This window comes from Mercenaria mercenaria, chromosome 18, assembly GCF_021730395.1.
Source record: "Mercenaria mercenaria strain notata chromosome 18, MADL_Memer_1, whole genome shotgun sequence".
Classification (NCBI taxonomy): domain Eukaryota; kingdom Metazoa; phylum Mollusca; class Bivalvia; order Venerida; family Veneridae; genus Mercenaria; species Mercenaria mercenaria.
The window spans coordinates 50,661,535-50,781,292 of record NC_069378.1 but is presented as its reverse complement, the minus strand read 5'-3'; the positions used below and the strand labels follow the sequence as shown (position 1 = coordinate 50,781,292).

Genomic DNA, 119,758 nt, shown 5'->3' with positions numbered 1-119,758 from the left:
ACCAAAACATGAAACAAAATACTATATATTATCGTAAAAACATTTAATTCAACTGACCTATCAAAGACACAGGTTAGAGCTGAATAGAACAGAAGATATCTTACATTTTGAACAGACAGAAGTTACTAGTATTATGCCTGTGAAATGTATCACAGCATGCAAACCGTCCCGGATGATTGGGTCAATACCCACCTAAACGGTCCAGAGAACATCTATGAAACATCCCACTGAAAAAAAAACAACACTGCCTATATTATTCTGTCACACTAGAGGTCTTGATTAGAGTAATTGATTGGCAGGCAAAATACCTACATTATTCTACCAGGTAATTAGTGAGACTTAAAACATTGCAAGTCCTAACACTCTCTTATGCCAGATGGGAGGGCATTCCACAACCTCGCAGCTGCTGTCTGAAAGCTCCTGTCACCAAATCGCACTGTTCGACATTTGGGCACCACTAGTTTTAATGCATTATTCTGCAATCTCAGATTTCTGGGTGGCGTATATATTTCTAACGTGTTCACTACATAAGCTGGTGATTGATCTTCGAGTGCCTTATATGTATGTGTTAGAATTTTGTATTCTACCCTACACTGCACAGGAATCCAATGGAGTTCACGCAGCACAAGTGTTATATGGTCGTATCTTGATGTTCCTTTACCTTATAAGTTGCAGCTGAGACAGTTCAATTTTGTTTCATTTTACAAATAGTAAGCCGTGTTCAACAAAGATTACACTTATTCTATGACAGAATTGATTGGTCTCTGTATCAAGACCGAATTCAGTAGATAACCTCATTTGTATAATCAAAAGTACAGGTCCGTCTCAAAATTTCACTACATAGCGATTTGTCTCATATATTTTCGCGTACGTCTATGTCGATCAGATAAGGATAACGCTGAAGAACATACGTTTATTTTTGCAAAATTAACATGAGTTTGCTTTAGTGATTGTATTAGAAAATTATTTGTTGGGTGTTACGTCGCACCGACGCAGTCATAGGTAATATGGCGAATCTCCAGCTTTGATGGTGGAGGAGGATCCTTTGTGCGTTATGTTAACTGGTTGGCTTCCTTACATGAAGAGTAAGGCTCGGACTCACATTGGTGCGGGGCAAGTGATTTATGTGGTACATCATATTAAAATGGCGAATATTTTTCATGATTGATCAATTCTTATGTTTTATATCAGAAACATCAAAAAAAATAACAAGAAACATATCATAGTCCTTTTATCGTGTGACTGATGCCGACAGGACTGATCAAGTTTAAGTGTATTTTAAAATACCTGTACCCACGGATCCCCATTAGTTCATGAAAGCAAGTGTCTAAGGGTACGGATCCGTAAACGTGATATTTTCTTTCCGCTACATAAAAGGAAAAAAACTTATTGAGCTGTTAAAGTGTAACGTGTAAATTGAGCAAGTATAAGAGAATCAATCATGTAACATTAATACTTTCCTGTGTCCCGAAAATGTCGGTGCGACAGCTTCATTTCACTTAAGATAAATCTTTTTCAATGCTGATCAAGGCATCCTGGAGGTGGGAAGAAATTAAGGTATTGGACCCCTAATACTAATGTTTTAAAATGGCATTTGCTTGGTATATTCTTAAAGCTGACCATGTTTCACACCGTGTTGCAAATTTTAAACAACTTTCACCGTGCCGTTTTTTGTAAATTTTGTATAATATATGGTATTTCCTCACGCTCAAGAAGAGACAAAATTCAATGTGATGGCCACTATCTAAAACGCTTGCAGAGAATTCATTACAACATTAATTTTGATAAAAGAAACATCAAACTATTGTTAAACAATTATAAAACACAAAACAAAACTTTAAAAATCTTTTTGTCAAGGGTGCCTAAAGTAAACAGATTTAATGAGACAGAATTCTAACTCCAAAATTGAAAAATTAAGGTTGAATCCGGTGGGTCTGTTTTGAATTTTGCTCACTTCATTCAAAAATAACCTTGGGGCAATAGTAAAACCTACCTGCATTTCTTCCACAACATGTAATCTAACGAATTAAGGCAAAATAGAGAACTTTTACCGCACGTAACTCTCTATTTTTAAAGATGTCTAACTCTATCCCTCCTGATTCAGAGGTAAATTCACATTAAACAGCAAACAAATCGCTTATAAAATGATAATTTTCCACTTTTGTACAATTCATCCATAATTAGTCTTGAAAGAAGTAAAACCTTACTAGAAAAAAGGAAAACATGGAGAAAAAAAAATTGGGTCCCAGTGGGGTTTGAACCTACGCCCCCTGAAAATTGCAATCAAAGTAGGTTTATAGTAGGAATTGAATACTCTTCAAAAAGGAGATACTCTATTACGGGTCCAATACCTTAAATACTCGATCGAAATGACGTTACAATTATGTCGACTTTATATGCCCTTCTTGCGCCTTCTAATGGTGTGGTTATATTGTCGAATAACAACGTAACAAAGTGTAAAAATGCAAGAGATTTTTATGCATATTAAAGACTCACACATAATAATTTATTCTTTGTGTTTCCATGATGATAATTATATATGACTTGTATGAAAAAAAAAAATGAAATACAAGTATCTAGTTACAACTTGACATTGGCATACATTAGGCTAAGACATTGTGCTTCATTTTTTCTTTTTTATTTAAAGATGCAGTATGTATAGTACTTGTTGTAGTACTTGATATTAGACCACTTTTTTTCGAACGGTGCTACAAAAATATACATAAGTGTCTATAATTGGTAATGACGCGATAAACATTCTAACGAAGGCAAGTGAAACTAGATAGAAAATCGAATTAATGTCGAGCTATCTAACACAATCAGTTATGTATTGTTTGATTCTTAACCTTACTCTAGTAAAAATTTCATATCTACAGCTTTTTTTCTAACTCATTTAATACAAGCAAATGAAAACATGGGAAAGTCACGTTCAAATAACGCAGACACTCTAATAAAAAAACCTAACTAAATAGCTGTGGATTTGTACTTTATAGAAATATATGCCAACTACATAGGTATAGTAAAATATACAGACAACTAGGCTGATACGGGCACCTAAAGAGCACAGTAGGACATCGCTGGCACAACTACTCATTGACAATCTTTATCCGCAGCATGTTCGCCAACATTAAATGTCACCTATTGGATACATGTACGCACGTATTGAGCGTAAAATATACTGACTAAAGGTTTTGGGTAGGTTTAGCATAGTTTTAATAGTGTACATACAATGCGTGCGTGCATTCTTTGCGCCAGAAGTAATGCCGACCACAGCATACCACTAACTTACAGTACAATATAAAGTAAAGTATTTCCCACAAAGGCTATACCGGCATTGTGTACATAATAGTAAAAATATGCAAAAACGTGTATGTGAATGTCTTTAAATTACTTCTTCAGCAGGACTGTCGTTAACGAACTTGGTAAATTTCTGAGACAAAGACATTTCCACCCTTTATTTAAACTTTTACTGAATTGACCTGTTTCATGAATTGACCTGTTTCTTCTGAGACATGCTGCATGTTAAGTTTGTTTTCCATTCGATTAGAAGATGACGAAACAGATGGAAGTTTGGCACTAGTGAAATAGCCAGTTTCAGCTCTCTAATGGGTGTTTTCCTACCCACCGTTCCTAGGCTGTGCTCTGACGTGCTTCGTCATCATGTGTGTTAATTACGTCTTTATGTGTCTTCATTACTGCATTTTTTGTGTTTATGTATGTATACATGTTGTCTGCCGATTTCCGCATGTATACATTCACCAGTGTCCATATTTCCATACGAGTGCCATATTGTGTCAGCGTCAGCATTAATTCTTCCGCATCGAGTGTACGCATGTATTAAATAAACCCTCAAAAACCTATGTTTACCCCAACTCTAACATTCAGTCAGTTTATTGTACACCCAATACGTGCGTACACTCGATAGGACGATTTATATGAACCTTTATACACTCATGGCGTGCGTACATTCAATAGGGGCGATTTAAATGAACCTTACGTCTGTATACTGTACACTCAATAAGTGCCTACATTCAATAGGAGCGATTTATATGAACCTTACGTCTGTATACTGTACACTCAATACGTGCCTACATTCAATAGGAGCGATTTATATGAACCTTACGTCTGTATACTGTACACTCAATACGTGCCTACATTCAATAGGAGCGATTTATATGAACCTTACGTCTGTATACTGTACACTCAATACGTGCCTACATTCAATAGGAGCGATTTATATGAACCTTACGTCTGTATACTGTACACTCAATACGTGCCTACATTCAATAGGAGCGATTTATATGAACCTTCAGTCAGATCATTGTATACTCAGTACGTGCGTGCATTCAATAGGAGCGATTTATATGAACCTTACGTCTGTATACTGTACACTCAATACGTGCCTACATTCAATAGGGGCGATTTATATGAACCTTCAGTCAGATCATTGTATACTCAATACGTGCGTGCATTCAATAGGAGCGATTTATATGAACCTTACGTCTGTATACTGTACACTCAATACGTGCCTACATTCAATAGGGGCGATTTTTATGAACCTTACATCTGTATACTGTACACTCAATACGTGCCTACATTTAATAGTAGCGATTTATATGAACCTTTAGTCAGATCATTGTATACTCAATACGTGCGTGCATAGAATAGGAGCGATTTATATGAAACCTCAGTCGGTATATTGTACACTCAATGTCTACGTGCATTCAATAGGGGCGAGTTAATGTTGGCATGCTGAACTTACAGTATTTCTAAGTACTCGCAAAATATCAAGTGTTTGCTAAGTGTACACCGATTGGACATCCTTGAATTTGTTGATAGAATCGCTTTATCAATAGGTGAATGACCGTTGTCGGAAATATCATTTTCAAATCTGCTGTATTTAGGATACGCATATATGTTGACATTGATGAACCCGGATAAACTACAAATTACTCCCGGTTTAGCTTTCCTTTACACATTTGTCTTTTCCGTTAAACTGTAATTTGGTTTACAAAACAGGGGAGTATACATCATATGTGTATATAGACGATTCGCTTATTTTCTTAAAGCATACTGCGATGGCATCAGTGTCATTTTGTACAGTAGTTTCCTTCCTGTTTTGTGAGTACAACTGTAATTATTATTTAAACAAGAGTTAATAAATTGATAAATTTATATTCGTAGTGGTTAAATCATTGCATAAAGGTAATTTATATACAGATTATATTTTGGGGTTTAGCAGTATAGCACCAAACCTCAGAAATATTTAGAAAACGGACGACATTTTTACCAACAATCTACCTGCTCAATATGTGTTTTATCGTAATGTCCCATACGGCTGGATATTTAAAATATTCTCCAAAAATTGCCCCCTCCCCAAATCCTTTTGAAAATGAATGCCATTTGAAATGAAAAAAAAGAAAAGAAAATAATTACCGAAAACGATTTTAAGCCTAGTTAGTTGTAATTTCAGCACTGAGACATTATTTCGATGATGTGTAACAGTTCTTTGAAAATGATGTATTGTTTAATCCGCTGCACTGTCCAAGCTTGTTGCACCTTTAAGTAGCCCTTTTCTGAAATCAGTAAATTGATTTACTGTTTCATATGTAAAGTTATATACTATATACGTGTTTTACATGTTGTACATTTTTCATGTAAAACAACTCTTTTTATGATTTGGGGTTGTTTGATATTTTTTACAAAATATGGACGTAACCGTAAATGCGAGATTTTTTTTCTGATACGTGAACATTTCATTGTGTTTGATATTTAATCAATTATATTTGCTAAAACCCTCATGCGCATGCGTAATACTGACATTGAGCAAAGGAAATTAAAGCATTTTCAGTTCTGTATTTTTATAATGTTTCTATGGTGATTTATTCATTATATCAGCATTGTTAAATCATTAACCAGTTTAATGAATTTGTTTCACAAGAATATATATACAAAGACATTTAGTTTGCCGTAATGTTGTCGTTAAACCTCACGTTAGCTTTCGGTTGGGCATGTCTCACGCATATGTCAAGGTATGCTACCTCCTTAAAAAAATGTTAAGCATGCTTGCTTGTTTCTCATATCTAACAAGATAAATAACAAAAATACACGTGAAGTGATTATGATTCGTGCTGAATGAATCTTTGGATCAATGAGGGAAGGGGTTAACTTTATAACTCACAGCTATAGAATCAGAATTAGTAGTAGTGTCCTACCGATATGATATAGCGACGCTTTTGCAAAACAGGTATGGTGTATGTAGATGCAGGCCAGAAATGTCATGGAAGTCCTAGGATGTACAAAGGCAAGAGATGTGCCTCAACAACATTCTACCACGACGGGCGGAAAGGTGCCTGCGGCTGCGGCCCCGATCATACTGACAAACAGGTAGAGTAAACTACAAAAATGATTTGTTTGAAAAACGAAAAGCTAATTATTTTCAAGCTAACGTAAACAATATTTATTCATGTGAAATCATTTTCAAGCACGGTGTTCTCGTACTACTAGTATTTTTGTAAGAAGATTCTTTGGAAGCAAAGAACGTTAAAAAGCAAAATAACAGAAGAATCGGTTTGAAAAACTTTTTTTCATGAAATGAAATGAAATTTGCAACACACGCTGGAAAATTTAGCATGCAAACGTGAATGAATTAAAGATGTCTGATTAAAACATTTCCTTTGAACTTGTCGCAATATTTTGCAGTTTTGGTGGAATCGCAATAGCTTCGTCACTGCTCCAAACCAACATTTGTTTGATAGTGGCGGCAAAACATGGTGTGGTGGAGTGTGTGGAAAATGTTTTAGACTTACAACAACAGGTATTAAGCAACTGCAGTTAACTTCATTTGAGTAGTTGTAGCCTTCATTTGGCAGAAAAGCGTATGTACAAGTTGATCAACATTTGAAAAATGAATATGCACATTAAAATGACATTGGTAGGTAGTGTGACTGTCCAAACAATATTAAGGTGGAATAGAAATATGTTTGAAGTCCAACACTCGGACTGAACACTAAACATGCACTGTGTCAAAGAACATTAGTTCTTTATATAAAGCTTTAATTACTAAACGCTATGCTAAATCATTTTACAAAGTTAGTAGAATCCGATTATAATGAACATTGTCGCACTGGCGTTTTTAGATTACTTTTTAAATTTACTTTTGTAACTTATTCTGAAAACGGTGATAAAAATAAGTAAAGGATATTTGAATATTATTGTTAAGAAGACATTGATCTTTCTATAGTAAATAATTTAGTAGTTGTTAATCCAGTTGTTAACCTGTTCGATAACAAAGTTGGAAAATTTTTAGGTAGAAAATTAATCATATCTCGTGAAAAAGCACATGTCGAAATGTCAAATAAATAGTAGAAAATGATATGATATTTCGTTTAATTACAAAAAAGCAGTGTTGTCGTTGATAAAAAAAGACGTGTAGAAAACATTTATGATAACGGTAGCCTTGCTAAAGACGCTTTCTAGTAATAATATTTTTTCGAAGGTTAGTCTTCAGCCTGATTACAGCCTCTAGCAAACACCGCGCAAGCCGTTACCATTAAAGAACATAATTACAAATTTTTTACTGAAACATTAATATTTTCCCTTTGAATTCACGGTGTACAGACCGACAACTATATACAGGACCGTAGGAAGCATTTTCAGATTGGGGGGACACACATTATGAAAATCAGCTAAAATTGACTCGCTGTCAAAACTTGCTAAGATAATTACCATCATCGGTCAGATTATTTCGGGGAGAGGGGCTGCGGCCACTCTGCACCCCCGTTCCTACGGCCCTGCTATAACAGTGTGCTATAGACCCATACAATATTGCAATGAAATATTTACCACTAAAACGATTTATTTGTTCAGGCGGATGGATTAATGGGCAAGGAGAGGAGGTACCCGAAGGTCAAAGTTACGTGTTTATGGCGACCAACCTGTGTCCAAACAAATGGCCGAACCTAGCATGGTGTAGTCAGAGCTGGCAGAATGGATACAAGAACAAATATGGCTACGGTGCCCACTTTGATCTGGAGGATGGTGCAGGCCAAATTGCAGCTATTGGTTGGAAAGGAAAGAACCCGGAAGTCACGTGGGAATGGAGTGACTGTTACTGGGTATGTTACTGAATAAATCTACTTCAAACTGCATGTCTGGGAACTCCGTGGCCGAGTGGTTAAGGTCGCTGACTTCAATCCACTTGCCCCTCACAGATGCAGGTTCGAGCCTCACCTGGGACGTTGAATTTCGTCATGTGAGGAAGCCATCCAGCTGGCTTACGGAAGGTCGGTGGTTGTACCTAGGTGCCCACACCTAGGTACAATGAAATAATGCATGAAGAGGCACCTGGGGTCTTCCTTCACCATCAAAGCTGGAAAGTCGCCATATGACCTATGACTTTGTCGATGCGACGTTAATCCCAACAACAAAAACTGCATACCTGTCTACATTGAAATAAGATAGTGGACCTATAATTGCAATCGGCAAATGACGTTTACTTAATATCTCTTCCGCGCTCACTAAGCGTGTCTTTTGCACTAAATTAGGCACTGTAGTAAGCCTCTGATGGACGAGAGTGTAAAATACTACAATTAGAAAAGAGATATATCAGAAAACACGTAAACTAAGCTATGTTGTGATTTGGGGGTAGGGGTAGCATTATGTAATTGTACGCGAAAATTTATTCGGTGACCAAATAATTTTATTCCTTCAATCGACGGAAAATAAAGTTTTCACCATCATGTTAGTTTTACTCGAATTCTATCGTTTGGGTCAACAAATAATATGTTCAGGCGGGTTGCTTTTAAATTGTTGATGGAGACGACAAGCAAACATTTTAATAGGGACTTAGATTCTGCTCATTTACTGATCGCTGTTCATAAAACACAATTGATGAATGAAGTAGACAAATGAACTCTAAACGAATTCGCTTTAGATCAAATCAACCTATACAAGGAAAACTGACTTGTGATTGAACCTATCGAATGACTTTGATAACCTGAACAAGTTTAACACTCACAACGTAATTATACTTTATAGTTTAAAAGCCCTTTTGACCTATCTATCAGGAAATATTATGCTTCATTTTATAAATTTACCCGGAAATAAATCATTAATCATACGTAACATATTCTCGTGCATCAGTTATAAAAATAATTTGTTACAATCGTGTATACAGAGGCATTCCATTCAACTTCAATATTTAGTTATAAAACCTTCAGTTTGCTTCTTTCCCTAGATGATATTTTTGATGATATATGACGTTCATCTTGTCTATTCATTGTAAAAGCCACTAGATTTTATACCAACCATATACAAGGCCAGTCTGATACAGAAATTAGAGAAGGGGATAACTGTATACTTGATTCTTGTGCTTGACTTCAGGTTGTGCTTTGTCGCTAAAATACTAAATATTCAGGTGAGAGATCAGCGACTACGTTTGCGAAAATGCCTCTTCTGTATTCTTACCTTTTTATTGATGATATAATTGCAAGAATTTTTATAACATCGTTTAAAAGTTTTGCTTTTCTTTTCTTGATTTCTAAATCTGAACTATTTTTATCACTTACTGATTTAAACTAGAATGTTTTGGTCATTTCATAACCCATAGTTTGGAGCTTAGAATGGTGAGAAAAAAAAAACGGTTTAAATGTTCATATAATTTAAAACACATTATGTTGAATGGTAGAATCCAGCAAAACTTACGCTATGTTTTTGTCTTTTGTGCTAGGGATAGGCCATACTGGACAGATCCAAACACACGGCTACCGTTGTAGTTACCATACAGTGCCACAAGGCTCACATGATATGTTTGCGATTATATTGGTCTTATAATATGTCTTGTTATGTTTACAGCCACATAAACATGACCGAAGGACACCAAATGATGGAATGTATTCACAGTGTTACTGTTCAAGACATCCTGGCGGTGAAAAGAAGTAACGAAACAAAAAGAACGAAACGACGATACAATTTGAATTGTCTACTTTACATGCATTTTTCTTGCGCCTTCTTACGATGCAATTATTTAACTTCAACGTATTTCAATTTTTATCGAGAACAGCATTTAAATTGCAAAGTTCAGGGAGGTTTTTGTTCGGGTTTAAGACACACCACATAGTAACTTGAATAAAGACCCGCCATATAAAAGCTTGGTTAATGACCTACCACAGAATAAATTAGTTAAAGACCAACTACAGAATAACTTGGGTAAAGACCCACCACAGAATAATTTATTTTTTCTGTTTCCATGATGGTAATTGTATATAATTTGTATGTTAAAATAAGAAATACAACTATCTTGTAAAAATGTTGAGAGTTACATAAATCAGGCCAAGATGGTGTGCTTAATATCTAAACATTTTATTTATTTAAAGTAGCAGTATGCACATTACTTGATGTATTTAATAAAGGTTAAATCGCACTTTGTTTGCACAGTAAAATAGTAAAACTATGCTTAATAGATGTTGACTGAATAACTTTGCAAACAGTAATTCAGGTAGGGTAAATATTGTCCGTTAACTTGTAGTGAAGCTGTTATTTGCCACAGACATTTGTGGTGAGGAAAGTCCCCCTACCACCCTCAACCACCCTTGCCAACTGTTAGCCAATATTTTGTAGCATATTTACACGTACTAATCTTTCTTACAATTTACTCTTGTTTTAAATATGCAGATTTTTACCATTCATGCTAATTAAATATTGTTAAAGCTGAAGACTGGAATCTCTGAAACTGACAATGGGAACACTAGCTTGCACTGGACCCCCGATTTGGACCGTGCATGTCATAAACCGCATACCGAAATTAATATGCTTACGACTATAATAAACCGGATCATCACTTCCTGTGATAAATTATCAGGGATCAGTTCGAAGGAAAGCGTTCCATTCAAGTAAAATTCACCAATTTATGATAGTTACTGATTTCTTGTCAAAATCTGAATGTCAGTTGCAAGGACTAGTGTCATTTGACAGAATCGCCGATTGATAGCAAGGATTTATATGTAGGTGCTAATTTAAAAGCTAATTCGACAATTATTTCCTCCACAGATGCCTGTCTTTAGTTTGAAAGAGAATTGGTGGTATAAATGAGTATTTTATAACATACTGAAATGTGAAAAGGACATGATATGATCGTCATCTGATTTCAGTATGTGTTTTACCACTCTAAATAATACTGGCTGGCAGTTGGCAGCGGCGGAGGAGGATGATAGGGGTTACTGACACCGTGTTGTTTACCCGTATTCTCAAAAAATGGTTCCAGTCTAAAATTGCATTACCAGAAAGGTTGAGGAAGAACAACCGCCAGCCTGATGTACAGAAAATGTTACTAGCATTGTTTCTAGTTCCATAAGAATGAAATTTTGATGTCAGCATAAAAATATCTATTAAGAAGGAATGACTTTTATCATTAACTATTTTGTTCAACTTTGATTGTCGGACTATTTTCTATATTCAACCAACCGATATAACATAAGTCATCAACTATAAGGTAGTGGACTCGTTATGACAATCGGCAATTTCCGTACGTTTCCGTATTCTCCGTAAGCGATGTCGGCATTTTCCGGTTGTCATGCGCATTGAGCCAGGTATACATCCGAAGAATGCCGAATGCCTAACGAGAAAACGTAGTTACACGGAAGTTTCTGATTGTCAGTCCGGGCCAACTACCTTAAAAGACGTTCTAAATGCATAACATTGAATTCATTTCACAAAACGTTTTATTTAGCTACTGAAATCTAGTTTAAAACTGTTTCATAAGGCCACTGTGTCGAGTAAAATAAACGCCGGCGTTTCGAAGAATTAATAAGTTACTTACACGGACTCTGTAGCGTAGTAATATATTCAACATGGATTCTTGCAAGTACATGCATAATTATTACAACTGAATGATTATTTATAGCTTAAATTCGGCACTAAATGCTGCACATAATATACGAGATGAAGGAAAAATCAAATGGAAAACCACTTTATTTTCATTTGTTTTTTCAAAGATGCATTCATGTTAACATATGATAGTTTATTTTCCTTTACAACGTAAACAATCATAATACAAATGTATCATTTTACTATAACGAAGCAATCAATGTTCAAAGGACCTTAAAGTAAAGACTACGATTTGAAAAGTTATTAACGTTTAACCTTTAATTTATGAAATACCAGATGTTACCAAAGGGGATCTTTAAAGTTGTCTGTATTACTGTGTCTATACTGATTTCTTTTTATTAACCCAATAGTTCTTTTTTGTCATATATATATATATGTTGTTCTTATAGCGTCTGGCTTAACTAGGCAAGGGTTTGTTTTTCAAATAAATCTTTCGATTTATTAAATGTTTTGGCAGGATGCTAAACTCGTGTAAACATATTCCATCAGTTCGGCATATTTTGTGTTACATGGTTTCAACTGCTTGTCAACCCGGCACCGTATAGACGCTTGCAAATCTGAACAGTACTGTTGTTTAGAAACCCGGTTTTGTATTGCCATGGCAATAGATTTTATCATACCAACTATTCCTCCGTATGGACAACTGTTCGTTTCCGTATACCTTTTTGTACACATAAACTGGTCTCTGACCAATGTATTGTTAGCGCAATAAGCATTTAAAGCCGTGTGAAAATTATTGAAGTTAATATAGTCACTGACCACGCTGTCAACTGGACTAAACTTACGGCTTACTAAGGTTTCAACACAGATTGCATATATATCAAGCTTGTCACAGAAGTTCAGATTACTCTGAGTGAAAACTATTTTTGCACGCGTCGCATTTACAATATTTGGTAGTGAATAGTGTGCTGGAGGAAATAACATAGCAACATTATCCTGGTAAACATAGTCCCCACATACAAAAACAGCGGACTGGTATACATTCATAGGTGGTTCAGACGTTGGGGGTGGTGAACTTGTGGGAGTCTTGTCCTTTGATGGCGCAGTCGAGGCGGAGGTCAAACACAACGCCGCTATTGTCATTAAGTTCAATAACATATTTTTACGCAGTAATACGTGAATCTGAAATGAAAGAAAAGTAAGTAAAATATATTGAAATACATGGATAATAAGTTAATATGGCATGGTGAAATATTTGATAAAAGAGATTGTGGAAGAACTAAACCTTGCTATTTGTTCCTTTATCTTTCTAAGTACCCACTTCATGTTTGAGATTGTATTAAGTGTATTTTCTTATAAAGTATTTAATGTTTCAAACTGTGATCAAATATACAAAATAGCTTCAAAACAATGCAACATATGACTTCTTACAATTAAGTACTTGTACCGGAATATTCATATTTAATGAACAAGTACGTCTTGTGGTTTATTGTATAATTTATCACGGTTCAAAGTTCAATAATTTAATCACAAGGGTGTTGAATATCTAAGCATCTGAACAATGAATCGTGGTATATCAGACGATAACTCTATATGTTACACAGGTAATTAAACTAACAATATAATCTAAAATAACCTTCAAAATATTTCAAAAGTTGAATTTTTCAGATTTTACCGTTAACATTTTGTTTAAAGATCCAATACTAAGGAAAGTGAACATTTTAGTTTCTTTTAAAAAGCACAGAAACTGTTTCATTTTATTGGAAAATGAAAGTTGGTATGTAGAAATTCGAAATAAATCGCAGTATATGTACAATTATTTTTCTATGAAGTATGAAGAAAGTTAAAAAGACCTGGGGGGTCATTCTGTCGATTCATTGAAATTTCAACATAATACACATACATTTCTTTGAGTTCCAAAGACCTTCTGTAAATTTTGACCTGCCAATCTTCATTATTTAGTGTCTTGCAGAAGTCTATGCACTGGCTATGAAAAAAATTGCCAACTCACTTTCCCTTAGTAATGGACCTTTGAGTGTATTTTTGGATCGTTTGATAATTAGACAAAGTTCAGATTTTCTGTCAACTGCTCAGATATTCCGAAAATCTAAAGCGACCTTAATCTAAGTTAGTGACCACTTGTATTTAAGAGCCAACTGCCTTAAACAACCAGTCAGGTAGCTTCCCAAACTTTATTTTATTTTTTGGTTTTAATGTCAAATTGTCCAAAGCAGCCACCTGTCTTAAGAAGCAGGATTATGTTGCTCCCTAGGGTGACTGCTTTACACGTTTGGCTGTAAATCTATATTTGGTTTAACATTTACCCTGCTTTATTTCTAAAATGGACTAGTCCATCATTTAATTAGGGCAGCACCACTTCTTATTCAAAGGGGTGTTCACTAAAAATTTTCCGACTGAATAGTGAACAGTGCAGACTATGATCAGACTGCACGGACGTGCAGGTTGATCTTGGTCTGCTCTGGTCGCAAAGGTAGAATCACTTGTCACCAGCAGTCTAAGCGTTAAACAATATTCATTTCAAAATATGTATTACAAACAAACATATATTAGTATCATAGGATTGAGGAGTAATCTATAAGCTTGTATTAAAACATCTTTCCGCTATATATAGCTTTTAACTATCAGCTATTTTAATTTGGTATGAAATTAAACATTTAAACTAACACAACACATGTATATAATGACGAGTATTCGTCCTCGAAAATAACAACGTAAACTATATTTGTGCGCATTAATCAAATATTCATTTTTACCAATTAAAATATCTAAAGACAAAACTCTTATTCATGTGCCTGTAAAATAGAATTTATTAGTTTTGATAAAGTGTACCACTGCGACTCATTTTAGTAGTAATTTTTTAAACACAAATGAGCCGTGCCATGAGAAAACCAACATAGTGGGTTTGCAGCCAGCATGGATCCAGACCAGCCTGTGCATCCGCGCAATCGCAATCGCTGGTCGCAAACCCACTATGTTTGTTTTCTCATGGCGCGGCTCAAATGTAATTTTAAAAAAAGTTCACTTACCTGTTGATAACAAGGTGCACAATTCAAACAATGACTACATCCTCTAAAACGTGGTTTATATACACTGTCTAACAGGACATTCAACGACAAAACATAAAAAATCTAAAAATCATAAATCAGGTTGTTTTGACAGATTACTCACACACTGCGCAATTTTATCATCTGTATTTCGTAAGGTAATTTGGTGTGTATAGGATTGTAAGCAATGTTTTTTTCTGAGAAACAAACAACATTTGTATTTCAAAATATTTTTCTACATGTCGCTAATTTTTTTCTTATATTTAGTCTTTATTAAGGTCTCAGCTATGTTCTTACAATACAGTATTTTTCTTTATTTGTTATTAATATTATATATAACATATCCGAATTGAAAAGCACGATACGGATTTATATATATATATATATATATATATATATATATATATATATATATATATATATATATATATATATATATATATATATATATATATATATATATATATATATCGGGAGAGGGAGAGTGGGGTTGGGGTTTAACGTCGCACCGACACAAGCATAGGCCAAATTTTCCAGTTTTTATGGCGGAGGAAGATTCCACGTGCCACTTCGTGCTTTTTCAACCAACCTATCGTATAAAAGCTGAATGGCTTCCTCACATGAAGAATTAAACGCCCCGATTAGGGCTCGAACCCACATCAGTGAGAGGCAATTGGTCAGCGACCTTAACTACTTGGCCATGGTGGCCCCCTATATAATATATTTAAGTACATCATTTTACCAGCATTGGTAAAACGACATTACATAGGCATGTAGGAGAGATGTATACTTTGTACGCAATAATTATTATTTAAATGTAATTACAAAGTTTAAAGGCAAGATGTTGTTGCTAATCGTTTAATTAAAATTCAGCTAATTAATATCACCTAAATAGACAGTGACAAGCGACAATAAAGCTTCAAAAAGAGATGTCTATACAAGGTATAGAATGTGTTGAGCGTTTTAGTGCAATTAAAATTGATGTTAATCCATAAAAATATGAATCCCAGACAACTGGATTTCACCTTAGTAAGATCATAAGTAACCAGATTAGCAGCTTCCTCATGTTACAAACTAGAATACAAATTAGGTTAATAAATGATTTTAGCCGCGCCATGAGAAAACCAACATAGTGCATTTGCGACCAGCATGGATCCAGACCAGCCTGGTCAGGATCCATGCTGTTCGCTAACGGTTTCTCTAATTGCAATAGGATTTGAAAGCGAACAGCATGGATCTTTACCAGACTGGTCTGGATCGATGCTGGTCGCAAACCCACTATGTTGGTTTTCTCATGGCGCGGCTCATATACAAAACATTCTTCTATTTAAAATGTTACACCAGGTTTTGACACTTAATCTAACTAAACTGATACCACTGAGAAATACGTTTAACTAATTTAAATGTTAAAAATCTGGTTCGACGTCTATTGCTTTCTTTGTGTTAGCTGGAATCGCATATCAAACTAATTTTATCACTACATGAATTACTCTCTCTGTGCTACAGCTAGGCTCTCATTTTTCTCGATCTGTATTTTCTTGTGGCTACTTAATTACTTCTGACCTGTCTCTGGGGACAAGAAAGAGGGAGCTTACAATCTGTTTGAAATGTTTTGTAACGACAAAAAAAATGTTTTTACAAATTCTATTTGACTTTCGGAAAGTCCACAGTGCCGTCCGTTTGTTTTATCAAGATGAAGATGAAGAGTTACAAAGACGAATTTCTATGCATGTACAAGTTTATTTTATATCAGTCAATTCCGTACATGCACAAGGAACTTTTACAGCGAAAGTAAACGACAAAATATTGGAAATCAAAAATTAAAAATCATCTTACAATCCAAGATTTGAAAGCATTGATTGAAACAAGGTATAGAGGATATTTGTTTGTTTTCGGTGTGATATCGATTTATATCTTCACTGGTAAGGGAGACAATCCAATATTTTCACGAGCTCGGATATCACACCGAAAACAAACAAATTTTCTTTTTATTTTATGCTCACTGGTTTATATATTTACCTTAAAATCTCTTTTGGTCTGTAGAAGAATATATTAAGTGAAAAATAATGCAGAAGTTCTTACGCGCTATTTTTTACTCCGCGCGTATAGATGTTATCTGGTCTTTACAGTCTTTTTGTCCGCCATGTTGTTTATAATTGACACACGATATTTCAGTCAGAAAACGAAAAATCGATGGAAAAGGATTTATTTAAATTTAAAACATTCTTTATTTAATAATATAGTGTTTATCAAATTTAAATAATCATACTGATACAATAAGAGTCATGGATCAAGAGAAAACGAACATGAAAACTCGGAAAAATTGCACGTATGCCTCTTTCTCGTAATTCCGAGCCTTCTCATTGATCCGAGCCTTTGGAAAATTTGCACTTGCAGCTATTTCCTGTTTCTAAATTTTATGTATGTTGTAAAAAATCATATGACACATAAACAAAAGTAAAAAGAAAATAGAATTACTTGCATTAAAATAGAAATATACACAACAGAAAATTTTGGCACAAAATTTGCTTATCTAAAATCATTGGGGTAATATATAACCTTCTTACAGAAAACAGAAAGCACTTATTTTAAAACTTTTTTGTCCGCTAACACAATAATATATCTGTTCTTAATTTTAACAAAGAACTTTTTCAAAAAAGCCGTAATTTTTCAGAGCTAGTACAAATTATTGCAAGTCTCGGTTTTAACGAGAAAGAATTTGGCTGTTTCAGAGGGTTAGGGTCATCATGTGAAAGCCTAGATTATTCATTTACAAAAATCCTTAGAATTTTTCTTCATGGGGATTTTATATGTTTAGATGTTGGAGTACCAAACTATAGCAAAAACTCTTTTGAAACTTAAATCTTCTACTGACCAGCACTGAAAAACCGGCTTAGGGGCTCGGAATAACGAGAAAAGGGCATAAACACTGGTAAATTTTGACTAAATTTCTAAAGAAAATTTCGAACACGTTGTGAGTATGGCACTGTTTTATGGAACATGATATTGTCTGAATTTTGTGAACGAATTATTCACTGTCGCTTGAAGATGATACAGCGAATGCGTTTCCACCTCCTTGGCTGCGGCTAAGAAACCGGAGAAGCCATATTGCTAATTGAAGTTTGCTCGTGATTTCCCGCATTTCCGTTGTACTGTGAGTGTGATACTGCAGTCTGATGCATTGTTCTTGAAGAGGTGTTGTCAAAATTGAAGGTTACAGGACCATTGAATGTACTGTATGCCAGCATAGGCAGTTGTTGATGCTCAAACCCGACACTTCGATGCAGACTAGAACTGACACTGGCAGGTATGTTCATTTCTTGATTTGTTGTGTTTAATGGACCAAGTGGTACAACACGCCTCTCATTTGAATCAGGAATCATGCCAGTTGTGTTTGCCAAAATATCTGAAATGTCTTTACTTTGACCCGGGTTTAGTTTGCTATAATTATTCAAGGAATTCACATTTTTATGACTTGAAATTCGCATTATGTGATGCGATGGAATCCCCTTGTCGTTGAGTTTTTGAATAAGATGCTTTCGGACACTGAAAAATAAATAAATATATTTTTTTATGTCAATAGATTTTGAAACAGCCTTTTTTATTTGTATAAATACAATGGCTCTACATTTGTGCGAGAAAGTACATAGTATTAATATTTTGTTATTTGGTATTGATGTTACTTTAATACTGGCTCAAATGTAAAAATCTGAGTTGTGAAGTTTGGTTCAGATCCGATCATCTGAAATGATCAGACAAATACCCTCTACAGTGTTTACACTGAAAAAATGAATATGTGTTTGATATAGTACGATATTTGACAAGACAAATTAATGACCATGGTTGTGAATATTAGGTTTCCTGGTAGCTCAGTTGGTAGAGCATCCTAAAATCGAGTAAACATGCATTTTAGGGAGGTCCCAGGTTCAAGTCCTGGTCAGGACATGCCTGATATTCACAATGAACGAGTACTTAAATTTAGAGAGCAATAACAGAGGATATTTGTCTCGTTTGGGTGATTATCGAGTATCGTCACTATTAATTATGGCAACAATTTAATTATTAAAAACACATTTAGAAACGAAAAACCAAATTTTTTACTTTCGTAATTTTTTTTAATACCTGTAAAGAGTAATTCTTTTGTCAGACTCAACATTGGCTGCAGTTTTCATTTCCTTCATGATTTCGTAGATTCTGTTTATGCCCATGCCTTGTTTTTTGTACCAAGCTTGCATATTTTGTGGTGCCTTATTTGCCACAGAAAGGAAAAACGGACTGTCCGGATCTTTCATTTCATCTGGCCTCTTACTTGAGTACGTTTTAAACAAATGTACTGGGTCTTTCTGCGGATCTGCTACAGCGTATGCTCTGGGTTTATTTAATCTGCAGTATTTTTAAAGGAACTTATGATAAAATTTGCATATTTAACAATGTTTAAAGAAATATTAACAATCTATTTTAATTATATCATATTTACATGTATGTTGATTTTTTTAGAAAAAAAATTGATGATACTGTGCAGTCATTTATATTCATGGGTACTAATTTTTATGGTCAAGTCAAAACACGAAATTTAATCCCAATGAACAAGTAAAATTCCCATTCAATTTACAATCAAAAGCTGAAATCATCATATCAGATCCCCACGAAATTGCCATTTTTACCCAAACCACGAAATTTCATGCCTACCGAACTAAATGATTTTACAGTATTATTATTTAATTTTATAACATTTGACATTTTGAGGTCATAGGATTGATTAAATGCCATTTAATTAAGAAATAATTTATAGTGGAAACGGTAATACATATTGCGGCAGAATTCAGTTCAAGCAAAAATTATTGTGAATTATTCAGCAAAGCGAATAACTAATTCAGTATTGTGTATAAATTGATAAAATCATTTGTGCAATGTGACATTTCGTTTAAAACATGTTATTAAGTAAAATATTTCATGAAATTTGAAAGCGCTATTTTTTGTTGCATACATGGCGCTAAATATCACGTTGGCATGACGTCAACATAACATCGTTGTGATGATTAAAGCATTGTTAGCCATATTAGAATAATAATAATAATAATAATAATAATAATAAAGCCTTTATTTAACGAGGAAAACTCATTTGACGAAAAACATCAATCTTCCATGAGAATAAAAACTAAAATACGTTGTTAGTGTAATTATGAATTAAATCAATAGGGAGACAGTTGAATTTTTTCACGATAGTTTTTCTGTGTTTTAATTACCTCGTATCACATTGGTTCCATTTCTCGTCTTTGTTTGCCGCTCTGTGTCGTAAATAAGATACTCCCCCAGTGAATCCTCTTTCAATTGGATATCGCCCCATCTGAGATTATATGCCTCTTGCCCTGTTCTCATGCCAAAATGCAGAGTACAAATCATCCACATGGAATAAATGAGGGATTCTGGATTTGTATTACCTAGTATACCACATTCGTGGAATTTTTCTATGAGTTCCTCATCTAAAGGGTCGGCAGCTTTTGACTTATTGCCTTTCCCTAGGCTTTTAAGGTGTTTTTGTTTAGTTTTTAACACTTGCCTGGACCTGGCAAATTCAATACTTGACATAACAGAATACTGGTAGTTTTTAGACCTTAAATGCCTATCAACTGAACCCATTAGACCCCTCAGTGTAGTTGGCTCATATTCAGAGCCATCTTTCTTTGTCACGGACAGTAGAAATTCACTTAGATATTGGTTCAATAGATCTGGTGGAATAAATTCCAGGTTTCTATGTTTACCTTTTGACTGTAAAAATGACTGGAACAGGTTTATGTCACCTGTTGTTTTCCTTTTTGTGTTTTTGTTTTGGTTTGTTTCTAGGAAATTCTCTACATCCTCAGCTGATACAGCTTTAAACCTGTTGCTTGGTGTTGTCGAGGGAGCTTGAGTTAAAACATTAAAATCTTTCTCCACAGTAGGAAAATCATCTAAGTTTTCCATCATATTTTCATCAAATAGTAAGTCCAATAACCCTTCAACCAAATTTCCATCTTTATTAAGGAAATCCATCCTTGACTATCTGTTACCATAGACGCTATTCAAGGGAGGTTACTGACAACGTCATATTGGCAAGGGAAGCATTCCAGTTTTGTTTACATTTTTCAGAAAAAGTAGTCCGGCAACAACAACAACTGTGGGTGATATCGATTTATATCTCACTGCTATTTTCCAATATTTCACCAATAAGCATAAAATAAAATATAATAGCAGACTGACGGACTTAGTTTGTTAATGAGAGGTAATAAAATACACAACAATCGTCACATCTACTTGCACTGGCTAAAGCGGAACTCCTTTTCACGTGTAAATTGAACGTATTCCGCGGGCCAAAGAAATAACAGCACCGATTCGAAGTACAGGGGAACTTCATGAAAGTATGGACATAAATTTAAATAGGAAAAAAATACATGCCTTTATCGCAAAATAGATACACTTTCTTTTACAATTATTCATAGTTTTTTTATAATAAGTTTTATAAGTGTTAGGTGACATTTCATAAATGTTTCATGTTGCGTTTCATTTTTTATCCTTGTAGTCATTCTTTTACCTTGTCCGTGTATTTTTGTGCAAATGCCAGTGATTCATACATCCACAAATACACTGCTATAGGGGTATTTTTTCCTGGTGTGACCACGTTGAAGTTTAAAACGCACTTATACCCTGCCCTAGCGTTAATTTAAGAGGTACAGAAACACAGTAAAACACCAACACAACGTTGAACAACGGTCTGTTGAAAACTGCACATCCGTCCTATATGCATTATAAAACTTTTATTTTTCGATATTTTAGGGTCAAAGTTACAAACAAATGTAAAAACATGTCAAATTCTTATTTATTTTATATTACTTATATGTACATGTAGTAGGAGGTGGTTCTTAACCTTTAGCATGCTAGATAAATTGTCGTCTGCTGGAAATGTCGTCTGCTAAAATTGTAAAGTTCATTCAATTTGCTCCAAAATTGGAAGAAATATTGTCAGAGTAGCAAACAGCTTGGAACCTGATCAGACGCCGATTTAATCGGCGTCTGATCTGGTTCCAAGCTGTTTACAAAGGCTGTTAAATTCGCCTGCAGCAGGCTAAGAGTTAAACACTTCAAGCACATCTGTCATAGTTTATGTTTTATCTTAACATCACAGGAATAAAAACTGTGTAATCGTATTGTTATGAATTATTCAGAATCCTTTTTCTGGAACGGGTGATTCCACCGCCTCATCTTAAACATGTCGAAAGATTTGTAAGGGTCGTTGAATGCACCCAGCCTCTCCACGTCGGCACGTCGTTCAACTATAAAGAGATAAAATTAATTCTATGAAAAATATCATTTAACGTGAAAACGGCAATAATAGCAAGTAGTAAGAAATCATAATACGCTTGAATAATTTAGAGTTCAGTATATTTTAGAAACGCACTAATTGATATTTTTAAAATGGCAATCTCTTGTAAACATTACATAGGTTTTTCTGCAATTTTAAATCCGGTTTACATATTCAAGTAAAGAAGTGGTAAACAGACCCATAATTTACATTGTTATGTCAGCGAAGACAGAAAAAAAGACGTGTTCTTGAAATAAATCCCAATATGACAGCCGACATATGAACAATCGTCATATCAAGATAAGACGAACAACACAAGAACGTTAGCAAAGACAAAATAATTGCGCGCTCACGCATATCGTCTAAAATTCTACTAATATATCCCTTTAAGGAATAAGCCCGTAATTACACCCGAGAACTTCCGTGATTAGGTAATCCGACATTCCTCGGTAGCCCAACGTGGGTATAACTTTTCGTAAAAACGGTAAAATACCGGAACGGGTGAGCAACTTTGTAGAACCACCGACTTTCCTTAAAATAGCTGGTAGGTTTCCTTACATGAAAAGTATAACACCCCGAGGGAGTCTCGAACACATATTGGTGAGGGGCGAGTGATCATATCCGCCAGGCCACGGATGCCCCGTTAATTTGACCCCAGCAGAGCATTACGTAATACATACGACAAGCTGGTGGATTTTGAATCAGGTCGTTTATCTCCTCCTTGACTTCCTTGTTCAGGTCCAAATCTTTAAAATCTATATAATTGCAGAATTCCGTTTCCAGAAACATTCTAACATTTCCTTCGTCAACAAATTTACCCACGTGTCCTACAACGAAATGAAATATCAAACAAGAGGGCCATGATGGCCCTATATCGCTCACCTGTTATCATTGCACTTGAGGACAAGAAGGTCCTCAGAAAAAATATCCAAAGGACAGGAACACCAAAAGGAAGAAATTTAACCAAAAAGAAAAAAAATTCTTACAAGGTACAGATATGTCAAAATACACTTAAAACTTGGAGGTACCATCCATGTTGTATCACAGAAAAGTGGTCTCGGTTTTTCCCTTCGGCCAATAATAAAAAAGTTACTAAAAAACAAGCTATTTATAGTAACGTAAAAGGGAAGTAATTAAAAACAAGAGCTGTCGGATGACAGCGCGCTCGACTATTCGAAGAATTGATTGAAGAATGGGGTCAAAATATTTCCATAGATTTTCAGACTAAACAAAAAAATGGATTAAACAAAAAATGTTCCTTTATTTGTGGATTTCGATTAGTCTTGCACTAAATGGCAATGTGTGACCATGATGGCAAATATGTTAAGTTATATGTTAGGCAAAACATGGATTTATGAAAAATTTAACTAATTTCCAAGTCCAAAAAGGGCCATAATTCAGTCAAAATAGTTGACAGAGTTATGTACTCTTGCCTACAGATGGAAATCATGTTGATAAACTAGTGTTAAAAGTTTCAAAGCCACAGTTCAAATAGTTTTGACAAAATGCTGACTTGTAAAAAAAACTGAACAAATTTGAAAGTCCAAAAATGGCCATAATTCAGTCAAAATAGTTGTCAGAGTTATGTACTCTTGCCTAGAGATGGAAATCATAATGATAAACAAGTGTTTAAAGTTTAAAAGACATATGTCAAATAGTCTTGACAAAACATGGACATATACAAAACAGAACCAGTTTCCAAGTTCAAAAAGGGCCATAATTCAGCCAAAAAAAAACGAGAGAGTTACGTACTCTTGCCTATTGATAGAGACTATTATACTGAAATAGATATAAAAGTTTCAAAGCCATATGTCAAACACTTTACACAAAATATAAACTGGTACGAAAAACTTAACCAAGATTTCTAAGTCAAAAGGGGCCATAATTCAGTCAAAATGCTTGATGGAGTTATGTACTCTTGCCTACAACTGGATATTGTGATGGTAAACAAGTGTTGAAAGTTTCAAAGCTTTATCTCAAAAGACTTTGTCAAAATGTGGACTGGTACGAAAAACTTAACCAAGATTTCTAAGTCAAAAAGGGGCCATAATTCAACCAAAATGCTTGATGGAGTTATGTACTCTTGCCTACAACTGGACATGGTGATGGTAAACAAGTGTTGAAAGTTTCAAAGCTTTATCTCAAAAGACTTTGTCAAAATATGAACTGGTACGAAAAACTTAACCAACATTTCTAAGTCAAAAGGGGCCATAATTCAGTCAAAATGCTTGACAGAGTTCTGTACTCTTGCCTATAACTGGACATGGTGATGGTAAACAAGTGTTGAAAGTTTCAAAGCTTTATCTCAAAAGACTTTGTCAAAATATGAACTGATACGAAAAACTTAACCAACATTTCTAAGTCAAAAGGGGCCATAATTCAGTCAAAATGCTTGACAGAGTTCTGTACTCTTGCCTATAACTGGACATGGTGATGGTAAACAAGTGTTGAAAGTTTCAAAGCTTTATCTCAAAAGACTTTGTCAAAATATGAACTGATACGAAAAACCTAACCAAGATTTCTAAGTCAAAAGGGGCCATAATTCAGTCAAAATGCTTGACAGAGTTATGTACTCTTGCCTATAACTGGACATGGTGATGGTAAACAAGTGTTGAAAGTTTCAAAGCTTTATCTCAAAAGACTTTGTCAAAATGTGGACTGGTACAAAAAACTTAACCAGGGTGTGACGCCGACGCCGACGCCGACGCCGACGCCGTGGTGAGTAGGATAGCTCTACTTATTCTTCGAATAGTCGAGCTAAAAATGATTGTAGGTTAACAAAAGAAGGATCTGCCAAATAATTCTTCTGACATATATGAAATTTCAGATCAGTATCTTCATTAGTTACGGAGATATACCCATTTTAATTTGAAATAAAAGGAGGTAATTTGACATAAAATCAGTCCATAGTTATCTACCCTCATTGGCTCAGTCCAACTAATGACAATAATGAAATTTCAAATAAGTCCTGTAAGTACTTACTGATATAAATCCATTTTGATTACAATCAGGGGAGGTAATCAGATATAAAATAACTCTGGAACCTACGAATGGATCTGATTTGTCATGGAATCCAAGATTTATTGTTGTTGAAGATATTTTGGAAGTTTGTATCAAATAAAACCATAAATGAAGTCTCTATATGGCTGCACAAGCCGAAATAGCAAATTTTGGACCTTTAAGGGGCCATAACTCTGGAACCCATGAAGGAATCTTGCCAGTTCAAGAAAGGAACCAAGATCTTATGGTGATACAAGTTTTGTGCAAGTTTCGTTAAAATCAAATCATAAATGAAGCTGCTATTGTGCAGACAAGGTCAAAATAGCTAATTTTGGCCCTTTCAGGGGCCATAACTCTGGAATCCATTAGGGGATCTGGCCGGTTCAAGAAAGGAACCGAGATCTTATGGTGACACAATTTTTGTGCAAGTTTGATTAAATTCAAATCATAAATAAAGCTGCTAGTATGCAGACAAGGTCAAAATAGTTAATTCTGGCCCTTTCAGGGGCCATCACTCTGGAACCCATAACGGAATCTGGCCAGTTCAAGAAAGGAACCAAGATCATATAGTGATACAGGTTGTGTGCAAGTTTGGTTAAAATAAAATCATTAATGAAGCTGCTATTGTGCAGACAAGGTCAAAATAGCTAATTCTGGCCCTTTCAGGGGCAATAGCTCTGGAACCCATAAGGGAATCTGACCAGTTCAAGAAACGAACCGAGATCTTATGGTGATACAAGTTGTGTGCCAGTTTGGTAAAAATCAAATTATAAATAAAGCTGCTATTATGCAGACAAGGTCAAAATAGCTTATTTTGCCCTTTCAGGGGCCATAACTCTGGAACCTGTAATGGGATCTGGCCAGTTCAAGAAAGGAACCGAGATCTTATGGTGATACAAGTTGTGTGCAAGTTTGGTTAAAATAAAATCATAAATGAAACCAGTATCGTGCAGACAAGAAATTGTTGACGGACGCACGAGACGGACGCACGGACGGACGGACGGACGGACTGACGACGGACGAAGGGTGATCACAAAAGCTCACCTTGTCACTATGTGACAGGTGAGCTAAAAAGAGTCTCAGTCTTTAATGTTTGGAAAACATAAAACACAGGACATCGAAAGAAATGTATTTTTGGGAGCTTCTGATACAAAGTAACCGACACACGGCTAGTTGATTCTGGGCGCAGATCTGACGTGTCAAAAGAAAAAATGCTGTGGAAGCATAGAACATAACCAAGCAACATAAAAAACAGACTCAGAACAACTCAGTTTGACTGAGTCTGGTCGTGAAAGGTAATGAAATGTGCAACACCCTTTACGGCCGCTAGCACCGGCTTAAGCTAAATTCTTTTACAATAAAAATGAAGGTTCTCCATGATTCAAGATGGCCAGAAGATATAACAACAATGAGTAAAAGTACGGGGAGATATTTATGATAGTTAACCTTTAGCTGCTGGTGGCCAGTGATTCTACCTTTGCGACCATTGCAGACCAAGATCAGCATGAACATCTGTGCAGGCTGATAGTGATCTGCACTGCTCGCTATTCAATCAGTAAATGTTCAGTGAAAACCCCTTAGAATGATAAATGGTACTGCCCAAATCGAATTATGTACCAGTCCATTTTAGAAAATTAGCTGGCTAAAGGTTAACGTTAATAAATTCTCGGAAAAGACATTTGCAAGCACAAATATAACGTGTCATTAATACGATACAGTAATAGTACAAAAATGTGGTAAACATATTTATTTAATAACAATGAAATGTGAAACAGCAATTATTATGCTGACATTATGTAAATGTTCATTATCACACATTTTATGAGTCTGGTTAAACATTTAAACCAATTATATCATAGTTTTGTCCAATTTGTATGTCAATCAAATAGAACTTGTAATAGCAAATTATTATATACATTTCGAAATTTGTTTTACTTTTTATAGAAGCAGCAACACTGTACAGAAATATATACACTATGAATTTATGAGAACCGTTATATTTTGAGACCATGTTAAACTAGAAGCAACTCCCGGTATTATAAGTTACATGATTTGTTTGTGACTGGGTACGGGATATACGCTGACTGGGTACGGGATATACGCTGACTGGGTACGGGATATACGCTGACTGGGTACGGGATATACGCTGATAGAGACATCCATATCATGCTTGAGCGAAGAAAAAGCTCAATTCAGTTTAACATGCTAGATAAATTGTCGTCTGCTGGAAATGTCGTCTGCTAAAATTGTAAAGTTCATTCAGTTTGCTCCAAAATTGGAAGAAATATTGTCAGAGTAGCAAACAGCTTGGAACCTGATCAGACGCCGATTTAATCGGCGTCTGATCTGGTTCCAAGCTGTTTGCAAAGGCTGTTAAATTCGCCTGCAGCAGGCTAAGGGTTAAGTTCTACGCTCATATGGCTGGTCATTTAAATTAAGGAGAGGACAACCGTAAACTAACAGATTTCTGTCTAGTGCCTAAAGTGCTGCTTTGTAAATGTTACAAGAAATCCTTGAGTAGAATATGTTTAGACTTATACTGTTAAAGACAACTCATATTTTGACGCGATACATTCAATATCGGGTTAGTAAATATTTGGTATGATATTAATTTCTAAGGTGACAAATAACGTTTTGTGCAATTTTAGTTGCCATACTCTTTAAAAGTCTGTATTGATTGTTATATTTGGTATGATTATATTTCAGAAAATTATTAGCCTGTACAATTAAGTAAGGTATATTATCAGAGAGTTTTTGTCTTACCCATCATAAAAACTTGAACAAGCTTAACAGTCAAGAACAAACCCCATACCTTTAAGTTTTACTGCAGTTTACACTTCTTGCGTTATTGATTTCTGAAATAATATTCCACTTTATGACCAATTTATATTGTTAATGGTGTATAACTTTTCCGCACTGCACATAATTTTAAAATATTTACCAAAAAATCTTTCGCACAGTTCATAAAACTATAAATAGTAGCAAAATGGTTACGTGTAGATGCCTTTAGTCAAATCGGCATTTTACTCCCTCTGACCTGTATCTGTTTGTGGTCATTGTCCTCCAATTACATTTGTTTTATCTGATTAAAGATTTGATATAACTTAACCAAAATATTGTAACAAAATTTTCTTAACAAAATAAGATCTTGAACTTTCTAAGTACAACAAAAAAGATACAAACACACCTTTGAAATGGAATCAGATCATTGTAGGGATAATACACGTTTTTTTGTGTATTAACGTCTGCAGACGTTAATACACAAAACAAATGTGTATTGTCGCTATTCTTGCATAAAAATATATCTCACGACGATTATGTATTATTTTCATATGTGATGACTTGACGATTCCGGTACATTTTTTATTTACCATTCCAGTTGTTCTTGGAAACGGTAAACATGTTTTAAATATCCGTATCCAGGGCCCGGAAATAAACAACACTTTCAAAAGCACATCCTGAATGTTTTTAAGCGATTTTTTATCTCTCGTTATTACAAACATAAAATTACCAATAATTGTTCATATCATTTCACAATTTGGTGGACTCGATCACAATTTCAAGAATAATAACTTTACATTCGAGTTATATTGAGTACGGACACGCAGTTGGAGTACGGATGAGTACGAACGTAGTGTCAAGTTTCAAAGCTGTTTATATAAATTCTTCGAGAAATTAGATAAAAACATACTGACAGATACTTACCAAAATCATAAATATGATACCTAAAAACAAAGAACCGTACAGGTATTAAAACGCGATTCTTTAACATTGACGGTTGTCTACAAAATCTGAATTGACGCAGAGTTTTAAAATGGGAGTAAACAAGGGAAGAAACGAGTACGAACAATGTTGAGGCAGCACATTTGGCGTTAGTTACTGATACAGTAAAACATTCTATGGTTTAGATTGCATCTTTAATGCTTCAAGAAGAGGTTTTTATGAAAGAAAAATGACGCAGATACCAGATGTCAATCTGCGCAGAATTACATAAATTATACGTCCCTGGAAAAGCATTTCAAAAATAAAAATCGGGTATTAACAGCACGTGAATTGCCTTGTTTGCACACGATTTTTCTCCCGTTAATACATGGGCGGATGCAGTGAAAAAAGTAGTTTTTATGCAAGAATAATTGTAAATACTAAAGTGTAGTCGGCACTATTTGTACATGCTCCTAAGGTTAACACTTATTCTAGATAATAGGAGACGAGATATGACTTTATATTTTGTTTATAGAATATATGTTTATTCGTGAATCAGGATTAAAAAATGTTGTTTTTTTGGTGAATCAGATGATACAACAGTATATGCAAACATTTTATTATTGCTATTGGGTAATAGGTATCTGTTGCGTTCCTGTGAATAAATATGCATGTCCCGTAAGTAACTTCTAAATCTTTCAAATCATGTGATTCATACAGTTATAAAAAATATATCGCTCACTTTTATGATATATAACTTAACATTAGGTCCTGCCGGAGTAAATAAAAATGGTTTTACCTGCAAAAATATATGTATGCCCTTTCTTTAACTGGTCCCCGCATCCATCTCCGCGCAGCTTTGTCTGCATAATTTTCTCTGCTCCCTCGTAAGCATCGCTGGACTAGTGTACATTATACATAGATTATTATATTGCATATATAAACACATATGCCATACGCAGAAAGAACATTGTGTACATAGATTATTATATTGCATATATAAACACATATGCCATACGCAGAGAGAACATTGTGTGCATGCTGAATACTTATTATATATCATGGTTAAATACTTAAAGTAATGAACACGCTAAATACAAATTGAAATAATTCAATATAGATTACACAACACATTTAGCGGTCAAAGATAACACGTCTGGCAATTGAATTAATTGCGATCACACAAACATGTAACGGTCAAAGATTAAACACGCGTAGCAATGCACACATTGCATACAAATTAAATTTAGATCACACAAACACGCTACGGTCAAAGATTAAACACGCGTTGCAATGAACACATTGCATACAAATAGAAGGAATATTTTAGTGGGAAGGCTATGTTATGAGGAGATAATTTCGTGCCCATTGTGCTGGACGATCGATCATCTTAGTATCTATCAAAGTTACTTCTGTTTCATCCCCAAAGTTACAGAATGTAATATTTTCTATTTCATTCATCTTAGCTAGCTGGAATAGTTATGAAATATGTTAGATGTTTTATTCGAGCCATTGAGGCTTATTGTTCATGATTTTAGTTAATACTTTTCACCGTCGTTCTTTCGTCTTTTCAGTTTTGTAGTTTCGTCGTTACGACTTAAATTCATCCTAATAAACATGCCGCAGTGGCCCAACGGGGCACCGTAGTATTCTGTCAAATTTGACGTTGATTTCTTGCTGTTGATTCTTAAATGTAAAAATGTATAAATTTTGACAAGTCTTCAAAGTTTTTATACATACTTTTAGGACTTTTGAGACGCTTAAACTGTAATGGAAAACCCATCCTTTTTGCGACATCATCTCTCGCTCCTCTCGAACTTTAGCAACGATTACTGAAAAGTAAATACAGTAGATATTTAGTTTGTATCTATTTCTAAAGAGTTAATATTATAATTGAAGTGTTTAGCTAATCAATATTATTTATATCATAAATATAGATTTCATATATCGGCATTTAAGACGAAAAATATAGATACACTTTTTGCATTTTATCTATAAAGACTAAATTGCCGCAATGAAATACAAAATGACCCTTAAATAGAAATAATCGTATATTGTAGACTATGGCATGTCAAGCGTTGCTAAATTATATAAATTTTTTTATTATGATTGTATGTCTGCTATTGTTATTCAATGCCATTCATACTTTTAGGTTTAGGAGTATATCACCAAAACACAGAAATATTTTATAAACGAATAACATCGTTACCAATATTTTACTTAACCATTACATGTTCTGCCGTACTGTCCTGTACTGAAAATATTCTGAAAAAGTTGTCCCCCTTTGAAAATGAATGCCATTTGTAAAGAAATAAAAATAAACAATTGCTGAAAACAGTGTTCCACTTAATTATGTGAAATTTCAACACTCGCATGCGATTGCAAATGAATCAAAACTAACATGTGTAACAGTTCTTTGAAAATGGTGAGTTTTTGGAGGCGTTTGACTGCCCGGAAGTGGGTCCCATTTAGGCAGTCTTTTTTTCGGAATTCAATGTTTATATTAGTATACTGACACTTGTTTTGTTGTTTTTGTAATGATAGCGTGTATATTACTTATATTACTCTACAAAACAAGTGTCAGTATACTGATATAAGCATTGAATTCCGAAAAAAGAACTGTTTAAACAGGCCCCACTTCCAGACAGTCAAGCGCTTTTAAAAACTCACCATTTTCAAGGAACTGTTACACATGTTTGTTTTGATGCATTTGTAATAGCGTGCGAGTGTTGAAATTTCACATAACTAGGTTGAACACAGTTTTCAGCAATTGTTTATTTTTATTTCTTTACAAATGGCATTCATTTTCAAAGGGGGACAACTTTTTCAGAATATTTTCAGTACGGGACAGTACGGCAGAACATGTAATGGTCAGGTAAAATATTGGTAACGATGTTGTTCGTTTATAAAATATTTCTGTGTTTTGGTGATATACTCCTAAACCTTAAATGTTGTTATTGATAATGTGTATGTCGTCTTCGATATTCTTATGGTAAAAGTATTATTGTTATTCTATATTTCGTTATTATTATTGTAACTTTGATATTGTTATTCAATGCCGTGTCATTCATATTCTTAGTCTTACCATTGTTATTATATATTTTTTTGAATTTGAATTTGTTATTATATATGTCGTTATTCTTATTGTATGTTCGACATTCGTATGGTAAAAATCATCATTGTTATTCTATATTTCTTTACTGTTATTTTACCTTTGATATTGTTAGTCAATGTCGTGTCTTCTTACCATTGTTACTGTATATGTCGTTATTCGATATTCTTATTGAATAACAAACTCAAAGATACAATAACATTAACGAAATATCGAGTAACAATAACATAAGAATATCGAACATATAATAAGAGTAACGACATACACAACAACAATTACAAACTTTAGAATATAAATGTCACGACATTGAAAAACAATAACAGAACAGAACAGAACAGAACAGAGAATTTATTAGTCGAATGCATAATACAGCATATAGACATAAACAATGGTAAATACTAGCAATGCATGGTAACAAATAGTACAAGTATGAAATAACCTTTACAAATAAACACAATAATAGCAATATTTAACGAGAGTGTCTATTTCATTCACGATTCAGTAAGTCATTTCTCTTTTGAAAAGCTTTTAATAAGTATAGAGCAATGTTATGGAGTAAACGTTTATTGTCCGTTTTCATTAAATCCACGAATTTGAACATACTTGGCCTCTGTCTATAATAGCGAGGTATGTAGCTAATACGCAAGTCTTTAAAGGCATCACACTCCAACACAAAATGAAACTCGTCTTCAATGGTTAGTTTATCACACAGTTCACACAGTCTATTATGCCTCTCAATGTTCCTATGCCTTACATATAACAAACATACAATAATAATAACATACATATATAATTTAGCAACGTTTGACATGCCATAGTGGACAAGTTGTGGGCATTATATTCAAAAGAGCAAAATAACTGAGTTATTTCATCATACAAAATACATAAAAGTTACCATTTGAATCATTGCTTCATGAATGTAGATCTTAATTAATCAACAATCTCACCATTTTCGTAATTAATGGGTTTAAACGTTTGACATACATCTCTGCTAACTGTATATAGTTATTTCTATTACTAAATTGAAATCTACACGTCATAAACTTCTTTCAAAATGTCTATCACAATCGTTGTTCAGTTTGTTGGCTTGTTTGATTTTTTTTATTAAAATGACATTGGTTTCAGAAAACGAAAAGTCAATTAGGAGACGAACCCTTTCTAAAACAAATAGCGCTGAAATGCAGTCTAAACTTTAATCAAATAGCAATATGCCCTACGGGATTTTTTTTTTTTATTTTTGATAAAAACATTTATTGAAAATTTTGCACACTTACCGAAATCTGATTTACAGGCTTCAGCTTTGAGGTTTGGTCTACACATGCATGCTTGTGTCATTGACAAAACACACGACAGTAGCATACAACTTTGAAGAAAATATGCTTTGATGTCCATTTCCGTGATTATGTTCTCAACGAATGATAGCTACCTGAAATGACAATGTTTGCATTCTTTACTGCTAAACAATTACATATTTTGCAGCATTCGTTAAACAGTGTTTATCTATACATGCAAAGTATGTACTATTTTAAACCTGATGCAAAGTACTTATTTCAGATCATCAAACTCTAGGTTTTTTGAATTCACGATGATAAAATATTACTTGAATTTTTTTGATGCGTTGAAAATTTGAACATGCTTCGCAAATGTTTAAGTGTTTAGATGAAAATAAAATAAGAAATAAAAATAAAATTGCAAATAACTTACCGATGTTTTAGGACTGTGACTCTCACTTAGAAGTGCTCGGAATCTGTACTGTATTAGCATATATATTAGTAATAATAAACATACGCCTAATATGAATAAATAATTGTCATAATTTAGTGTTATTATATCAATTTTACGATAAAACGTACTCATTATATTTTTTTCATATGTAATGACTAAAATTATTCTGTCAAATGCTTATCAACCGTAGACATATTCTACATTAATTGTTACATTATTTTGTGTCTGGACCAGTATCATGTAGTATACGGTTACTGAACAATGACAATCGACAAAATACGTATACTCCATATACGACTTTGGAATTCATTGGTGTTTACTGCTGAAATACATAATTACACGGAAATTACCGAAGGTCGTTACGGCTTCATTGCCCAAATTTTAAAGATAGCAGCATACTTTTAAACCCTTCATTATCTAGAAAATATTACCATACAAGTTTTAAACTAAAAAATATTGCTTGGTCCGTTATAGAAATAAATGTTGACATCAGTCATTTTCAAGATTTGTTTTAGAGACAATCAATTGTTACTGTTTTGTTACCCTGCAGACAAATTAGTCCCTATAACCACACCCCCAGTGTTATAATTACTGATACCATGGTACACTGTAACTTAAGGTGGCGTATAAGACCATGCCAAATTGATTTTGACCTCATCAAACGTTTCGTTTACGGGAAATCTTTTAAAATATTTAAATTTATTAGGCGGCCGATCAATAACATCCCAGCTACTAACGACCTCAGCTGTTACGAATATTGCGCCAACTTGGGTTTGAACAATTTCTATCAACTGAAATGTAAACAGAACTCCAAACTTTTAATGAACTTATTAACTATGGTGTTAGCTTGAAGGCATTGTTGTTTCGCCCTTTAGCCCTATATATAAGTGCGATGTTAATTTATTGGTGGGTGCTAGGGTATTTATATATATATATATATATATATATACAGTCAAACCCGGCTGCAGAACCTCCCTTGGGGACTGAAAAATGTCGGTATTTGTGAAAACATATTTTCTCAAGACAGGTGACGTGTGACCATAGTAAGCAGGTTATATTTTTTGGAGGCTGTCTACAGTACGGGTCCGACTGCATAAGGGAGTTCATCGGTTCTAAGACAAAAGTGAATGTACCAAGTAATATAGCAAAAACAAAACAAAATTATGTGGGATAAGGCCGAGACTTTATTATAAATTTTCAAATGAAAATTATGGCATATTGTAAATATATAGCATGGTATATATGAAAATGATGAGAAAATATGAAAGACAAAGCTCCAGCTAAATGCCTGGAAGCAACATAGCAGCGCGAAGGTGCAGAAAACTATGAAAATAAGCGCAGAACATACCAAAGACCTAATAGGAAATTGTAGGTTCTAGTACTTCTCACTAATGAGAAACGAGGCAAAGATGCTCTCACCGATCACTATGATATAAGATGATAACTATAGATTTCAACGAATGTAATGCATTTTAGATTTTAGTACTAATAAGATTTACAATATGCCATACCGAAATGCACATTACGTGTATTGAGGGCCACTCAACATTTTATGAAAATAAAATTCGCCAAAACGAGGTATGCAGTGAATACACGTTTACTCAATAGGTACAGCAGGTCATTGAAAAACAGTTAAAGTCTAGAGCTAGAAATTGCCTTTTGCTATGTACCTTAATTTTTAAGATGTATCAAAATCTATGAAACTCGCTGCATATTTTACATATTGTATATCTTTAAATGCTACAATGTCAGTCAGGTACATGTACATATTATCCAATAGTTCGATTACTATAAGCCAGGGTCATCATGAAACCTTTTGCTGAGGTTTCAGTCAAAATGTATTATCTATTTATTTTGAACGGACATCAGGCGAACGGACGGTCGGGCGGACGATTAGGAAACCAATAGCCATAAGATTTTCAATTAGAAGAGACCTACTGCCACTGACTTGTTACGTCATAAACAGAATATGCTTGAACAGTTTCCTGTGACGCCTTCTTTGCATTCATATTATTGAAATTATTATTCATATCATTATTGTTATTATAATTATTATTATTATCATTAACATTATTCTCATAATTGATTCAATTCTGTTTTACACCTATTTTCGATATTTCTTGATTATTTCGTTTTCTATATCAATGCATTTTAATTACTTATTCTATTACATGCAGGCAGTTAAGTAATGCATGCAACGGACCTAGATAAATCGGATCTAATAAAATTAACAAGGTACAGCAGTTACCTTTCAACACAAGGTGCCCCAATAGCTGCCGATCCCGACCATGCCACGCCGCTCCTATAGCTAAACTGTTTAAAGATATTGGGAGAATAGCCGGTTGACGACATTAGTTTTCTGCAGCCCCTTATACCAGAGATTGACCGTGTTAATGCTGGTGTTACAGTTGCTGACGTAATGGATTATTCGCATCAAAGCGTACAGGCTAGAACTGCGTCTAAAAATAATGTGTATGCATTTCATTAGCGTGTAACAAAATTGATAACCCAAATCCATATTTTAGTCATTAAGAAATACATTTAAAGCTGAATATTGTTCAAAATATAACAACAATCTGTATTAATTTATATAAGTCCTTGTATATGATAATCTTTTGCAGAACGGAACCATGCAAAGTATGAGCAGATTCGGTTCGATTAACTTGGTTCAAGGGAAATCACTCGTGGCACTCCCAAGTATAGTGTGGCTTATTCCATTTAGCTCAGAATGTTTGTGTTTTTATTTCTATAGCACCGTTCTCCATAAGTTTCGTTGTTTTGCTGGATTTTATTCTTATGTAAAATACTCTCAGAAACAGTAACCAGACTTAAGTATGAAAAGCACATCTTACCTTACTTCGAACATGTCCGCATTATATTGTTTAACAGTTCTGAAAGAGCTTTGTAATTTCATTACAATGAATTAATAATATATCTATAAATCCGTGAAGTATTTGATTTAAACATGACGCTTTCGTGCTTTAAGAAATATTTCTACGACTTAGAATTGTGACAGATGTTATTAATTTTCATAAGCATCACTTACCATTTACTGTTATACATTACAACAGTTGAGATCTAGGTTACCCTGCTGATGTAAAAAATGAAAATATATCTTACATTTCTTTCGATATCTAACAAACAGCAGCTAACCAATATGTTACATTATGAAAACATCCAATATACACGTATCTTTCTTGTCAGCTGTTAATGTTTCATGCCATGGTACGAACCCAACTGGAACGCTCTCTTGCCAGTATAGCTAATCAAGTTAATATAGCCAATATCGTTCCTGGACGCGTAAAAAGCGTAAGCTTACATTACCTTATTACATACCAATTTTCCTATGTGCAGTCTCTACGAACACTCCAACCATCTGACTGAAATACTGTTGAAAACGGCATGGAACCAATTAATTGTATGTCGCTCCTTTCTCATCGGATCTGTTAAGCTGTAACTAGACTATGCAGCATGCTTTTTATCATTTGAAGCAAGATATTTAAGGTTCATGTAAAGTGTTTGGACACCACCCCTCAGGTGAATTTTGATTTTGGAAATTTATTCTTCGAAGACCGTTTCTATTTATTATAAATACACTGAATTGTTTAGAGGAAGTAGGGACACAAAGGTAAGCTTCTTTGAGAATAAGTATTTTGTCTAAAATTGCAGGTACTTCGACCGTCACGGTTCTATTTTGTAGAAAATATCAAACTTTTTTTTCAAAAGTATTTTTTCTTTAAATACGTTTTGTTTGTGTCTGTAACATATTTATCTAGGTACTCCCAGTATTGGAATACAGTTAACTTACATATTTTCTGAAATATAGGAGTATTTTGTCATTTTGACAGCTCTACTTTCACTTTCGTTTTGCAATTTTGGCAAATTTTTGAAATGTAGAGGTATTGTAGCAATTTTAACTCTGGGAGTACCTGGAGAAATATGTTAGGCACACAATAAGTAAATACCTAATGTCAAAATATTTTTGAAAAAGAAGTTTGATATTTTTTACAAAACCGAATGTGGACAAGCAAAGTACATGTCATAAAAAAGAAATATTATTGTACCGAGCAAAACAACCTCTCTTGAATGACATGTCTACTCCTTCTGAACGGTTTGGTATACAATGTATGCAAAACAAAGGCCTATGAGATCTCAAAACATGAAACAAAAATTTACTCGAGGGGCAGTCTCAAACACTTTACATGAACCTTAAAGTATAATTTTGACAATTGGTAAAAAACAACCAAATGTATATTTCTATTTGATTTAATGACATAATAGTTTGTAATTGTTTTTTTTTTTTTTTTTTTTTTTTTTTTTTAAATTATATTAGGCTACAAAGCAAAATTCTTTGATTAATCCCAGCGATACTAAATCATGTTACAAAATATTTCCGCAACAATGTACGTTAGAAATGCATAAACCTCAATACACCTCAGGTGAAACCAGTACATGTATATTGTACATATGATTAAAGTCCATAAATAATAATGACCGAGAATAATTTACAGGAACTAACGTACTGCATTTTTGCGCATGTACATGCAAACAAAAAAAAAAAACGCTCGACCACACCCATGTTTTACCTGTGAGTGTTTGTCAGCTCAATATGTCTGTTAATTTTTTTTTTTTTTTTTTTTTTATAACTAAAATTCACTTCAGACTGATTCAGTCAGTGATTGAATAAAACCAAATAACCAATATCTTGCGGATTGTACGATGAACACGTGTCTCCAATACTTTCCAGAGGACATATTCAAATGCCGTATAAACAGAAAGTTCAGCAATCAAAATTATAAGCGCAGACATCTAAAGAAAATATATAATGTATACTCATCTCAATTGTGAATTCTCAAAACAGTAGCGCTGCAGTTTTCCGTCGTAATCTTCTTTAAATTTTTGTAAACGATCTGTCCTCTACGGATTTCCGATAAAGAATGTACTTGCCACTGCACTAAATTTGCCCATGAAAATCCCGTGGGATTAAAACTTGTCAGACTAGTATTTGAACTGATACGACTATAAATACAAATACAGGTGCGGATTAGCAGTGAGGCGTTATGTTAGACAAGACGATACCCACCAAAATTAAAACAATTTATTTCATAAGAGAACATAAATTTACGTAATATCGCATTTTTGCATTAAGGTTTGTCGTATTGTCGCTCTATCGACCTATGGGCGATCTTACAGAAGTACGATAGTGCGATGTTAATATTACATATTCACGTCGAAATATCATAATAACGACCTTTGAAAGTTAGGTCGAGTGGCAATATTGGCGATACAAAGTTGCGTAAACGTAAAATCACAATGCGAATATAACATCGCACTTTCTCATCGCGTTTTGGAAACGTATTATCGCACTTTCGTTCCCTGGACTTTAAGGCGGAGTTACGAAAGTAAGATAGTTCGATGTTAAATTCCCACTTCAGCATTGTAATATCGTATTTTCGAGGAGCGATATTGCGATACTACGGTGCAAAAATACGACGCGAAATGCGATATTAACTTCGCGTCTTCGCATCTTCTTATCACCCTATCGCCGTTACCAGTCTGCAGAATGAAGGGGCGAAACAATTGAACATCACACTTAATAGACCAGTCCTGAATATCAAAGCATTGATTTAGATGCTTTTCTGTTTACGAACACATTTTTAGTAGTTACATGTTATCACATTTTAAAGAAATGAATACTATAGATCAACCTGTCTTCTAAGGGGTATAAAAAGCATATATCAGGATAACTGACTGCACTTGAGAATGTTATGACATTTTACAGACAAATGGTAAGAGAAGTTAACTTTACTTTACACTTGTTGATTCAAAAGAAGAAAAAAACTTTCCTTCTGGCTTCTCTCTTCTCTTAAGTCTAGTGTGTTAATTGCTGCTTTCCTGTTTATGTCTAGTGCATTATTTTAACTGCGGGTCATAAGCCGCTTTTCATCGAATTGGACTCTAGTGTATCAAAGAGGATTCCACGAGCACATCTGCAGATGTCTTTAAATTGTTTTATTAGTACTTGTACCATGTGCATTATTTTGCTTTTCTCAAATAGACTCCCGCGTGGCTTGAAAACTCCGCTAGCCTGTTATATCTTTATTTTTATGCAATTTTGTTTGGCTACTGATCTCCTTTATACACAGTGATCAACATATAAAAGTGATGCTGGCTTGGTCGGGCAAGAAACGCCCTATACAATATCATAGCCCGGTTCAGGTATTTTAGAAATTGAGCAAATCTAACCAGTTTTCTAGCAAATACCAAGCAGTATTATTGGAGAACTGAAAAACTTAAGTAATAGTAAGTATACAGTAATGTGAATCACACATATGGATGGAAGTAAAAAATGAATTTAGATACTAACTTTCAACAACTTGCTATCCCTAAATGAAAATTTTAGTATTATCATATGTAAAATATGATAAAATATATCAGGAGATCCTTTGGAAGCACAGAATACAACCAAGCAAAATTATAACAGGCTTCTGTTCATAATAGGTAATGGAAAGTGAAACACCCCTTACGCTCCCTAGTCCTAAGAAGTTTCTGTTTGTAGTGGGCTTACTTTGCAATGTCTGGCTGGTTCTGGTTGTGTATGCTGTACTCTGTGCTTCCGGGAAGTCTACCCTCACCCTCCAATCTTTTACAGTCCGTCTATTTCTGCATTCGTTCATGAACATACAAAGATACTGTTCTGCTACATCCTTCACATCGTTTATAAACTGTAAAAGTTGTATCAGTAGTATCAGGATTTAATACGCTTTGTTCAATATTAGAACTCAGTGCTTCTTGTCCCTTATTACCTTAAAATTAAACACGTTGCAAATCTGTTATGCAAATGATACCATGAGACAGTGTAAACTGGAATAGGTTCCTAGTCCCTTATAGACGTTATAGTCCAATTCGACTTGAATATTCAATACGAAATTAGTGTTTATAAGGGATTTTTCTGACGGAGAGTAATTCTATTTTCAATGTCTTCTAATATAGAAACTAGTTAAAGGGATCATGTTAACACCTTTGAGATCACCCCTCGGGTAAATTTTAATTTTGGAAATCATACCTGACAGACCCGTAATATATATATTATATATATATATATCTTTATACAGAATTGTTCAGATGGGTTAAAATACTTTCTGTAAAGGTCACCTTGTTCGGTAACATGTATTTTGTCTTACAGGGGGCCTCCGTTGCCGAGTGATTAAGGTCGCTGACTTCAAATCACTAGCCCCTCGTCGATGTTGGTTCGAGCCTCACTCGGGGCGTTGAATTCTTCATGTGAGGAAACCGTCCTTACGGAAGGTCGGTGGTTCTACCCAGGTGCCCGCTCGTGATGAAATAATGCACGGAGGTCTTTCTCCACCATCAAAGCTGAAAAGTCGCCATATGTCCTAAAATGTGTCGGTGCGACATTAAACCCAACCAAAAAAAAGTATTTTATCTTACACATGTACTCAGATTTTCCACATTATATTTTGTAGAAAATATCAGACTTCTTTTTCAAACAACATATTTTTTCTCTAAGTATGTTTCTGTTGTGTGTCTAATATTTTTACTTAGGTACTCCAGGAAATGAAAATCGTTTAACTGATAATTATAGTTTTTGAAATATTGCAATTTTTGGTAATTCTAACAGCTCTGCTTTCAGTTTCAGGTTGCAACATTTTTACTCTTTTTTTTATAAAGTGTAAATTGTTTGTAACACTTTCAACTCCCGGAGTACCTGGGGAAATATGTTAGACACACAATAATTATAAAACATAGCATAACATATTCTTTATTCGACATAAAATTGCAAACATACAATTTATAGTCAATACAAACAGCACAATTGTTGTAAAGCATAACACATGCCGGTAGCTTCCAAACATTTAACTGAGAAGTAGATTAACACCTATTACATGTACACTTCTATATCATAACTCCCGACAATAAAAGGGTATGAAAGAGAACCTGATCATAATTTACTCTTATCAACACAACTAAGAGCAGGGTAATTATAAAAGTAATGACGAAATACTTTTGAAAACGAAGCTTGATATCTTCTACAAAATAAACATGAACAGTCAAAATACATGTGATATAGGACAAAATGTGTTGTTCAATAAAATATAACCTGTCTTGAAAGTTTCTTCTACTTATTATGAATAGTTTGATATACTACATGTGATAAACCAAGGTATATGTTGTTTAAAACCTAAAACAAAAATTTCTTCTTTTTTTTTTGTTATCAGTCTAAATTTGAAACACTTTAAAATGCGGAAGGATGGTACTTATTCGTGGAATTAAACAGGTCAGTTCCGCGGGCAATATTCTAAAATGATATAGTTTGAAAATGGAAACATTTCTGATTGGCTGTGAGAACTGTCCAGTGAAAACATTGCAATAGACTTCTACAATGACGCCTGATTTAGTTTAGTAATAAAACATTCTTTGAAAATAAGATTTCTATCAAAGTTCCTGATTCTTTATACGTACAAGCAGGTCATTAATGTGATAAATGTAATAAGTCGCTTCCTCTTAAACCGGTTAAATTTATGCACTTATATTATTGACTGTGGAATAGTCTTTAATTTCAGGTATCTACATTTTATTTTTTACTATTGTAAATCCCACTGTATTTGAATAACTTACCGATGAAATTCAATACGTAAATTATATTAAGGAGTGACAACTCTTAACTGATTCGTTTACGTTTCCCCTAACCAGAGAAAATACATTAAAATTTTGATCTATTAAAAAAATAAAATATTACTCAATAATTTTATAAAAACGTTAAAGAATATCTTAGAACAGCTGTCACAAAACGGAAAATATAGCTTTCTATATATATTTACAATATATTTACAATGGTCTCACAAACCAAACTACTGTTATACACCAGTGCAGTAATTTATGCATCTTAATATCGATCTCGGGCAACGTTGCACTTTACAATAGTTCAACTTTTCTTCCAATAATATGTATTTAAGAATTTCAAAGAAGATTTGAATGCATTAAAACATTGTTAAAGTAAACAGTATTTGTTGCTTGTTACTAATTTTGAAACATCAGTTTAGGTTATAGTTCATATGAGCCACGCCATGAGAAAACCAACATAGTGGGTTTGCGACCAGCATGGATCCAGACCAGCCTGCGCAGTCTGGTCAGGATCCATGGTGGTCGCTTTCAAAGCCTATTGGAATTAGAGAAACTGTTAGCAAACAGCGTGGATCATGACCAGACTGCGCGGATGCGCAGTCTGGTCTGGATCCATGCTGGTCGCAAACCCACTGTGTTGATTTTCTCTTCGAACGGCTCAATATCAAAATGAAAAACGCCTTTAAACGTGTTTATCATGAAAATGGTGCTATATAAATCTCTTTTAATGATATTGAAATTATCAAAAATTAAGTCCAAGCAGGTTAATTATTACTAATATCAATATATGAAAAATAACCAATAGCACATTTTCAGATTACAGGTATCACTACGTCAGACTCAATGCGGTCATCCCTATTATTAGTAACAAACACTCATGGCAGAGAGATTTTAGGACAGTAGAATTCTATAACACATAGAGTTAATTAGTGTAAGGATTGCATTTGCACATTCTTATCTCACAGTAAATGATGTACCCGGCCAGTGTTGCAAAATTTGTTTATATTTAAGGCAATAAAATGCATATTAACTGAAATGGTTGAATATTTGGTGCATTTTATTCATATCTTTTAATATAATCATGAATTGAATATACATGTAATAATTGATCATGTATAAATATTTATGAGACTTATTCTTAGTAAAAATAATGCTTAAAAAATGTCTTAACAATTGGCGAAATGGGCAGTTAAAATAAGAACATCTGCATGATTTATATAGATCTATATACGATAGTTCTAATTTAAAAAATAATGGGTTGTAATTTTATAGCCCATTTTAAGCTACTTAATTAATGTACCTAGTAAAGGTGCTGGACAAACTTTTAAACTATTATTTTCCACGATGTTATTAGATGATATTTGTTAATTGTATTTTGTAACAATCTGTGCTTTTGTTTAAGACGGAAAATTAAATTCGAATTTAGAAACTTTTACACATAATAATTATTTATATAATCTTGAATGATAGTAAAAAAATGCAGAAAAATATATTGTTTTTAATTTTTGTTGCATATAAATAAATTTGTAACATTTGTTCTGACAGATTCTACTTGTTTTCTTTTCTTTATTGTTTGTTGCAGCATTATTATCGTTTTAGTCCTATTTAGGCTATGTATCATGCGTCTCTGAAGTAATGTAAACTGTCATACAAATTCCCCACAAAATTTGGATCCAGAACAAATTATTTCTGATTTACTCTCTCTAGTCAAAGTGTCCCCGAGATCAAACTCGCAACATCTGGATTGGTCACACTGAGTTGGCTAAAATACTGAATATGTTTTAGTTTAAACAAAAAAAAATTTCGTACAAAGTTAAGACAGTTGTTCATGATCTCCCCACTCTGGTTCTCAAAAAAAGGGAAAATTGTTTTATACTGACAGATCACATTATGTAACTTTCATATTAATATTTTTTTTTTTATTGATATAGATTTCAATCTAAGGCTTCAATAACAGATGGCTTAGTTTCCTAACGGTGTCATCTGTTGTTTACATCACCAATGATAATACAGAACAATATGTCATTTGATTTTATGATAATCTTAGTTAAAACCAATTTTTAATGTTATTTTTTATTCATTAAGTTTTCCTGAATTATTATTTGTTATAACTAAACTAATATCATAGCTCTCAGTATAGTCAATCTAATTAAATTTCAACACGAATAAGATACACTAGTAATCTAATTTGGTGTGAAAACAGTTTACTGCATGTTATAATAACATCAGGTAAAGTAGATGTTTCTGTAATTCAGTCAACAGAGTTCTAGGACATGTCTGAATCCATTTAAGTTCTTAAACAGAAAAAAATAATGCGTAAAACAATATTCAACCATCACATAACATTCATTGAGTCTATATAAATAACACACATCTCTCTGAATGTTTGTCCGAATTCTAAAACCATAAACCTGGGTTTTATCAGGTCATTCTAAAAATAGACACAGGGGCTGATTAGAGAATGTGCTATTTATAAGTCATCAGGTAAATTAATCAAGTGGATTAAGAGAAGTGTTAGAATTTGTTTCACAACCTTCCTAAAATAAATAAATACATTTTAAACCAAAATAAGCGCCTTTGAATGTGTTTATCATGAAAAAGGCGCTTTATAAATCTGGTACAATGTTAATATAATAAATATATATTTCAATTCAAGAAATAGGTTATAGCAAAATCGTGTTTTAGCCCTGTTTATATATGATGCCGGTTATAGGCCGGGCGTAATAATTTCATCAGGGAGAAGCCCGAATGAAATTATTTCGTAAGAACTATAACCGCCAGAGTATATAAATAGTGTTTAAACACGGTTTTGCTAAAAAATATTTCCATTTAGTATGTTTTTATTGTAAAATGTACATCAAATATGTACCTTAGCGCATGTACGGCCATATGGTAGGTCGTCACGCTGCCTTGAAACAGGAAATTGTAATTCGTCCTGCGGAAGAGATCAATTAGGGCCCAAACTGAGATGGTGAATTATTCTGCAAAGCGAATAACCAACTCAGTGTGTGTGTGAATTTACTGGTATATGTTCAGTATACTAGGTATTACCATGTTTTCGTATTCATGCATATATTGTAGTATATGAAGATGTCGGCTGTATATGCTTTATTGAAAAATAAAATGTATGTTCCATTCTGATCTGTAAATTAATAAGGGTATTCTTGCATAAAAACTACTTTTATACTGGATCCGCCCATATGTTAACATTAACGTATGCAAACAAGGCAATTAACGTGCTGTTAATACCCGATTTTTATTTTTGAAATGCTTTCCCAGGGACGTATATGTATTTCTGCGCAGATTGACATCTGGTATCTGCGTCTTGTTTCTTTCATAAAAACCTCTTCTTGATGCATAAAAGATGCAATCTAAACCATAGAATGTTTTGCTGTTACAGTATCAGTAACTAACGCCAAATGCGCTGCCACCAACAATGTTCGTACTCGTTTCTTCCCTTGTTTACTCTTCTTTTAGAACTCGGCGTCGATTCAGATTTTGTAGACAACTGTGAATGTTAAAGAATCGCGTGTAACCTGTGCGATTCTTTGTTTTTAGGAATCATATTAATGATTTTGGTAAGTATCAGTCGGTATGTTTTTATCTCATTTCTCGAAGAATTTATATAAACAGCTTGGAAGCTTGACACTACGTTCGTACTCATCCGTACTCAAACTGTGTCCGTACTCAATATAACTAGAATGTAAAGTTATTATTCTTGAAACTGTGCTCGACTGCACCAAATTGTGAACTGATATGAACAGTTATTGGTAATTTTATGTTTGTAATAACGAGAGATTAAACAAAATCGTTTAAAAACCTTCAGGATGTGCTTTTGATAGTGTTGTTTATTTCTGGGCCCTGGATACGGATATTTAAAACATGTTTACCTTTCCAAGAACAACAGAATGGTAAATAAAAATGTACCGGAATCACATATGAAAATAATACAGTCGTCGTGCAATATTTTTAATGCATGAATAGCGACAATACACGTTTGTTTTGTGTATCAACGTCTGCAGAAGTCCTTGGGAGACTCGGTCACAAACAATCTCGCGGGCTTCTAAAGACGTTAATACACACACAAAAAACGTGTATTATTCTTACAATGGTGCCATGTGACATTTCGTTTCAAATATGCTATTAAGTAAAATGTTTGATCAAATTTGGAAACGCTATTTTTAGATGCACTCATGTCACGCTGACGTGACGTAAACATAATGTTAGTGTGATGTTTTAAGCATTGCTAGTAATATAAGAATAATGAATTGTTTACAGGAAGACCTGCATGTTCGGACTGTCAGAATCTTGTGTTGATAGGACGCATTTCTAGATGTTAGAAACATTTGTTGATAGGATGCATTACTACATGTTAGAAGCGTTTGTTGATAGGACGCATTTCTATATGTTAGGAACATCTGTTGATAGGACGCATTGCAACATGTTAGAAGCGTGTGTTGATAGGACGCATTACTTAATAATGCTGAATAAATTATTGTTTGGAGTTCAGATGCGAAGGAATTATATCATGAGGGCGCAGCTGAACGACAAACAATGGTTTTATTCAAGAGCAAATCACTAAATGAGATATATCATTTCGATTCTAACACGTTACCAGCGACTTTAAAGTACATCCTTAACAGCATTCATTAAATATTTGCCCGTTTTTAGTCGGTTTATTTTCCAGCGCACCGCTATGTCGTTAAACACCATGACGTAATGACTGGGACGTCAGAACAGTGAATTGTTGTATAATAATTCACAGTTTTCAGCCTTCTTTGTTTAATAGGAAAATGAATCGGATCGTGTTAGAATAGATGTTAGAAGCAAGTGTTGATAGGACGCATTACTAGATGATAGAAGCGTGTGTTGATAGAACGCATTACTAGAGGTTAGAATCGTGTGCTGTACGCATTAACAAATGTTAGAAGCGTGTGCTGTACGACGCATAACTAAAAGTTAGAATCGTGTGTTGATATGACGCATTACTAGATGTTCGTGCCGACCCTATAATTTGACTGCCACATTCATTACTTTCATATGTTATCTTATCATTTGTTATTATTTATTCTGACACGATCCGAATCATTTTCCTATTAAACAAAGACTGAAAACAGTGAATTATTATACAACAATTCGTTTTTCTGACGTCATAATTATTACGTCATAGCATCAAACGGTATAGCGGTGCGCTGAAAAAGAAACCAATTGAAAACGGGCAAATATGTAATGAATGTCGTCAAGGATGTACTTTAAAATCTTTGAAATGGTGTAAGAATCGAAATAATATATCTCATATAGTGATTTGCTCCTATATAAAATCATTGTTTGTCGTTCAGATGCGTATTATTATATCACTCGGGTTGCGCCCTCATGACATAATTCCTTCGCGTCTGAAATCTAAACAATGATTTATTCAGCGACAAATCACTAAATGAGATATATCATTTCTTAAATGTTTGATGGTTATAAGTGAATCATGTATAAAACAACTATACCCTGTAACATTTGAACATTTATTCAAGATGTATAGACATACACGTGACGCACTGTCATGCTTCAATGAAACATGATCATATATTTAGGTTACCATCCGAAATGTATCGCATTGAAATAACAAACAGATAAGGTAGCATTTATTGTCTGATAACAAAACTTTTGTACCTTGAACAAAGCAAATAGATATAAAGCATTTAAAGATAAAACGCTTTTGAAGATCCTTGTAACTTATTTTGTAAAACAATGAAACCACGACACTCTTTGCACTCTTTGAGGGAATGAAGTCAGTCTGAAATTGTACAATGTTTATGTAGAACATGTAAATATAAAACACCTTATTGCACGTATTTCGAGAGTAATCGATCTTTACGATAAGTAGTGTATATTACAACTATTTAATAAAACTTCTGACCAACCTGTTGATAAGATATTATTGACTAAAATCATCAAAGAAAGTTTTCTTATAATAGAAATATAAAAGACTGTTATTTATATTTTTATATTTAAAACACCGTAAACAAATAACAAGCATTGCTTATTAAAACAGTAAGACATATTGTAACCTTAAATCAGTTTGTTTGTTTTGTTAAGGTTGACGTCGCACCGACACATTTATAGGTCATATGCGTCTGTCCGGCTTTGATGGTAGAAAAAGATCCCAGGTACCCCTTCTTGCATTATTTCATCACGGGCGGACACCTGGGTACTACTCTCGACCTTCCGTAAGCTAGATGGCTTTCTCACATGAAGAAGGCTACGCCCCCAAGTGAGTCTCGAACCCACATTCTTGAGGGGTGAGTGATTTGAAGTCAGCGACATTAACCACTTGGCCACGGAGGCCCCAACCTTAAATCAGTGAATAATTGTTTGAGAAGGGCACTCAAATGTTTCAAGCATGCATTCGTAATGCAAATACGTTAAAAAAAAAGTATTTACAATACATTTCATTGTTACAGAACTTGCCTTGATGACTTTGGAGATACATGCATATTTAGAATAAAATTAGGGAAATGTCTAAAAAGAAAGGTCATGGTATTTATACGGAGCTTTCAGAGTATCAGACTTATTAATATCTTTAAAATTAAAAATTGTCTGCGTCAATATTCCTTTAAGTTTATTTAAACTAATCCCTAAAAGCTGGAAGGTCACCTGGCCCCGTGTAAAACGAAACATTTTCAGTCTCAGCTAAGATTGATAATGAAATTTTATTTCTTATTTACATCTAAATAGCATGTTTAAGACTAAATTTTAAGTTAATAACTATTTTAAAGTGATTTTTCAGTATTAATGGTCAGTCTCATTTAGAATTTAAGCTTGAAGTTTTAGTAAAATAGAAATAAAAGTTTTAAACTCAAACTCAGCTGAGACTGAAAAAAATGTTTAGTGAACACGCGGGCATATCACCTAAACTTTGCAAGTGTGACTTGAAAACACAACAATCCACTAATACGTAGTATTTAAAGTAAGGCAACAGCATAAATCATACTGATATCATGGATGTTTTATATAGACTCTCAAGTTTACATTCACGTACAAAGTTCTTTTGTCGAAAATATAGGAACTAGATTGTCATTACTGTATATTAACCCTTAGCCTACTAAATTCTAAAATGGACTGGTCCATCTTTCAATTTGGTCAATACCTTTTATTTTTTGAATGGGTGTTCACTGAAGATTTTATTACTGAATAGCAAACAGTGCAGACCATGATCAGGCTGATCTTGGTCTACACTGATCGCAACTGCAGAATCACTTGCCGCCAGCGGGCTAGAGGTTAAACAAGCAGTGACACATGCATATTACAGTTTATTCTTTGTTCACAGTAGCGACCATTTTCCAAAAGACAGATTTTCATGAATTATTTTAGTTACTTGAAAGAAACAAATGCAATTAAACAGCTACTAATTCTACTAAACGATAATCAGACGTTCGGACAGTTAACCGTTGGCATTCCTACTTAAAATGCATGCGAGCATAAGCCGACGTCAGTTAAAGAATTTTAAGCCATGTTACTAGTATACTGTATTAAATATTTTTATGTTGTGACAGCTTTCGACAACGTAACTGCGTAGTAATTTTGTATTCATTTCACTATAGAAGAAATTGTCCTATCAATTAACAGTTTCTGTTTTCTATATCTTTTCTGTTTTGCTCGGTTTAGACGTTCCTTTGATGGTTGTACGGTGTAGCACCCGTAGTCCAACCTCTGACCTTGGTCTCTGGGAGTCTGCGCTGGCAAAGTGACCTACAGCTAAGTTATCTGTCATGATGAACTCGCCCTCTTCCCACTGTCAAATACAAGTAATGAAAATAATTATTAATAGGGTATAAACTATAAATAAATGAATTCTGGTCGGCGAAAACTATCACACCACCATTAACAGATTCTACTTTCGTAATTAATAAAGTCCATAAAATTATAATACCAAGCCAAGTTACTAAAATACTAGCCATTAAAAGTAACCAGTAAATCAATGTTAAACACTTCTGAAAACTTGCAGGAAATGGGCAGGAATTTTGAAACAGATAGATTCTTTGAAAAACTAGGCAGTATAGCTAAACTGTATATTATAAAAAAATACAGGAAGAAAATATTTGTTCTTTCAAAGATTTAAATGTCCTTCTTTAACACACTTACAATCTTCAGTATTGCATTCAACGCCAAAAATTATGTATGACAATAGAGTTAAGGACGTGTGTTAACGGACGATTGTTATAAATGAAAAAAATATATTGATTTCACGCTTATTTAATCTAAATGTTTTCAAAGTGGATCTCATATTTACCAAAATGGATTATTTACATGGAATTCTCTGTATGATATTCAAGTACGACAGACAATATTAACAAGATAGTATAATAATGCGTACTGTGTTTATTTGACAAAAATTGAAGTATATTATGTTACTAAAAGGAAGGCATCTGCACAACGGAAGTCAAGAGACGAAAGTAACTTCTTTATTTATTTAACCACCTCCTCCATCCCTTTCCGCCTAAACAACCCACAGTCAGTGCCATTTCGGCAAATTTCAATTATTTGTTGTTAACCATCTGGCATTTTCTTAGGTTAAAATTTCAAGTGATTACATGGTAGCCCCTTTTACTGCTTTCTGAAAGTCATCGGTAGATTTTCGTATTTCGTTATGTTAAAACAGGTGGACGATAAAACAAATCCATATCTGGGTTTGTTACTGACCAACCATGAAAATATATGGGAAACAATTACATATTTGGGAGGATGAGTAACAAACCAAAAAATAACAATATTATTATATTATGATATATTATTTCATACCTCATGTGAGTATACTAATTCCTTCCCGTTTTTCTCGATCTCATTTGTGATTTCCTCAATTAGCTCCTTAGTTTCTTCCTTATCCGTTCTTCTCTCATTCGGAGTACCTTTGTCCCAGATAAAAGCTTCCGTCATCCCAAGATGGATACACATTACCTAAAAGTTAAGGAACTGGACAATATCTAAACTATGTTAAGTGTAAAACATATTGTATGCATGTTATACTAGTACTTATATCAAATATGTCCTGCCCTTGCATTTTAAGCGTGTTTTTAATAAAAAGAGGTTTACAACATCTTATAGTCTTCCAACTGTATAAATATGATTTAAAGTCTAAAACGTTTTTTGAAAGAAAGGAACACATGTTACAAAATTAATCAAAACGGTATTTCACAGCCATGCTGCTGATGATGCTGTTTCTAAAAATAAGTATTTTCATAATTGTTCAATTGTTATGTTTTTTTTTGAAAATATATTACTTTCATTTTCAAGACTTAATTCTATTGTGACCTCCTTGGCTTGTGCAATGTACTTCAAACGATGACAAGATTTCGAAACAAAAACAGGAAGTTAGCACAATTATATGTGTTGAGTTGCTTGATAAATCTTAGTGTTTTAATCTTAATTGTTTTCGAAAATGTACTTTCTGTCTTAAGAGTCAGTTTACGATTGTATTAACGTATAAATATCGGTTTTTTTCTGTCAAAGCTATAACATTGAAAGAGAGCAATTAAAGATGCTTTAATTTACCATTAAACTACCTTATTGTCTTCCGTTATCGTGAAGCCATTGTTTTTTTGAAAATAACCTAGTACTGTATATACCGGTATGTTGAAATTTGAATCACTGTACAGGGACATAGTACGATACTCACCGGCAGTCTAGTGACAGGATGTAAATAAACCAGAGGCTGGACCAGTTTATCTCCTTTATCATTGACCATCCACAGTCTGTCCCATCTCTCCCTTTTGTCATTTGGTATACTGTCTAGCAACTCCTTGAAGCCAACAAATTCTGTAATAATATATAGAATATAGCATTCGCAATCTTCGCATAAGCAACAAAGAAACAAAACAGTAAGTTAGCTAATGATACAATTTCAAACATTTAGATTAACATCACATTTAAAGTTGTTTAATATCATGTGGAAACTTTAAATCATTTTAATACATTGGTCTACTTAATTATTTTGTGAGACTGTTATTTACATGGTTGCGTACTTCTTTTATGTTTAGTTTACACTAATCTATTTTAGCTTGATTGTGATAAAAGCTTCAAGCTTTAACCAATCTCGACTCAGCTTTCCTGGAAAAAGACAGTACTCGTGAGAAGCGTGGTGCTGACCAAAGTGGGGCTCGAGCCAACGGCACCAGAATTGAGCAGCCGAGCCCTTGACTACTAAACTACCGCTTAAATTCCTTTGATAACCAGCATGATGCACGAAGCAAAAGTATAACATACAAAAAGAACGCACGAAAATAACGTGCACTTTTCACAGGAACATGTATCTTATGTATACAACCCTGTGGCGCCTTTTTTCGGCACGGACGGCATGTGATATCAAGCGTAGCTATATGGTGCTTCAACATATATTCCATCAATGTGCCATCCGGAACGTCCAGCGTTCGTACATCCTTCTTCTGGGTGTTTGGATATCCTGTGAACGCTTGGGGGAGGGCACTTCTTGTGAGCAAACAGTGGATCATCTTTAAAAACTGTACCATCCAGATCCCCGAACCATTTACTGATCTGCACTTGCTTCTGTCCGCTTATTTCACCCTGATCTTTGAAAATCACAATACGCTCTTCATGATATATCTTCTTGATTTCTTCAATGAATTCGTCTGTGAAGCTTTCTTCATCTTTCAGTTTTAAACCATGGACCTCAACGCCGAGTTTCAGTTTAGTGACTTCCATGATGTAGACGACAGATTGATCAAAAATCTACTTCGATGCTCCTTTTATACCTATCAACTGGTTCGTATTTTTCAGTTTGATGAAAGACAATAATTACGTGTCTTTAAAAGAAATATACCAAAAGTGAAAGAGGTGCAGGGGGGAAACATGCCTTCGAATATTTATCAGGGGATTTTTTTCCAAATCTTCCTGCTTGATTCGTAGAAACTACGTGAACCAAAATGCGTAGGGTTTTTTTTTATAAAAGCTAGGTTTTTATGTATTAAAATCCTATTCAAATCTGGAATTCCTATTCAAGACAACAGAAAGCAATCAATAACGTAGGATAATAAAATGATTGAAACTTTACACACCTGTCCACTGTCATAAGCTGATAAGCACTATGCAGGTTCCATTACCCTGTTGTGCTTTTTTTTTTTACTAAATTACGCCCCTTTTTTCGACTTTTCATTCATTCAATTGACAAGGCTGTTGAATAGTTTAGCGCTGCTGTCATCCGACAGCTCTTGTTTTATTTTGTAAGTCCTTCAAACTGAGTTTAAAATGTATCCTTGCCGTAGTAACATATGCAAAATGGATACAATTTTTTTTTAAATCTGTTATATTTATGTTGTTGACACCGTTATTAACAATTCAAACTTATTTTTAGTTCTACAAATTACCCGCTACAATTGTATATTTTTGTTTTACATTGTTTTAATAATTCAGCTGCAGCATTGTACTGCCTACTGTTACTGTACTTTCAAAGTTTGTTGTATATTGTAAAGATTCCGAACACTGTTTCATGACAACCATTTTTGTTACATTTTAAAATGTGATTCAAATGCATGTTCAAAGAAGCCAACTAATACACTTAGATCAGGTGCATCAACTATATGATGATATCTACGGACTAATAAACGTTCATAGATAATTGTTACATAAATGATATTCTTATGAGTCAATGATTTAAAAAAGAATCCCAACTCCGAAATAAAATGATTGATTGCCGTTCAGATGAATATTATTATCTCACGAGGGCGCGTCTGAACTCCAAATAGTGCTTTATTCAGCGACAAATCACTAAATGAGATGTATCATATACTCCAAACAATGCTTTATTCAGCGACAAATCAGTAAATGAGATATATCAGTTCTTAAATGTTTGATAGTTATAAGTGAACCATGTATAAAACAACTATACCCTGTAACAGTTGAACATTTATTCAAGATATTCATACAGTCGTTTATTTTACGCACTGTAAGTAAATATTGTATGAATAACAGACACACATGTGACACACACGTGACTCACTGTCATACTTCAATGAAACATGATCATATACTAAAATTGCCACCAGAAATAACAAATAGATAAAATTCTGCTTAGGATAGCATTCGTTGTCTGATAACAAAACATGATCATTGTACCACAATAAAATACAAAACAGCGACATAAAGTATTTAAAGATAAAACGCTTTCGGAGGAAACACATGTAAAGATCTTTGTAGGTTATTTTATAAAATAATGAAACCGCGACACTCTTTGAGATAATGAAATCAGTCCTTGTTTTGGTCGATCAAATTGTACAATGTTTATGTAGAACAGATAAATATAAAACTTATTGCACGTATTTTATCAAAATCATATTCGAGTATTCGATCCTTACGATACGTAGTGTATATCACAGCTATTTAAAAAAACTTCTGACAAACTTGTTGATTAGATAAGATAAGATTAAGATAATTTAGTAAAGTCTCTCTTTCCATGATGTATACACCATACATCATTTTTTATTAAAACCATCGAAGAAATTTTTCTTATAACAGAAATATGAAAGACTGATATTTTCATTTTTCTTTTTATGTTAAAAATACCGTAAACAAATAACAAGCATTGCGTCCTAAAACAGTAAGACGTATTGTATTCTTAATCAGTTTGTTTGTTTTGTTGGGTTTTACGTCGCACTGACACAATTATAGGCCATATGGCGACTTTCCGGCTTAGATGGTGCAAAAAGACCAGATGCCTCTTCGTGCATTATTTCAACACAGGTGGGCACCTGGGTAGAATCTTCGACCTTCCGCAAGCTTGATTGCTTTCTCACATGAAGAACGCTACGACCAAAGTGAGGGTCGAACCCACATCGGTGAGGGGTAACTGATTTGAAGTCGGCGACATTAACCACACGGCCACAGAGGCCCCAACCTTAAATCAGTGAATAATTATTTGAGGAGCGCACTCAAATGCTTCTAGCATACATACGTAATGTAAACACGTTAAAAAAATCCTTACAATACATTTTATTGTTACAGAACTTGGCTTGATGACTTTGGAGTTACATGCATATTTAGAATAAAATTAGGGAAATGTGTAAGGAGAAAGGTGATGGTATTTATTTGGGGCTTTCAGAGTATCAAACCTATTTAAATCTTTAAAATTAAAAACTTTCTGCTTCAATATTCATTTAAGTTTATTTAAACTAATCACTAAAAGCCGAAAGGTCACCATATCACCTAAACTGTGCAGATGTAACTTTAAAACTCAACACAATTAGTAAAAATAGGTATTAATCCATAGTTATAAAGTAAAGCAACAGCATAAATCAGACTGACATCCTAGATGTTTTATATTGACTCTCAAGTTCACATTCACATACGTTCTTTTGGTGAAATTATAAGAACCAGATTGTCATTACTGTATATTAAACAAGCAAGGTTTAGACACGTGTATATTACAGTTAATTCTTTGTTCACAATAGCGACAATTTTCCAAAAGACTGCCTTTCATGAAATTTTATATTTTCAATTAAAGCAATTAACCCGCTACCGGTTTGACTAATAGATAATCGGAAGTTCGAACGGTTAACCGGTTAACTGATTAACCGTTGGCATTCCCACTTAAAATGCGAACATTATCCGACTTCATTCGTAGATTTGTTTTTGACGCTGACCGTTCAAAGGCGGTGCCCCACTGTGTTCCTTTGTTTGTTCGTTTTGTCCTCTTGTGTAGGCTTTGTGTGTGTGCGCGTGTATGTTTGTGTGTTCCTTTGTTCGTTTTGTCCTCGTGTGTTGGCTTTGTGTGTGTGCACGTGTATGTGTGTATGTTTGTGGTGTGCACGTCTGCGTGCTGTAGGTTTCGTTTTGGGGAGGCTGCGATTTTGGTACGTTGCATTCCCTGTTTGATATTTGTCTTTGTTTGTAATAAAATCTGTAAGCCATGGTACTAGTATAGAGACAGACCCTAACATTTTCATTGATAGAAATACATAAAATAATGTCTAGAAATTGATTTCCAAGTCCTTGAAATTAACAAAAATGATTTCACAAATGTGCAATGTATGATAGTTTTGCTAATATCAATAACAGAAATTTTAATATTTAATTCAAAGTTGTGATCCGCAAAGAATGTCAACACTTGCCTTGGGCTAGTACTTTAAAGCAGAAATATTTATTAGTTTACTTCCCTTGCAATTACACAATAGAGTAGAAAACGAAAACGGTTTAAGACACAATATTATACATTTTTGCACAACAAAATCGTTTAGGATTTATTAATATGTATTTGATTTACCCCTGAACCACTGGTTCCTATGATTTTGTCAACTTACTTATGGTAAAAATTAACTTTTAACAAGCCGATAATAAAATGAAATACCAGTAAGTATTTTATACTGCAGATAATACAGTTTTGCTTGTATCAAAATGTCACAATAGAAGCACTTTTGTAATACAGAACACCTGGTAGGATTAGTAAAGGTGCAATTATATTGATCTCTTTTTCCTATGCCTAACTAGTATACTGTATAAAATAATTTTATATATTGTGATGGCTTTTGATAAGGCAACTGCGTTGTAATTTTGTATTAATTTCACTTGTTAATACAATTATGGAAGGAATAATCCAATCAACAAATAGTTTCTGTTTTCTATATCTTTTCTGTTTTGCTCGGTTTAGTCGTGCCTTTGATGGTTGTACGATGTAGCACTCGGAGTCCAACCTCTGACCTCGGTCTCTGGGAGTCTGCGCTGGCAAAATGACCTACAGCCAAGTTATCTGTGATGATGAACTCGCCCTCTTCCCACTGTCAATTACAAGTAATAAACATAATTATTATCATAAAATGAAGTATAAATAAATTAATTCGGATTGGTCAAAACTATCACTTATTGCAGAACTATCGCACGACCGTCAATAGCTTTTACTTCGTAACTAAGAAAGTCCATAAAATTATAATATCAAGCCAAGTTACTAAAATAGCCATTAAGAGTAACCAATAATCAATGTTAAACACTTTCGAAAACTGTTGGTTACAATTTATATTTAATAATGGCAGGAAATGGGCAGGGGTATAGAAACAGCTTTCTCTTTAGGAAAATTAAGCAGCATTACTAAATTGTATGTTTTAAAGAAATACAGTATGAAAATATTTTTTCTTTCAAAGATTTAAATGTCCTACTTAAACACATTAATTTTACAATCTTAGTATTGCATTCAACGCCAAAAATTATTCATGGCAATGGAGTTAAGGAAGTGTGTAAACGGACGATTTTTATAAATAAAAAAATATTGATTTCACACTAATTGAAACCAAATGGTTACAAAGTGGATCTCATAATTACTAAAATGGATTATGTACATGGAATATTTTATATGATATTCAAGTAAGACAGACAAAATTAACAAAATAGTAATAATGCGAAATGTGTTTATTTGACAATAATTGGAGTATATTATGTTACTAAAAGGAAGGCATCTGCACAACAGAAGACAAGAGACGGAAGTAACTGCTTTATTTATTTACCCCACTCCTCCATCCCTTTTCGCCCCAACAACCCGCAGTGCCGTTTCGGCAAATTTCAATTATTATTTGTTGCTAATCATTTGACATTTTCTTTGGTTAAAATCTCATGTGGTTACATGGTGGCCCCTTTTACTACTTTCTGAAAATCGTCGGTAGATTTTCATGTCTCGTTATGTTAAAGATAGGTGGGTGATAAAACAAATCCATATCTGGGTTTGTTACTGACCAACCATGAAAATATATGGGAAACAATTATATATTTTTGGGAGGATGAGTAACAAACCCAAAAATAACAATAGTATTATATTATGATATATTATATCATACCTCATGTGAGTATACTAATTCCTTCCCGTTTTTCTCGATCTCATTTGTGATTTCCTCAATTAGCTCCTTAGTTTCTTCCTTATCCGTTCTTCTCTCATTCGGAGTATCTTTGTCCCAAATAAAAGCTTCCGTCATTCCAAGATGGATACACATTACCTAAAAGTTAAGGAAATAGTGTTAAGTGTAAAAAATAGTGTATGCATATTATACTGATATCAAATACGTCCTGTCCTTGCATTTTAAGCGTGTTTTTAATAAAAAGAGGTTTACAACATCTTATAGTCTTCCAACTGTATAAATATGATTTAAGGTCTAAAATGTTTTTTGAAAGAAAGGAACACATGCTGCAAAATTAATCACAATGATATTTCACACCCATGCTGCATATGATGCTGTTTCTAAAATTAAATATATTTTTTTTTTAATTTTTCAGTTGTTATGTTTTTCTGAAAATATATTACTTTCATTTTCAAGACTTAATTCTATTGTGACCTCCTTGGCTTGTGCATTGTACTTCAAACGATGACAAGATTTCGAAACAAAAACAGGAAGTTAGCACAATTATATGTGTTGAGTTGCTTGATAAATCTTAGTGTTTAAATTTTTTTTTTTTCGAAAATGTACTTTCTTTCTTAAGAGTCTGTTTACGATTATATTAACGTATAAATATCAGGATTTTCTGTCAAAGCTATAACATTGAAAAAGACCAATTGAAGATGCTTTAATTTACCATGAAACTACCTTATTGTCTTCCGTTATAGTGAAGCCTTTCTTTCATTGAAAAAGACCTATTCACTGTATATATATGTTTAAAATTTGAATCACTGTACCGGTACATAGTAAGAGACTCACCGGCAGTCTAGTGACAGGATGTAAATAAACCAGAGGCTGGACCAGTTTATCTCCTTTATCATTGACCATCCACAGTCTGTCCCATCTCTCCCTTTTGTCATTTGGTATACTGTCTAGCAACTCCTTGAAGCCAACAAATTCTGTAATAATATATAGAATATAGCATTCACAATCTTCGAATAAGCAACAAAGAAACAAAACAGTAAATTAACTGATGATACAATTTCAAACATTTTGATTAACATCCCATTTAAAGTTGTTTAATATCATGTGGAAACTTTAAATCATTTTAATACATTGGTCTACTTTATTATTTCGTGAGACTGTTATTTTCATTTTAGCTTGATTGTGATAAAAGCTTCAAGCTTTAACCAATCTCGACTCAGCTTTCCCGGAAAAGACAGTACTCGTGAGAAGCGTGGTGCTGACCAATGTGGGGCTCGAGTTGAGCAGCCGAACCCTTGACCACTAAACCACCGCTTAAATTCCTTTGATAACCAGCATGATGCACGAAGCAAAAGTATAACATACAAAAAGAAAGCATGAAAGTAACGTGCACTTTTCACAGGAACATATATCTTATGTATACATACCTGTGGCGCCTTTTTTCGGCACGGACGGCATGTGGTATAAAGCGTAGCTATATGGTGCTTCAACATATATTCCATCAATGTGCCATCCGGATCGTCCAGCGTTCGTACATCCTTCTTCTGGGTCGTTGGATATCCTGTGAACGCTTGGGTGTGGGCACTTCTTGTGAGCAAATAGTGGATCACCTTTAAAAACTGTACCATCAAGATCCCCAAACCATTTACTGATCTGCACTTGCTTCTGTCCGCTTATTTCACCCTGATCTTTGAAAATCACAATACGCTCTTCATGAACTAGCTTCTTGATTTCTTCAATGAATTCGTCTGTGAAGCTTTCTTCATCTTTCAGTTTTATACCATGGACCTCAACGCCGAGTTTCAGTTTAGTGACTTCCATGATGTAGACGACAGATTGATCAAGAATCTACTTCGTTGCTCCTTTTATACATATCAACTGGTTCGTATTTTTCAATTCGATGAAAGACAATAATTACGTGTCTTTAAAAAATATACCAGAAATGAAAGAGGTGCGGAGAAAAAAACATGCATTGTCATACGAATACTTATCAGGGGATTTTTGTTTTCAAATCTTCCTGCTTGATTCGAAGAATTTACTTGAAATTTGTCTCTGATGAAATAATCAAAAATGCGCTGATTTTTATAAAAGCTAGGAATTTATATATTAAAAACCTACTTAAACCTGGAATTCCATATCAAGACAAAAGAAATCAAACAATAACAAAGGATATAAATTGATGGTGAAACAAACTTTATTTTTTATTCCGCAACTATCTTTTTTTTTTTAAAGTAGCGATAACTGAGTAATCATCCGGCGAATGACTAATAAATATATAAAAGGAAAACAGATCAGACCAAAATCTTTGTAATTGCCTTTAACTAATTAAATAAAAAAAATATAATAAATCAACGGTTGCCTTCTTTTCGACGGTTTTTATATCATTTAAGTATAGAGTTGAAAGTCGTACTAACTTCAATGGTATAAATACATTTGTACTTGTTTGACAAATACCTTAAAGTATTGAACCTATATATATATATACTTTTACCTGTATACAAAGCAAGTTCTAAGTTAAAGTATATTTTATTAGCATTTTCCAGCAATTTAAAAAAGTACAATTTCTAAAAACATACATGCATTTGATACAAGATTCTTATATTTACCTCAAATGTATTTTATAGTCATTCACTGTAGGTCAGTTGTGAAACAAGTGTTAGAAAATTTATTCATCACTTTCTAAACCTCAGTTTTGTGGTTATGTATCGCAATGATGATGGTATATCCGTCGTTATTGTTTGCTTTCTTTTTTTATGCTACGCTCGCTCGGTTCACAAATCCCTCACAGGTCTATAAGCACAATGCAGACCTACTCCTCGAACAATAACTATTACTTATACAACTCTTTGAAAATCTTTGAAATCTAAGGAATACTTTGTAACTTTAATCCTAATCTTTGCTCACTACGGAAAAGATATCGGTATAATCGCTGTCTATATCGCTATCATAAACGAAATTGATCAATTGAATTTAAGTTTAGAATTAGGTAAGTGCACTAATTTTGAACTTCTCTAAAACTTTTTTTCCTCATAAGGAAATATAAAATTAGCTAATGATTTATATTCTGAACCGCATTACTAATTCAAAACAGTTTTATATAACGGTGAAGCATGTAAGAAGTATAATCTTATTATCGTTTTACTCCACTAATATTCTAGAGATTTGCCAGGCAATCTGTGCTGTAAATGAATGGTCGATAAAACAAATCAAACACAGGGTTTGTTAGTGATCCTCCATGAAAATTTATGGGGTCAGAATGTTTGAATTCCTAAAGTAAGCAGTAGGGACGTGGGTATGGGAGGCCAATGACTTATCTGCCATTGCAGCAAGGGTCAAGTGTCCAGTAGTCCGTTTTTTTCAATGGCAGCCAAATGACCTGTGGGCTGAGGGAGGGGGCAAATGTCCTACAACCGATACTTTAATGTATAATGTTAAGGTATCGACTGTAGGCTTAATTTGATGAACATTTGCCACGATCGTTATTCACTTAATTGGCGATGTAAATGAACGCTGTCACACGTTTTGACTGTATTGACATTTATTACCATTTCATTGTGTTTGCATGTTTTAAATTGTGTTATTTATGACGATGAACTGTTAAGCTTAAGTCTTAATAAACTATAAGTTCTGTTGAAAAAGTATGATAAATATGGGGCAAGGCGTACTCCCGATCCCTGACTAGTTACCTCCCCTGACGGTCAATAAAATATACTAATTTCCCTGTGTTCTTGACTACCACTGAGGAGTACGTGCTTTACGGGCTTAAAATATAGAGCTTTATAATTAAGGCAGTTTACTTCCGATATCCCGATACAAACGCTTTTCAAATTAGTAAAACCAATTAGTTCTTACATTTAATAATTTCATTTAACAATAAATTTAATTATAATTTAATAATAGATTTAACCTGTCAGTATCTAAGTTTCAAAGCCTTCTTAAGAAATAATTGCAATAATTTTCTGATACTCTTTTTTTCGTAGGCGTATGATCTGGAGGTCAGTGCTTTTTTAAAAAAAGAAACAAAACAAAAAAAAAGAAGAAAAAACATTAATTCAAAACGAATTAACCTTTAGCCTGCTGCTGGCAAGTGATTTTGTCTTTGTGACCAGTTCAGACCAAGATCAGCCTCAGCACATCCTTACAGGCTGATCATGATCTGCACTGTTCACTATTCAGTCAGTAAGTTTTCATTGAATACCCCTTGGAATAATAAATGGTAAAGCCCAAATTCAATGATGGACTAGTCCATTTTAGAAATTTAGTAGACCAAAGGACTCCATTGGTTACAACAGAAGAAATAATAGTGAACATTTGAAACAAGGGATTTAATGTGCTAACTCCTTAAACAATAAAATGATATACACGGCATCCTCCCTTCTATTCGGATTTCTTACAGTGACTTATATTTCGATATATGAGCCGTGCCATGGGAAAACCAACATAGTGAGTGTGCGACCAGCATGGATCCAGACCAGCCTGCGCATCCGCACAGTCTGGTCAGGCTCCATGCTGTTCGCTTTTAAAGCCTATTGGAATTAGAGAAACTGTTAGCGAACAGCATGGATCCTGACCAGACTGCGCGGATGCGCAGGCTGGTCTGGATCCATGCTGGTCGCACACCCACTATGTTGGTTTTCCCATGGCACGGCTCATATGAGATTTTACTTTTACTTTTAGTTTTAAAGAACGTCATAATGCAGCTGTTGCAGTTTACTTTTTTATTCTTTTATACTTCAAGTCATCTTTCAAGTTATAAAGTATATAACTATTTATCATTTCTATAACGTAACATTTAAAATTGTTACAAAATTTCCACATTAAAGCATTAAATGTATCCTTGTGAGAAAGTACTCCAGTGACTACATTCCTCAATGATTATATGATGGTGTGTTCTCTTTTTGATCATGTTTCTTACCAATTAAAAATTGTACTTTTTTTCATATATCAGTTTGACTTCTTTACATTGCCAGAGTAAATGTAAAAGATTTTCTCTGTTGTTTTTTTTTTTCGACATAAGGCATAGATCGTTTGAAATAGACGTTAGGGGGTAGGGGATGGTGAATTTGAAAATCCCGCTAAAACATCGTTGATAACAGTGCGAAAACATCATAAAAATACATATTTGAGTAATGTCAGCGGTGAATAGACCGAATATATTACATATACTTACCATTTCATCGGTGAGCATTTTCAGCTTACCTATGCAGTTATTTTTATGATAAAAGCGAGTATTTTCCCAAATTTGAACTTAATCTAGATGGATGGATAAAATTGACTTCTAAGACGAGCTTTTATGAACTAGTAAATAAATGGTGTGCATATTTTATCAGTAAGAAGTAGAGAAGCATACCTATTCAAAAGATAACCGAGCTAAAACCACTGAAGCCTTTACGCTCGATAAATTAAAGAACGAAAGCGTTTACAAATCGAATTAATCTTATATTTATTTAATTATTCTTTTTCCGAAGATGCTATTAGCTTTTAGCTTTTAGCATAATCAGAGAAAACAATAAAAAGATGCTGTAATTTGATTGATTTTGAATCGTGTGATGTTGTGATTACCACAGAAGCTTTGATTTGCTTAGATGTATACCGAGTGGTGGATATGTTTTCAAGAACAGAATTGCAATGAAAAGACAACTATATGTTTAAATAGATTTGGTTTTTAAAACTACTCGCCCAAGGTTTAGGTGAACATTTTCAGAATGTTCATTTCAGCCATGTATTTCATAGGATGAATATATGACACTGAAAAATGATGAAGTTGGTGAAAATTAAGTTAGATATTGGGAAAATGCAAGAATATTGCAAATACCGTCTGTACAATATATTTGGTTATTTGTAAGAGTTTCTTGCAAAAGTCTTATGTCAATAAGTTTGTACCACTAGTCACTTCAGAGTACTTTCTTGTTATGGATTTTTGATTTCAAATCATTTGTGATTACCTAAACGTAGAGATCGTTTGTTTATTGATATGCAATTTAGAAGTATTCAGAATTGGTGAGAACAGACTTGGTATTTGTTTTAACATTTCGAGTTGTAACGTGAAAAGTCACCATAACGTTAGCTATGTTGTATTTAATTTGGCCATGTTTTGTAAGTGTGAGCTCTTGTATGATTCGTGCATTATTACGGTGACTGTCAAAGTATTATTGTGTTGTGAAAATGTAAATGCTATATTACTTTGCTTTGGTCACGTTGTGGAAATTTGGGCTACTAGTATTTCATTTAAGTCATACATTATTGTGTTGATTGTCTTACTACTGTTTTGTGAAAACTTCAGCTGTAGAAATCGGTACAACTGTGAAAGAAAATGTTTTGGTATATTGAGTTGTTTAAAAAAAAACGACAATGCTATGATGCGTTTGCCTTTTCATTTTTTGCCGTACGTTGAGACCACTGACCGTTTTATATTAGTCGTGCTGTGAGAGTTTTACATGCAGATCAATGTTGAATCTATTGATTGTTCTTTTCAGATGTCGTGATTAGTGTAACGTTGATTGGTGGGTTTGTATTTCAGAAGTTGTTAGGCTAACAAAAAATTACAGTGTACGAAAAACTGCTCTCTATATATATATATATATATATATATATGTTCTTTTCAATGACAGATTATTACGTTTTGATATGTATATGGTGTGAAAGCGTTTGTTCCTGTTATTTTGTTGAATAAGAGGTCATTGTCTGTTTTACCTTGGTGCTTACACCCAAATATAATCTTTAAACCATTAATTGTTTATTTTATATGCTGTGATAACCGGCGTAACATTGTTTGGCTGATATGTATTTCAGACCTTTTCATGCTGTAGTTATTAGCTTAACGAAGAGATTGCTTGATTGATATACTGTTCAGACGACTTCAGATTTAGTGAGAACTGCGACGGAAGATAAGTATTTGTCTTACAATTCCGAGTTGTAATGCGGAAATAGTGACCGTTTTACTCTGGTCGTGCTGGGAAAGCCTTTGCTATTTTTGGAAAAATGAACCTTTTACTTTGGCCCTGCTGAGAAAGCGTGAACTGTTAATTTTAATCTTGCATTATTGCGTTGGCTGCCTTACTGGCAGTGTTACGAAAAGTTAAAACGTTAGCTATTTCACTTTTACTTTGGCCGAACTTTGAATGTGTGGTCTTTTTTTTTTTGGTTTTAGTCATGTATAATTGTGTTGACTACCTTATTATTAGTGTTGTGAAAAGTTTAGATATGTTACTTTACGTCGGCCATGCTATGGAAATGTGGGCTATTTTATTTTAGTCGTGTATCATTTTGTTCATTGTCATATTTCTGTGTTGTGAGATCATAGCTACAGATTTGGGTACAGCATCAATGAATGACTATTATATTTTGATAAATGAAGTTGTTTTAAAAAGGATTTTTTTTCTTTTTATTTTTGACGTATTCTTGAGAGCACTGACCATTTTTACTTTAGATGTGCTGTCATTTTCTTTTCTAGATCAGTAATTAATCTTTTAATGTTCTTTTCAGGTGTAGTGATCAGTGTTACTTTGTTTGGTGGATATGTATTTCAGAAGCTGTTGGGCTAACTAAGAACAACAATGAATAGATAAGTATACATTTCTAATAATTATATGGAGTCGGTTCAAAAGGTTGTACTGTTTTTACTGGATATAACGTAAAAGTGCTGACTAGCTAAATTAAAGTGTTTTATATATTAAGTGTTACTTTCAGATGTTGTAATTAGTTTAACGTATATCGTTTTAGTGGATATATATTTCAGAAAGTTCCAGAATTCTTAAAGAACTGCTGTGATAACATGATAGATTTATTTATTTTGTGTTTCGAATTGGTTATACTATCCGTGTGAAACCGTTATCCGTGATGCGAAACCGTTAGCCGTTTCACTTTTGCTGAAATTTGAAAGGTTGTTTTATTTATTTTTGCCTAGTTCTAACTATTAACAGAAATGTTTAATAAGTAAATTAATATTTTCAGATGGTGTGCAAATTGTAGCTTAATGTAGATACTAGTACTAAGACGGATATGTAATTTATATAAGGCTTGGTGAGAACTGCAATGAAAGATAAGTATACTTTTTGAGTATCGAGCTATGTGGCCATTTTACTTCAGCTGTACTGTGAAAGTACAGTACGTTTAAAATGAACGTTTTACTTTGATAGTGTTGTTACAGCGTGCGCTGTATTAAAACGTGACCTTATTTGGTCGTGCTGTGAAAGAATTTGCTATTTTTGTTAAAAAGTGACCTTTAACTTTGGCCGTTCTTAGAAAGCGTTAGCTGTTTATCTAAGTCGTGCATTATTGCGTTGACTGTCTTTTTGAAGGCTTTGTCTACAGTATGTTACATGCACTTTTGGCTGTGTTGTGTTAACTTAAGCTGTTGGATATTTCTAAATGAAATTTTTTAATTTATTACACTACAATTACTTCTTTGTTTAGCTCGATTGGAATTCTGTCAAATACTAAGACCTGCATCTTATAATTATTGTTTGTTGGTTTTGTAGTTAGGAACATGGAATTAGTGAATAATTTATTTACTTACGACAAAAAGTGAGTAAATGAATTATTCATGTTTTCCATCGTCTGCTAACTATTTTTGTCTCCAGTTCCCGGATATTTATTTTACCGCGTTTTCTTATTGCAGTTAAAAGATTTTCGAATGTTTTCAGTGCATTATTTAAATGATTGTTAACTGATAATTCTTTACTCAAGGTTAAATATTTGACAGCATAACAAGTATTTTGATCATTGTTTATTCCGTCCCACCCACCCTTACAAGCATGACGAGTTTCTTGATAGTAGCAGATGGCTTGTAGCAGTATTCATATATTAAAGACAGATTGACTTGACTGTGATTTAAACGAGGGTATTCATCTAGTTCTAGAGAGATTCTTTATGCCAGACATAACTTCTCCTTTAAGTTCTTATAGAAAAAATAAGGTTCACAATTATGTATCTTAAATGTATATCCGTATATTTTATGCGTTTGTATGCATGAACAGCTTCTTGATAATTATTGCTCGAGTATTATTAGAATATTAAATGCAGATATATATTTAACATTTTGCTTTGCTGAATTTAACATTTTTCTGTTTTGATTTTTGTGGTTGTTCAAAGAAGCTGATAGAGACCTGAGTGGCCATCTTATATGCTGTTTAACTATTCTAGATTAGATGGATTCAAGTTATTACATATTCCTCTTTCATTCGGGGCATAATAGAAAACACACTTTTGCTGTTTAGATTTTTATGTACATGTGGTTGTATTTTTGCCCTAAATTTTAAATTATGTTTTTAGGCCGAGTGGTGTACAAAGATAGAGGTAACCGCATTTACCCACTTCTACAGGTAGACCATTACCACATCGCACAACATCGCAACAACTGGCATTTACAAGACAAATACGTTCGTATTTTTGTACATTGGAATGTTGTTAAATACTAAGATCTGTGTCCTATATTTCTTGTTTGTTATTCTTTGTCGTTAGGAACATAGAATTAGTGAATAATTGATTTACTTACAACAAAAAGTGAGTAAAAATACTAAAATACATAATTAAGACTGTAATAAACATGAAGATGCAGTGCACAGCTTTGGATCAGTCAGTTGAAAAGCCACCAGTGGGAAGTTTGATATAATATAACATGTTCCGACATATCAAAACATTCTCAATATAATTACTACACACAAAGTGGAGATGGGTCGAAAATTATCTGGGATTCGTTTTTAAGGCATTAGTACCTCGTCTCAGTGTACCATTAGTACCTCAAGATAATAGAAATACACATGTTCAATTTATAGTGAAATATTTCTGCCAGATCAAATAGAATATAGGATGAGTTAGCACGCAAAGTCGTTTATCAGGATTGTGCAAGAAAAGAATTCTATTGAATTTCAAAGGGTCATATCTCCGCTAAACCGAATATGATATAATATATGTTGGGTTAAGAATCACACCAAAACAATGTCATCTGGCCACTTTCTAGCTTTTGATGATTGGAGAAAATCTTAGGCCTTCCTCCAGGCAAGGTTTCAGACCTGGGCAGGCAGCTGGATGGAAACACCCACGTTCCGTAAGCCAGCTGGATGGCTTCCTCAAACGAAGAATAATTATTGTACACACTCGGGTTTCGGACCCACGTAGGTGAAGAGCAAGAGATGCGAAGTCAATGACCTTAACCAACCCCAGCTTTTATTATATTTGACTGGCATATCAGAGTAGGTTGTCCCCCTTGAAATTTATCCGACAATCAATAATGGTTTCCCTGCTGATATCACTTTGAGTAATAAATTATATAGGAAATTTATTTTTAATGATTAATTTCAGATATGTATTTTAGTTAATGAATATTTTAACACATTTGACAGTATACACCTCTTTCTCCTCTTCAGTTTCATGTAAAAATATGTATTGTAAATGAAAATCTTCTTGCTTCCAATTTCGTTTTAAAAGTATCACCATTGCTTATATTGAACATATAGTGAAAATCAGTATTTTTTTCAATTTCATTTACTTTAAATGCACATAAATTATATTTTCCAAATCCGTGATTACTTATAAACACATATGTAGGTGTTCTTGACTTTATAAACAATACAGTAGTATAATTATAATTGTAATAGGGTTAAAGCTTCTTGCTTTCATTTAACGTCAAAGTGTATCAAGAAATTAAAAACTGTTGGATGTCTTAAGTTCTAATGTTGTTTAAACGGTGCTAATTTACGGAACTCATATACAAGCACTTGACGTACGATTCAATGTAGATTTTGGAAATAATAACGTTCATAATTGTCTCATTTAACAAAAATATATGAATAAAACAGAATAGAACAGAGATTTGATTTTTCACTTAACTGTTTAATAATCGCAACTGAGTGGTATGAGAACGATACGAATCAACATAAATTATAAATTTAGTTCCGACAGAAAGCCTAACATCTTTTGAATATTGAAACATTCGATTACAGAAGAAAAACGACGTCTATGAGAAACATTTTCTGCAAGTTTGGCGATTAGAGAATAAAATCTGTAAAAAGATCCTTTGGAAGCAAATAATGCAACCAAGAAGAAAAATAGCAGACTCTGTTTGACTGAGTCTGTTCACGAGAGGTAATGAAAGTGCAACACCTCTCACGCCCCTTTAAAGCCCTGCTGCCGTCCTTTTAACCTTGAATTGTCACTGAAAAAACATGAAAATCAGGACTGAACAGTGACTCCTGTCAAAATAAAGTCTATTATGTGGTGTAACAGGGTCTAGGTTCACTATTCTAACTACAACAACAACAACTCTGTTCTCTATAATAACTACTGTTTAATATAGTACTATGTTCTGAGTTAATATATACAACAATGTCTTTCTTCACAATTCCCTAACATAATCTCTTTTATTTCATTAATGTTTAACTCTAACAATAATAATTCATTGTTAATTGCCCCGGCTCTAAACTATCTTAAATCGTATGGAGTATCGGCATACGTTACTATCATTGGCACGGGCAAATTTGATACTGAAGTTCTATCTAGAAATTAGCGGTATTTAAGGAAAACTTCATAGGAATGACTAAATTGTTTTTCTCAAAAAGGGCACGCATTTTGACCATAATAATAAAAACATGTCATTACTTCGTTTAGTCACCTGTCATAACAATTAGTTAGAAACTAAACAACAATCATGACGCAGCCAATAACGTGGCCAAAGGGTAATTAACCTGGGCGAGATATCTTAACCTGTCATTTTCCAGATATGAACAAACGCTGAAGTTATTTAAAGTAGCATTCCGAAATTCTTTGTGTGTGACTATTAACTGATCGATGACTTAACTGACCGAAAAACAAGATGATAAAATATGCTTATCTAAATAAGTATAATGAATTCATAAAGTCATTATACGACAATTTTAAATAAAATTCTATATGAAATACCTGTGGTTTTGCATGCTAAAGTGTGGCACGTGGCCTAAACTGTTACCTATTTTAATCATGGGTTGCATACACACAAAAGAATTTGAATAGCCGCTGAGCAGGGCTTTAAATAGCAAACCTCTAGGCATGTAATGTTGAACAAAAGTACTTTTATATATGGACAAGGACATTCAAACAAAATGGGAATACATGTATCATCACACAAATTTCGTTTTTCTCGAGCAAAACTATGATACTGTGTGAAAGTGCGTTTATAAAATAACTCCCGGATTTCAATGTTGAACCGTCATTTTCATATCAAAAGAAAACAAAACAAACCAAAAATATTTGAATGTTTTCATTTTCAGTTACATGACAATATGAATTCCGTTATGTCATAAGCTAACATAATGCTTTTTAACAGAAATGTTTACATCTTTACAAGAATGATATTTCTATATGAATATATAAAAACAGCATGATTTATATAGAAAAAACTACATAATAGTATGTTTTGTTTCTTTCTTTCCATACCTCATGTTTTTATTTCGATGTAAATGAGATGTGAAACCAAAATCTGTTTGGCGCCATATAACCTATACTGTGTTGGTGCGCCGTAAAATCCAAATAAATAAATACATTGTTTCTTTCTATAGTGCATTTTATTTGACCTGGGGGAGGGGGGAGGGGCGTGGTCTCGCAACGGTCCACTACATTTTTGTGCAGGGTATGTAGTACATGTAACAAATGTAGCATTGAATTTTAGTCGTTGGTTACCGAAGATTATGGAATGCAACAATTATATTGCTCTACCTATTTTGCTCGTTTTTTGGAGATTTCCATTATTTGCATATGACAGAGATTAACTCCGCCCCGCCAGGTCAAATAAAACGGACTATATAGTGTAATATGCGAGCTTTATTTCCGTGTATTGGCCAAAGCAGTCTATTAAAATCAGTGAAAAATCTATAACAAAGAATTATTGATTTGGGTTATAAATGACACGGCTTAAGCTAATGTAAGGGAGACAATCCAATTTGAAGGGAATAGCTTTAACACAGTAAATAATTCTCGAAAATTCTCGTCGAAAGCTGATCATGCACTCTACCACGGAGTTCCACAGATGCATTCTCATGCGGTCACGTCATAGTAAAATTATGTATGTTTTCAAAAAATCCTTTGAAATGTTTCTTAGATTTGCAACTTTAATCTCCTACGTCTTATATTAAAACAAACTATAAATGTACAATTTGCGTTTAAGATAAATATTGTTTTTCTTTTTTTCTAAGGTAGCATACAGACCTGATTTCCGCAATCTATGCCATTGCCTTGATCTGATTTCCTCAACATGATGTCTTATCGTGATAGAGCTGATATTTCTCATGATAAACACGCTTAGCCTGTAAACAGTTCCCAGAAAATCTAATGAATTAATGGAAAGTAGGTTGTATAAAAACAAATCAAAACAGCAACCCGGATGATTTCACTGAAAAATGAAAAAAAGAAAAAATGCAGCATTTCAAAGAACTAATGTAAATCAAAACTAACGTACTGTTAAACTTGATAGAATTTCTTTTTTACACTGTAGAACTTAGATTGTGCTGTGCATTTTTAAATCGTTTATGTGAAAAAGATCGTAAAATACAAAATGTAGAGGAATGTGCCTAGCTGAATCGAAATATAATACATTAAACACCAGCTTCTTAAAGCGAATTTCTTTGGTCTATATAAGTATAATATGGCCGTTCCTAATTAGGGGCTATTTAAACAAGACAACCGCTTCTAAAACATATTAAGAGCGGATACCTTGGCTTAGTGGTAACACTTTCTAATAAGTTATATCTCGTGGGTTTGAGCCACCGCTTATTACTAAAAATAGTCCTGTGTACAGAAACATAAACCAGTCTGGACTTCGAGCTTCTGTATCTTACAGTCTGCTGGAGTATTCTCTCTTTTTGGTTACTGGCGGCAACTAGTAATCAGTTGAAATACACTTACAAAATATAATTAGTGAGGGACTGTGGAATTAGTGTTTCAGCGTCTATGTCTTTATAACATAATCAATATACAAGATGTTGAAGTTTCAACACATTACATCTTTATGATGCAGTAAGTTACATTTTTACTTAACGACACAGATCAAAAGTTTATTTTACAAGGTAAAAAATCTCTAATCAAATAAATGATATGTTATGAAATATTAATTAGGAAAGTAAAACCAGAAGATAAGACAAAATATACACATATAACTCTCTTATATTATATATCAGAATAGCGTAAAAATAACAAAACATAAAAACAAAGAAAATCAGAATTCACAGTTTTAATTTCCATGAGAATACAACTATCAGAGATGTTGCATTCAATAACTAAAATAATGGTAGTTAACACAAAGCATAAATCATAGCTTTTTTCCATGAAATAACAATTGTCAAAGTGGTGTTAAAAGTTATTGTGATGGTAGTTGAACAAAATCACAGCTCTATTTTCTCACAACTGTATGAGTAGCTATTGCATTAGATAGGTATTGTAATGCTTGTTGAACACAACACAAAAAATCATAGCTAATTAGTTATATATTGATGTTCAACTCAAATATTACAAAATTTTTACTAATCTATTTTGTCGTTTTATTTTTAAGACATCCTTTTTTATTTAAAAAGTAAATTTGTATACGACTAAACGTGTCGTTTGAAAATTTTTAATGAATTTTTAAAGTATAATATTTGTGAGATACAACTATTAATACAGAACATCGTGGATAAAAATTAATTCAAAGGTGGGGATGGTTCGGGTTGCTTTAAGTTTGAGCCCAGACCTAAATCTGAGATCAAAAATATTGTTTCCTGTATGGAATATTGATAAGAAACCGTGAAAAAAGGTATTTTTCAGTCACTGAGAGAAACGAAGAAGGTTGTTACAGAAGAAGCTGTGTTGTATTATTTATTCGAAATTTGAATTCTTACCTGTAAAATGTAAATAAATGTTGGTTAGAATACCTGAAATTATTAAAGACTGTAAAAATCATCAAAGGATATATGGATATAAGTTGGCTCAAATTTTATTCATGTATACACCGACTCATAAATACAATTGGACACATAAATGTCACATGGAAAAATAAAAAAAAAAATAATACGTAATGTTCTGTATTATTAGTTGTATCTCATAAATATTATACTTTAAAATTCAGTGGTCCAAATTTAGGTGGGACAGACTTTAGTCAAATTAGAAATTAAATACATTTCAGTAGTTTCTATAAATATTAGTTTCTTACTATGTAAAGGCAACGCCTTCATTGTAGCGAGAAAGATCCTCATTTTTAGGTAACAATACATAAACTGGAGGAAGAAGTCAAAAAAGAAAATAATATTTACTTAACCTTTTGTACTCTTTGTATTTTTTTTTTTTTTTTTTTTTTTTTTTTTTTTTTTTTGTAGGTCAACATTTGCAAGGCACTATGACCACGAAACCGGCAGAATTAATGCAAATAGATAGAGACTTGAAAAATAAAATTGAAACCGAAATTTACCGATTTAAAGTTCAGTTTAGTGTAGTGAATTAGTACGCTAGACTCTATAATGAATTGAACGATTGAGCTGGATAAACGGCTGAAGCCTTCAAGTTTACAATAACTTCACAGATGTTACTCAGTATGTTACACTTTCTGGAAAATTCCCAGACGTATGTTTTTGCAAACATTTGCAAAAGCTGTTGCGCAATTTTCACAAAGAGGTCAAGGTGAAATTTAATCATTTTCAGACAAGCAAGTAAGATATGTGCGTTATAAACTGTAAGGTGTTTTCTTTAATACAGAATAAAGCGTTCGATAAAGCTTCCAAGACATAATTTTGGCTACTGGTTTTAATTCATAATCATATATAAAAATGGATTTAAGTCGCCTTTTAGCATTTGTAGTACTGATATTTGTTCATGGAGTTTATTGTGACACTGAATGTGATTGTAACACTAATAAAGAACTAATGGAATTGATACATAAGGACTACTTACAGATGAGGCTTGAAAACTTTAAGATTATGTCACGTCTGAGACGCTTAGAAATAACTAAACAAACTGTTTCTGCAAAGTCGGATCCACTTACAGCAAAAGGTAATTTTAACCCTTAGCCTGCTAAATTTCTAAAATGGACTGGTCCATTGGACCATCATTAAAGTTTGGAAATACCATTTATTATTTGAAGGGGTGTTCACTGAAAATTTACTGACTGAATGATGTGCAGGCTGATCTTGGTCTGCACTCGTCGCAAAGGCAAAATAACTTGCCATCCACAGGTTAAACGTTAGATATAGTGGGTTTGCGACCAGCATGGATCCAGACCAGCCTGCGCATCCGCGCAGTCTGGTCAGGATCCATGCTGTTCGCTAACGGTTTCTGTAATTGCAATAGGCTTTAAAAGCGAATAGCATGGATTCTGACCAGACTGCGCGGATGCACAGGCTGGTCTGGATCCATGCTGGTCGCAAACCCACTATGTTGGTTTTCTCATGGCACGGCTCATTTATCCTACTAAATGTCTAAAATGAACTGGTCTATCGTTCAATTTTGGTACTTCCATTTATCATTCGAAAGGGTTTTTGATTTAATAGCGAACAATGTAGACCAAGATAAGCTTGCTCGTAGGTGCGGACTGATATCGCTTGCCGCTAGCAGGCTAAAGATTAAAGGTTGCTTTTGTTAATTAAGTCTTAATGTACATAATTTTGGAGCACAAAGCACAAACAAGCGAAACAATAGCTAACTGGGTTTGTAAATTTGTCCCAAAGATAAGTATAAATGGGATTTTTAAATAACTATTTAATCGGCATAAAGCCAGAAAACTCTTTCACATCAAACGAAAAAAAACAACTTAAGTTTTGTTTTGTTAATCCAGTTGATTCAGAGCTGCAAGGTTTTTATTAAAACCTTGTTAAAGCTAAAGCAGTTTAGATGAATTAAAATAAATATAATTATCTGATTGCAATATTTTTTTCAGGTTTAGGAAAGCCTGCACACTTGGAATGTAGAATTTTATAAAAGCCTGAAACTTCAAAACTTCATAATATACTAACTTAAGACAATTCCCCCAAATAAAGGATTTATTTAGGACATGCGCTTGATTTTTATTGAACTAAAATGAACTAATATGAAAATGCTAGACTCCAAGCATGTTAAAACCTCAAACAAATATACAACAAAGTCTTTGTTAAAACTATATGTACTCACCATTTCAAATTGACTTATTTTATGCCACTTGGTCAAAAAGCCTATAGGTAACTTGGCTAAATTATGAGAAATTGCCACTTACCGTTCCAAGGCAGTGCCTCGCTTTGTTAACCATGTATGAAAAATTGTAATTAGATTGACGAATGTCATTGGGTGGCTTGCGCGCGGGCGGGCGGTCGGCGTCAACCTCCGCTCAATAAGTTGTGTTAGAAGTGACCGATTCAAATGAAACTTGGTGTATCGGTACATTAGGCTACTAGGGTCAAGATCAAGGTCACTGTTGCTAAAGATAGGGAAAAAAACAGTTTCTTTTCAATAATATGGAATCCCGGTGCGACATGCTTTTTGCGTTTTGCTTTTTGCACCGGGGTTCCATATAATGCAGTTCGGTACATGTTAGAAAATACCACACCCAAAACGCAAAAAGCAACACGCCAAATGCAAAAACTATGAAGCAAAACACAAACAGCAAAAAGCAAGAATCAAGACGCAAAAATCCCAAAAATCAAAACGCTAAAAGAATAAAACATATTGTATAGGGATTTCTTAAAATGCAGCCGATCTCGATGCTAGAGAAATCCAAATTACTACCAATTGTCTTTTTAAAGATGCTTTACGTTGATATCTTGTGTTGTTTATAATTTATGGTCCTGTCAAATTGGGATCATGGATTCCATTAAACATATGTGTAAAGCCGCTGAGAGGTGTTGTACATTTCATTACATCTCTTGAACAGACTCAATCAAATCGAGTCTGCTATTATTATTCTTGGTTGCATTCTTTGCTTCCAACTGATCTTTTTACAGATTTTATTATTGATAACTATAAGCATATATTTAAAAAAGCAAACTAGCAAAAGACAAATAGCAAAACGCAAGAGTCAAAACATAAATGCATAAAGCAAAACGCAGAATGCAAATAGCAAATAGCAAACAGCACAAAACATGTCGCACCGGGATTCTATACAATAACTTTAGTTTGCAATGATGTACTGAAATTAAACTTCCTATAGGTAGCTTATAAACAAAGGTTGACATTAAAAGTGAAGCGACGTTCAAGGTCAGCATAACGTTATTAAACTTCATGCTTATTCCACTGTGACGTTGGGCCAAAGCAACTCTTTGTGCTGTGGAATGGATGAGTTGCGTTTCGAACCCAACTAAGATCTAACTTTTATGATTAATAAGTCATTATAATGTCATTGGGCATTTTACCGCCATCAAACTTTATGTAGAGCAACCTTATCTGAAGACTTAGCTTTGGGTGACATTTGGGGTCACTGTTATTAAAAATAGAACAATAAGTTTCATTTGGAATGAGGTAATTTAAAGACCCACCACGATTTATTGACCTACTTTTTTCACCCATATAAAATCAAGTTTTATTTGTTTTGGGTTTAACGACGTTTTTCAACATTATTCCAATCATGTAACGGCGTGTAGTTAACCTAACCAGTGTTCCTTGAATCTATACCAGAACAAACCTGTTTCCGCAAGTAACTGCAAACTTTCCCACATGAATCAGAGGTGGAGGACTAATGATTTCAGACACAATGTCGTTTATCAGATAGTCAAGGAGAACATACGCGCCGCCAGGGAATCGAACTCACGATCCTGCGATCTGTAGACCGACGCTCTACCTACTGAGCTAGTCATGAATTTTATGAATAATACAGGTAATATACAGCTAAACTACATTTTTTTAAATGGACAATTTAGGCCCTTACTGAATAAATATGTTTTCACAACTTCATCTGCAAAATTATTCTGTCAATCTCTTTTCAGCAAAGTTTTAAGAATATCGCTTAATAACTAACTTACACTGTAAAAACATATTGTGATTAAAATTTTACTAATTACACTGATTTATGTACATATTGCTACATTAATTCAATAGAATGCTGAGGCATTAAACACATTGTCTTGGCCTAATATATGTCACTGTCAATTTGAAAGTTTAACTAAATTCTTGTATATCTCATGTAAATCATGTATGATTACCATCATGGAAGCACAAAAGAATACAGTTATTTTGTGGTGCGTCTTTAATTGGTCTGCTGAGTTTGAAAGTTCGTCTGTGGCACAGTGGTTTAGAATATGGGCAGAAGAGATCTTTAGTGCTGCGTAGCAGATGGGTCTCGGTTCAAATCTTTCTGAGCGCCTACATTCTTCTGATAAAATGCAATTATAATACCAGTGAGTCAAGGTCAAGGTCATTTAAAAGAAAATCTCTTTGATTATCAAAAAGCTGGAGGAGTTTCCACTTTTTCTATTTTATTATCACAGCAGCGTTGTTTGTGCCGTTTGGCGGCCGTAAAAAGTCTCCCCGTACATCCAATCAAGGAAGTTATTTGTTTTCCAGTATTTTACTAATTTCTTTTATTTTTTTAATCTATTTTTCATTTCTTTATTTTTTCATCTTTTTTTCTGTGCGTTTACCATTTACAATTATTTCTTTTAGACACATACTAAATGTCACACGCATTCATTACTTCATGTTCTTCCTTTTGAGAAATTAACGCTACGCACATTGGATCTAAAGAAGTGCTATTGATAGCCTCGTTCTGACGACCCTTCCGCTAGCCAATCAGAGCCTTACTAACAACATTATATATGTGAAAGTAGAAGTTTAACAAAATATGTATTTAGCCTGGGTTTTTCATATTTACAATTCTTATGACGACCACATCGTGACTACGCCCTCGTGTTTTGAGAGACATCATATGCCATGGTACGGACTTGGTCACGAAAGGTGTCAGACAGCCGGTTAGCTCAGTCGGTAGGGCACTTGCCCTGTAAGCGAGGGGTCCTCGGTTCGAGCCCCGGACAGACTGTACATTTTTCTCACCCTTTGACATACGACGCTATTTTGATGGTTCGGTCACAATTGGAATTCATATATTTGAAACTTCCGAAAAGTAATGACGTCATATTTCTGCGGACATTAAAGATTTTATTTTTTCAAAAAAAAAAGAATACACTGGCTTAGATTTAATAAAAACATCTTGATAAGAACGAATGCAAACAAGTTTCTGCTGTAATATGTTAACTAACACATTGGTTTATATGTGATTCGAAACGATTCGGGTTTTGGTTAAATACTTAAGGTGAATTTTGCATTAACAAATTAGTCTAGAGGCATATGTTAATGCCCGAAGTCCTTACAATTTATTGTAATAATTTGTTTGGTCTTTTGTCCTCTGTCGTTAAGATCATACATGACAATAGGTGCCGTAGTGATAAAGGTCACTGTCTTCACGAATTACTTGTCATACAGTTAAGTCGGCTTTAAACCACACAAAGACTTTTATGCTTGGAAGCCATCTAGGTCGCTAACGGAATGTATTTGGCTCTACCAAAGTACCTGTCCATCCCTAAATAAGGCATGGTCAGGCACATATGGTTCAAAGCTGGACAATTGTGTTGACATAAATGTTAGGAAATGACTTAAAATTCAACAAACCAATAAATAATCTCATTGATGTCTCAAGTATTCGTGAGCTAGAATTACACAGTTCATCATAATAATCTTGTGAATTAACAGAAAATATGTTAAAAGGAAATACTTTAAAATATTCATCCAAGAAAGTTCTTCAAAAATTACTTGTCAATCAGTTCGGTCGGCTTGAAACCACACAAAGACTTTTCTGATAGGAAGCCATCCAGCTCGATTACGTGGTTCTATCCAGGTACCTGCACATCCCTAAACAAGTCACGTTCAGACATATACGGGTTCACCTCTATGGTTAAAATCTAGACAATTGTGAAATGACATAAATTGTGTTGAAGCGACTTAAAAGTCAACAAACCAATAAAATATCACATATTATATCAAATATACGTCCGCTGGAATTATACTCTTAATTATATTATGTGAATTATCAGGAAATGTATTGAAAAAAAGATTTACTTTAAAAGGTTTTATTCAATAGTTGTCGTGAGAAACTTATTTGATTTATTGCCAGACAAATATGGAGGTTTTTTGAAACATTTGAACGTTTATATGGATTATATCTGTGCAGGTCATGATTTAAATGTGTTTAGCTTTTAATCACACCAAACCATTTCCAAATCAGACATTAAATGATTTTAGCTCATTTGTAGCTCGGAAAATTTTGTTCATGGATAGTGGATAAAAAATTCCTTCTTCTAACATCGAGCTTTAGTGTTCTTCACTTCCGTTTACTAATATAAGACCAAAATCAACTGAAATACTAAACTTTAATTTCAGGTTCTAGGCAAAAAGTGGCGGACGGAATCGACGCAAAATATGCAAAAATAACAGCACAGTTAGAGCGAGTCAACGACATAGACGCAAAATATGCAAATATAACAGCTCAATTAGAGCGAGTAGACGAGATTGATGCAAAATATGCAAAACTTAATGCACAACCGGAGCGGATTAACAAACTGGAGGCCAACATTGCACACTTGACAGAGCAATCGGAAAACAAGACACGAACAATCGAGGACAAACTAGCCAAAACAGTAGAAAATTTGGAGCGAATTGATGAGATCGAGGATAAGATTGTCAAAATAGGAGAAATGATGAACAGAAATGAAGCAAATATAACGACTCAAATGGAGTGGATGGACAAAGTTGACGCAAAACTTACAACAATAGCATCACAAATCATTGGTATTCTCGAGAAAATGGATGACTACAAAATGGCATTTGATTTCAGGAATATTGTTACTAAAACTATATTGGCAGAAAAAACTAGTAGAAATAAGTTTGATTCCAACATCAGAAATCAAATAGAAAATATAAAACATTTATTTACTGAGTTCAAGACTGAAACAGCCACGTTGGTACATGATCAACGTGTTTCATTGTCTACAAAACATGAAACTTTCACGGAACAGATGACCAGACAAGTTGCTGAAGTATACCATCAGATGTACACAGATATAGGTGATATTACTTCAGAACTAAATAAAGTAACAGAAAAAGTTTCCAAGATGAATACAGAGATTTCGACTTTGAATGAGATAACAACTGAAGACAAAACTGGTAAATATTTTGAAAAAAATACAATGTAATTGATCAGAAAGATATTTTGCACCGTCATTTCAACATCTGGTTCAAATGTAAACTTAAAATATATCGTTATCTTTATTTACAAAGAGGAAGATATTTTAACTATAACATCGGATATAGAAAATTCTAACATGACCAGTAAATAACCTACATACATGTAGAGCAAAATCTATCTCGGGTTATTCTGCAATAAACCACTCGCGCGCAATGACGTCATCCGATCCAGGTGCGTAACACGGTCGTAAAAAGTAGTTATCATTTTTTTTCTAACACTGTTGATACTAGTATTTCGTGTTAGAATCGAAATAACAAGTTCCCAAGTGTGATTTATCGTAGAATAACCCGAGTTTTTTTACGGCCTTTGTGATATATTGTCACAAATTGACATACGGGCCTTATTTTATATGTATTGTAAATGCAGGTATTGCATAATCTTTTTGTAAATTTTTGAGTTATTGAGGTAAATGTCAGATTTCACGCATGAAATACCTCTCATGTTTTTCTGTATTTCATAACTTAAATTTCCATGTAAATTTCATTAAATTCTGTTCAGTAATAAGAAAGTTGATAGTTTATAAACTTCAGTAATTTATGTTTTTATCCCCAAAACCACTATAATGGGCCTCAAATTGTCAATTTAAATCCGCGCCAAAGTAGTTAGATTCCCCGGCTATATCGTGAATCCCGTGGAAACACAAATAGTCGGAGTCCACGGCTCAGCCGTGAATCCCATGAAATTTAGTATTTGGCGGGACATTATCCTTTAAATAGACTGGGCTAGATATGCCTTGCGCACACCACCTTCCGACATTATAGACGAATCTATGTCTGAATTATTTTCTTGCTAGAAATTTATGCTCGATCGAGGTAAGAAATTTATTTGTTAGATTTTTGTATGATTTTTGCATTACGATTTTTATTTGATAAATTTTTGTTCATTCTACAGAATTCTGTAACATTTACTTTTCGGCACATGATTTTGGCTAGTTTCGGTATGTCAGGATTATTAAATTTTTCAGACTTTTGTAAATTATTTCGAAAGAGGAATCTAAAATGTTTCGTTTATATAAGATGTAAAATTTATACTGAAATTTGTAACATGATATTTATAAAGCACTGTTTCAAAAACGTATGTCAAACATTTTGTTAATTATGGAACGCCATTACTGCATTGTATTGTTATGTATAAATTTATATGGCAAGTCTAGTGCCATGTTTGTAATATATTATTGTAATTTGTAATTGTGTGCCAGTCTATAGCACATCTAATTAATGTCCGTTGTAGTGTATGGCATTAGATATTATATGGATGCCAACTCTCATATAACGTTTGATTTACATTGAATTTTGTTAATTTGTAGTTGTAAATAATGGCTGCAGTTTATCATGTCCGTATCTATAATGTTTCCTCATATACTTTTCATATCATTTCATACTTTAACTTTAGTCTTTTAAGTAAGTAATCTTTGTAATAATGGAAGTAATAAGTGACGTATTTTAATCATGTGACGTTTGAACTTAGTAGCACATATATTTTGTATAAGTAGCACGTATTATTTATGGGAGCCTACGGAGGTATGGTATACCCAAAGGAGCAGTTTTATGCCCTGATTTATTTGTTTTGCTATGGTGCTTACCATATGTTATATATTTTAGCTTCTTCCGCCAGACGATTTTCCTGGTGATGTCATAACCCGGAAGTACAATGCCCGAGGTTCACTTGTCTTCACTCGCCTGGATGTGATATTCCCAGCGCAGAGCTTTCGTCCCATGGTTGTGCCGTAAACCGCAAAGACGATGATTTTTTGTTATCCTCTGAAGTCAGCTCAGGGATGCAATCACCTACCACCATAGGGAGCCAATACGGAATCAACGTATTCACGGTTTAAAGGGACTGAATTTAGAAGCTATATTTTGTTTGTGCTACTTAAAGTTCACAATTACATTAAAGACCTGTGTCACGTCAGATTAGAATGGACTATAAGAACTTTTGTATCTAAAGATACTGAACTTTCTTTTTTTTTCTCTTTCTTATAATCAGTTTTTTTTTCTTTTCATATCTATTCATTGTTAATAATCATCTTATGTAAATAAATTTGTAAATATTGTAAAGGGTGTTGATTTGTTCTGATGGTTACTGTCGCCGGTACGGCCTTTCCTGTCACATATATTCTTACGCATAAGAACTCAAAACACGGGTTATTCTACGATAAACCACGTTTGGGAACTTCTTATTTCTTAATTAATAAAAATGCTGATTTTGGTGATAATTTCATCGACTCCTTAAGGCAGTTCTGCACGTTCGTGTCGAAGTTATTCTACAATGTAGCATTCGATTAAACTCTGATTTTTCAAAACTTCAGAATATACCCAGAAAATTCAGCAAATAGAAAAGAATGGGCTGTATACTTGATTTTCTTTTTTGCTAGACTGGTGTGAAAAAATTGGACCTTACGCATTTTTCATAAAGGGAAGCTATGGGAAACTCATAACTTCCATCACAATTTCGCGAATAGAACTTTTTCTTCAAAGTAGATTTTAATGAAACTTCTCACAGTTGTAAATAAATATGAAACAGAAGAATAGGATATAATTTGGGTAACATATTCTCTGTTAGAGGGTACATGTAAATTCTCACCTATTTATCCAAAATCAATAACCATGTTTTCGAGATTATCTTTGCTACACTTCAAAGGGATAGTGTGTTGTCGTCGACAGTGATTTTAGTATATATAAAACTACATTGGTGCAAAATACAAGTTACAAATACAAATCTATAGTATTTCTACAAAACTATGATAACAAATGACTGTTCTTGACTGTTATGTGGACTGATATTTTCGCGAACAACAATATTGAAGTACGTAAGATTATTTTCAGTTGGTGATTGTTTTTTGTTTATGACGTCGTCGTGCATGCATAATCATTCTGTGTATATTGAGTATTGCAGACGTTGTTATATTAGCCCTAAGTTGTTATATCAGTTCCAATTAATCATATCTACTGTTTTTTTTATCTAAGTTTGTATTTTCATTTTACAAAGATAAGTTTTATTTGCAAGTAAGGAAAGTCAAATAGTTCTTCAAGACTCAACTAAAGTATTCTCATGCGTTTACTGGACTGTATTTTTATGTTCTTCCGCCCCTTCATTGTACTTTGTATCAGTGAAAAATGTTTCTGATATTTCCACTTTAATTTTTGAAAGAGTGAACATACCTTTATTCACTGATATAATACAGCATCGCTGCGAAATAGAGAACATTACTTTATTCACTGATATAATACAGCATCGCTGCAACATACTGAACATACCTTTTATTCACTGATATAATACAGCATCTATGCGAAAAAGTGAACATACCTTTAATAACTGATATAATACAGCATCTCTGCGAAATAGTGAACATACCTTTATTCACTGATATAATACAGCATCTCTGTGAAAGAGTAACCATACCTTTATTCACTGATATAATACAGCATCTCTGCGAAATAGTGAACATAACTTTATTCACTGATATAATACAGCATCGCTGCGAAATAGAGAACATTACTTTATTCACTGATATAATACAGCATCGCTGCAACATACTGAACATACCTTTTATTCACTGATATAATACAGCATCGATGCGAAACAGTGAACATACCTTTATTCACTGATATTATACAGCATCGCTGCAACATACTGAACATACCTTTTATTCACTGATATCATACAGCATCTCTTCGAAATAGAGAACATACCTATATTAAGTGATATAATACAGCATCTCTGCGAAATAGTGAACATACCTTTAATCACTGATATAATACAGCATCGCTGCAACATACTGAACATACCTTTAATCACTGATATAATAGAGCATCGCTGCGAAATAGTGAACTTACCTTTATTCACTGATATAATACAGCATCGCTGCGAAATGGTGAACATCCCATAATTCACTGATATAATACAGCATCGCTGCGAAATAGTGAACATACCTTTAATCACTGATATAATACAGCATCGCTGCGAAATAGTGAACATACCTTTAATCACTGATACAATACAGCATCTCAGCGAAATAGTGAACATACCTTTAATCACTGATATAATACAGCATCGCTGCGAAATAGTGAACATACCTTTAATCACTGATATAATACAGCATCGCTGCGAAATAGTGAACATACCTTTAATCACTGATATAATACAGCATCGCTGCGAAATATCGAGCATACCTTTATTCACTGATATAATACAGCATCGCTGCGAAATAGCGAACATACCTTTATTCACTGGATATAATACAGCATCGCTGCGAAATAGTGAACATACCTTTATTCACTGATATAATACAGCATCTCTGCGAAATAGTGAACAGACCTTTATTCACTAATATAATACATTATCTCTGCGAAACAGAGAACCTACCTTTATTCACTGATATAATACAGCATCGCTGCGAAATAGTGAACATACCTTTATTCACTGATATAATACAGCACCTCAGCGAAATAGTGAACATACAATGTACCTTTATTCACTGATATAATACAGCCTTCATGCGAAATAGTTAACATACCTTTTATTCACTGATATAATACAGCATCTCTGCGAAATGGTGAACATACCTTTATCCACTGGTATAATACAGCATCGCTGCGAAAGAGTGACCATACCTTTATTCTCTGATATAATACAGCATCTGTGCGAAATAGTGAACATACCATTATTCCCTAATATAATGTAGTATCTCTGCAAAATAGTGAATATACCTTTATTCACTGATATAATACAGCATCTCTGCGAAATAGTGAACATACCTTTATTCACTGATATAATACAGCATCGCTGCAACATACTGAACATACCTTTTATTCACTGATATAATACAGCATCTCTTCGAAATAGAGAACATACCTTTATTCACTGATATAATACAGCAACGCTGCGAAAGAGTGAACATACCTTTAATCACTGATATAATACAGCAACGCTGCAACTTACTGAACATACCTTTAATCACTGGTATAATACAGCATCGCGGCGAAATAGTGAACTTACCTTTATTCACTGATATAATACAGCATCTCTGCGAAATAGTGAACATCCCTTTATTCACTAATATAATGCAGTATCTCTGCAAAATAGTGAACATACCTTTATTCACTGATATAATACAGAATCTCTGCGAAATAGTGAACATACCTTTATTCACTGATATAATACAGCATCGCTGCAACATACTGAATATACCTTTTATTCACTGATATAATACAGCATCTCTTCGAAATAGAGAACATACCTTTATTCACTGATATGATACAGCAACGCTGCGAAATAGTGAACATACCTTTATTCACTGATATAATACAGCATCTCTGTGAAAGAATAACCATACCTTTATTCACTGATATAATACAGCATCTCTGCGAAATAGTGAACATACCTTTATTCACTGATATAATACAGCATCGCTGCGAAATAGAGAACATTACTTTATTCACTGATATAATACAGCATCGCTGCAACATACTGCACATACCTTTTATTCACTGATATAATACAGCATCGCTGCGAAACAGTGAACATACCTTTATTCACTGATATTATACAGCATCGCTGCAACATACTGAACATACCTTTTATTCACTGATATCATACAGCATCTCTTCGAAATAGAGAACATACCTATATTAAGTGATATAATACAGCATCTCTGCGAAATAGTGAACATACCTATATTAAGTGATATAATACAGCATCTCTGCGAAATAGTGAACATACCTTTAATCACTGATATAATACAGCATCTCTGCAACATACTGAACATACCTTTAATCACTGATATAATAGAGCATCGCTGCGAAATAGTGAACTTACCTTAATTCACTGATATAATACAGCATCGCTGCGAAATGGTGAACATCCCATAATTCACTGATATAATACAGCATCGCTGCGAAATAGTGAACATACCTTTAATCACTGATATAATACAGCATCGCTGCGAAATAGTGAACATACCTTTAATCACTGATATAATACAGCATCGCTGCGAAATAGTGAACATACCTTTAATCACTGATATAATACAGCATCGCTGCGAAATAGTGAACATACCTATAATCACTGATATAATACAGCATCGCTACGAAATAGCGAGCATACCTTTATTCACTGATATAATACAGCATCGCTGCGAAATAGCGAACATACCTTTATTCACTGATATAATACAGCATCTCTGCGAAATAGTGAACAGACCTTTATTCACTGATATAATACAGCAACGCTGCGAAAGAGTGAACATACCTTTAATCACTGATATAATACAGCAACGCTGCAACTTACTGAACATACCTTTAATCACTGGTATAATACAGCATCGCGGCGAAATAGTGAACTTACCTTTATTCACTGATATAATACAGCATCTCTGCGAAATAGTGAACATCCCTTTATTCACTAATATAATGCAGTATCTCTGCAAAATAGTGAACATACCTTTATTCACTGATATAATACAGAATCTCTGCGAAATAGTGAACATACCTTTATTCACTGATATAATACAGCATCGCTGCAACATACTGAATATACCTTTTATTCACTGATATAATACAGCATCTCTTCGAAATAGAGAACATACCTTTATTCACTGATATGATACAGCAACGCTGCGAAATAGTGAACATACCTTTATTCACTGATATAATACAGCATCTCTGTGAAAGAATAACCATACCTTTATTCACTGATATAATACAGCATCTCTGCGAAATAGTGAACATACCTTTATTCACTGATATAATACAGCATCGCTGCGAAATAGAGAACATTACTTTATTCACTGATATAATACAGCATCGCTGCAACATACTGCACATACCTTTTATTCACTGATATAATACAGCATCGCTGCGAAACAGTGAACATACCTTTATTCACTGATATTATACAGCATCGCTGCAACATACTGAACATACCTTTTATTCACTGATATCATACAGCATCTCTTCGAAATAGAGAACATACCTATATTAAGTGATATAATACAGCATCTCTGCGAAATAGTGAACATACCTTTAATCACTGATATAATACAGCATCGCTGCAACATACTGAACATACCTTTAATCACTGATATAATAGAGCATCGCTGCGAAATAGTGAACTTACCTTAATTCACTGATATAATACAGCATCGCTGCGAAATGGTGAACATCCCATAATTCACTGATATAATACAGCATCGCTGCGAAATAGTGAACATACCTTTAATCACTGATATAATACAGCATCGCTGCGAAATAGTGAACATACCTTTAATCACTGATATAATACAGCATCGCTGCGAAATAGTGAACATACCTTTAATCACTGATATAATACAGCATCGCTGCGAAATAGTGAACATACCTTTAATCACTGATATAATACAGCATCGCTACGAAATAGCGAGCATACCTTTATTCACTGATTTAATACAGCATCGCTGCGAAATAGCGAACATACCTTTATTCACTGATATAATACAGCATCTCTGCGAAATAGTGAACAGACCTTTATTCACTGATATAATACATTATCTCTGCGAAACAGAGAACATACCTTTATTCACTGATATAATACAGCATCGCTGCGAAATAGTGAACATACCTTTATTCACTGATATAATACAGCACCTCAGCGAAATAGTGAACATACCTTTATCCACTGGTATAATACAGCATTGCTGCGAAAGAGTGACCATACATTTATTCTCTGATATAATACAGCATCTGTGCGAAATAGTGAACATCCCTTTATTCCCTAATATAATGTAGTATCTCTGCAAAATAGTGAACATACCTTTATTCACTGATATAATACAGCATCTCTGCGAAATAGTGAACATACCTTTATTCACTGATATAATACAGCATCGCTGCAACATACTGAACATACCTTTTATTCACTGATATAATACAGCATCTCTTCGAAATAGAGAACATACCTTTATTCACTGATATAATACAGCAACGCTGCGAAATAGTGAACATACCTTTAATCACTGATATAATACAGCAACGCTGCAACTTACTGAACATACCTTTAATCACTGATATAATACAGCATCGCTGCGAAATGATGAACATCCCATTATTCACTGATATAATACAGCATCGCGGAGAAATACTGAACTTACCTTTATTCACTGATATAATACAGCATCTCTGCGAAATAGTGAACATACCTTTATTCACTGATATAATACAGCATCTCTTCGAAATAGAGAACATACCTTTATTCACTGATATAATACAGCAACGCTGCGAAAGAGTGAACATACCTTTAATCACTGATATAATACAGCAACGCTGCAACTTACTGAACATACCTTTAATCACTGGTATAATACAGCATCGCGGCGAAATAGTGAACTTACCTTTATTCACTGATATAATACAGCATCTCTGCGAAATAGTGAACATCCCTTTATTCACTAATATAATGCAGTATCTCTGCAAAATAGTGAACATACCTTTATTAACTGATATAATACAGAATCTCTGCGAAATAGTGAACATACCTTTATTCACTGATATAATACAGCATCGCTGCAACATACTGAATATACCTTTTATTCACTGATATAATACAGCATCTCTTCGAAATAGAGAACATACCTTTATTCACTGATATGATACAACAACGCTGCGAAATAGTGAACATACCTTTATTCACTGATATAATACAGCATCTCTGTGAAAGAATAACCATACCTTTATTCACTGATATAATACAGCATCTCTGCGAAATAGTGAACATACCTTTATTCACTGATATAATACAGCATCGCTGCGAAATAGAGAACATTACTTTATTCACTGATATAATACAGCATCGCTGCAACATACTGCACATACCTTTTATTCACTGATATAATACAGCATCGCTGCGAAACAGTGAACATACCTTTATTCACTGATATTATACAGCATCGCTGCAACATACTGAACATACCTTTTATTCACTGATATCATACAGCATCTCTTCGAAATAGAGAACATACCTATATTAAGTGATATAATACAGCATCTCTGCGAAATAGTGAACATACCTTTAATCACTGATATAATACAGCATCGCTGCAACATACTGAACATACCTATAATATCTGATATAATAGAGCATCGCTGCGAAAGAGTGAACTTACCTTTATTCACTGATATAATACAGCATCGCTGCGAAATGGTGAACATCCCATAATTCACTGATATAATACAGCATCGCTGCGAAATAGTGAACATACCTTTAATCACTGATATAATACAGCATCGCTGCGAAATAGTGAACATACCTTTAATCACTGATATAATAAAGCATCGCTGCGAAATAGTGAACATACCTTTAATCACTGATATAATACAGCATCGCTGCGAAATAGTGAACATACCTATAATCACTGATATAATACAGCATCGCTACGAAATAGCGAGCATACCTTTATTCACTGATATAATACAGCATCGCTGCGAAATAGCGAACATACCTTTATTCACTGATATAATACAGCATCTCTGCGAAATAGTGAACAGACCTTTATTCACTGATATAATACATTATCTCTGCGAAACAGAGAACATACCTTTATTCACTGATATAATACAGCATCGCTGCGAAATAGTGAACATACCTTTATTCACTGATATAATACATTATCTCTGCGAAACAGAGAACATACCTTTATTCACTGATATAATACAGCATCGCTGCGAAATAGTGAACATACCTTTATTCACTGATATAATACAGCACCTCAGCGAAATAGTGAACATACCTTTATCCACTGGTATAATACAGCATTGCTGCGAAAGAGTGACCATACATTTATTCTCTGATATAATACAGCATCTGTGCGAAATAGTGAACATCCCTTTATTCCCTAATATAATGTAGTATCTCTGCAAAATAGTGAACATACCTTTATTCACTGATATAATACAGCATCTCTGCGAAATAGTGAACATACCTTTATTCACTGATATAATACAGCATCGCTGCAACATACTGAACATACCTTTTATTCACTGATATAATACAGCATCTCTTCGAAATAGAGAACATACCTTTATTCACTGATATAATACAGCAACGCTGCGAAATAGTGAACATACCTTTAATCACTGATATAATACAGCAACGCTGCAACTTACTGAACATACCTTTAATCACTGATATAATACAGCATCGCTGCGAAATGATGAACATCCCATTATTCACTGATATAATACAGCATCGCGGAGAAATACTGAACTTACCTTTATTCACTGATATAATACAGCATCTCTGCGAAATAGTGAACATACCTTTATTCACTGATATAATACAGCATCGCTGCGAAATAGAGAACATTACTTTATTCACTGATATAATACAGCATCGCTGCAACATACTGAACATACCTTTTATTCACTGATATAATACAGCATCTCTTCGAAATAGAGAACATACCTTTATTCACTGATATAATACAACATCGCTGCAACATACTGAACATACCTTTACTCACTGATATAATACAGGATCTCTGCGAAATAGTGAACATACCTTTATTCACTGATATAATACAGCATCTCTGCCAAATAGTGAACATACCTTTATTCACTGATATAATACAGCATTCTTGCGAAATAGTTAACATACCTTTATTCACTGATATAATACAGCATCATGGCGAAATGGTGAACATACCTTTATCCTCTGGTATAATACAGCATCGCTGCGAAAGAGTGACCATACCTTTATTCACTAATATAATGCACTATCTCTGCAAAATAGTGAACATACCTTTAACCACTGATATAGTACAGCATCGCTGCAACATACTGAACATACCTTTATTCACTGATATAATATAGCATCGCTGCGAAATAGTGAACATACCTTTATTCACTGACATAATACAGCATCTCTGCGAAATAGAGAACATACCTATATTCACTGATATAATACAGCATTTCTGCGAAATAGTGAACATTCCTTTATTCACTGATATAATACAGCATCGCTGCGAAATGGTGAACATCCCATTATTCACTGATATAATACAGCATCGCTGCGAAAGACTGACCATACTTTTATTCACTGATATAATACAGCATCTCAGCGAAATAGTGAACATACCTTTATTCACTGATATAATACAGCATCTCTGCGAAATAGTGAACATACGTTTACTCACTGATTCAAATACAGCGTTTCTGCGAAATAGTGAACATCCCTTTATTCACTAATATAATGCAGTATCTCTGCAAAATAGTGAACATACCTTTATTCACTGATGTAGTACAGCATAATTGCGAAACGTGTAATAGGTTTGATATAATAGTATTTGGGATGCTGTATTCGGCTCGAGTGGAATTTGCCAGGTAGTTTAAAACGAGGCGCGCAAGCGCAGAGTGTGATCCAACCTGGCAAAATTCACACGAGCCAAATAAGAAATCCCCGATCTAGCTACTGTTATAATGATCCTTTTGTTATAAACCTCCAACTTATAGTTTGTCGTTTTGTTATTGAACGAAATCTACAACGTTTTAACAGTATAAAGAACTCGCCATAATTATGACCTATAATTGTGTCTTTGCGACGTTTGACCAACAAAACTAACAGTACAGATATGTTAAAATAGAACTGAGTGAAGTTCTAATGGGCGCTTTTTATAGAGCTGTGTCAGGTCATGCATTTTAGATGAATGTAGTCCGGCAAAATGCAAAACAAAAGGTACAATACGGATTTTTCCTGTCTGTTCTTATTTACTTGTAAAATACATGCCGTTTTGGGGCCAGAATTTTTTTAGGTATATAGACGCGATGTCATAAGTTGGAGCTAAGTCATTTTTAGCTGTATTTTCTATTAAAGAAGTTTCACTATCGCTATTTATGATACAATATAATTATTATGTAATATATCTTCGGAAACTAGAAACCTAGCTCTATTTCATTTTATAGCTTTTAGTTAATCTAAATAAGCTCTTGGCGACATTTATGGGCCTAAAAGGACCTAACACAAAGAAATTCTGCTGTAGAGGTGTAACGGGAAGTTCTATGCGTCTACGATAAAACAGATAGTTGAAAAACAAAAACATGTCTGATTCTCATTGAATTTCCGTGAAATGGTCGTCTGCCGTAAGCTACAGACGTCATACAAGTAAAACAAAACAACGTAATCAGAAACGCGCCAGATACACTTAAAAAGTTCACACATAGATGTGTAGAGATTCAGTAGAAATAGGACTTGTGGATTTAAAAAAAGTTTTGAATTCTTACTTAACTCGTTTTTTAAAAACAAAATTCTATAACGTTTCACACAAAAAAAAATATTATTTTTGTACTTATTCGGAATATGTATATATCTGACATCTTATTTCAATGTCAGAAATGTACATATAAATTTTTCATGTCTAGTACAAATGTCCCACGCTACTTGCAAAGAGTATAACTGAAACAAACTTAAAGTTATAACTTGGTTTAATTTACAGGTAACAAAGTTGTCTTGTTTTGGTAAACAGAATTAAAATATTATTTTTTCCAGCTATTGAAAGATGTATGCTTTTAAAAAATCATGCAATGTATCACAAAGTTATAACGTTTTTTCCGTGTCCATGTAAAATGTCCCATAGCGTACGTTTGTTTACGCTGATGTTACGATAGTTTCTTTAAAGTCGCTGTTGACACACCGACTATTTTAATAAGGCTATTTATACTTTGCGGAACGGAACGAAACGGAACGGAAAAACAGTGGGATACCACACGGGGCATAGAATTTTATTCCATGTAGTATGTAATAAACGATTTATATTGTTGCGTTTCCCAGTCCTGGAAATCTTATCACCATGACTTATATTTTTAAAGTGTATACGTACATGTTGCAATATAATGTCTGCATAATCGATATTTCCATTCATAATTTCTACAGTTCCGTTCCGTTTCGCAAAATATAAATATCCCATGAGGTAATTTTACTTTGCGGAACGAAACGGAACAAGAAAATAATAGTGTTATTATTTTTTTCCAAGGCTTATTTTGCGAAAGGGCAGTATTCTGTCGAAATCCCTTTACTTTATTAAGAAATCATAAAAATACAACTTATAGAATATATTCCAGATACATGTTAATGAATATATTAAGTTCATGAAATGCAAGAATTCCAAGAAGACCGGATCCTTAGTGTTAGAAAATGACGAAACAGAGTCTTGGGGAGCTAACTGGAAATCCGGAGGGCAAATACTATGAGAACTCCAGCACTACCGCTAAAATACAAATTAATCAGAAAAAAAATTGCGCTCGCGCCTTCGTCGTGACGTCCGTAGTCTTTATAATTGAAACTTCTTCAAGAATGCAAGTATTGTTAAATATTTCGGAAGATGACCATCATAAAATTTTGAAATTACTTGAGAAACTATATTGTTTTAAAAATATTTGTACTCGTTGACATACATACATTGATATTTATAAAAAAAATACATTCATGGAAAACAGAATAATAGAAACGTAATATGATTTTTAAAACAAGTAAATGCTCGAGTTATTTCCGAGCGCCAAATGTAAGTAAACGGCGTTTTTCTGGTGTTACGCATTTTAGCTCCTACTTATGATATACAGATCGGCAATTGTAGCCCGTATTCCATTTAAATGGATATTTGTTATAGGTTCAACTCTTTTACCTATGCAGGATCAGATAAAAAAATCAAAACCTGAAGTCATTATCATTCAAGATGGTACTCTAATATCATTCAAGTTGATAACTTAATATCATTCAAATTGGTACTTTAAGATCATTCAAGTTTTTGCTTTGCTGTCATTCAAGTTGGTACTTCAATGTCATTCAAGTTTTTACTTTAATGTCATTCTAAATGACACTTTGATACCATTAAAGTTGATACTTTAATGCATGTATCATTCAAGTTTGTACTTGAATATTTCTCAAGTCTTTGCTTTAATATTATTCAAGTTGGAATTTTAATATCATTCAAGTTGATGCTTTAATATATGTTTTATTCAAGTTTGTACTTTAATATCATTGATATCATTCAAGTTGATGTTTTGAAATCATTCAGTTTGGTATTTTAATATTATTCAAGTTGATATTTAATATTATTCTATTTGGGGCTTCATCAGTAACAAATATTTACTGCGTTACTGCGGTAGATATCTCTTTTATATATCTTCCACATATAAATAAATACTGTCGTGGACGTACTAAATTTCTCCAAAATACTTTTTACCTATGACACATTACAAATGAAAACACGTTCAAAATTTCGAAACATTTATATATGCATTGAAGCATGCCTCTTTAAAGTGACAATTATTGTTTATATGTAAATCGTAAGTTGAAACCCCCGCATCTCAGTTCCTATGTATTCTATAGATAGTGATATAAAGCAGACATTTGGCAAAATTAATATCAAAGAATTCCTCATAATATTAATAAAATGTATTGCATATTTTTATGATACAACAACTTATCATATAATTGCCATTTCAGGCTTCAAATTTTGATAAGTACGACTTGTTTATGATTTATTTAAAAAAACTTTTTTTGAAATGGAAAACATTTATCATAGTCTATCATCGGTATTTTCGTGAACAATATCATTGCATCTGTCATCAAATATTTTTGAACATATTAAGAAGTTCAGGATACCTTTTTTAAAATATGAATGAATTTTACATATCTAATCAAAAGCCTGTAACCTTTATAATTGTGAGAAACTGTCCTATCATACACTTCGGCTTTTCTTCTGCAGATGGTGCCTGGAGTAGCTGGGGCAATTGGGGTTCTTGCAGTGTAACTTGTGGCGGAGGGATACGATCACAGACTCGAACTTGTACAAATCCGAAGCCATCATTACTAGGAAAAATTTGCGATGGAGCTCCGGTACAACTAAGCATTTGTAACAAACAAACATGTCCTGGTAAGATAATCTCACCATTCTTTCATTTCATTATGCCAAATAATTAAGAATTATTTATAGAAAAACCGTGCTTTTACGTTATTAATGTACGAAAACAGGTTAACTGACATCGGAAAAATTTCACGGCTTGAGTGTATTAATTTAAGTAAAACACGATTTTGCTATATATTATTTCGATTCTAATATGCGCTTAATATAAAACAGTAGGTAAAATATAGTAGCGCTCTTTTTTGGTCGTAACAAAATATTGACGTCATCGCACGTTAACGTGACGTCATTTTAGCCCAAGCGTGTTTTAACAGAACGACAAAATCTGTGAGAAAATGGTTGGATGCATAGAACACAACCAAGCAAAATAACAGCTGAATCGTTGGACTGAGTCAGTTAACGAAAGGAAATGAAACGAGCCAATCTCCTCAAGGCCCCCAGCACCGGCTTAAATGGAATTTTATTATCATATTAAAATTGAATGTATTCCATGATACCAAAGGAATACAATATAGATAAATATATAATGGCAAAATAAATTCTAATGTTGCTCTATCAGTTCGGTACAAAACGCTTAATTCGTACATGGAACGAATGATCAGTGTAATAATTGTAAAGTAGATATAGTTAAAAGTAAACTATTCATTAAATTTCAATGTAGGGATAACACATGTTTTTTCGTTTTATAACGTCTGCAGGATCCCGAAGGGGTAACACGAAATGAACGGGCGTTAACGCTTTTCTAGTATAAAACGCGAAAATAAACACTCATAAATGAATACATTATCCCTCAACGTCATCAAATTTCCATGAAATGCGCGGGAATATCTGAGGTTTTTTCACGTTGACGTCATTTACATTTGAATTATCCGTCTTTGGGCCGTAAAACGTTTACGTATGGCACGGAACGCGCTTGTATAAAAATTGTTACATCAGCACGTGAGCGCGAGTATCTCTCTGTTAACACACGTTTTCTCTCTTGCTAAAACACCCCCAAAAAATGACAAGAAAAGCAGTTTTATGCTAGAATATTAGTGTATGCTTATTTCGTGTTATAACATCTTCAGAATCCCTCTGGATATGTTAGTACTCTCGCCCTACGGTCTCGTGCACTAGCCAATCCCTCTGGATTCTGCAGAGGTTATAACACGTAAACACATGCGTTATCCCTACAATAAGATGCAGTCGTTATATCGTTATTAACATTTTCAGATCACAAGATTGCCTTCACGGCTTATGGCACAACAGGAACTTCACCAGTTGTATTAATCACGTTATTATGAACTACGGCAATAGCTATGACAGCTCAACGGGAAAGTTCACCTGCAAAGTGCCAGGAATATATAACTTTGCCATGCAGATTTCAAAACTGTACAATAAATTAACAGATCTTGTTGACTGTTTTATTTATATAAATTCATTGGAACAAGTAGGTGCTAGAGAAGATCCAATTGGAATAAGAAAAGAACCTGACAAGGATGGATATTCTATCAGCGTATCAGGCACATTTCATCTACACAGAAACGACTACGTGTTTATCAAATGCGATGGTATCAGTGTTGTTTTCACAGACAGAAGATCCTCATTTACAGGGTTCTTAGTGACACCTGATAACTGATTATCATTTGTATGTACAGCTGTCTGTTCACTTATGTCCATATTGATAATAAATATTGCTTAAATGTTATCATATTTCATACAGTTACTTTATGTATTTAAATCAATTTTATATTTACCATAAAACAGATATTACACAAGAATGATCGGTGTATGGATCAGATTGAATATTCAATGTTTGTTTAAAATATATAATCATAACAATAACAAGAAAAGGGGTATTTAAGGAGGAACCACACTATAACTTTTTTTCAGAGCCCACGTTATTGACTGGTACCAACAAAAACTGGAAGATATTTCTGTTTTAGATCTGTGTATATTTTTACGTTTAATGCAGCAGTGACGTTTCCATGACGTCGCAAACATGACCACTTCGCGCACTTTTGACGTCAGGTATACGGGGACAAAATCTGCCTTGAAATTATTGTACCGGCAATATTTTTTAACATAAACCCATAAATTATACATGAAATGAAAGCTGACATGAAACTCCAGACGGTGATTTAATCGGAGTTGCTCTACGTTTTCGCTTAATAAAATGAGAGCCAAAAAACGAGTTTTCTTTTTACTTAAATTTTCCACACAAAAATAGCTTCGCTCAGCATCAAAAAAAATCCATCCGTAATTTTTTTACCAAAATTTAATATGTTTTACACTAATACGTCCTGTAAATATGTAGTAAAAGACAGAAAGTTTTACCGTGCCGTTTTGTGGCTATAAGAACTTTTTAAGGATCACTACAGTAACATTTTTCGACACTGAAAAAAATAACGTGACTGTAAAGATATGACCCTTAAGGTTAGGCAAAAAAAGTTTGTTTCTGGTAACATGCTAACAAAATAGGGTAGGAAGCTAAAGTGTCGCCAGTTTTTATTTACACATTTACAATTAACTGTAATAGATTTGTATTTAATGATGATTTAATCGGAATTGCTCTACGTTTCCGCTTAATAAAATGACAGCCAAAAAAAACGAGTTTTCTTTTTACTTAAAATTTCCACAAAAAATAGCTTCGCTCAGTATTAAAAAAATATCCATTCGTAATTTTTTTATTAAAACTGAATATGTTTTACATTAGTATGTTTTCTGAATAACAGTAAAAATTTAGAAAGTACTGCGGTGTCGTTTTTAGGTAATTAGCTGTTATGCGTTGATACTAGGTCAATAAATTTACGTTTTCTCGACGTCACCGTTTCATTTTTTTTTTGAAGAATTGACAACTTACGCAACGTTCAGATAAACATGAAATTACATTAGTTATCCCATTATTTAGTAATTGTGGTAGCTTTTATGGAATGTGTAATCACACAGACGGTAACGCTATCATTAGGTAACATACTGCCAGATCCGAATATCTACCGTTCAGACCCGAAATACGGAAATATTATGTTTCATGTATAATTTATGGGTTTATGTTAAAAAATATTGCCGGTACAATAATTTCAAGGCAGATTTTGTCCCCGTATACCTGACGTCAAAAGTGCGCGAAGTGGTCATGTTTGCGACGTCATGGAAACGTCACTGCTGCATTAAACGTAAAAATATACACAGATCTAAATCAGAAATATCTTCCACTCTGAAAAAAGTTATAGTGTGGTTCCTCCTTAATGTAATGTTGTTCTAGTTTATACAATCAATGCCTTAATTAACAAATGCCTTCTTGAAATTTGGCGGTTAAGAATGTAGAACAGAACTATTTTCTGTGCGATGTTGATTTTGACAGACAAGAATTTAGTCTTACCGAACAGGATTTCTTGTCATTCATTTTCTTTAATTCTATTCAACGTTACCTGATAGCAATATTACAATCCCAGAAACAAGTATCTAAAGAAATAACAAATGTTACTACTGATACTTAAATGAACAAACAAAGACTACGCATGTAATTACAGATAAATATGCAATATATTTGATAAAATTGATAAGAAGATCCAAAACAGACATAATTGTTAATACGGTTAGACTGAGTTGGTTGATAAAGCGTTAAGCCCAAAAACAGACAAATAAAAATAAAATCATGACAGGTTTGTTTTGTGTTGAGAAAGGGATTGCTCTCCTTCAAAAGTGTATGTAATGTAATTTAGCGTTGAACATAATTTATGGATGATCTTGTTTTAATTACTATTTCTTTTAATCTTTTACCGATGTATTTACATGTATATGTATGTATGTGTTCTTTGTGTCTTTGCAAAGCAGTTTTGAACGCAAATATTTTGTATAAAAAGAGTGCTATATAAATGTGGTATAATAATAATAATAAAAATAATAATAATAAAAGGTAATAAAACATGCAACAACCCTCACGTCCCCTAGCACCATAGAGACATGTTTGATAACTTATGAAATATAAGATGGAATTACGTTTTGAAAAAAAAACACATTAAGCTTGGAACTACAGGGGAAAAGGAGACTTTAAGCATTTAAGACACGTGAAAAAGTAATGGGCTAAATTGACCATAATAATTATGCACCTACCGAACGACTTGCCAGTCATTGATCAAAACTATTACCCGAGCCATTCAATATGTACCTTATTACATGGCATGAAAAAAAATCTGTTATTTTAAAGTATTACTTAAATCAATCTGACATCAAGAGCTTAATACCGTATACTTGCCATTTGGATATACAAGAAGTCATGTAATACTATACGTGTGTACAGATTAAATGGCCTGCAGTTCAATAGTCAAATTTATTGTGCGAGGTCCAAATTATAGCCATTCAATAATTATTTTATTGCACGACATGAGAAATAAATTTCCATATCTTAGTCTTAAAGTTTTTGTTTTAGCCCAGCAAAGTTTAGTATTGAACTATAAACCGACCAATAGAATAAAATAATTGACCGGCAATTTATATAAGGAGTCATGTAATAATAAATATTAGAGGCGGTAAATTACAGAACTTTTACAAATAAACATTCTATTGTGGCGAAGTGGAATTTTTTTATTACCAGTTTAAAACAAATCACTTATCCTAATTATATATATGTACAAACCTGTTGTTTTAAAAAAAATAAATGTTTCATAATAAAGAACACAAGTTTCATGTTTTCCTTCAAGTACAAAACTCCTTGGTCTGAGGTTATAAAACTAAGATTGGGGACTAGTCTCAAAATGCAACTCTGCCATTGGTCAATTTTAAACAGATACGCTCAGATTTAACCAATCAAACGCTGGAGTATTGAGACTGGTCTCTAAACTCATTTTTATCACCATGGTTCCTCAAATCTGATTATATCCACCCATAGTATCATCATTTGCTGCCAGCTGGTTGAAGACCTATTGTATGTAGATTCCTCTGATGATCCAAATACCTTCTCCAGATGTAATAATAACGTTCAATTTTTGTCGGGTTAAGAGTCACACCGACACAGATTGGGTCATATGACGATTTTACCGGCTTTTGTTCGAAGACGACAAATGACCTTCTATGCATTATTTCAAGCATGAGCGGGCATCTGGGTAGAACCACCGACCTTCTGTAAGCCAGCTGGATGGCTTCGCTCCTCGCATGAAGAATTTTATTCCCTAGGTGAGGTTTTGAACCTATATCGGGGAGAAGCAAGTTATTCAAAGTCAACGACTTTAACCACTCGGCAACGTAGGTCGCTGTTATAGTTCTGAAGTGAAACATAACGTATTAAAACCGATCTTTACAATGTAAAGGTTATCAGATTGTTATCAAGAAGAATACACGACTTATGCAGCAGAAACATGACCGCCAGGACGGAGTGCACATTTCTTGATGTAAAAAATGATAATGTTTTATTACGTTCCCACGTTATTACGTTATTACGTCACTATTTATCAGCAGCTACTTAGTACTCGCTGAATTTAGCAAAACTTCATAGGAAGCTTGATTCCCAAGAGTAGATGCGCATTTTGTATTCTTGTTTCGCTCGGATGTTTTTCATTTTGTTATTGCCTTTTGGTAATCCGACATTAGCATACTATTGTATCATATCTTGTCTGTAGTATTACTGGGCGCCCCTTGGTTAGAATTTATCGAAACTTCATAGGAAGCTTAAGTTATTGTCCTTAAACCATTCTTTATCAATAAATAATAGTGTCACCTTGTCTGGAGCTTTTCTCAATAAACAGTGGTTGGAATTGAACAAAAATTCATTGAAAGCTTTACTTTTATAAGGAAATGCGCAAATTACCGAAATGCTTTTGCCGATTGATTTGAAACTGGGTAATTGCCCTTTGATTATATAACATTAGCAAACTAAAGCACCATTATATTCGGCAGCATTTCTAGCACCCATCTCAAGGCGCATATTGCCTTCATGTTCCGGCCAGTCCGATGGTTTTTCACTGAGTTATTACCCTTTGATCGTTCAACGTTAGTAAACTATAGAACCATTCTTGTCCGAAGTGTTTCTTAGCAACCACTGGCTTAAATTCAGCGAAACATTTTGCGAAGCTTAGCTCGAGATCACTCTCAAGAAAAGAATGAGCATTTTATCTTCTTTTTTCGGTCATACAATTTTTCACTGAGTTATTGCTCTTTGATCATTCAACATTGATAAACTGTATTTCATGATATTTCGATTTTTATCTCTAATATCCGCTTTCAGGGGTTAAAAGCCCCAAATTATACAAATATGGGAGATGAGCCTACAATAATGCTACTGACAGTTTGAAAAGATCCATCAAGCGCTACCTATGCAGAAATCGTTTAAAGGTGTTATACCTTTTAGCTCTTGTGGCTCATAAAAGGGAGTAAGCGCTCCAATTGAACAAATTTAGGACAAAACCTCAAAATAACATAACAGACCAAGTTTGAAGAATATTTACTGTTATTTCTATTTTCAGCTCTAGTTTCCTTTTTAAAGCGACCAAGTTTGATGACAACCTATCAACCGGCAATTTAAAATAAGTTCTGTTTTAAATAAGTTCTGTTTTCAGTGCCAGCAGACCCATGTAGGGACCAGTTGCCTCATTTGAACAAATATTTGAGCGAACCTGATACTACAAACTAGGTTTGAAGAAGATCGGTTCATGAGAAGAAGTCGTTCAATTCTAAAAGCCCTTAACAGGCCAAGGTCCCCCATCAGTTTGGGAAAGGAACCTTGATAATAGAGACAAAGTTTGAAGAAGATCCGTCAAGAGCTTCATGACATGTACCCGTTTAGAATTATTTATATTTTAGCTTTAGTGGTTCCTAATAGAGACAAAGTGTTCCCATTTGAACATAATTTGGACAAGACCTAATCACATGAAAAACTGGAGAATCTGATACAATTTTATGAGAAGAAGTCTTTCTTTTCTTTCATTTAGTTTTACATCTTTTATGGACCAGTGCGCCCTATTTGAACAAAATTGAGAGAGAAATTCTAATCATGTTTAATGCAGATTGATGAAACGACTCATTATAAGAAGTCATTTAAAGGTACAGTCAACCACTGTTCGCTAAAACTCGACGGGACCGACAAAATTTATTGAGTTGTAAGTTTTTCGAGTTATAAGTTGCACGAGCCATCGGGCAAAAAAGAAAAAACATTATAAAGATATTTTTATCTGGACCTGACGAAGAGTTCCAGCAAAGGGCAGTGCTCGAATTTTCCGAGTTTGAGCGAATGAAGTTTGACCCTATTTTCTTTAGCTCTACAATGGACTTAATGCCTCCATTTGAAAAAAGTTTGGGAGAGGACTTTTCAATAATACTTCAAACCAAGTTTGTTGAAGATCCACCAAGTAGTTCATGAGAAGAAGTATTTAAAATGTATTACTATTTTGAGTTCTTGTGACCCCTGAAATGGGCTAAGGAACCCTATTTAAACAAAGATCCACCAAGCATTTCATAAAGAGAGGTCGTTTAAATGTATTTCTATTGCCAGTTATTGTGGCACTCGAAAGGAGCCAAGACCCATTTTTAAACAAACTTGGGAGGGAAACTAATAATGATGCTACATACCACGTGCAGCGGCTCAGGAGAAGATTGAAGTCTTTCAAATGTTTTCTCTAGTTTTAGCTCTAGGGGCCCTAAAAAGCTGAGAAGCACGTCAAGTGAAATGTTGACGTATGAACGTCGGAAGATGGAGGTCGAACGCCGGACAATCCACCTAAACTAATGGCTCACCCTGAACAAAATTCAAAGAGCTTAATATAAAACAGTACTCTTTCCATTTTCCTGAAAAGTGCATAGATCTGTAAGGGCGGATTAGAAAAATGTATTGATTTGATAACCCATGGCGACGGAATCATCTAACTTCATCATTTTTATATCAAGAAAAGCTTTTTTATAAATGTTCGCAACAAACAATAAAAGTTGATAAAAGTGAAAAAAATGAAAACCCGCTTGTTAACAACATAATTTATATGCCACTGTCATCACTATATTGCTAATTTTGTCTCCACGTCAAGAAGAGTGATTCATGTATAAACAGGCACAAGTGCTATATTATTTGTTATCATAATATTAAATTCAAGTTGAGTAGTTATAACCGGAAGAAACAAGGAGTTAAATGTGTATTTTTTTTTATTCTTAACTTTCTTTTTCCCGTCCATAAACGCGTGCAATTTACATTTTGTATAAACCGCTAACCCCTCGCTGACCAACTACATTTTTGTACGTGGTTATTCTTTTGAAACTTCTAGAATGTCTATATATATTTTTTATTCGACAACCATAACCAGCAGTGGAGTAACAGATTTGGAAGAAATTATACGAGAAAGAGGGTTTGCAATACATATACTTTATATCGTGTAATATAATAAATATTTCAGACTTAAAACTAAACAATTAAGATACATGTTATACCCGGTCTACTTAAATATCTTGATGAAAAGAAACAGACTAAAACGTTATGATAAAGACAGTAACCAAATGATAAATATCACATATGTGTTAAGATCGATATAAGAAAAGCATCTACCAGAAAGTACTTTTGCGTACTTTGACATTTATAAATATAATGATTTTTTAAGTGCATCGGAAATAAGTAATATGTAAACAATGAAAAAATTGGACTTTGTGGCTATGAATCATTCGAATGAATGAATGATTATCGACCTTAGTCGACTTTAGTCATAATACTGATTGACATCGTAATTTGGAAGTTCGTATAGATGACCAGCAAATTAAGCTTCCAACTATGTACTGAATTCAAAAATGTATATAAAAGCAACCATATAAAGCTCGTTTATCGCTAATTCAAGTTCCTATACCACTACAAGTATTTCAAAGTTACCAACATTATGCCTTACTGCTGTAAAAACCCACGTGAAAAGATATTATGAAAAGCTAAAAATCTAAAATCTAATGTTGGTCGGTAAAATATACTGGCGAAATCCTGGATAAGTTTAGAATCAATAATTACAAGGTGTCTTCAGTCAGTACATACGACTTTTCTACTTTGTATAGCACATTACCACATACTAATATGAACAACTAACGGCCTCCCGCGTAGCTCAGTAGGTAAGAGCGTTGGTCTACGGATCGCGGGGTCGTGAATTCGATCCTCGGGCAGGGCGTATGTTCCCCGTGACTATTTTATAAACGACATTGTGTCTGAAATCATTAGTCCTCCACCTCTGATTAAAGTGGGGAAGTTGGCAGTTACTTGTGAAGAACATGTTTGTCCAGGAACACTGGTTATGTTAACTGCCCGTCGTTACATGACTGAAATACTGTTGAAAAGCGGCGTTAAACCCAAAACAAACAAAACAAAATCAAAAGACAATTTGCCAGGGAAAATGCTACTTTTCTCGCTTGCAATTTCGTTAAAGCTTTTTTTACTAGTTGCATTGTGAAATCTATGCTATGTTGACCTTTGGACCTTTTCCTTTTTATTGAACAATAGGTACGTCAGGTTTGGGAATACTGTTTTCAGACAAAAAAGGTATTTCCATTGCAACAAATTTTGTCGCAGAATTTTTTATATTGTTATGAAGATATTTTATGTTGGGTCATTCTTAAAACACACAGGCAGACGTCATTTTACATTTAATAATACATCACGCTATTTTGATGATATTCTTAATACGGATAATCCGGTTTTTTTTGCTCTATTGGTAGATAATATTTATTCCATGGGGGCTCCAGTTAAATAAAACTAACATTTCGGATACTGCTGCAGCTTCCTTTCTAGATTTACATCTCTCTATTTATGACAATTGTATACATATCAAAATTTATCACAAAAAATGATGATTTTAATTTCAGTATTGTAAATTTCCCCCATCTTGATTGGGATGTACCCTAGGCAACATCTTATAGGATATATATTTCCCAATTAATTCGGTTTGCAAGAGAGTGTAGTCATGTTAAGGCTTTCAATGCGCGTAATCAATATATTACAAATAAGCTTCTTCAACAAGGCTACCGTTATAAATTACGTACATACCTGGCTAAATTTTACTATGATAATCGTAATTCAGATTTGGTTTTAAAATATGGTAGCAAATAGTAGACACTTTTGCGAGAAGGTATACCTAAACGCGATTTTTATGGAAATGTGGTTTACAAACTTCATAAGATTTTGGGTCGTGGCAATTTTTCAATTGTATTTAGTAAAATTATTAAACGTTTTGTTAAAAAATGTTTTGACCCAACTGTTTTGAGACACACCCTATGTTTGTGTTCAGTCCTTTTAGAGCTGGACGTTACGCTTTCCTGTCGGAACAGGTGGAAGACTCTGTGACAGGTAGTTCTTAAATCTCACCGGGACTGAACTATTTCTGACCTGTTTCGTCGGGCCATTAAGGGTGTTTCCCTTGTTGCTCTGTCTTCTGCAAAGGCATTGAGTACATGTGTTTTAGGTTTTGTCTGTTGTGACATCATTAGCTAGTTAACACAAAACTCTGTCACTGCTTTTGCTCTAGAGACATCGTACGACATTCTGGCGCACATTTTCCTGTCAAAATTGACATCGGTAACAAAGCAAGATAGCAACTCCAAGCGCTTGTTTCTTCCTGTTATGAACACGTTTTTGTGATGACGTCGGCGTCGTTTCCGTTAGATACGGATACATGCTACAATAAGTCTAAAGCTTGCGTCTGCATTATCAATAAATATATACAGATATGAGCTACGGTGGTCTAGCTGCATGGGGCTCCTATTAGAAGTGATAATCCGACGGCATAAGGATAATCAATTATCGGTAATCGGATATAATTGGAAGGCCTTCCGAACAATAATTCGGAAAATAATCCGATTCTTACACTGAACCTACTGAAACTTACCAACCATTAGCACACTTGACAAACTGTATTAGCATTTTAGCAGGAGTGATGTAATATGTCTGTGAAGTTTTAGCCCTTATATGCAGATATCATTGCGGCTAATTAGAAAGTATCTGTATAATGTGGCATTTTTTTTGTAATTTTTGTTCACTGCTGCACCTTCACATATCTTGTAGGATCCAAACTGCTTCCATACTTGTATTCCCTGGATAGGAGAATATAGCTTTGCTTGAATTATTATTTTGATCGTAAGCAGCATTTGCCTCCGTTTTGAAGAGTGGAAAAGAGATGAACCTAAAGAGGAATACTACCAAAAAGACGCGTTACTCCCGAGGAGGCTTTAAACTCGCCTAAGCGTCAAAAAATCGATTATACAAGTTCGTTATCGATGTCGGCGACTTTAGTTTATTAAGTAATCGACAATCGATTGTCGGTGACAATTGGAAGAGCAATAGTTACTTGCTATAGTGATTCATAACTGTCATATGCCAATTAAGTTCAGTTATAAAACTGCCTGCATGTTTGACTTATATTGTTCTACAAAATGGTGAAATTTCAAAGCAATACCATAATCTTTAATATTGATATCGACGGTGTCCACGAAATTTTGATCAACTCTTGTATATACCATTCTTTGGATATGTTACTAACATAGCTGATGCGTAATAAAATCTCTGCATAAATATTTAAAGCAGAATCGGTACAGTATCAGTATCTTACGTTAACAACGTTCTATTTTCATTTTCAAACCAGCACCTTCCTCGATCAATTTTTTTCAAAGTTCTATATTTTGCAGATTAAAATTTCTACTCCTTAGGTGCAAAACTGCTTCTTTTTTTATTTTTGTGATCCTTATTGTTATTTGACGAACCCGCTACTTTGTGTTTTACTATAAACCCATTCAGTTTTTAAAGTGAATTTAAATAAAGTAAATTGATGAATTAATACTTCGTTAGTAAAGAGATTTTAGGAATGTTTCCGTTTGACATTATCAACACATTGAGTTCAAATAACAATATATTAGTCATTCACAGATTGTTTTAAAACAATAGGATGCATTTTGTTTTAAAACAATAGAATGCATTTTATGTGTAATATGAACAGGAAGCTAAATCACTTGCACTACATAAAAGTATTGGCTTAAGCAGTCTGGTAATCAAACGACATTAACACAAAACACGTCCGTTATATCAGATTTTTATAAGTGATTTCACAATGAAGTTAACCTAATGCTCAAACTGCATACTAACACTCATAAACTGTAAAACCAAAATAGTGCTCATTGATAAATATTGCGTTTATGTGATTAAATCTCTTAATGATCCGAGTTATTACAGATTTCAATACAGGGAAGTGCAAATTGATCTGATCAATTATATGTCTATTCAAAATGATACTGTATCTTGAACAAACAAAAATGGAGTTGAGTGAAATAAGTAAGGACACTTCTAATACTAAACGCCACAGAAAAACTCATTTGTACGAGAATACAGCTGTAACTGTGGCAACGATTGAATCTGATGAAACCAAGTGTACGGACCAAACCGAAAGAGACGAAGAGAATTACGAGCAATTAAACTTAAACAGAAAAACAAACAACAACAAACGACACGACAAGGAAAACACACAAAATTGGAACAGAACTATGATTTTTATAATTTTGGTAATGCTTGTTTTGCTGTATATTGCAGTCATAGTGTTGACAGTTTTCGTTGTCCTACCGAAAAGTCAGGGTGAGTACAAAAGGTAGAAAATATAGATTTAGTTTAATAATAATAACAATAACTTGTTCATTAAATTCTTGTTCTCTGTAAACATCGTAATTCAGGGAAACAGTTACTGTGCGTAGGCTGATACAGGTCTATATTCTTTGTAAAGTGTTTAAGCCTTTTGTACTAAGATTACTTTTTTATTTACTTTGTAAAAAAAGTAGTGGTAAGTGATACAGTATTGAATATAAATCCCCTTATTCAATGTCATATTTATTGTGTTTGACGTTATATGTCATATGGTGACTTTTCAGCTAATTATTTTTAAATATCAGATTAATATATTCAGTTGTAATAGCTAACGTAGTAACTGCACAGTCTTTTATCACTTCAAGTGCAAATATCCGGTACACGGCACCAAAGTCTGCTTACTAAGTAAAACATCCCGGCTGCAAATGAGGCAAATTATAAAATACTAGTTGGTAATATGATTGTGAAAGCCAAGTTGGACGTACCTTTTCAGTTAATGGAGGTTGGAGCAAATGGACATCATAGACATCCTGTTCCGTTTCCTGTGATGTTGGCATCCAACACCGTAACAGGTCGTGTACCAACCCATATCCTAGTGGTACTGGACATCATTGTTTTGGTGAAACGACAGAAGACAAAATATGTTTTCCAGGAGCTTGTTCTGGTAATCTCTAGTTGTGATTATGTTTTAAAAACAGATAGCTTCCAAATGACTTTTGAGTAAAGAGATATTGTTGGTAAAACTATACTTACAGAAAAAAAGTGGAAGGAAGCTAGAATCCGACATCTGAAAACAAATAAAAATATGTGACTTATATAAGTTTTAGACTGTAACAGCGACTTCGTTACATAATCGAAGTGTTTCATTGTCTACAGCTAAGTTAGATGTACCTTTTCAGTTAATGAAGGTTGGGAGTACATGGACATCTTAGGTATCCTGTTCCGTTTCGTGTGATGTTGGCACCCAACACCGTAAAACGCCGTGTTCCAACCCCTAATTCACGTGTTTTCATGAGATATAATCATTCAGTTTTAAAGCCTTCTTAAAACTACTTTCCAAATAAAAAACAATTTAATTTCCTTACAGAAAACAATCGTTTCACATGTACGTGGTCACTTTTGAAACAGTGAAAATTGTTAAAATAAGCGTACTTCCAAATATGTCTATGGGAATTACCATGAAATCACCTACTTTCGTCCATGAAACTAGATGTGTGTCCATAGGACACAGGTGCCCCCCCCCCCCCCAACACCCCTCCACCCCCCCCCCCGCCGTTCCTGGTCTGGTCTTGTGTAGTGGTTAAGGGCCATAACTCCTACAATACTGAATGAATCCGGACGCGAAACCCCAGGTGCACAACTGCACATGCTGACCAACGTTCCTATAAACTTTGGTGACTCTAGGTCAAATACTTTTGGAACTACGCGCGACACAACATTAAAATGACCAATTTTTAACTCAGTCAGGGGCCATAACTCCTACATGACTAAATGAATCCAGACGCGAAACCCCAAGTGCACAACAGCACATGCTGACCAACATTCCTGTAAACTTTGGTGACTCTAGGTCAAATACATTTGGAGCTACGCGCGACACAACATTAAACTGACCAATATTGTACTAACTCCTCAGGGGCCATAACTCCTACAGTACTGAGTAAATCCGGACGTGAAACCCCATGTGCACAACTACACATGCTGATCATCATTCCTGTAAAGTTTTGTGACTCTACGTGAAATACTTTTGGAGCTAGGCGCGACACAACACTAAAATGACCAATTTTTACAAAGTCAGGGACCATAACACCAACACGACTGAATGTATCCGGACGCGAAATCCCAGGTGCACAACTACACATGCTGACCAACATTCCTGTAAAGTTTTGTGACTCTAAGTCAAAAACGTTTGGAGCTAAGCGCGATACAACATTCTCGGACGGATGGACGGACGGAAGGACAAGAGCAAATCTATATGCCCCCACCACTCATGGGGGCATGGAGGGTGGGGGCACAACAATAACAATGTCATGATGTCGGGCAGTAAGAAACTAAGGCAGAAATTATAAACAATTATGTGGAAGAATATTAACACTTTTTAACCTAAAACATACACGTTACAGTCATCTTGCCGAGTCTTGGAACTTCTGATTGAGGTCGCCATTGTTAATTGTTACATCCGGAGATTTCTTGACATATGGTTAAGCCAACGAAAATACTACACTTTCATATTCACGTTCTACAAATAGGTTTCGTTACTCCTTTGAAAAATAAGCGATAACTAAGTAACTAAATGCAAATTAGATTCAACAATAGCTACTTGCACAGTCTGAAACCGTAAATAAAAGATATAAATGCTTGCAATTCCTTTGATGGTAAGTTTAACAATATTATCTTAAAGTTTTTTCTTGTACTATTTGGATGTCAGTGCTTTTAAAAGATAATGGTATATTTCCCGAAAACACATGGCACATCAAACACAGTCAGAGCCATGTATTGCACGGTAGGCCCGCTGCAAACAGAAGCTGTACTGGAAAGATTAAGCAGACGGGATGCTTCAAAACACCACAAACTATTACATAAAAATAATGTGTAAGATGGGGATGGGGTAGAAAAATGGGTGGGGCGTTGTGGGAAATGGAAAAACGCAACGATAAAACATTTATTATCAAAATATTTTAAGATTAAACCCCCGCATTTCCTTTATATATTTTAACGGATGGAAAGACAAAACAGACGATAAGGGAATTTAATATAAAGAAATTCCTCACATTTAATCAATAACATTTTACTTTCATAATATTGATAACAAATGTTAATCTTACAAATCAGACTTTTTGTTGAAGATGGTAGTTGGAGTAGCTGGAATGGTTGGGGTACTTGTACTGCGACTTGCGACGGAGGAATACGATCACAGAGTCGAACATGCACGAATCCGAAACCTTCATTACTAGGAAATACATGCGATGGGAACGCGGTACAAATTAGCGCCTGTAACAGGCAAGCCTGCAATGGTGAGTTTTGTGTCATGTTTTATCCTTCTAATAATTTCATATTGTACTTTCGTCGATCGTCAGACATTTTGTTTTTGTCAGAAGGGCAAAATACCTTGTCAAGACCTTAAGGGACATCAATGACTCATTCATGTTTAATGGATATCAAGGACACATTTGTCAAGGGACAACAACGACCCATTCAGTTCTAAAGGGGCCAACACCGACCCAATCTTTTATAAAGTTATATCAACATTTTTAAATACGAATCAAAGACCACTTCTATTCAAAAAGGACTTCACCGACGAATTCAAATTAAAATATATAAATGACCTACTAGTATTCTATTTTAAAGGGACGCCAAAGACACAATCCGATTTAAAGGTACACCAATGATCCATTCAATTTTAAAGGGTTATCACTGACCAATTCTATTTCAAAGGGACACCGACGACCCATTGTATTTTAGAGGATACATTCAATTTCGACCCGACACAAACAATTCAATTTATTGTCAAGAGACACCAATAATTTATTCCTTTTTAAAGAGCCATCAACGACCTATCCAGTTTTAAATGGACTCCAATTTTGAAGGAATATATACAATCGACATTGTATTAAGAGACCACACAAGGGACTGCTAGGAAGTGGTCTAATAATGGAATGGTCCGTCAAATGAAAAAACAAATATTTTAACTGTTAATGTAACTGTATTTTTATGAACATACATGTATGCTTTCAAAATCTGTTTTAACATCGTGAACACTTTTCCAAGTCCACAAACGGTAAAAATTATGGCTAGATTGTTTGTCAGTTCGACTGATACAAAGGTTAATTACATTCAGTCACATGCAAAACGTACTCCTTAATTACACAGATGAAGAAATGTCCGGTAGAATTTTGGTACCCGGTCGCTTAATAGATACTTGTGTCAAATATTTTATCTGTCGGGACTACATCAATGTGGTCGCTAGTCGTTTCATAAAAAAGTCGTTGAATGGAACGAATTTATGTACTGAAAACTTTCGGGAGGGATTTTGACCGGTCGTTTAATATAAAAATCGCTTAATAGAGGTGGTCGCAAGTACGATGTCGACTGTATGGCACATTTACTTCTAAAGGGGCACAGATGACCCATTCTGTTTTAAAGGGACACCAACAACCCGTCAATTTTAAAGGAACATGACACCAGCTGTGCGCCAGAATATCAGAATTGTCAATAAAAGTAAAGATTGAAATGAATTCTAATCCAGTAAATGTGTCTATAATTGTTAAATATTAGTGCGTATCTAACGCAGTGGACACCATTTCTATATATGTTACACATTAATAGGAATGTTGTAAAATCAACCCAGTCCAGAACACGGTGATCAATTTTGTTTTTACTATTTATTTACGATTAGTAACACCTGATAATACTTTCTAAATTTTTAGAATTTAACATTAATCTTGAAAATTTTCGAAAATTTTACAACAGTTTGGAAACAAATCGAAAATTGTACATCAATTTGGAAAGGATTCGAAACTTTTATTAATTAAATACGACTTTTGTACGTTATATTTAAAGAACTTGTTAAAATGGAAAACATTTATCATTCGGTATTTTCTAATTAAATGTCACTGCATCTCATATGTTTTTGAAAAGATTGAGAAATAGTTTAAAAGTACGAGTATAAGCTTTGTAAAATATTATTGTATTTTACATATTAATTCAAAATCTTTTACCCTTCATAATTGTTAGAAACTATCATATCTTACTCTTTGGTTATTGTTTTGTAGATGGTGCCTGGGTAGCTGGAGCAGTTGGGGTTCTTGCAGTGTAACTTGTGGCGTTGGGATACGGTCACAGACTCGAACCTGTACAAATCCGAAGCCATCATTACTAGGAAAATATTGCGATGGTGCTCCGACAAAAATTAGCATTTGCAACGAACAAACGTGTCCAGGTAAGAATATTTTATCATCATTGCTTTTAATCATGTCAAATAGTTTGTATTTTTCCATCCTATTCATTAAAGAAATAGAGATTGTGAGTTAAACAGTTAAATATATATTTAAGGCGTATGCTAGACTTTCACCATTTTCTTCCCAATAACAGATTTTGTTCATACCCGGAAAGCCTTAGCTAGGCCGAAGGCCCCGCGAGGGCATGGAGCACCTTTAGATAACATGTATGATGTATGTGAAATATATGGAACAATATTGTAAACAAATGGGAAAATATATTTAAATACCATGTAAATTGAATTTCGCCTCCAACTGAAATGGGGGCGACGTTTTGAAAGTAAATGCTTATTGGTAAAAGTAATACGCGATCCAAAAGCGCTCATTGACTAAGACCGGAAATGGTAACTTTTTCCTAATTTGCACCAGTTTAAACAGTATTAAATTATTAATATCAATATTTCAATTCTGCGCTTTCTCCGTTCACTTCGGATCCAAAATGGTAACTGACACAATCATGCTATTACTGCCCTATCACGCGCCGTATCAAAGGAAACATGCATTGATCACACAACGGTTCCATACAATCTTCTCACGGTGATAAATAGCACCCGACTTAAAGGGATGTTCAGTAAGTATACGACACATGAGGGTAGACTGAAATGTTAAACTGTCCAACAGATCAACCCAAACAACTTTTTCTTTGAAGAAAGTACCATTTTATTTCATATTGGAATAACGATGATATAGTGTCTTCTGTTAATATAGATTATCTATTGTTTAAAAAGTGTTTTTTTTATATTACAGACTTAAGGGTCGCCTTCACCGCTTACGGAAGTAGTACAGAAAGTTCATACATTGTCATTAAATTTCCTCACACGTACTTGAACAGTGGTGGAGCATACAACACCAGCACAGGGAGGTTCACCTGCAACATACCTGGCATTTATCATTTTGCTGTTACTTTAACAAAAAGAAGAGAGAGCACAAATAACATCCATGCCTATGTAAGGATAAATAATTCAAATCAGCTTGATTTGTATTCTGATTTAGAAGACTCTCGTGACTTTGATTATAGTAGTTATTCTCTAAGCGCTGCCGGCACCTTCCACTTGAACGTAAATGATTATGTATATGTACATGGTATTCCAAGGTATTTCCATAATAGTGGTAGGTCACTCTTCACGGCAGTTTTAGTAATCCCAGATTATAAATGTATAAATACCCTGGGTGATATTTGTAAATTCCTCAATATATAACTGAACTGTAAAGCCTGTTTTGACTGTCATAATAGATGAATAATTATTTGTTTTTTGCTCCTTCAAGACCTTCATGCAACCATTTTCAATCATTTCCTGGATATTGGATCAAATGCTTAATTTATACTTTAGTCATAACACAAAAGAAACACTTTCTTTACATGATTTTCATTTTTCTTTTGATTTGTTTTTAAACAGACAATGTTCTCCGAAAAATATAGGTATAGGTTTCAGGCATTTGAAAAAGGTCTTGATGTGTGACGCAGCCCTTGGAATTTGTAAAGTTTATGTAGAATAAAAAAATGCAATGTATCATGTGTGCTTATGTCTATTTTTCAAATGAACTCACATGGATATGACGTCAAGGAAGCATGAACAAGTCACAACGACATATTGACTTCTATTGTTTACATACGTTGCGTCACGTTATCATAAGAGTTGGGAGGTTACACTTGGAAAAAATGCATTTAATGCTCAGTTATGACGTTTATATAGCTCGGGATGCCATTTTTGCTGAAAAGTACGAGGTATAAAACCAGTTTGCTAACGGAGGAAACAAAGTTGTAAACATAACATATAACTAGCGCTTTAGTAGATCAAATTTGGGTATGAATGTAAAACAAAAATAAACACTCAATTATATTTCATACCCAAATGTGAACTAGTAATCCGCGATTCATTTCTGTTGCGTTTAAATGTAAGTTGTTTTGTACGTTTGCCTGTTTGATTAAGGTTTCATAGTATGGATATGGGTTAGGTTTCAAATGTGCATATTAAATAAATTTTCATTTGAATATGATCTTATACAATACTTACTAGCAGCTGTATATTTGTACATTTGTGTGACTAATAAGATTTCGAAACTAGTTTCATACACGAGTGATAATGTATGCACTTTAGAAATGATTTGGTTGTTATAAATACGTTTGCATTCCTGTATTTTCGTATGTTATATTCTTGCAAATATATGCGTATAAGTATTAATATGAAATATGTTTCACAGATGCAGAGGCCTAGGAGCGAGAAGACTGGGAGCGGGCGGGACAGGAAGCCCCCTCTCTCACCCGATTATTGACATTAAGTGGGAAGACCTTTTTTCCTTTTTTTTATTTTTTGGTTGTCCGAAAATCTTCATGGAATAGCTGGGTGGGGTTAGCTGGCCGCTCCCCCCCCCCCCTTATTACCCACCCACCCCCACCCCTCGCATCGTTGAGTTCGTTCCTATGTACGCCACTGAGATACTGATTAAGTTTAAACTTCGAATATGAACTGAAGGTAAATATTTATGCTTGTATCCTTGCGTTACATTTGCACAAATACTAACTATCATACTTTTGTTTATTCGATAAATTGACAGTGACATCATATGGTAGTACGATATTTACTGAATAGGTAAGTCAGTATGTCAATATTCTTTTACAAAGAAACAAAAGCTTTCACATTGAAATATAGCATTCGGGTTTTGATATACTGTTTCGCAGAAGTGTCTTCAAATAACTATCAAATTTTAAAATCGAATCTGAACAACAATAGTATGATTTTGCAACATGTGCAACATGTGCACGTAATTTATCATAACGGTAACCTTTTTTCAAGAAGTTTATGATATATTGATTGCGTTAATACAGAATTAACGGAGAAATATGTATCCAATAAGATGTTGTATTCGGTATATCACCATCCAAAATGGGGAAAATTACAAAACTAAATTGAAATCATGGTTGTCATAAATTTTGTTTTGAATTATATTGTCATAAATAGAAAGATATGAATATATAATGAAGCAGTAGTATCCGGTGTGTTCGTTTTGGGGATACAAATTATCCAACAATTGAACATTAAACGGATTATCCGTGTAAAAAGCATTGTCCATTTAGCGTGATGTATTGTTGAATGCATTAATAATATCTAACTGTGTATCTGCAGAAAAGCTCAACATATTTAATATTTCTTTCTTAACAATAGAAAAACAAAATCTGCGACAAGGTGTGCACAATTATGTTTCCGTGGGAAAACCAGTGACTTGTCGGAACTCTGCATTCTCAAACCTGTTCCAGATTTTGTTACGCACTGGCGATATGAAGTTCGACAACTATTGACAAAGTATTCTCTAGATGTTGACGATTTTCTTTGATATATTGAGTCAACTCAAAAGAAATAAAGATAATCTACTTACCACAGGAAATCATAATAACTAGTGTGACTACGAGGGTCCAAATTATTTTCCAATTATTGATCGGGAACTAAAGTGTCTATCGATGGATTGACGGTTCAACCGCCCAATAGGAGTTCCGTAAAATAACAGAAAAGGTCAAATGCTGTATTTCTATCTCGCTATTTTACTAAAGATTTTACAGAATGTTTCGAAAAAAATGCTGAAAACAATGTGTGTGTAAGGCTAAAACTCTGTTGTAAATTTTCAGTTCTGTTACCATAATACTCCAAGCGACAGAAACAAAAATATTTAATATATCTTTTAAGTCTTACATGTGTACTATAGAAACTAAATAATATTTGTTAATAAGTCATTACATGGCATATCAATCAAAGCTGGTCTTAAATACATGGTAGTGATTGCGTAATGACAATCCGGAATTTCCGTGCTGTTTCGTAGTACTGTATGTTTTTCCGGTAATCTTATACAGTCTTTGCAAATAAAACCCTAAAGCCAGTGCGAGAACGCGGTGAATGACGTCACCGTCACGGCTTCCCGAAACTTTTGCAAGGTATGATATTCGCTGTAAGAGGTACGGTGACACTAAATTTAAACTTCACTGTTTAGAGCGAAGTTTCACTTCCTTTTGAGTGTTAAATATTCCTTTGTAAGTGGATATATAAAAGATAAAACCCCATGCTAGGCGATGCCTTAATTCGTATTACAATGGTGGTTATCTTTTGAATTCGATCGTTATAAGGTGTCGTGGAAAATGTGTTATTTTTGTAGAACATGACTTACTATTAATAAAACAGCACCGAACTTGGAGGTCCTAGTCTTACCTAATTATCTAATTATGGACAAGAACATCACGAAGTGCCGTCTTTGTTCTTGTTATCTCTCTTTTCATGTCAGAACTTTAAAAGTAATGACTTCTTTGGTAATTTTGTCGAAATTTACTTTACTTGATTGTGCTTATTGATGTAAAATTATAGTAAAATCCCAACTAAATTGATTAGTTATTTGTTATTATTTGCATGCAAATGTATCCCTGGGCATAATTTAAGATAGATTTATTTTTATCTTGTGATTAAATGGCGTTTAAAAAGCACTTACAACAGCATATTTGATATCAGCAAAATAAGGATTTGTGTTTGAAACATTATATCTTAATATTACAGTCAGACCTGTTACGATACACAGGCAACCTGGGTGTAAAGGCCATTAGATTAATAAGTATTCAAGAAAGTGAACTTAAACAAAACACAAGCAAGAAATATTCATCTCCGTTGTTAAAAAGGTCCAAAATTTTGACAAAATGCTAAAATAAAGAGTTATTTATCTTGACCTAGATCTTTTTACCAATCTAATGATAATAAACAAGTGTACAAAGTTTCAAAACTATAGCTGTTAGAATTCAAAAAAGTGGACCGAAATATAAAGAAGGTCAAATTTCCTACAGACATATAAGGCCATAATTCAGACAAAATGCAACAAGTCTGCAAAGTTTCAAAGCCAGTGTTCTTAAAAACTCAAATTAAGTTGACCTTAACATAAGTTTAACCAAACAATTCAAATATACTTCATTCCACGACCGTGATTCCGACAAAATACATGCTAGAATATGGTTGCTACTCATCTAATGATAATAAACAAGTGTGCAAAGTTTCAAAGCTGTAGCTCATAGTTTTTGAGAAAAAATGCACCTAAACACAAAAATAATCAATAGATTTTAATTTTCTAAGTACAAAAAGGGACATAGTGGATAAAATTCTTCCCAGAGATATAGTTCTTGGCCTATATCATTACCCAAAGATTATTAACAAGTGTGCAAAGGTTCAATGCTAAATTTATTTTGATTTTTGAAAAAAAGGACCTAAACAAGAATTTTATGCAACACCGACGCTGACGATTAGCACGTAGATATTTTTTTAAAAATCAGACGAGCTAAAACGGACGGAGTGACTAGATTTTTATTTTTTCTTTCAGCTTGCCTAGTTGTGCCCTTTAAAATATGCTGTAATAAGTCTTTCACCGAATTAAATGATTTTATACTTCCAGAAAATAAGGTTGCTTTCATAGCGTATTGAATATCAGTGACAACGACAGCAATATTCTCTGAAATAATTCTGAACAATGGCAAAGGGTACAGCAACTCCACTGGAGTGTTTCACTTAGTGTACAATCTCTGGACTCTAGCAATTTTCATGTGTATACAAACGACACAGTCTATATAGGTCGGTGCAGTGGAATCCGTGTTGTCTTAAAGTTTCCCAATTTAAGGTAGTTCTGCACGTTTGATAAACCTCAAGTAGTGGTGTAATGTCCTTTATCCGGAAAACGTAGAAAAAAGCATGGACTCGGCATACGGAAACGAAAATCATTTTTATGAATTAATGCAAATCCGTGGGAAAGTGATTAATACGCTTATCAGATCATCTCTACATCAGTCATGTGCTAAAAGGGCTTTGATGTGCTTCTTTCTATTTAATTCCTGATGCTTCTGATATAGAAGTTAAAGATAAGATTAACCAGTCATGTAAAACTATTCGCCATTTTATATGATGTAACACTAAATCTCTTCTAATACTTGGGCCTCAATGTCCAAGTGGTTAAGGTCGCTGACTTCAAATCACTTGTCGATATGAGTTCGAGACTCATTGGTGTTGAATTCTTAATGTGAGGAAGCCAATCAGCTGGCTTACGGAAGGTCGGTGGTGCTACCCAGGTGCCCGCTCGCGATGAAATAATGCACGGAGGGGCACCTGGGATTTTCCTTCACCATCAAAGATGGAGAAAAACCGTATTACCTATGATTGTATCAGTGCGACGTTAAGCTCAACAAGTTATCTTCTAATACAATCGCTATAGCAAACTCATGTTAATTTTGCAAATAATAATGTATGGCTATCAGAGCGATCCTGATTTAATTGATACGGGGGCATGCGAAAAAAATATGAGACAAACCGCTATGTAGTTAAATTTTGAGACGGACCCGTACCTATACATAGGAGGTTATCTACTGAATTCGGTCTTTATACAGGGACTAAATAATGATGTCATAGAACAAGTGTAATCTTTGTAGAACACGCCTTACTATAAATAAAACGAAACAAATTGAAATGTCTGACCTGCAACTTATATGGTAATAGGACATCACGGAGTGTCATCGTTGTCTTTGATATCATTCTGTTCATGCTTGAACTTTGAACATAATGACTTCATTCGGTTTGTCAAAGATACTGAAATACATCTAAACCCTAACTTAATGATGAACTAAGCATTTGCTGTTGAAATTATAGTGTGGTTGAAATACCTGTATGTATAATATACGTATAAGCTTGATCATATGTAAGTCAATATTACTGACCAACTGCTATCGCAAAATATGGAAGAAGGTCACAAAATTTGCCACTTATCGTCTGGGGTTAAAAAAAACAACCGTAGAAATATGTTTTAAAGTTTATCTTAATTATACACTATGGGGAAATAGTAAATAAACTTTGGAAAATAAAACTTATTTTAAT

At 33.9% G+C, this 119,758-nt stretch overlaps 7 protein-coding genes and 2 long non-coding RNA genes across 9 annotated transcripts; 3 read left to right on the top strand and 6 right to left on the bottom strand.

Moving 5' to 3' along the window:
• The first annotated feature begins 4,964 nt into the window (after positions 1 to 4,964).
• LOC123537895 (endoglucanase-like) lies at positions 4,965 to 9,983 on the top strand. Its single transcript, XM_053529623.1, has 5 exons — positions 4,965 to 5,121; positions 6,248 to 6,387; positions 6,703 to 6,817; positions 7,870 to 8,117; positions 9,856 to 9,983. The coding sequence occupies exons 1-5, from the start codon at positions 5,079 to 5,081 to the stop codon at positions 9,940 to 9,942; spliced, it is 633 nt and encodes a 210-aa protein (XP_053385598.1). The 5' UTR covers positions 4,965 to 5,078; the 3' UTR covers positions 9,943 to 9,983.
• Positions 9,984 to 11,952: 1,969 nt separating this feature from the next.
• On the bottom strand, positions 11,953 to 15,203 carry LOC123537896 (uncharacterized). Its single transcript, XR_006683654.2, has 2 exons — positions 14,874 to 15,203; positions 11,953 to 13,008 (listed from the first exon to the last, which is right to left on the bottom strand). It is a non-coding gene; the product is annotated as an uncharacterized LOC123537896 (long non-coding RNA).
• A 4,926-nt stretch (positions 15,204 to 20,129) lies between these two features.
• On the bottom strand, positions 20,130 to 20,924 carry LOC128550578 (uncharacterized). The gene has a single exon (XM_053529838.1). The coding sequence runs from the start codon at positions 20,922 to 20,924 to the stop codon at positions 20,130 to 20,132; it is 795 nt and encodes a 264-aa protein (XP_053385813.1).
• Positions 20,925 to 21,735: 811 nt separating this feature from the next.
• LOC123538931 (uncharacterized) lies at positions 21,736 to 33,802 on the bottom strand. Its single transcript, XM_045323350.2, has 6 exons — positions 33,749 to 33,802; positions 33,319 to 33,470; positions 30,673 to 30,764; positions 29,732 to 29,834; positions 22,911 to 23,057; positions 21,736 to 22,201 (listed from the first exon to the last, which is right to left on the bottom strand). Exons 2-6 carry the CDS (start codon positions 33,434 to 33,436, stop codon positions 22,086 to 22,088), a joined length of 576 nt encoding a protein of 191 aa, XP_045179285.2. The 5' UTR covers positions 33,437 to 33,470; positions 33,749 to 33,802; the 3' UTR covers positions 21,736 to 22,085.
• Positions 33,803 to 49,126: 15,324 nt separating this feature from the next.
• LOC123539022 (uncharacterized) lies at positions 49,127 to 52,930 on the bottom strand. The gene is made up of 4 exons (XM_053529622.1): positions 52,736 to 52,930; positions 52,083 to 52,226; positions 51,209 to 51,364; positions 49,127 to 50,201 (listed from the first exon to the last, which is right to left on the bottom strand). Exons 1-4 carry the CDS (start codon positions 52,760 to 52,762, stop codon positions 50,046 to 50,048), a joined length of 483 nt encoding a protein of 160 aa, XP_053385597.1. The 5' UTR covers positions 52,763 to 52,930; the 3' UTR covers positions 49,127 to 50,045.
• LOC128550577 (uncharacterized) lies at positions 52,769 to 53,125 on the bottom strand. The gene has a single exon (XM_053529837.1). It carries the CDS (start codon positions 53,123 to 53,125, stop codon positions 52,769 to 52,771), a length of 357 nt encoding a protein of 118 aa, XP_053385812.1.
• A 2,781-nt stretch (positions 53,126 to 55,906) lies between these two features.
• Positions 55,907 to 60,223, bottom strand: LOC128550473 (tyrosine isonitrile desaturase/decarboxylase-like). Its single transcript, XM_053529621.1, has 4 exons — positions 59,682 to 60,223; positions 59,089 to 59,228; positions 58,237 to 58,392; positions 55,907 to 57,189 (listed from the first exon to the last, which is right to left on the bottom strand). The coding sequence occupies exons 1-4, from the start codon at positions 60,073 to 60,075 to the stop codon at positions 57,034 to 57,036; spliced, it is 846 nt and encodes a 281-aa protein (XP_053385596.1). The 5' UTR covers positions 60,076 to 60,223; the 3' UTR covers positions 55,907 to 57,033.
• Positions 60,224 to 73,898: 13,675 nt separating this feature from the next.
• On the top strand, positions 73,899 to 97,023 carry LOC123538565 (uncharacterized). The gene is made up of 4 exons (XM_053529620.1): positions 73,899 to 74,241; positions 79,585 to 80,367; positions 95,181 to 95,348; positions 96,549 to 97,023. The coding sequence occupies exons 1-4, from the start codon at positions 74,019 to 74,021 to the stop codon at positions 96,617 to 96,619; spliced, it is 1,245 nt and encodes a 414-aa protein (XP_053385595.1). The 5' UTR covers positions 73,899 to 74,018; the 3' UTR covers positions 96,620 to 97,023.
• A 10,536-nt stretch (positions 97,024 to 107,559) lies between these two features.
• Positions 107,560 to 116,340, top strand: LOC128550471 (uncharacterized). The gene is made up of 5 exons (XR_008368316.1): positions 107,560 to 107,877; positions 108,377 to 108,547; positions 110,727 to 110,894; positions 112,653 to 112,819; positions 113,625 to 116,340. It is a non-coding gene; the product is annotated as an uncharacterized LOC128550471 (long non-coding RNA).
• Positions 116,341 to 119,758: the final 3,418 nt, after the last annotated feature.

Coding starts and splice junctions, on each gene's coding strand:
- LOC123537895 (XM_053529623.1), top strand. CDS start 5,079: ATGGCATCAGTGTCATTTTGTACAGTAGTTTCCTTCCTGTTTT. Junction 6,388..6,702: donor CCGATCATACTGACAAACAG/GTAGAGTAAACT, acceptor AATATTTTGCAG/TTTTGGTGGAATCGCAATAG. Junction 6,818..7,869: donor TTTTAGACTTACAACAACAG/GTATTAAGCAAC, acceptor TTATTTGTTCAG/GCGGATGGATTAATGGGCAA.
- LOC128550578 (XM_053529838.1), bottom strand. CDS start 20,924: ATGGATTTCCTTAATAAAGATGGAAATTTGGTTGAAGGGTTATTGGAC.
- LOC123538931 (XM_045323350.2), bottom strand. CDS start 33,436: ATGGACATCAAAGCATATTTTCTTCAAAGTTGTATGCTACTGTCGTGT. Junction 30,765..33,318: donor AGCCTGTAAATCAGATTTCG/GTAAGTGTGCAA, acceptor TTTACTTTTCAG/TAATCGTTGCTAAAGTTCGA. Junction 29,835..30,672: donor GCGTCTCAAAAGTCCTAAAA/GTATGTATAAAA, acceptor AATGTACACTAG/TCCAGCGATGCTTACGAGGG.
- LOC123539022 (XM_053529622.1), bottom strand. CDS start 52,762: ATGCCGTCCGTGCCGAAAAAAGGCGCC. Junction 51,365..52,082: donor ATCCTGTCACTAGACTGCCG/GTGAGTATCGTA, acceptor CTTAACTTTTAG/GTAATGTGTATCCATCTTGG. Junction 50,202..51,208: donor AATTAGTATACTCACATGAG/GTATGAAATAAT, acceptor TGTATTTGACAG/TGGGAAGAGGGCGAGTTCAT.
- LOC128550577 (XM_053529837.1), bottom strand. CDS start 53,125: ATGGAAGTCACTAAACTGAAACTCGGCGTTGAGGTCCATGGTTTAAAA.
- LOC128550473 (XM_053529621.1), bottom strand. CDS start 60,075: ATGGAAGTCACTAAACTGAAACTCGGCGTTGAGGTCCATGGTATAAAA. Junction 59,229..59,681: donor GCCGAAAAAAGGCGCCACAG/GTATGTATACAT, acceptor ATATTATTACAG/AATTTGTTGGCTTCAAGGAG. Junction 58,393..59,088: donor ATCCTGTCACTAGACTGCCG/GTGAGTCTCTTA, acceptor CTTAACTTTTAG/GTAATGTGTATCCATCTTGG.
- LOC123538565 (XM_053529620.1), top strand. CDS start 74,019: ATGGATTTAAGTCGCCTTTTAGCATTTGTAGTACTGATATTTGTTCAT. Junction 80,368..95,180: donor AACAACTGAAGACAAAACTG/GTAAATATTTTG, acceptor TTTCTTCTGCAG/ATGGTGCCTGGAGTAGCTGG. Junction 95,349..96,548: donor TAACAAACAAACATGTCCTG/GTAAGATAATCT, acceptor TAACATTTTCAG/ATCACAAGATTGCCTTCACG.